Consider the following 144,179-nt stretch of genomic DNA (forward strand, 5'->3'; position numbering starts at 1 on the left):
TGTCCTCAGAGATCACACTGTCTAAATCTTTTAGCATTTTTAGCTCTGCTCTGAACTTATTCTAACTTGCCTACATCTTTCATAGAGAGTAATTCCTAAAATTAGACACATCATTTTAGCTGAGGCCTCACTAGATCTGGAAAAAAGCAGAGTAATTACTACCTGTGTTATGTATAACACAGCTGCTAATACCCCTTAGAATGAAATTTGCAATTTTTTTAACCACATCACACTGTTGATTTACATCTATTATGTTGCTGTATGCAATATCTCCAAAATCCTTTTCTGTAGTTCTTCTGCCTAAGGAGTGATTCCTCATTTTGTATTTGTATTTTTATTTCTTTTGATCCCCAAATGCTTTAATATGCACTTTTCTTTATTGGATTTCATCTCACTAACTTCAGATAATTTCTCTATCATATTCGTTAAATTCTCACTTTTTTTTTGTATTGAAATACTTTGCTGTTGCAAAATTTAATTAATTTTTAAGTGAGTTATAGCTTTCTACCTTGATAGTTAACCTTCTTTCATTCTATCTTCCCAAGAGACCCTACCTAACAGCACTTTTATTCGCTAAGTCTCCTTTGTTGAAACGTACTTCTGCTAGTTTTTATCTTCCTCTTCCACCCATGCATCCTCTTCCTAGAATCAGAGATACATCATAATCACTTACATCAACATGTCTTCTGCCTTTGGATTTTCGAGTGGCATTGTCTGGCTAGTTAGAATCGCGTCTAAAACTGCTAGTACTAACCATTTATTCAAATAAAAATAGTGTCCATCTGACAAATTGTTATTCCTTCTGTGAAAATTACTCTTCCAAAGATATAAACTTAATTAAAACCATCTACTACAACCCTGCTATTTTGATGCATTACATAGCTACACAAAAATAGCCTCATCCACCTACTCCTTCTGTTTGGCAGTTTATAGTAAAACCTTACCATTAAATTAATCTTATTCTTTTCCCTTTCATCTTCACCCAAGTATACAACCACATTGCCTCCTCCTGAACTTCAGAGCAGGTATGTGTACATTCTTGATCCACAGAGCAACAGTTCCCCGTGTTTTTCCTTCAGCATGGGCAGGGTTTCACCCTATATTTAAACTAGACATGAGCATCGTAACTATTTCACATAAACGTTGTCTTATATCCTGAAGCCTCAAAACTTGCCTGGGTACTTTTCAGAGAAAACAAAGGATGACCCATTGTAGTGACCTGCATGTGTACCAGCCCAAGAACAATGCAGACTACAAGTGCATGTAAGGAGAAGCTGGCTGAGTAGGGATTAAAATGGATGAACATAAAAAGGCAGTATTTTATTAACACAACCAAATGCCACACAACATAGCCAAGCGAGTAAACAAGAAAAATCTGTAACAGCTCTATAATTATCATGAAAATTGAGATTAATAATAGTAGAAATACTCATCCCATGCTCTTCTAATCAACAAATAGTAGATTACAGGGTAATTAGTAGGGAATTTATATATGATTATTAAGCTCTAGATTACATGGTGACTAATTATAGTAGCAATCTGAAGGCACGCTAATGACCATAGAATCATCTGGAAAAAAGCACATAAATTAAAGGTGTAGTATGTCCTAGAATTGTCTACATGATCAAACATGGATATAAATATAACAAAATATTGTTCATTATTTATCCATTTCTCCAATGTAATGAAAAATAAGGCATCTAAGCAATGTTTTTGAAAAACCACAAAGTAGATTATCAGAACAACATTTAGTAGAAAATATTATTCAGGATTTATTGAAAGACCATGACCATAAAAATATCTGTATCAGTCTCACTAATTTGGAAAAAGGACCATTCCAAGAAATTTGAAAGCCCAAGCAGTATGATGGACACATGGTATTTTTGTGACTGTGACTCATAATTCATTCCAGTGAGCAATGTACAGGACAATCTCTGTCCTTTCAAATAAAAGCACATCCTTAAGAACTTAAAACCAACGTGAATTCTTCCTGAAAATGTAAAAATAAAATTTATGAGATTTTTCAATTCAACCAAATATAAAACTGGCTTCCTATGTCCACACAGGGACACCAATAGTATGATTTTTTGATGTGGTAGGGTATGCAGCAGCTGTCTTGGGTGAAACTACCAGAGACTGAGCATTAATGAAACTCAGACCTTAATTTAGGAGCCAAAAGTGAACTTTCAGTCTTAAGTTTAGACAGTCTTAAAAACAATCCTCAGAAGAAATTACCATAAAGCACTATTTTAGTATGACTATTTTAAAACAACAATAATTTATTTCCTGGGAAAACCAGAAGAGTGGGTAATTTCTGGGCAATAAACAAGAACATTTGTACAGCCACTGCCATATCCACTCCTTCATTTATCAATGTCTGCTTTCTACAGCAATCCAAAAAAATAACAATGATCTTTAAAATTGATAAAGACTCTGTAATAGGCATGAAAAGAGAGCCAGAGAGGTAATGGAATAGAGCATACACTCAGCAGAATGTAATTAGAAGAATGGAAAAGTTAAACGCTAGTAAAAAGAATAAAGTGTGGGAGAAAGAACATCTAATGAGAAATAATATGGAAAGAGTGTGGACCATACACTTGTAGCTGCCTAAACCAGCTTGACTTTTAAGATCTAGCTATAAATGCTAAACAAGATCAAAAGACTTGTTCTCAGGTGAACAATTTGACACAGCATGCTTCATTCTCATATTAATAAGGACCTGGGAATGTGCTAGAGAACGTTAAACTGTCCAGTGCTGCTTAGCCCTATGGAAGACGCTTCAGAAAGTCTTCCTTACACAAAGGCTCAATTCTGCTTATCAATTAGCAGTTCTCCTAAACTGCGAAGAGCACATATAGAATTGGGACATATATCGTCTGATCTATGAATCTTCCATTACTCAAGGCAAGAATTATTTCTGAAAGTCTAGAACTGCCTGATTTATTTTGAGAGTCAGGTTGGGAGGAGACCTGGCAGGTACAGTTCTTCCCCCTGCAGCGCAGAAGACTGGCTTGGTTGCCCCTATGGCATCATCCAGCCTCCTTTAAGCTGGTACAGAGATGTCACGGGCTGAGGAATCACACAGAGAAGAAGAAATGTTTATTGAGTAGCCCATTTTCTGGAGCTAGTGATGCAGGGATCAAAACCAAGGCTGTTCTCAACCTCAAAAAATATTAGAAAGCCTGAAGCTATTTCTTTTCATTTTGTGCTAATATTATACACCTTCTCCGCAGGGCTTTTCTCCAGGGCCTTTTGCCAGACAAAGCTTAGCAGTGAAGTGACTCCAGTATTGCTGTGAAGAGCACAGTGAGGCCAGAGGTGGAAATGGATACCTTGGGCTGCAAGATGCAGTTAAAGCAGCAGACTTTATAATGATTTATATAGCTTATATCATAGTCTGTAAGCATGTTTCTCCTGTTCAGCTGAACTTTTATTTCCATATGGTCCTCACTAATGTTTTCTTAAAAACTTTCCCACGCTAAGGTCACAACTACAGGGCCCAATAGCGTTAATATATTCACCTGGTACAACATAGAAGCAGCATTGCTGCATTAGCGATCATTGCATCCGAGTTAAAACGCCCTGTCAGATGGGTACTTGCATGACTTCACTGCTTCCAGAATCCTGAGTGAGGATAACTATGGACTCTGTTCCACCCTTCACTCCACAGTGAAAACAAATTCTAACTTTTTCTTGATTTGCTATCCTTTTTTAGGGAAATCCAGCTGCTGTATTTACCTTATGTTCATTTATCAGCAATCATAGCAACAATTAATCAACCCATTAATCACTCAAAGGGAATTTTTGCCAAAGATTTTGAAAAATATTAAGGGTTTATCTGATAAAAGAAATATATGTGAAATAGATGAGAAGGACAATGGCACAGGAAATCTGCTAAATATTTATATTCCTGCAAAATAAATTAAAAAATTGAATCATTAGGGATCCATACATTTTTAAAGACACATATGCAACACATAAACAGATATAAATGCTGCTATAGAAGGTGAAATAAATCTAAAACAGCAGAAGGGAAGACAGTTGTGAGAGAGAATAAGTGAAATATGCCAGAAACTGTTCTATGTTTTGCAGAAATGAAAATTAGATAGAATGGAGGGTTTGTAGGCTACTAAACAACAAAAAGTAGTTAGAGCTCCAAAATAGACTGTTTGTATTCCAGAATGATGAAACAGATGAAAGATAGGCAGAAATACGGAGAAACAGAAATGAAGAAGAATAAAACCTAACACAGGTTAAGATGTATTTTACAGTAGCACAGGGTCTAGTCTTCAAACTAACAGCCATGACAGATTTCACACACTTTATATTATAAATGGTGAGATGCAATTACAGCAGAAAGAAAAGAGATTGTTAAAGACAGGAAAAACAGAGATGTGAAATAATGGAAAAAGGAATCAAAAAATGTCAAAAATCAGAAAAGATAATAGCACCTTGATAATAACTGTTGAGAAATTCATATGGGGATCTGTCCAATATTTGTGGCAATGTATTTCAAAAGAAGATAGTAAAGAACTATGAATGATAAAGAACTATGAAGTCAAGATTGGTAAGATCTTGGGTTGAATTTGGCTCTGATGAGAGATTGCAGTAATAAGACTACAAAACAAATAAACATTAGAATGTCAAATTTCTCTTTCAACTGCATGAAGATGGGTTCTTCTCAAATACTTCTGAGGATAAGGCTAAAATAAGAAAAAAAGACAACAACAAAAGATATGTCTATGTTATAAAAGGTAGATAATGCGCTATAGGAATACAAAAGAAATTACTTCACTTGAAATCAACTCATGGAGTATATTGCCAAGGACTACAGTTTAAGATTCAACTGTGAATGCACTCCAGAGAATGCTAGAAATAACTAAAGACAGGTTTCACTACCTTTGTGTTCTTTCTGACTACTCTCATTAATTTTCATGAACCAGATTACTTATTAGGTAAAACAACCAATTTCATAATTAAATGTAGAGAAGCAAATGTAAGCTGTTTTGTTTTCTTTTTTTTTTTTTTTTTTTTTTTTTTAAGAACAGCAGTCTTATAAAACAGCTTTAGATAATATCTAGATTCAGGAGGAAATGCAGGTGTTGTGACTCCACCATACTCTGTAGTGAGTCAATGGCAAGAAACAGTTTGACAAAAATATGTCTGTGAGGTCATCATCTTACGCGGGTTTCTTCAGCTGCAGCACCATCGCACATGGCTCACATACATCCTCTATTCCTGATCACCTCTTCCATTTTTCTGGGAGAGCTATATTCGCAGCTGTGTGGTGACCCAAACCAAGAAACTAGTGAGGCTGGAAAAAGCCCTCTCTTTCTATTACATCAGTTTTCAGCCTGATGACTCTGCCAGGACAGTTCACTGGGTCAGTGTGCAGCTGAGGGGACAAGTGGAAGGGGCTGGGGGAAAAAGATACAGTCAGCTGAGGGCTGCTTAACTGGGCCTGAATACCATTTTGCCACAACGGCTGAGGTGACAAGACACCTGCATTTCCATCTTGATTTTGTATCCTACTAATGCGCATATCAAAGGTAAAGTCTTAGCTTCGCCCGCACTGCCCTTGCCCTCGCCTCCTCTCGCCTCCACTCACCCATGGATGACCGCTAGCTCCCCACTCAGTGCACTGGGCTCTGCAACTCTGTTTTCAGTATTACATTAGTGTAGTTAGCAGTGCTCATTCTTCCTTCTTTTATGCCACAGAAATAATCTAGTCCTTCAGGGAGAAAGAAAAAGAATTTTGCAGAGTTAAATGAAAAATAGGTAATTCCACTGCACTCACAGAAATGGAATTTTGTTCAGAAAGCTGTGTGCTATCTTGAATAAATGTGCCTGTTTTCAAAATTTAAACAGTGAAAAAAATCAATTTTAGATGAAATTTCTGAGATACAGCATGGCATTTTACATTGTAATTATATGCCTTTGAGAAAGTGCAAAGCATAACTGTCATAGAGGCACTCAAGTAATTATCAAATGTGTCTCTAGAATAAAAATGTTAGACCCTTAAGTGATGTTTGGTTTAAATTTGAAACATTTTGCTTCAAACTAAAATATGGCAATACAAATTCTGATTCTAACCTAGTTTTAAAGTTCCCTGTGTCAGGTAAATGAAGTACTTGGAAAATGCCTGATTTTCATTAACACAAACCTAGATAAAAACCGGAATACTGAAATAGACTGAAATACTTCATGTTCATGTTTACATGTTGCAAAAGCAAAAAACTAAAGAATAAAACAGTGAGTTAACAATTTGAGTTGTTTTTTGGAGGCAACATGTAAAATTCTGGAAAGGTTTTGATATGAACACTTCCTTATTGTAATGATACGAAACGTTGCCCAATAGGACAAATAGACACCAACAGAAATCTTTCTGAGGTATATATAGCAAGAGGTCTTGAAGGGCTCCAGAGGTTATATAGTTTTCCCCATCTTAAAATAGTTCCCTACTTAGACCTTACTGGGCTTCACTGCAGAGGAGGTATTCTCCTGACCTTGAATCATTGTTACAGCTTCCACAGGAACACTTCTCAGAACAGAGGCAGACCTTCCTCTCAAGCAAAGAATAATCCTTTCAGGATATTTATATCACTGCAGTTTTATTTTGAGATGTCTAATGTAATGCATAGTCTCTTCTAGTGACAACTTACAGTATTTCTGTAATATGGGGGAATCTGGTTCTTTAGATTATATTAATATGTGTGGACTAATAGAAAATACTTTAATTCTTTGGAAGGTCTTAGCACAGAGATTCACATGTGTCAATGATGCATCATTTGCTAGCCTTTTATTTCTGCATGGCACTGTAGGGTTCATTTGGCAAGAAACGATTTCGTATTTTCAGCAAATGTATAAAACCACAAAAATGTACATTCCTAATATCATATTTCCTTTGCATCAATAGTTCCATTTTCAATATTTTTCACTGCTTTGTGAAACTAAAATTTAGTACATCTTTAGAAAATAATAAATTGGGGTGCTAAAGAAGTACTTGGAAGTGAATTTTTAAGTTTCCAGCAAACCTGTGTCATGAGTGCACCTTTTCTCTCTGTCAAATCATTACCCACTGTCAGAAACCATCAGTGCGGCACTTTATTTTTATGATGTATTCCTTGCTCTGTGCCTGTTTCATGCTTCTGGATTAGCAGAAAACAATTTCACACCCAGCGAAATTAGTGTTATATGTAATAAGAATATGTAGTTTGAAGCTTCATTCTGCTGAATTGGCCTGATTTGGTACAAATGGTTCCTAGAGAACCATGCCTATAATTTAAACAGTTCAGTGAGATCAAAGGTAATTTTTCTCCTTTCACTCTATTCTCACCTCAACTGCAGAAAGCATTTAAATTATGAGTTTCAATCTAGTAAAGCACTTACTGTTAAGTATGTGCTTAGGTTTTTGTTAGTCAACAAAGCACTTAAACATTTTTTTCATTCCTACTGACTTCAAATCATATCTAAGCTTAAACCGACACACAGACACATTTGCTTTCATGAAACAAGGCCAAACTGACAAATACATTTTAATGGACTTATCCAAGAAAAGCTTCAAGTTACCATCTGATTCCATTAAAATTCATTAAAGATTTTATCCTGTTCAAAATCCCTGAGTATAGCTGAGGAGATTAAATTGTCAGCCTTTGAAAACTTATCTAAAGTTAAAACCTTTCTCTCAAAAAACTTTAAATAAGTATCAAAGTTGTCATATTATGTTCAGCAAATAACTACCGATTTTTAAGAAATAAAAATAATCTATGGTGTAATGAGATTAAGATATGCAATATCTGTAATATTGCCAAATAAATGCTAGTAGTGCTGTTCAAATTAGCTAGTGACAACCACTTCTCACTGAATCTCAGAAATAATATCACCAATTATTCTCACATCTCTTCTCAAATGTGCAAGTCATTTTTGTGCTTTTTTTCTCCTATTAAATATTACAAATGAAATAATTTTGGCAGAACAGCAGCCTACACTGTTGAAGATCTTGAATATTTATAGTGAACAGAATATTTATCAACGGTCAGGTAAAAGTTACTCCATCCCATATAACAGAGTAGAAGAGTACTGAATAAACCTGAAGAAATGCTTGATGTGTCCGTCTTCCAATTTAGCCGTGTTACTTTTCTATCATCTGTAACACCATCATAATATGATTTTCACATATTTGGCTCTTGATTTCCTACCTTCTGAAAACCTGCCAGCATGTCCCTTTGTTAAGATCCTTGCTCATCCTAAGTGGCATCCACTGGGGGCACAGGCTGGCACAGTCAGCTATTACCACCGACAGAAAAATGAGGTGGTCAGCTGTCCAGCCTAAACAGCATATGCTCATTCAGAAACACCTCACCAGGTCTTCTCCATGTCACCTGTACCCTAAAATGTGTACCTCTGCATTTTTAGGGAAGCACTTCTGTCTCTTCACCACTGTTTCTTTGAAAAATCCCTGTATCCCCTTACCTACGTTTCTTTCTGAATTATAGCAATTTTCTTTTCAATATTCCCCAAGTTCCAGCTGTTCAAATTCAGGTACTAAAAAGCACTGATGAACCCAGCTACGTCGTCACTAAAGAATTTCATCCTTCTTCCATTAATTTTAGAATCAGATTCATATCTGGAGTTTAAATCAACCAAAGTTTACATAAACTACAGGCAGCACAGATGCCTTGACACAAAAAAAAAAAAAAAAAAAAGAAAAAAAGTCATGTGCTACCATATGTGCATTTGTTGCCCATTCCACCTGTGGGATTTGAAATGGACAGAGCTGGCCAGGAAAGTCATGTCATGAGCCATGGTATGTTTGGATCCAATTTCTCTCTTCAGCAGTTTCTATTGACTGGGCTTCTCAGTCCCCAGCGAAATATAAATCTGCCTTTCCCCACTAGAAGTTGAGAAGGAAGCGGAAAAAGGAAACCCTGCCAATGCTCTCCTTTGAGAGGCTCTCCCCAGGGCTCGGAATGCCTCGGCAGCCCTCCTCCTCCTCAGCAGTGCCACCTGGAAGTGCTGCCCTGATTCCCACTACCCTACCCACCCTGCATTTCACCCAGTTCTCAAACAGGAACGCTCTTTCCCCTTGGCCTATATGTCTGCTAATATTTATTATTTACATTTGTCATTTTACACATACTGTGCTTTTCTACAGTGAACGTGGGTATCCTTTTCAATGGAGAATGTGAAAAAGATGAAGCCATCTGGCACAGTCTTCTATTCATTTTTGAGTAGTAACCTTCTCAGCTGTATAAGTGTCACTGGGAGATATGAACTTTGTTCTAAGCAAGGAGACTGCTTGGCTGTCTGATGAAAGGGTGTGTAGAAACAGAAGCAGATAAGAAATCCACAGTATATAAACATGAGGAGAACAGCTTCTTATAACATGAAAGCAGCAGCACTGATAAAGTGATTAAGGCAGTAAAGTATCTGAACAATAACAGTCACAAAAAAGGAGTAATCAAACAAAGATCAAAACCTTGTCCCCATGCTACAGGGCCTATAAAGTAGTTAAATGCAGCCCAAGTTAAAAACAGAGTTAACAAAAACTATATTTTTATTAGAATATATATAGTCATTTTTTTAGTAAAATAGTTTATATATAACACAAATATATAGAGTCAGAGTTTTTTTAGTAAAATAGATTATATATAACATATATATAACACATATAGCATACAAGAAAGAAGGAAAATAGAACTATTCAAAATGAAAATAATTTGATTAAATAAGAAAAAAAATATTTTTTAGGTAAGTGCAGGAAGAGGATTATTATGGGTTTTTTGTCCTCTCTCCCACCCCAGATCCTATTTTTTTCCCCTTCTATTTCTGGTTAATAGGTTGCAGACACGCACAGGCACATCTGAGAGCAAAACAGTAAGAAGAAATAAATTTATATGTGGGAAAAAAGTGAGTGCAGATATACTAGATAAAATAGATTACAGATACATTATGTAAAATATATTTTAAAAAGTAATACATAATATTGAGGGTGCACAAATAAAAGAAACATCATACCTTATACCATACCTAAAAGAAAGCTCACCACCTTATTCTTCTGTACTCATTTATGCATGGCAATATCAGACCAAGAGGGACAGGAGTTCCAGGGGATTGCTGTGTCCTTTTCTCAGGCATGGCTAGAGATGGAGAAGCAGGATGTTCAACAGAGGCTATGGACCCAAGTGTTTGCCTTGCGAAGCCCGTCTGGAGCAGCTAGGAACTGTGAAGAGACAAGCTGTGGCTGAAAACAAAACCTCACAATCCATTCCAAAAGAAAACTAAGGAGAGGTGTCTCTCTTGCTCTGTGGTGTGCTGATTAGCGGTCAGCTCCCCGCCCCGAATGGTGAGCCCAGTGCAATCAATGGCAAAACTCCTCTTGTTTGCAGCATGAGCAGGATTGCTCATCACGTGTACAAAGGACAGCAGCAGCTACAAAGGGTCATCCGCAGTTCAGGTAGAATCTCCTAAATGTCTCTTCTACCTGCAGTTTCCTTTACCTGCAAATATACCAAAACAGGAAAAATGCTACAGTCAGAGCCAGGGAGAGCCTTCTGCACAAGAGGAATGTCCACATGCATGCAAAAAGGCAAGCACGGCATTTCAGACACACTTAGAGTATTACAAGAATTGCCTATATTGATCGGCGAGGAAAACACTTGATATGTCTAAATGGTAATGTTTAAAATTGGATTCCAAGTTACAATAATCTAAGTAATTTTAATACAACTTAAAGTTGTCATATTTTTTATATAGAGATATATACACACATTGTAGAAAATGGCAATAAGCACATAATAGATTTTGAGAAATTTGCTATAATGGAGAGAGGGAAACATCAGAACTAAAGACCTTTTTCCTGTAAGGTGAGACTCCCAAAAATAATTTCTTCTTTTACAAAATCATATTATCTAATAATAATATTTAATCTTGGACATCAGTAAGTGAAGATTCACATTAATTTCCAGTAGGTTTGAATCAGTGTCTACATAAACATCTTTTAATAGGTGAAGTGTTTCATTACTAACTATTCACAGTAAACAAACAAACCAACAAACAAACCAACCAACTCCAAGTGTATGTAGATTATACCTGATACAAAGCCTCTGCCATCACGAAAATACCCCCGTGCCTATGAGGAGTAGATGGGTGGATGAAGAAAGATAATCATGGCAAAAAGAGATAAACATGCAGAGAAACTTTCCAAAACACTGGGAATAAGCCTTGATAAAGTGAATTTGTTGTTAATAACTTCCCTGCCTCATGATGGACATGATCTAATTCCTAGATACACTAAGAACAAAGAATGCTTCCATTTATTTTTAGCTGACTTAAAGCATCTCTTCTTCCTAAATTAATTTTTCCTCTGATTCAAGCCACTGTCTTCCTCATTCTCCTTGGACTTGCAGGAAATTGCATTGACAGTGCATCAGTTGAATGCAGTTACCTATCTCCTGAAATGCTGTTAGCTTCAATTCCAGCTGTTCGATTTTGCATTTAATTAAATAATCCTAATTTCATCTGTAAAAAGTTCGTAAAATTACATCACTCTAAAACCTGGATAACAGAATGGCTATGCACCCAACCTTAGCTTTCTAAAAGTTCTCATCCTTAACAGAATTATGATGGAGTGATCCACTCCAGCTGTCCAGAGAAAAGATCCGTTGCCTTCCCACAAACACAAAGGCTGGAAACAAGATCAGCTCAAAGACCAGAGATCAGCTGCCGAGTATAGTGGGGGGGGTTATGTAATTAGGTATTTTGCAAGATCAATGAACTATTGGTCTGCTTATATGTTGCTGAACTCATCTACATTCATATATTATAATGCCCAACATTCACTGTGCTATATACTTGTTGACTATTTTGCAAACTTTATACTACACAAGAGCAACATACAGGGAAAAACAAAACGCACCATAAATTAGTAAAAAAATGTGAGAGCACTAAATGAATTCATATGTAAAGCCCTTGATGGTAAACTGTCCTTCTTCAGGAGTGAATGTGACCAGCTATATAGTATATATGCTTGGGCATAATTTAGGGTATGCACAGGTGTATAATGATCATATATTAACTCGACTTTTCCAAAAAGCCATGACGTATTTTTTCCTGAATTTCATAGGTAAATGGGCAAGATGCCCGAGTAGAACATATTTCCATTTTATATTTGAAAATGGATTAATTCTCAGTTTCATTGCTTGAACAGTTTTATGCTTTTTTGTTTATGGTCCCATTGATAAAAACATGTAAGTGCATGCATGACTTTAAGTATGCATGTAAACTCAACCGTAGTAATTGAAACGTTGCACCTTGTGACTAATTCTATTGGCTTTATCAGAACATGTTTAAAACTAATAGAAATTAAGGGCGCTTAAATACTTTGCTTAATGAGTCCGCAATGACTTTCATGTACTGAACAGTTCATGAAGTGAACTGTAAACAGAAGAATGAATCACGGTTATATCTTTTTGGAATGTTTGGAAAAATATACATTTGATTAGCAGAAAAAGTTCAAAAATCATATACAAATTTTATTTCATGCATACAACCACGAAATTTAATTCTAAGAAATCTAAAATCTATTTCTTCTCCTTCAGTAGTGATCAGATTGTAAGAGTATCAGCAGAAATATTTTGAAGGCTTTTCTATCCACTTTAGCTCATGTTTCTATAAGGATATTAACTGACAGTGAGAGACAAAAGTATATCATGGACCTGTTGGAGCAAGCCCAGAGGAGGGCCACAAAGCTGATCAGAGGGCTGGAGCACCTCTCCTATGAGGACAGGCTGAGAGAGTTGGGGTTGTTCAGCCTGGAGAAGAGAAGGCTCCGGGGGGATCTTATAGCAGCCTTCCAGTACCTGAAGGGGCCTACAGGAAAGGTGGTGAGGGACTGTTTACAAGGACTTGTAGTGATAGGACAAGGGGTAATGGGTTTAAACTAAAAGAGGGTAGATTTAGAGTGGATATAAGGCAGAAATTTTTTTATGATGAGGGTGGTGAGGCACTGGAACAGGTTGCCCAGAGAAGCTGTGGATGCCCCCTCCCTGGAAGTGTTCAAGGCCAGGTTGGATGGGGCTTTGGGCAACGTGGTCTAGTGAGGGTGTCCCTGCCTGCAGCAGGGGGTTGGAACTAGATGAACTTTAAGGTCCCTTCCAACCCAAACCATTCTATGATTCTATAAATCAGGCCAGCTTGCAATGTTAAAGTGGTAAGTGTGCCATTACAGAAAGAATTTACACAATTTGTAATATTTTAATTAAATTAATGAATTACAGAACAACAGAGAACAGATTAAGAAAAGAATATATTACTTTGCAGGAGAAGAGATCAGTTATGGAAAATAAAGGCATAATTAATGTTGCTGCATTCAACTGATAATGTCTTTTCTTTTCACAATTCCATTCCATTGTTAAAGATGTAGCTATCATGCATGCAGGCAATTTGATCTCAAAAAATAAGTAACAAAACTTGCTTACATTCACCCAGGAATATAAATATTTATAACATCTTTGCATAGTGTCTGTAAAACTTAAGGGACTGTGGTGTCATCTTCATTTTAGAGATAAACTGCAAAGATTTGTAGAGATTTACCTAAACTTGGAGTAAGTAAGGGTCAGACTTTGCTTAGCTGATGTGTCACAGAAGTAAGAGAGAGAATGCCAGCCTCTTACCTGGAGCTAACTTGGGTTAAATCTAACTACATATTTCCCAATAGAGATAGGCAGATATCTCCAGAATACAAGAAATACTCATAATCTAAACGGGGTGCCCATCTCTTTCCTCTGGTTTTATGGCCAGCCTCAATGCCACTGTGAAGTGATTTATTTGTCCAGAACACTGAATGAAGATCTATTTAAAAACCATTCATGGGAAACACAAACCTCAGCTGCAGCAATGTACATCCATGGCGTACTCAAAGCGCTGATTTTTTTCTTTTGAGAGGCAATGGGAGGGACAGCAAAGGCAGAAAGCAGAGGATGAAGCTGAACCAGCTTGATGGAAACACAGCCTGCCTCAGAGTTCCCCACAGCTGAGTGACTGGGGCACTCAATGCCCTAAAACCTTGTGCATGCCAATGTTTTGGGGAACTGATTTGGCTAAAAAGCCTCATAACTTTATTTTATAAATAAATCCCTAAACTGGCTCACGAGGGAGCTGCCTAAATGCCAAATGCAAAAGCAAGGGCGTAGGTGGAACTGCTGATGTGAGAGAGGGAGGAGGACGACAGAATTGTGGCAGCTGGGATTTGGATCAGCTTAAAATGAACCACACCTTTCTAAGGCTGAAGCCTGCATAAATTGTGACATGGGGAAAACCTGACACTAAGTCAATGAAGATACGATGGGCTCCTAAGCCTGGTATCTTCCTCGCTTTGATGCCTGTGATTAAAGGAAGAGTTTAGCTGTGTCTTTCTCCTCCTGCAAGTCATTAGTCTTGGATATGAAGATACCAACATGAAACCGAATAGAATTGAAAAAAAATGCTGAATTAAAAGATTTATTCTTTTCATGCATTAGATGTGTGTGCCTTAGAAAAACAAATTATATGCAATTTCACTCTAAAAGTCCAACTATTCTAAATATAGGGGAAAAAAATGGTTTGGCACAGAAATTTTACATTTATCTGAGGACTCCTTGATGAGATGACTTAGTTCCCTGAGGTTGGTAGCAACAGCTGTGTTTTATTACTCTGTTTGCCTATCCTGAATGTTATAAAGTAATGCATGTCTTGCTACAAAAATTTGATAAAGCTCAGATCAATTAATTATTTGTGGAATTTATTATTTTACAGCAATCTTTGTAGAACCTTGATAAAATTTGTAAAAATGCACCAGTTACATACCATAAATTGCATAAATGTGACTTGTACTGTATTTAATTTAATTTCTATGACTTTTGCAGCATTCCACAGAGCAGTGAACCAAACAGCTCATCTCATGGGTACAGTACAAAAGGAGCGTTTGTGAAGTAGGACTGCACAATATGGGAGAATATGTCCTGCAGTTGCCTTCGGTAATTTAAAGAAAGAAGGCTGGAATGAGAACTCCTTTCATAAAATTAAGATCAAAAATGCTGGATATTCCATTTTCTGAGTGACTGCTAAAACCAGTATTCAAAATAAGATGTGCTAGTATGAATATACATATGTGGTGAGGTACTGGAACAGGTTGCCCAGAGAGGTTGTGGAGGCCCCATCCCTGGAAGTGTTCAAGGCCAGGTTGGATGGGGCTTTGGGTAACGTGGTCTAGTGGAGGGTGTCCCTGCCCATGGCAGGGGGGTTGGAACTAGATGGTCTTTGAGATCCCTTCCAACCCAAACCATTCTAAGATTCTATGATTCTACTTAACTAGTTCTTTGTGGAAAAGAATGAACACAAAGATGTCCTAGCGCATTGCCACTCTATTCTGTCTTCCATTTGAAGAAAATATCACTGTCTTTGAAAAACTTTTCCAGCATGCTGGTATTTCAGTGTCTCCTATTAGATAACACAGCATTCCTCCAACATTTTCTTCTAAAAAGGTGGCCACAGCTTCATTTTGTGAGGGGAGCAGTTTTGCATATATGTGAGATACGCTTTCAGCATGCTTAACAGAACAAGTTCCTCAGCAAACGTAGGCAAAGCAATGTCTCGTTTCCAGATCTCAATCTAGTTTTGGCAGAAGCTAGGCACAAGCTTGCTCAACCTGGGCAGAAGTCTAGACACCCTAGTAACAGCATTTCCACATCTGAACTGGCTAAGTTGATGCACTTCCGAAGAGAGGCATCAACTCAGCAAGACTCGACAGAATCACAGTTTTGGATGTAGGCATCTACATTATATTCTTGGTGCTTAAATTCTCATTTGGATCCAGCCACTATACTCATAATCATTTAAATGCTTTTAAAAAAACATTAACCATAATCATATTAAAACACAAGTGTGATAGTTGCTTTATGAATGTGTAGATGCATTCGCAGGATGTGTGATTGCTCATTATACAAATGGTCTTATTTCCATAGTATGAAGGAACTCCTTCAGATGGGCAGAAAAATTTCCCCCTTTCTTTGTCACAGGCAGGGATTTCTTGCATGGAAGGTTAATTGTTTACTTCATAGAACTTGCCTGATCATGAGCTTCTTTACAAAAACAAAACAAATGAAAAACACATACCAGCACTAATTATCTTTACTAGTTATTCTTCCTCCTCAGAGCAGTCCCACATTTTTAAGCACTGTACATAATGTGACAAAAGGAGAAGATACAGAGCTATTTATTAGTAATAACCACCACTGAAGGACTTCACTTCCTCCCTACAGGTTTGAACAGGTTCTCTAGCAAACTTGTAGTAGTAGTTTTACTATGACAGTGATGGTAAAGATATGCTTTAACACGATTTGTAAGGAAAATTATATATTTGCAGGGAAGAAAATAGCATGCTTTCAGGTAGACAAACGCAAACCTGCTCAGACCACAGGAGAGACTCTTTTGTCTGCAGTCATGGAGACATTTAAATGACTGATTCCTTTCTCAGAGAGCCAAAGACCAAGAGCTAGGTTCTTAAATCACAGTCTATTTGCATATGTGTATCACAATGTCCCCTCAAAATGACAAAGAAACGATCTCTGATATCAACTCATTGATAGTAATAAAAACAAAAAACAAAAATAAAAATTAAAAAAAAAAAACAGAAAGGAAGGAATGGTACGTAGGTTAGTAATTTAGCACCCAAAGAATCATTGAACCAACAGTATGGCTGTATGTGCGGCAAACTGAAGTTGGGCAAAAGTACCTATATGAAAGGCAGCATGTAGGAACCAAATTGACACCTGGGACCCTTTTGGCCCGTCAAAATTCTGAGCTTATAAGGGAACAGAAGTACACTGAACACTTTTTGCAGCTGAAATAGAAGGAAAAAACCCTCAGCTAAAATGATGAGTATTGAGAAAACTGTTTAACTACTCTTCCTGTTTTTTTTTTAAATTAAATCTCTTTCAGTAAGGCATTCACTGTCTTTGGAAAGAATCATCTGTAACATCTGGTACTTTTAAGGAAAAATGAAAATAGAGCTAACCCCTGATGTAAGGGCGTGCAAGGTAAAGAAATGGAAATGCAAGGCATTAAACTCTGCTTTAAGCTAAAGGAACCTGGCTGAAGGCATCTACTGCATGTGTGGGGAAAGTGAAAAAGATGAGAACTACGAATTATCGAGGGCAAGGGAAAGGCTAAGATTATTCAAAAAGTACCTGTGACCAAATGTTTGCATATTGAGTTAAAGTAGTGGCAAAAATGAAAGACAAAAGAAGAACAGGGCTGCAGACTTTCCTACAAAGTGTGGCCAAATTGGGCAAGAAACTAAGTTTCATATCCAGATTGCAACCCAGTGGCCAGCTCTACTTCCACATGCAATTTATGAAGTTATGAGTTTTGATTCTCAACCTCATTGTATTTAGAAAGAACGACATCTTCTTTCCCTGAAATATTGTGAATAATAAACAGTATCTGCAAGATAAATTCTTTGTAGGTTATACAGAGGTGGTAAAGCACACTAATAATATATTGACAGTCTAAATACAAACATTGCAATTATATTGCTACAACTACAACTAGCGAATGCTTTGGATGCCAGTCTAGCAAGGTAGGAAGCTAACTTTAATCATAAGAGATGAGACACTGCATTGAATGGAGCTAAGCCTGTGCTTATGAACCTTGCTGAATCATACATAGCCTTTCTGTATGTGGCCTCTCATACAGGCCACCGTTGAAACACTGCAGCAGGAGGCTCTTTAAAGAAAGTTTTAAGTTCCTGAATGCCAGTAATTGAATCACTAAGTAAAGTTTGTAGCATACATAGAAATATCAGTTGAAAGTAATCAACACCTTCTATATTTAAGTGCTTTTTAACATCTGAGTAGTGAATGATTTCTTAGTTTTTATGAAAGCAAAAGAAAAGGTTTCAGGAAGTTCACATATTGATCTTCTTGGATAGGCTGAAGATAAGGTACTCTGTCTTGAAAATTATGATCACAATTAGCTTGTACCTTTTCCTAAAAATCATCTCAATTTGCAATTATTTGGCTAAAAAACCTGGTTTTATATAAACTAAGATGTCTTCAATGTACGAGTGTTTATTTTTCAGACTGTTATCTTAAACAAAATTTTCTGTTATTGTTAAGACAGGCTTGTTGGCTTGCTCGTCTTTTGACCAAACAGGAACTAAATTTACAGCCTGCCAAAACATTTATCGTCTAAGGAATCTTTAAAATATTCCATTCAGGCATGAATCACGATATTTTTTGTATACAATGTACAAAACATAATATAAAAGGAAACTAAGTAATAAAGAAAAATAGAAGTGCAAAACTTGGACTCCGAATAGTACACAAATGAAATTTAAAATTTTGTAGTAAAAGTGACATCATCTTCCTTGACTGGTGATTCTTTTCCCAGGCTAACAGGAAGCAGAGATGACCAAGCATTTTTTCAAATTAGTCATAACCCTTCATGTCAACAAGCTAGAAGATAAAAATACATGTTATATCCTCTGAGTATCATGACTATAAATGAGACTGTAAAGATGTCTTAAAATTCAGGGAAGATGTACATAAATTTGCAATTCTTATATATATTTGATATATTTATACTCACTTTTTGTATACACACATAATTATTTCTCATTATTATTGAACCTGCTCCACACAGAAACTAGTAGGCCTTCTATTCTCATGTTTTCACTTTTAATAAAAAGGAGATGCAAAATGCCACCTGTGTGACTTGATTTACACATCAGCTTTACAGATACCCTGCTTATTGGAGCATAGGGTAGGAGCTGTGAACTGTGTAAAACTGGGCCGGAACAAGGCATGGAAAAAATTAGGATTTCCTTCCCAATTTTGACACGAACGCTTCTCAGTGACTTGGCTCACACACCAATTTTCCCTGTCCTTCAGCATAAACGTCAAGTTTCTTGGCCGCCCTGGAAGGAGCTATATTCGGTACTCGACTGCTGCTACATTAAGTGCCTTCTCAGTTCAGCTCGGTGCCGCACAGCGCTCCCGCCAGCCACCCCCAGCCACCCAAGTGTTTCACAGGCTCGAGCAGAGAACACGGAGGGGCTGGGGCCGCTGTAATACCCACACCGACTTGAAAACAGGGAGTAAAATAACGCGTGAGAAACCCTGTGAAACGTGCGGATGAAGGACACTCACTAACCCCGAAACACTTGAGCTGCTCCAACACGCGCTCCTACGCGTGGGGAACTATTGAGTCCTCCTAGAGCTGTCAGTGTGAAACCAGCTGGGCCAGGAGCCGCTTTTCAAGGGCTCCATCAATCACTTTTAACTTTCCGTGGGGAGCGGACGGGACCTTCTCCCGCCCCGGCAGCCGCAGCACTGAGGGATCGCGGGGGCAGCCGCGGCAGTCACCAGTGTCCCTCTCCGTCCCCCCCGCAGCAGAACCTCATCGCCTCTCAGGCGGGACGCGAGGATGGGGAAGGACGAGCAAAGGACACCGGCATTACCAGACACCCCCGGGCTGTGCCCGCGGCGGGGGGCGAGCTCCGCGCTCCCGCCGTGCGGCGGGGCCGCGCCTCCCCCCTCCACCCCCTCCCCGCCCCGCCAGCCCTCTGCGGGACCGTGCCGCAGCGGCAGGAAGGCAAACCCCGCCCCTCCGTCCCGCTTGTGGCGCGGCTCGGCTCGGCTCGCACGGCACAGCGCGGCTCGGCCCGCCCGGGCTCACCCTCGCCATTGTCTGTCTGCGCGGCGGTCACTGCTGCGAGTGGCGGGCGGCGCGGCGGTTGGCCGCGATGCTGAAGGGCTTCGCGCCCCCTCAGAGGCAGCAGCAAGAACGGGCTCTAGCCCCGGGGAGCAGTCACTCCGCCTGCTGAAGACTGAAACTTTGCGTCCCTGCCGCTCCCTCTCCTCACCCTTCCCGTCGCCGACCCGGCTCGCCCTTCTCCATGCGCTGAGCGGCCGCGGGGCGCCCGCTCGGCCCCATGGACGCCTTCAGCGCCGCTAAGGCCAAAATGGGGGCGAAAAGCGGCGGCGAGGCGGCGGCGGCGGCGGGGCTGGTCGCGCCTCAGCCCGCCGCGCCGGCCCCCAGCCCCACCGGCCTCGGCTCGCCCGCCGCGCCCGAGCCCGCCGCCTACAAGCTAGAGGACCTGGAGACCCTGGCCACTGTGGGTGAGTGCGGGAAGGGGGTGAGGCGGTGGGACTGGGGAGGAACAAAGGAGCTGCCCAGGTGCCTGCCTGCGGCCGTGCCCGGCGGGCAGGAGGGCGGGTAGCTCCTAGCTGTGCCTAGCACTGCCCGCTTTCCTCCCGCCGGGCGTGGCCCCCGGAGATACCCCAACGGCCGGCTGCCCGTTCCCTGCCCGGGCGCCCTCCTTGTTTTTTTTGGGGGGCGCCCACCTCCTCCGCTCCTTTCTCTCCCCCGCCGCGCCCCGGAGCCGCGGCCGCTGGGCGTTGTGGGCCCGTTCTGAGACAGCGGGCTTGGATCATCGGCCGTTAACGGCCGGCAGGTGCCGCCGGCCGTTTGGGGTGACACAACCCCCCCCCCCCTCCACCCACCCGCCTCCACACACAGCCGCGGCGCTGGGGAGGGGGCCGCCGGCTGGCGTTAAGGCTGCTCGGCGCCGCAGGGCTGCCTGTGGTGGCTGTACGGCTCTCAGGAAGACGTGCTGCAGCCTCCGTGTAGTTTGGGAGCCGCGCTTTGAGTCTGCGGGAGGCTGTTGGCATTGTCTGTCCCTGGCGTGGTTGTGCCGGTGTCATCGTTGCCGGCTGCGAAATCTGCAGCTGAACGAGCCTGTAACCGGGTTTGGCCTGTTTGGGAGACGGGGACAGTGGCTGCTGAAGCCTAAAGCCCTGTCAGTGTAGAACCTGATTTATCTGGTTTAACTTCATTTACCTGCATCATGATAAAAAAAAATCATCATTTAAATGTAGTTGTCGGGCCACTGAAGAGATCAAACAGGTTAGCTGAATGCAGCTAAGTATATTTCAAAACCCCAATGCGCTGTTGCCCTGAATATCAATGCAAAGATGCTTTGTGTGTGTAGAATTTTGGTAGAAGGCAAGGTTGCATCTCACATCTAGCACGCTGAAAACTCAGCCACATTGCAGAGTAAATGTGTGTGTTTAGTAAATTGGTGTTTCATACGTCAGCGATGATGTTCGTTGTGTTCATATCCACTGTATCTGTCTGTGCATTGTGTTTGAACATATGTACGTGTAGTTACATAGATTTTTGTACCTGGTTTGAAGGATTTTATGTTCAACAATATGCAAGTTTTATTCTTTTTTCTGTATAGGACTGTGTAATGATTTTGGATAGATTTATTCCAATAAGTGCTGTAAGTCTCAATCTCCCCTAAGCTCTCTTCAGAAGAAAAGGTGTGATTTAAACTCTTTCTTAGTGAAGTTGATGTTTTTAATAGGTCTTTAAAAATGGGCTTAGAGAGTCCTAAGGTTATTGTAGTCGATGAAGACCCTGTTATCTTCTCATGAAGTGCATTGTTTTTTGAGATAATTTTTCCAATTTGAATTGTGAACAGGCATTTTATTGAGAAATTGAGATCATTAAGAGACTGCTTGAAGGGCTTGTGATGCTTTTTTTTTTTCCCCACCAGAAGTTATTCTTCTTGTTCGTTACATCATGACTAGTTGATGTGGATGGAGTTGTCATCACAGAGGATTATGACTTCAAGTGAAGCATAGGCTGCACAAAAATAGTAATTTTTAAAGAAGGCATAGTAGTCATGGAAATGTTCCTGAGGCCAATGCAGAAATGTAGAAGTAATCCTGGTGTCAATTTTAAACAGCATATCTTTTTAGAGTGTTCTTTAAGGTGCTCCTTAGAGGTTAAGGAAGAGGAAAGTCATGATTCCACAAGGAATAAAGAGAGGCTTAAAAAAAAAAGAGACACTTCTTGATATGAAGACACAGAGAAGGGAATAAAGTGTAAAAGGAGCAGGTAGCTCCTTGTCAGAGCACTGACAGAATACTTAAAAGAACAGTCTCCCTTCCTTCTCTGTCTTCCCTAGCTTGATTTTTTTAATTTTCTTCTCTAACAGCTGTGAGATGACCATTCTTTGCATCTCTTATGAACTGTGGCATCAGTTGTTTAGTAAGGAAAAGGGAGACAAACCACAAAACTTGAAGGATATAAAAATGTGCACAGATAAATACGTAAAGCTTTAGCTTATCAAAGAAGCTGAGCTGGCTTATTATAAGTTGGTTTTAAAATGAATTTATGACGTGCCTACGTGCCTCAATAGAAGACTGTGAGGAGGGAAGAGATCTAGCTCCTGACCAGGAAGCAATACAGCAGCCTCAAAGTGATACTGAAACTGAACACATTTATACCTGCCTCTGAGTGGCAGAGTTCATAAAAGATGCAGTGCTCTGCTAATGGCTCTGTGGTGCATCTGAGATCTGAGCCAGTAACTCCGTGTGAGGTTGGGCTGCTCTGTACACACCTACTAACGTGCTACATTGCATTCCTGGGTTAAATGGGCTACCGGTTAAATCAGTGCAGAATACTATGTAGATGTGTAGTGTAGCTTGAAAAGCTCATTTTTGCTTGGCTAAACCTTTTTTAAGTTAGTTAAGTATGGTTTAGGTTTATATCACATGTACTGAAAGACTATATCTACAATTTTTTTTCAGCAGTGGTTTCAGTCAATATCACCCTATCCTCCGTTTTGATCTCCGTGCACAAATAGATGAGATTAATGTATTGTCATCAGTTTCACTACAGCAATTTAAGGTCGTCTGCAGTTTGATTACTGTGATAAGAATAGCCATTTTCTTTCTGCTGATGTTCTCAAAAGCTGTGTACTCTGAGATATTTGGAGATCTTTGTGGAGGGGAGGAGGCTGTCAGAACTTCCTGTCCTGTGATTTCTGGGTATCTTTTCTACTAGAATCATTGTTGCTTACAGACATACCCAGGCTTCGAAACAGTATGGCCTTGGAAACTATCAGCTTCAGAAGGTGGCAAAATAGGGAGTGAGCTCAACGCCTTTACAGCTGTTTGTGAGTAATATTTAAGGTAACAGAATGATGTTGGTGTCTGTGAGATTGTGGTCATCTCTGACTTTAGGCACCTTCTCTTGGAGGAAGGAATAAAGTTCATGTAAAAAAAAAAAGTGGAAACAGTACCTGCTTTGAATATAATAGCTACTGTTTTAAATATCCTTCATAGTCTAAGAAGATTAAAATCTCTCTGCTAACCTGACCACCATAATGCAGGCTGGATTGCACATGGTCTCTGATTTCTGTTGGCCTCGGTGCATGGTGTAGCAAAGAACTCACTGTGAGGGAAGAAAGAGCAAAAAGGGAGAACAGTTTCACGTAATGATTGGGAGGATGTTTATCTCCCCCAAACATCCCAGGACTCAACCTTTGTTTTGATGTTTGTGGACCCTTTGGTAAAAGGCATTGGGAGTAGAGACTAGAGTACAGGTATGCTTTTGGGGGAGGTGCCCTAATATTTAGTCGATAAAGTGAAGTTATGGGTTTGGGGAGGGCACAGGAGTGGGGCATATACTGGTTTCTGGCACTAAGAGAGGTTGAACAGGAAGAATGTTTCTTTGAGGGTACTTCCGGAGAGGTTGAAGATGTGGCTTTGAATCTTTGAGGTATATGGTTTTTTAACTAGTCCTCTTATATGAAAGGTGAGCATTTTTGCTCTGGAGCGATTGAAGGTGCCTGGTTGTCTACTTCTGTTTTTGAATTAATTTTACTTTCAAAGGAGGTTGAAATATGAATATTTGCTCAGCATGCTCAGAAACTGCTGCTCAGACCAGGCTGAAATATTCTGTGAATCTCAGTTGAATTTACATGATCAGCTGTGCCAAGACTGAGAGAGTTCTGTGCTGCACAGAAGCAAAAAAATTATATGCCATGACTGCTATGTTCATTGAAATTTAACTGCTGAAAGTTCACGGTTCACCCATGCTTATCTGAACCCATTTCAAACTTTCTGTAGATCTGGTTGGTGGAAGAGAGAGACCGTGAAGACTAGTGGCATAGTTTCTGAATCATCCTTGGTTTTGATGAGTGTTTAACAAGAGCAACCTTCCTACTCCAGTAGTCAGGGCAGCTGCAGTATGATACCTGATATGTATCCTGAAATGGAGATATTAAATTTTTAATAATGCCATAATGAAGAAGTAATTCAGGTAAAATAGAATAATAAGTGCAAGAAAACCAGAAGATATTTCTTCACTTTTGGGAAGGTGAAGTTATGAGAACAGATGTTATGTTCCTAAATGAAATGTACTGTAATAGGGAAGGAGGAAGGAAGCGAACTCTAGGAGGAAAAAGATGACTAACTTATTCTTGCCCTCTCTCCTGTGAGATCGGTTTCTTGCCCATTTTTCAAAGTGCAGTGAATTCCATAGCAGGCTTTAAAAATATAAATTGGGTTTTGTAAATATATTCTATTGATTTGAAATGTTTTAGTAATAGTATTTTCATGTGAAAAGATTCTTTTAAACAACTGTTCCCATGAAGCTTTACTCTTAAACAAATGCAGAATAAAAAATTGGGCAAACCAGTATTTTAATTTTTATGAGCATGGGAAAATTTTAAAAAGGACATGGGAAAAGTGAGGTGTAACATATTTTTAAATACTTAATTTCATTGTGTTCACGCACAAAGTATGCTAGCCAAATATATTTGAAATGTCATTATATCAGCAGGACGGTAGGTACAGAACTGTACTCTAATGCTGTAAGAAGGAATCTGCTCCTGTATAGAACATTACAGTACTGTATTCACTGCATATAGTCTAAGTAAACAATTCTGCACCAGAATAGCTAAGTTGGTCTTCACTAGTAAAGAACACTGGTGGCTTTTTCTTTTTTTTTTTCTTAAGGGGCGCAAATTAGTTCTGTTTCTTACCAAGTGTTATATTTGGTTTCACTACTGAGATCCTCACCTATTCAAGATACTATATTCTAAGGGATGTGTGAGCATTTTTTCCGATTTTGTCAGGAAATTATAAATAATAATCCATACTGTAATGATAAATAATCCATGATTTTACTTGGCAATGTCCTTAAATAGCACAAGTTTTGAAGGAAAACATGGTCTGAATGTTGTGACTGTAATGGTGACCTGAATTCACCATTACATTTGTACATCTTTGAGACTTTAGTCATAAAACTAAATGATTTGGATTTTGTTTTCACTCTGTCTGTGGAATGTCTTTCTTGCTTCATTTTTCCCTCCCACAAGATCATACTTGTCCAAAAATAAATCCTTAGTATTGTTATAGCTGATGTACTAGAGAAAAAAATGACCAGGTGTGACTCAGCTTTCTTCTCTCGCTTTTCCTGTTACCCACTGCTGAGGTGAATTTCAGTAGCATAATGTTTATTGTGGAGTAGGCAGCAACAGGTCCTTTCTCATAAGGTTCTTGTTCTCGCTAGGCTGGAAAAAATGGATTGAAACAAATACTGTCTTTCAGAAAGGTCAGAAAAGTGAGAGTATATGGAAGAAGTCTGAACATGTGAAAACTGAAAGTTCACGTTTCTGCTCTTTTATTTTCAGTGTTTAAAATCAGTGTTGAAGTAAATGGCTAGTGTTTGTCACCTGTTTCATTTGTCTTAATCTTATTTAGATATCTGACTGGTTGCAGAAAGAAATTCAGTGTTCTTTCTCTGTTGTGAACTTGACAGTATGTTGTAGAATGGGCTTTGACACTCAAATATACTTCTTGAAAATAAATTACTTGTTAAGTCCTAAAAATAGCCCAGAGATGCCCCAAAGTGCCTGTTGCAATGCAAATAATCAGATAATCTGGAACCCAGCTAGTGCTAATACTTCAGAAATAAGAAGCATGCAAATCTCCTCTCCCACAAAATCAAAAGCACCTAACACCACACCTTTCCCCTGCCAAGTTTATGCTTAAATAAAACTAATCTTCCAGGTGAAGATACTCTTGAAAAGTTCTTCCATCAAGTGTTGTGTGTCAACCCAAACTGAATAAAAGATAGAAAACCTGAAAAGAGAGATTTTCATTACTTTTTTTTTTTCTTTCCCTTTTTTCAAAGGGAGGAAATATGAACTTAAAGTACTGGTGGTAGACAACATGTAGGCTCTTAGGGCTTGACTCACCTTTTCTATGTTTAGGTTCCTGAGTTTGCATGTCTGGACTGTTTGTAGCGGACAGGGAGAGCAGTGTTTTGGAGATGGATATCTTGATATTTTGGCTTTTATATCATGAAATCTTAGGGAAACAAATCCTAAGCTAAAGTGCATTTAATCCTGGTTTGGCCCACTTTAGGGGTGATATGCAATATACAAATATGAAAAGAAAGAAAATCGTGATGGAGTTATATACCAACTTTTTTTTTTTTTTAAATGAGAGGTATAGACATGTATACAGCAATGAAGAGTGAATTTTTGTGAAGTAATAGATGGGAACTTTGTGTTTACCTTGCAAGGGCTTGTCTGGGCATAAGCTGTTCTTAACCAAATTAGTTTAGGTTAAACAATACAGTTCCCTTACTGCTGATACTTATCAGTGCAAAACATCTTCGGCACTAGCTTGTACTACTTGGGAGTAGTTTAACACAATGTCTTTACTTGTGAAAGCATCCTTGCATTTCTACACAGCTTTAGATTTTTTTTTTTTAGCAGCTTTGAAGATGTCGGTAAGTATTATTTTGCTGAGTACTGTATGTTAGTGTGCACCTGGGATATTCAGGTGACAGGGAAGAGCAGTTCTCAAAATTAGACTGTATTTCTGTTTTCCCACAGGAAGACTATCTTTCAATTGAATGAACAAATGTGTCCCTTTTTTTTAAAAAAAAAAAAAAAAGAGGGCCAAGGAGAGAAGGCATATGATACAACTTTCTTTTAACCACTGTTTGTAGTTCATTTTTTATTTGAAATATGTATTATTATAATTTTTTTTAAAAAAATACTGAAGGTGGATCAGAGATTTTCCCTTAGTACAGCCTATTTTTTTATAGAAAGATTGCAAATTTAGAGTGCTAAGGAAATTCACCTGGGACACAGGCGAATAAATTGTGAAGGTAGTTAACTAAACACATTGTATTTGGAAAGTGAGTGGAATGTTACAGAATGAGAAAACATAAAAAAGCACACTTATGTCAGCCTCATTATTGTGTTTCTGTGGATAATTGTAGTCTTGCTTTGTTAATTTTGGTAAAAGAAATGTTTAATTTTTTGCCCTTTGTATTATGTTTACTATTTTATTTTGGGTAAATAATATATTTCAACAGTATTGAAATAATTTCAGTTTTGATGGTAAGACTGTAAATTGGCAAATTAAAGACTTCTTTCTTGAGTTTTAGCGGATGGTGTTTGAAAAGGTGGTATCTCTGAAACAGTGAGTGATGTGGGTTTTTTTCTTCTAAAGGTTTAGAAGGACAGGGTGTAAAATAGATATAGTGCTTCTGTGAGCAGTTTTGCTCTGAAAGCATTGACAATCTAGGGGAAAAAAGGTATTCTGAGAATAAGACGGATTTATAATTTTGGAAAGCTTCTTTGAACTTGAAGAAAACATCTTGTTCTACTCTGAAGAGCATTCTGAAAATATTAAAATAGCAATCTCATTATGAGGATTAAGTTAAGCTTTTGTTTTTACACAGTTTATGGGCAATAGTCTTAATGAACTCTGAATTTTTTGTTTTTACAATTCAAGCAACTTAACTATTCTATGTGAATACCTAAGCTCTTTCACTGGAAGGCCAGAAGATGACTGGAGCAGGGAAAATAGTGTTGAAACTGTAAATCTTAGCATATTATAATTATTCAGAATGTGCTCTTCTGGACATATCTACATTGTAGAATATACAATTAAAGTTCTCTTTTCTCAACATACCTAAATTAGATTTAAACTAGACATTTCAATACAACTGCTAGTTGTATTGCCAAAGTGCTTGTGCTTTTGTGTTAGTAAAATAAGCTTGCCTGAGCTGCTATGTGATGCTCATACTGAAGGATTTGGATTAGATATCTATACCTATTTTAAGGTAGTTTGAGGATGTTTGTGTTGCAGAGTTGCTCTTCAAACATGTGGACGATTGTCATGGTTTAACCCAGCAGGCAGCTAGAACAACCACACAGCCGTTTGCTCACCCCCTTCCCCAGTGGGATGGGGGAGAGAATCGAAAAGGAGGAAAAACAAAAAAGTGGGTTGAGATAAAGACAGCTTAATAGGATAGGAAAGGAAGATAATAGTAATAATGATAAAAGAATATACAAAACAAGTGATGCACAGCACAATTGCTTGCCACCCAAAGCCAACGCTCAGCTAATTCCTGAGCCGCACTGCCTCCCGGCCAACTCCCAGTTATATACAGAGCATGACAACATATGGTATGGAATATCCTGTTGATCAGTTTGGGTCAGCTGTCCTGGCTGTGTCCCCTTCCAGCTTCTTGGGCAGCCTCGCCTTCTTGTTGGCAGGCCAGTATGAGAAGCTGAAAAGTCCTTGACTGCTTGGCAATAACTAAAACATCAGTGTGTTATCATCAGCATTATTCTCATCCTAAATCCAAACCACAGCACTACACCAGCTGCTAGGAAGAAAATTAACTCTATCCCTGCCGAAACCAGGACAACACTCAAATTTTCCTCTAGTGAATTCTGACAGCTGCCCTATCCAGTCTTAAATTGTGGTGATCTGTGGCATTTGCTCATGAAAACTTTCCACTTGGCTGCCTTCTTTCTTCTCTTCTGTCCCAGCTTGGAGCAATTGATAGCTGGTCTGTTAATTGGTTGACAGTAACTTTTGTGTAAACGCGTTGTTATTTTTCTTCAGGGAATCAATTGGTCTGCTTTTACATGCTTCACCTCAGAGAAATTGCTAGTGTGTGATATTTATTTATAACTGAAACACATTAAAAGTAATGAAGGAAGCATCCTTTCCATGTGACTGAACTGCATGGTGCAACATATTTTTGTATAATGGCAATGGAATGCTGGACTTGTCTGTTGGGTTGATCTGGTCAGTGGAACCATTCCCAAAGTCTGGTTTTGAGCCTCAACTTTCTAGTCTGTTGAGGGAGCAGGGGAGTCCAGCTCAATTTGACCTGCTTTATAGTTAAGTAAATCTGAACTGCACCCCTCAGGCAATTTGAATACTTTGTGAAGTATCTGGATTTCTAGTCTTGTGACTCTTCATTTGTTGGGGAGTGTTTATTTAATAGCAAAGTAAAAGTAGATTGGTTATATGGCTTTATTTGGTTTGCAATGTGTTTCATAGCCCTTTTGCTAACAGGTTATGCTAAACCAGACTATTTTTTTATGTAAAATCTTTGCTCTAGTTTCTTTTCTGGATATTTATTTTGAATATCACCTATGACTTTATCTATTGCATTATAAATGATATATATATATGCATATATATTTTAATGTATATAAACTCATAAAACATAACAATTCTACAGCTTGATGTAGGACGAGTGAGAATATAGAAAAGTCTTCTACTCATTTTCTGTCAGCATATATAGGACTTCTTAAATGTCTTTCTATTGCACTTAGCAGATCTTTATTTCTACAAACCATGCAGTATCTAGAGCATGTAGCAATTTTTTTTTTTTAACTAGCGTATTTTTTACTTCCTGAAAGGATTGATTCTGAGATGATTTTTCATGGAAGGTCCCGTATCTGGTGTTTTTTAATTTGATTCTTCCATGCAATTTGCAAGAATTCAGGTGTGATGATTTATATTTTGTATGTATTGGGGTACTTGGGAAAGGCAACTCAGAGCAGAAGAGCTATATAGTATGAACTATTATTAGCAGATGTAGCTAACCTGTGGCTTAGACATGCATTTGTTTTTCTTGTGTACACTTGGCATTGTTTTATGCATACTTTTAAAAAGCACTAATGCTGTCAATGCAATACATTATTTTGCCTGGAAAATGTGACTATAAAATCTCTGACATTGTCTAGTAAAGAGGAGAGCATGTGGAGCTGCCAAGGTTTGGGATTTTTTTTTTTTCACATGATTCTTACAAAGGAGGTAATGGTTTGTTAGCAAAATCACAGAAAGTGACCATTTAAGGTACCCACTATGCAGTATTTTTTATGAATTTTGGTATGGTTTGTCATTAAAATGTAACTTCTTACACAGTGTTCTTGGCATTTGCTTAAGTGTTGTTCTGTTTGTATTGGGTAATATGGGGACTCTGAGCAATCTGTCATTATTGTAAATATTTCACTGCTATTATTGTTTAAGGTGCAGGGAGCTCTCTGGATTAAAGCAAAATGTCTAGTTAACATTGCTTTTTATGCCTCTCAGGTATTGCTCCGGTCAGTAAATTAAATGCTCCTCAGTTCTTCAGGCAGATGTTAAGAGAGCTATCCCTCTGTAGACTCTTCAAAAACAGGCTTAACTGGTGTAAGATTTTTACTTTGCTGATCTACTAATTAGGATGCACTGGAATAGCTATATGGATGGTGAATATAAAAAATAAGAGGCTGGGAGCTGACTGTGTTTATGTGAAGCTTCTGGGTGCTATTATAGCAGACCTCTTTAGCCACCTGCCCCAAAACTGATGACAGACTTCTAGCCTCAGACGTCTTCCCCCTAGCTTGGTATTGGCTTCTTACTGCTCCTTGGGTGCAGGAGATGATAGCCTGTACAGTTTTAATTTGCATGGTCTGCCAAAAATAACTTCAGAGTATGCATTGTAAAATTTTAGTTTGTTTTCAGGAAAATTAGTGGGTAACTCCTTGTCTGGCCCTGGAGAAGGAACAATGAGGACAGCTGCTGGTCAGTCTGTTTCTAAACTGGGATTCTTGTCCCCTCTTTCATTAAAATGTTTCAGGTTGCATGTCAGCATGCTGAATTTGTGTTCTGAGGCCACTAAATTCTCCCTGACTTTTTGTGACTTTCAAAGGCATATGAAGACTTCTGCAGTGTGTCTTTATTTAAGCCACCCAGTTGTCACACTCAGAAGTGGTGAATGTAGAAGTTAAACTGAATCAGCAACATTGTTCTTACTCCTTTTTTTTTAGTGACTGACATAGTTCAATCCACTCTAAATACATGTTAGCAACCATATATGTAGAAACTGTTCATTCACTAATATCTTTGGAAATAATGTCATTTGGGGCATAATAACCTTAAAAATATTTCTAAAAGTTTCCCAACTTAAGTATTGCAACTTAATTAAAATTATTCTGTTTAAAAGCTATCTACATCTCTTCTAGTAATTTCCCAGTGAGTAGCAGTGATTCCTTGGATCTGTTCATGGAAAATGTTCCTTGATTAAAGTTGGTTTTGTTACATATTTTTTTTTTTTCCTGCTACAAAAGGCAGCTGGGAAGAAGCTGTGAGAGACAGTGTGTCCTGCAAGGCAGAACCATTAGAAGGAAAACAAAGTAACTAAGAAGAAATTTGGGAAGAATCTGAAAAAAAGAACTAACACCAAAGTTAATGCAAAGTATTTTAGAAGACATGGAAATGTATTTCTTCTGAGGGAGGAAAAAAGGTGTTAAGTTTTTTGGATTTCAGTTGTATACATTTCATTCTTCATCAGTTGAAAAGTAGAAACGAGCTAGGGCACATCCATTCCTGATGCTGTAAAGCCTATGAAAGCTATCCCTTTTAAGTTTTTAATAATATAAACTATATCCTTTGTTCTAAATGTCTAAGTGAAGAGAGTTTCTAGAATTATTTGAGCTCTTTATCTGCAACACTTATCAGCTAAAACTTTTATTTTGATAGCGGTTGAGATGATTTTTTGCTGCTTTCATTGTTAGGTAGGCCTAAATTTTTCAGTGCTCCTACTGCACTGTTGGTTGTGGGTTAGGCAGAGTACAGCCTTGTTGGCTTGATTTGAGATAATTCTGGGAAAACGATGCTCTGGAAATCTGTGATAGGATAATTTGAGTGGATCATGTGCATTTTGCAAAATAACAGTATATGACATCAGAAATCTAAAGAATATTTTGGAATTATGCCTTTTTATCCATACCCCCACTCCCCCCACCCCCCCACCCCCCCCCAAGAAAAAAAGTGTAACATGATTTAATTTTATGAGCATAAGATGTGGCTAAGGTATAATTGCATAAATATTCAACCTGAGTGACATCAGAGATTGAGAAATAGAATCTCAAAATCCTGTTTAGCAAGGATTCTTAATATTCTTTTAACATGAAATATGTATGAATTGTACTATACTGCAGGTGATGTTGCTTATCAGTGAATTATCTGTTGAGAAGAGCTTGCAGGACATGCTGATGGTAAATAGAGAAGCAACACTGTGAAATGAGAAATGTGGAAGACAACTGGCTTTGTGGCTATTTAGCCAGTCGCTCAGCAATCTTTAGGTTTTTTTCTGACAGGTCTGCAGGTAGGCCCATCTAACTTAAAACTAAAGCAGGCGTTGGTTGCATAGTTATTCATGTCATAGCTTAGATTGACTCTTTCACATTGCTTTTAAGAGCTTCCTAGGAGCGTATCTGTGATAGGAGCCTGCAATATAAATAATTTTGTCTTTGAATCTTGATTTTAAGTGTTTAATTGCAAGTGAAATGCTTTGACGCTATGTATTTGGAGACAAGGGTTCACACCTCTGTGTTAATTTTAAGTATTCTTTTTGAATTTTACTGTCTTTTTTGCATGGTTGCTATTTGTGTTTTAATGAAGAGGGTTCTTAGTGAAATAAGGACTACCAAAGTGGATGAGTAGTCAGAGAAGGCTGGCAGGAAGTAACAGAGATGAATGCATAGGTGAGGCTATACCTTCAGATCAGAATGTTGGAATTCCTACTTAAAAATTATGTTGGAAAAAGCAGGATAAGGGGACTTACCACTATTTTGTGATGCTCTTCCATTTTGTTTAGGTAGGTTGTTTTTCCATGATTTTGTTTCTTTTCAGAGGAAAACAAGTAGAACGGATTGAAGGTTTTGCTAGGAGCGTGGTTGGATGTTTCAAATGATTGTATGGGAAGAAAAAAACATTACTATTGCTTAATTTCGTAGGTGTATCTGAACTTGTAGTTGTTGCTAGTTAATACTGAGTGTGCGATGTCAGTAGCTTTATGTGGAAATAAGCCAGCTATGGATTCACTGATATCCTAAAGTTGGGCACTCTTGCATGAAATATTGCCAGTTTATATTTTATAATAAAATACGTTGATAAATCTCTCTCTAATTTTCACATGTTTTGGTGTTTAAAATATTTGTAGTAGGAAAAAATTCTCCTGCTGGCAATTGGATGTGCCAGCTAGGGAGAGATTCGGAACTCCAGATACACACCCAGACTAGTTGTGATTTCTAGCCTAATTGGCTTTCATTTTTGATAGAGATGTTAGGAGCTGCATTGTTTGAGAAGAAACACAACTTTGTTGCTTTGTCTCCATTAGTTCTCTGAAATATGATTCTTGGAATAAAATTAAACAATGATTGCAGTAATATGAAAAAAAAAAAAACCAAAACCCAACCTAGAAATGCTAGGACACTTGGAGGAGGGAGGGTGCAGAGAGAAGGAAAAAAGCAGTACTGGGTCATCGCTTTGCTTTGGAGATCCTTCCATAGCATAGTTGGTTTAGTTTTATGAGCAAGACTTTTTTTTTTTTTTTTGGTGCAAACTATTGAATAATTTACCGTAAAGTGCAGTCATCTCTAAAGAGTTTTGCGTGTCATACACAGACCTCATTTTAAAGACTGAGGAACTCGACAAACTTGACTAAAAAGGGCAGTGCAGTGAAAACAGGTGCTAAGGGACTCTTTAAACATTAATGGCACTTAACTTGTACTGGCAAATTCTATTAAGGATAACATTTAATTTTTACATCAAGAAGTAAGATATTCATATTAGTCATTGGCACAGCTTTCTTCTGGTACTTTCTGAGGACGTATATTTTGGGTAGTGCAATGCTAGTTTCCTCTTCCATCAGTGATGTAGGAGGACCTCTTATATATGAAATAATTTAATCAGTCTCTGTCCTGTCTTCTGAGACTGTTACTTATTCCTAGGAAACATGCAAGCATCTGAAAGAAACTGCAGTTCACTTCATAGAACAGTAAATACCTAATATGCCAAATAATTTTTCTTGTTTGGCATATTTCATCTCTTTTCAGGGCGGAAGTATGCCTTTTATCTTTGCAAGCTCAACATGCTTCAGCTTCTGTAAAAAGTGTTAATGGATGATAAACTAACAACTGTCAGATACCAGTAACTTTCAGTTACAGCTGATTTGGGTTATATATGTATGAACTGATAAACCAGCCCAGATAGACTAGTTTTGTGTTCATTTCTGATCCCTGTATCTGGCCCTGCCTTCTAATTTTAGGACATTTGTGCATGTGCACTATTTTTTTAAAAGTCCTGAATTATAAATTATGTTGAAATGTTTATTCTTTAAAATGAATAATTTAAAATACATTTCTGTTGAAAGGTGTGCTATGTCAACTGTAATAGCAAATGAACCTCTTAGTAATCAATGATACTACAGTTTTGAAGAAACACTCTACAAGGGCATGTCAAGTACTCTTGGCGTGTGAACTACAGCTCATGAATTCAATTAGCTGTAATTTAATCTATCCTATCAAGGTGGTGTTGGATTGCTATTCATTGCTTTTAGTGCAGACTGTTATCTTGGTTTTAAATATATCAGTCTAGGCTCAGATAATTAATCCTGAGATTTTATGGGCTTAGAGAGTAGAAGTGAGAAGCAACTATTTGAGTAAACAAAAAAAAAAGTTAACCTGTGGTTTGGGGACATGGGTGTATGCGTATATGTTATATACCTATATAGCTGTGTATATGGACATGTGTCGCTAAGAAATTTGGTGTATGATGAAGACACACATAGGATAGCAGTGTGAAATAACTGAAAATCTAAAAGAAAATATTCATTCTTATAAAAAAACCAACTTGGATTAATTTTCAAGACTTGAGTATTAATGACAAACTGCTTTCAGCAACTGGAAAGGGAGAACACTGGGAACATAAAAAGGGCTCTGTATGGCTTACTGCTCATAACTGTTACTTTGATATGATGGGTTGGAAACTGTGTTTCTATTAGTAAGGTCTATCTAGTAGTCTTCACTATTATTACTATTATATAATATACTTGATACTCTTCAGGACGATACAGAGCATTGTAAGTTAAGATCCAGGAAATCACAGGCCCTGAGGAGTTGAACAGAGCAATTGATAAGTCTTTAATGCTGAAAATCGGTTTCCATGCAGTACTCTAAATACTATATGTAGAACTTAAACTCCTGTGTCTAGAGTAGAGGTTTGTGAGAGAGGATGTAACCAGGTAACACTAACGATGGACTGATCAGTTTTAGATCTCAAAGTTCTGATCTCCTGATGCATTTTGATAATGGAGAGGGCTTTCGGGGGTTTTTCCTTTTTCTTTTCCAGCTTTGTTTTCCATTTGAGGCATTCTGTAGATTAGCCAGTCCACTTACGATGGAGAGCTGTCCATGTGTATTGAGTCAGTGTATTGTCCAAACAGTTGTCCTGAAATGCAGTTTTTAACATCTCAATTGACTTTTCTTGTGCATATATCTTAAGTGATTTGCCACTGTGCTACTTCGAGCTTAGTCACCATCAGATTAGCGGGTGAATCCAACCAATTGTTAGGCTGAGATTTTGCAGTTTGAAGTGAGTCTTGAACACTGGGTCATTAGTAAGGATGAGATTTCATCAGACCAAACTCAATACCTGTGAAAAGTTATGTGGTCTTTTTCTTGTCAAGGTATTTAAAAACTGAGCTAAATGTGTTTGTCAGTGTTTGAAGTGCTTTCGGATTTTAGGGCAAGTTCTCAGGTCTTATGGAAAGATTTGTATAGGGTACATGCTCCTGTATGCATCTACTGTTTTCCTTCTGGATTTATATGGATTTTTGTGTATGGTATTGTTTAAATCCTACAACATGAAGATGAATTGACTTTTGTATTAACGGAGCCAGTCCTTGAATTGACAAATAATACTTAAGTAAGGCCTACTCATAAACAATGTAGAAATCATAAATTTGAAAAAAATTGCTATCAGAAATGACACTTGAGATGTGTATTTTGAAAGATTATATGCAATTTAAGGAAGCATATACAGTGCTATTAATGGGACTTAGTAGTGTTCTGCAATATGGACTTTGATTTTCTTGGATTTAAGCCTTCTCACACTACACATACTGTTTTATATTGGGTAATTTGATCGTTCTATAAAACTAGCTATCAAATAGTATAAAATGGGTCTGAAATCACTTGTCTGCATTTTAATATAGATATTCCAAGAAGTAATGAATTTAGCTCTTCTCCAGTGTTTATATTAGCTTAGAAATTTAGGAGTGATTATTATGGTTTGGTAAGTGTAAATCAAGGTAATCTAAATTGTCCTCACCTGTCCAAACAAAGCATCCTTTCAGGAATCTTAAAGCCTTAGCCTATGTGTGATTTAAGCATATGTATTGTAGGATATTTTATTTCTGTATGTCATTGGTGTTTAATATTGAACCTTATCCTTCTCTTTGCTCATCCTGTGACTGTATGAAGAATTCTCAGCTTCATATTGTGACTTATGAATAATTTCAAATCTGATAAATTCTTTACTATAAATATATATTCACTCTTCAAATATTTTTGTTCAGGAGCAGCTAATAGTCATTGCAAATGAGATTTATTTCCATAATGTTGTATTTCAATCTTGCTTTTGGATGTGGAAAGACTTATTGTTTAGGGAGTTCACCTATATCCTTGCCTGTTCGTGACACATTGCATCTTCCCACCTGTGTTCTCAGATGTGTGAAATTAGCAAACTATATTTAATGCAAACAGTGTTAAAATAAATATTGTACCTTAGATGATTTTATGCTTAAGAAAAAAAGGAGAGGGGTGGAAACTGTACAGAATTGTCCAGCACCAAAATGCCATTTAGTATCAACCAAAAAGTCTGTCCTTACTATTGCAAAATTAATCATTGTTATAATTGTTATGATATATGTCATAGCCTCTGAAACTTATTTTAATATTGACTGTAATGACCATTCATGTGTTGATTTCCATTTTCCTGTACAGTTTGTTTCTTGAGAGTCACTTTGACAATCAAGGATGTTTCAGGAAAGGAATTTATCTGTAGGTTGTTTGGGTGTAGGCTTTCATAAATTTTCGAATGTTCTCATCCTGGTTCATCTTCGTTCATTTAAATAGTTGTCAGTTATGTACAGCCTTCTATTTAAAGTCTTATTTGTTGGCTTGGATGTGTTTCTGGGGTATGATATTCAGAGATGTAATATTGGAGAGAGAATGGATCCCGCTTTGGACATGGAAGGGTAAAGGAAAGTGTGTATATAAAACAAAGGCAGTTGGCTTCTAACAGTGGAAACTTTGTAGAGTGTTTTTTCTTTCCTATTAAGAAGCTGCATAGTAAAAAATAGAAAAAAATAATCCATCCATTCTGTTTCACTCACAGGCTGAACCGAAGTTAGAAAACAGAGCAAGAATTTTAATTGAGTTTAGTTTATAGAGGAAAAAGTGTAGTGGTCCATACAATCCTGAATAGCATGAAAAATTTAAAGATCACAGTCTTTTTCTGCTAGAGTATTTAAGTGTTTACACTAAACATAATTGTTAAAGTACCATTGGCATATCTTCAGTAACATTAGGTATTAATACAAAGAATATTTTCAGTCTTTACTTCTATCAGTAATGTAATTCCTGGGCACTATAGAGATTTTCTTCTGAAATGTTTAATTGATATTTGAGAACTGAATTTGGAGACTGGGATTCTGAAACTTAATATTTGTGTTAGTGCATTTGTTTCAGTTCCATATCAGATATAACTTTATTTGGATATTCTAGACTGACTTCCTCTTTCTCACATAATAGCTCTTTGTGGAGAACATTATGATGTCCATTTTAGTGCCAAACAACAGTGATTTCATCACCTTTCCTTGGACAGTGTTACACTATTTTTTTGTACAGTGTAGTATGAGAGAATTTGGAAAGGTAATGAACACGTGAAGTAAATTCTAGATACGTAATGCATCTTTACTCTGTAGTCTCTCAGGAATATCAGTTGATACTGCCTTATGAATATAAACAAAGCCTTTCCTTTGAGGAATACTTTGTTCCACTCGTGAATTCTCTGTGTATTGACCCTTCACCAAACCTAAATCAATTTACAGTTCTTGTTCCAGGTTGAAATAGTATTTTAGGAGAAGATTCTTACTGGCTTGTTGCTTGATTTTGTTTTGTAAAACTTAATTTACAGGAGATAAAATACAGGATCTCAGTGGCCCAGCACACTTTTCATGGCATATAGATGCAAAGAAATTACCTCAGTCTTTCAGAAAGATATTAATTTTGCTGTAGTTACAACATTCAGTCCTTTGTGTCTATTACAATATAATCTTCATTACTCAGTACAACCAATTCAAAACAAAGATCAAACTAAAGTTTTCAGAAAAGGGCTTAGTTGTATCAGAAGTCTTTTTTCTGTTTTTTGCCTGTGTAACAGCTCAAGTAAACAAAACAATAGTTTTAAGTGCCTTCTAAGACTCTCTTGTGCTGTATAAACTTGAATAACATATGTGAAATTACAGATTATATGGGTAAATGCAAGCTTGCAAATTGCACGTGGTTTGAGCTGTGATTATTTGTAAAAACTATTCTTGTGTGTTATGTCTGTTTATTAACTATATCTGTATTTTTTTTAAAAAAATGCTAGATAAATGAGCTGGCTTTTTTAATAGCACATTTGTGATATTGTGCCAGTGTTTTATTTGGGTCACGGTGCTGAAGATTATACAGTTGTATAGGAATCATTTGGCATAGTTTTGGTGATGTGTGAAGAATTTAGTGAGTTGCTAATAATTCTTTTTTAAACCTCACAAATGTATACTTCCTTATACAAATTAGCATATTCTGTGTCAATAATTTCCATGTCATGAACTCCCACATGCGCATATCAGAGCATATAACTTCAAGGTTGGTTTCATCTGTCTGAATGCAGAACTATGCAGTGTAGTTGCCTATCGAACTTACACATGTAGAATCATTTTATACAGCAGAAGAAAACAGGTACTTCTGGGTTCATAAACTGCATGCATAAACCTGGTCAATTGAATACAGAAGTGTCTTTTTTCCCTCTTGAGTTGCACTGGATTCCACCTGGCTGGTCCAAAGGTAATCTCTGTAATTACATGAGGTAGTTCCAACCTAAGATGTCTGGGGAGGTTGTTGGTTGTTTGCCTGAAAGATGGAGAAAGTGCTTGTGCTTGGGGTACAAACAAGCTGGTCAGTTACTGCTTGTACATGGTTAGCCTGCAACTTTACTACTTCTGTTTTTTTGTATTGTGAAAAGACTTTTTATTAGTTCCCACCATAAACTGCAACAAACCAAGAACAATGGCAGCCTTTCAGGGCATATATCCACTGTAAAGAGATGATATGAGGATACGTGGTCCTCTGTGGTAGCCTTCTGTCTTTGAAAGAAGAACGAACTCGTTTGTCATTTTTCCAAAATACCAGTCTTAAGGTTTGAAGGTATAGTGTGAAAAATGAACTTTCTGATGCTCGAGGCCTTAAACTACTATAACAACAACTTGATGGACAGGCTTTGTGTCCAGAGGGTGGGTTGTTTTTTCTTTTGTTATCCTGAGTTAGCTCTAGATCAGTGAAATTTTAAAAATGAAAGTCAACAATCTGAATGAAAAAGGTTAAACTTAAAAGAAATTGGGAGAAGTAGGTACTGGCGACCACTGAACTTTAATTTCATTGCTAATTTGATAGAATTGCTTTCTGAATATCAGTGTATCTGGACTTCAACCTGGCCTTTATAGCTAAATCTCAGTTTTACTGGTGTACGTGTGCATAAATACGTATGCAAGTGTGTTTCTGGACTGGGGCTTTCTGTGTCTAATTCTGTGGTAACACACAAAATAGCAGGGAATAGGTAATCTTGAACAGTTTTCTATTAGTTTCCTATTTACCTGTTTCCTGAAACATACAAGAGAACTAAAATGAGCTGAGTGCATTTAAATTAAGTCAAAGTCTTTGATCTGTATTCATCCAGGAACTCTTCAACATAATTTACTCTTCAATCTTATACTTTAAAAGCATTGTAGAAATACCATATTAAGTAATGAATAAATAATCTGTTTCAAAAGTATTAAAAATATGGGTTTGTGCACTATGTGAAAGGTCCCCCTCAATTTGTTTCTCCTTTAGCACTACTTTAGATGAAGATGGAAGCGAAATGTAATCGAAAGGAATGTATTATAAGAGGTACCAGTCTCTCAAAGGCTTCTGTCCAGCACTAGTGAAGGAGGAAATCGGTCAAGTACAAACAATGCGGCTTTTATTACATTCATTCAGCAATAATAAACCTTTGTACTTTAACAAGATTTTTTTGTTTGCTTTTTAAAAGGACACAGACAAGGATATTAAGCCTGATACTTTCTTTGCATTAATGTGGAACTGAATTGCATCAAGTAGTTCTTTTGGAAAAAAACAAAGGAAGAGATCTGCAGGAGCTGAGTTTCAGGACAGACAAAAATATGCTGATTATGTAAAAAGTCTAGAAATGAGAGACACATATTTCTGTGTTGAAAAGGAAAGTGGCTAATCAGGTGTTGGATACCTACTAAGTAACCCCATTTAGCCTCACATAGTTCAGAGGGGGCTGCTTTTAAAGTTTTGACCCATTCTGCTACGTGTATCTCTAATATTTATCAGACTCCATGTAACAGAGTCTACAGAACAAAGTGACTCTTTAAATACTTCACAGGATTATTGCATTTGTAAGTGTTTGTTTCTTAGTCATCAAAATGTTAATTTTTTTTTTCTCAGATGAAAACATGAGGGCAGCCATGTTTTGTAGTTGTTTGGCTGGTCAACTTTATTTTAAGGTTTTCTTTTTTCTTTGGGTACAATTATAAGCTATGTCCATACAGTAGTTTTGCAGCAACGTATAGGACCTAGTGTGTTCAACTGTAGCAAATGAGAGCAAAAGCTACTGGAACAATCTATTAATGTACCTGAACTGTGGTGTGTTCGCTACAGAGGTGCTGTTTTAAACTCTTAAGAACTTAATGGCTGTTTCTTTTAGTTGAAGTTACTTGAAAAGCTTTTAAGTCTGTCTTTGACTTTGTGACACATCGAATTGTTTGGTTTTTTTGGGGGGGGGTGTGTTGGTTTGTTGGGTGTGGGGGTTTTTTTAGGTTCTTTTTTGTGTCTTTTTGGTTATGGTGGGGTGTTTTTTGTGGGTTTGTTTGTTTGTTGGGGTTTGTGTTATTTTTTCTTTTTTTCTGGTGGAAAACCAAACTAAATGTCTCCATGCCGAATTTGAGTAAAGCCAACTCAGTTTTGTAAATGCTTTCTGTAAACAGGGAAACTGCAGGTGAAGATAGAAGTGCTGACAAATGATGAGAGAGAAAGCTTTACTGTCCTCTTGGGTAAAGATTTGATTGTGGGAATTAAACTTAACAACAGAGCTGGTTTTTTTCCAATTTAATATGTCCCTGCATAGGTTTTACTCACCATTTTTTTTTCTTATCTTCATTGGGAGGGAAGAAAATCACTGGGAAGCACTTCTACCTCATAATCAGAACAGAAAAAGTGAAAAATGGTATATTAATGATTTATCAGAATTGATTATGCAGTATCAGAGATAACTTGCAGTTCATTTGTCTTCATAGAAAATTAGAGGTCAATCTCTTCTGGCTTAGAGTGCTTCTGATACATCCAGTTCAAAATTTTGAATGTAGTACTAATCCCAGGAACCATGTATGCACAACAACAGACCTAAAATTAAACAGTATCAGAAGAGAGATCAGGATTTGTCATTTTAGGTTATAATATAAAATGTTTCTGTCATAGTGTTTTTTAAACAATCAAAAGGAATCATGTAGCCTAAAATCTGAGATTTGATGATACTTAGAATAATACTAGACTCATCTTTTTGGTTTTCTTTCTCTTTCCCTGAGTCTAGTTACTTTGTGATGCATTCATGTATTATTTTGTTTGTGGTAAGCGAAAGCGTAACTCACTTCAATTACTATTGTAACTTTTAGCCTAAATATCCAACAATTTGTTTTAGGTTTCATTTTAAAGAAGCTGTTTCATAGTATTTGTAAACAATTAAAGAAAAAATAATTAAAGCAATTATGAAAGATTAACTTTGAGCATAAATTAATTTAGAAAGAATCCTGAGTCACTCTAAACTTGATTGGAATTTTGAGCACCAGCTAATGGACAGGAGGTGGCTAGATGTTGGGTTTTATATGTCTGGGTTTTATTGTTTGAGAGATTTTGGGGAAAAAAAAAATAAAATCCTTCCCTTTAATATTTGCATTCCAAGAAGCTCTCAGTTAACATGCTTATTTTAATCTCTCCCTATCTGAATAGGATTTGAATGACTCTTTATAACTTTAAAAATTCCAAAGATGGCCTATCTTGTTAGTATACATTCTAATTTACAGATTCTTTTCCAGCTATTACAAAGTGACACTTTCTGGTAATACTTTAATTACCTGAAATTCTTATCAGATTAAATAGATAATGCTTTCCAGTGTTCTATCTTGGAATGTGTTGCTAGCCAGACAGGTACCCAATTCTTAGTTTTAACGGTGCTTGTCTTTTAAAACATGATAGACCAAGTATTTTTTTAAAACTAGGTCAATACAGATTGATACGCTTTACTTTTAGCAAGGTTTTGGTATAATTTAAAATACGCTGTTTCAAGAGACCTCCTAAACTTAGTTCAGCAAAAGTAGTATAGAGCTTAGTTTCTAGGTGAAAAAGGAGTACATCTTCAAAGGTTTCTATTTGAGCTGTATTTATAAAATGTTTACATCTTTACAGTTTTGCAGTTGAGGCCTATCAACACTTCATGTGCAATATTTAACTAGGTAAAAGTAGGAGTAATAATGACTTTGCAATGTCCTATTTTCAGTACAGTGGAAAAACTTCTCATCCACTCATCTGTTCATATTCTTTATATCAACATGTGATGAATAAAAGGCAGCAGAAGGCATGGGAAAAGTTACAAAAATACCATTGAAGAATCAAGTGGGGAAATACCAGTTTTATGAGAATTGTTCTGAAGACTGTGGATGTTAAAGTTTTGTGAGGGGACATAGACGTGCATTTAAATTCCATGTTCGAAGAGCTATTTAGAAATTTAAAGGATTAAGGGTTACCTTAGCAGCAGCAGGCTGCTGATTTTCAGGTCTCACTTATGTATATATTTATTAATTATTTGTAAATACCAGAGACTAATAAAGAGAGGAGAAACTTTCCAGGATTCTGCTTATTTTGTTTAAAGACACTCTGATATTTGCAGTATTTTTATAGAGACTCAATAAAGTGTGTGTGTGTGTGTGTGTGGAGGGGGGGAAATTTACCTGGAATTAGAAAGGAACTCCTGTCATGGCTGTTGAATGGTGCTTTTTGGAAATCAGGAACCTGTCTTCGAACTATGTGAAAAACAGGAAGCTTGACTAATGAGTATTAATTAACCTGGTGATTCCCGTGTTCTTAATTCTTAAGGATTGTAATTCAGAAAGATTTAAATACGTGGGTTAACAGCAAGAGTTGTTGACACAATTGCTTGGTATTCTCTGGCTTATCAAATCTTATGCGAAGTTGACACTATACCAAATTCCAGATTGTTAAATGTAGTTGTAGTGGTGTGTTGTTACAGGCTCCCTGTAACACACCTTTCTGTAAGAAAGAACCTGAAACATATGTCAGATCTTTGGAAGCAGCAGAGGTAGGAAATTTTTACAGCGCATCTTTGAGTCAAAAGCTAGGCTGTACTTTGAAAGTAGCTACATTGCTACTTCTACTTCAACAGAGCTGGGATAAAGAATTAACGATACTGAGCTTTCAGTTGAACAACCGGCTGACAAAGGATGAGTCTAGAATCCAAAATAGGAGAGAGAACCACTGGTATGCCACTGGCAATAAAATTTCTGGGACAGGTAGTCTGAAAAGTGATGAACTTGCTTGGAATGTAGTGGGCATATTTCTTGCTGTGTAGTATCTCACATTATTACTAAGTAGAAAGACATTTTTCTCTGTCCAAGGAGTTCCTAGTGTAAACTGACTCATATAATGGATGAATGAACAAAGTCATGGAAGCAAGCTGCTCTGGTAGAGCTGCACATGGTGAGCACTTCATGAGGCATCTCTATTTTCTATGCTTTTAAGTTTATTTAATCAGACTGTCTCCTCAGATATATGATCATTGAAGGATATACAAAAGCTTTGCAGAAAGTATCGTCTGACACTTCTTGCATTCAATAGTATGAGATAGACAGTTCAAGATAGAACAATAGGCAACCTGTAAAACCTCCTCTAAATTTCTTTCTCTGGTGTGTTTTTCAGGTTTAGATCAGAACCCTCTAGAGTGGTATAGAAGCAGCGGTCTAAGAGTTATGGTGATCAGTCCACAGCTGGTTTGTGGAACAGTGTGAAGACACTGGATTTGAGAAGGTTGAGTGGTAGTCTGCAAGGCATTTTCAGTTGGCACTGGTCTATGGGTTGAAAAATTAAAAAAAAAAAAAAAGGTGAACTTGGCTACTGTGATACCCAAAATCATCATCCTCATTCTGTGTTGCCCTGTTCATGTGCCAATCACATCTTCTGTTGTAGAAGCCCACAGTTGTTCAGGTCATGTGGTTTCCACATATCTTTCTCTCAAGTGTTAATCTTCTGATTAGCAGTCTATTTGGGCAGGCTGGTTTCCTTTGCTGTGTCACTTCTTCTTTGTCAAGAATTATTGACGGCCCTCACTCCCCCTTTTGATGTGTATTGCTAGGCTGTTCAAGTTCCATCCCAAGATGAGACGGAGATTAAATAGCAGGCAAATTTGACATTCAATAGTGGGTTTGTAATCTGATACAATTCACTTAGTTTATCTTTGATATTCAACAGAATTGTCTGTTGTGCTTGTGGCTACCAATAAAGACTAATATGTGGCACAGTAGGAAAAATTTCTTTTAACTGTAAATAAAAGCAAATACATCTGATGCTTTTTGTAGGCATCTGTGGAAGTCAGGACCAACCCCTTGGGGACTCAGAAAGCAGCCCTCAGGGTCGTGGCTCTCACATGACCTAGTTTGTTCTTCATTAAAACAGATGGTATCTATCTGAACAAGGCAAGCTTGGTTTTAAGAAAGAGCTAGGGATTAAAAGGATGGGAAGCTGGAACAGCTGGGCCTAATTAATGGGAGCAAATAAAGAGGTAAACTGAGCATTAAATTAATTACCTACATCAATAGCAAAGTAGTCACTACATGACTACTTACTCAATTGTTTTAGCTGATCAAAAGTTTCAGGATTGGTTTTCTTAGCATCAAAAGTATCTAAAATTACATCAGAAATATTCCCACATTCTTTATTATTTTCTACCAAGCTTCAAAGAGAGTAAAATCCTGAAAGCTGGCTACGGTATTTTGGCATGACGTTAGGGAATCCAACTTGTTTTGTAAGACTGAGTATGCACATCTTGCGTTTGATACCTAGGCCAAGCTAGTCCTCTGCAGTTTTTTGCCTCCTCCCTTTGTGTGTGTTTAACATTAGAAGCTTACCTAATTGAGAAGATTGCTGGCATTCCTTCAAGTTCTGCAACCACATTAAATTTGCAAAGACATCCAAAAATTTTATTGTTTCTGTTGTAAACAGATTATACTGGATTAGTGGTTAACATTTTGCATGTTTTATTCTGTTTGCCCGTTTAGTCCTGAAAATCTTCAATTGTGTTGTTGCATGTTGCAAATAGCATGGGCACTCATTTGCTTTTGTTACTGGTGGCCAGAAACCTTCATTTGCTGTATGCCTTAGCATGGAAAAGGAAACTGTGCAAATAAACTACAAATCCTCCTTCAGACCTTCTAATAACAACGGTTTTCATGAGGTATAATTTTCTGATGTAAGTATATTTTTGCCCTAAAACTCTGTCATTATATGCTATAATAAAAAGAGACAGGTCGGCGTATGCACGCGCGTGTGTGTAGCTACTAGTCTTCCTTCAACAGAATAGTACTTGGTAGATCCCAGGGCTCATCCTGAACGGTACACAGTCTCTGAAATTCTCTTGGTTTTAACTAAACATTGAATACATGTCAGTACAACATTGTGCAAATCTGTAAACGCTGTAGTTCCTGTCTTTATTATGTGCAAGATGGACAAGCACAGAAAATTTCTATGTTAACGTAATCCTGAGGAATGTTTACTTATCTCTCACAAAAGATTGAATTTAGCCAGTCTATACAGCTGAGCTCTGAGGTGATCCGGGCAAAAAATTGAACAATTCTTTCATGGGTATTAACAGAAACTATTCATAAGCTTAGTGTCCCCTTCCTGGAGGGCAGGAGGCAGTGGTGCTTTTATAGAAGACTAGTAACCCTGCCTTTTTTCTGCTTCCAGAAACCTTCCCTCAAATTTATAGAGCTGGGCCTCTATCCTACATGCTGCCACTTCACTGCTTTGATTTTTTTAATTTTCTTTCCATGAATGTGAGGGGCAGAATTTCTACCTAGTCACAACAGTAAGAACTGTTTTTTATAAAACAGCTAGATTTTCTTGACTGTGCTAAACAACCATAACAATACCTTATTGCAGCCTCCCACCTTGACCATCAGGTCCCATCCCATTCCTCCCCTCCTCCCCCCATTTGCAAGGAAGAGAATTTTAAAAATCTCTGCAGAAATGACTAAAAACAGAAGCAGGAGATCCAGACCAAAAGTTTGAAGTGAGGTACTTGAATTGTAGCATCTTTGTATGCAAACTTTAGCTGGTTGTCTGAAGATTGGCTAAGCATTAAAAAAAAAAAAAAAGCTCAACAATTAGTCCCATATGTGGCTGTGCAAAGGCATAAATTAAACTCCATTTGCATACTTCTATACAACTGGTTTTAAGTTTCAGCAGGTTCCCCTGCTCCCCGTTGTTAATGGCCCCACATGGTTTAAGGCTTTTTTTTTTTCTTGGTTGAAAAAATACATAGGACTCACCATGTTCTCTCTGCTTCTGTTTGCAGTGAGAGGAGTTTGACTGAAGAGCTTAAATGGTGTAAGCAAATTCCAGAACATCACTATTATTTTCTTTAGGATTTTAAGAGAGTATATTGTTTGTCAGAAGTGCCGGAAGGGTGGTGGTTGTGTGTCTGGGTACTGTCACTACCAACTGATGTAGGCCTAATGGATTTTCTGAGGCTTGAATGGGAGAAAATTCATGTTATGAGATGTATGAAAACAAATGTTAGATGACTTCTTGATCTGTATTGTCTTCTTTCCATAGTTGCTTGAAATTGGGCTAAAGATGTTTGAAAAAAAGACTGCCTGCAATCAGTTCAGCAATAAAACTGGTTAGGGAGGTTGTATGTTCTCGCCTGTCTGTGTGGTCTTCTGGTTTTCCCGGAGGCTGTCTAGATTAGGTGCTTGCCACTACTCTGGAATAGCCTGCCAGGCTTTGCAGCTTCTGGCAGAGATGTTTTTAAAGAGGCCATGTTTCCAAAGTTAGAACTATTGCTAAATAAGTCCCCGACAAGTCCTGCTTTGAAAATGGATGGAACTTGGGATTGCTACTATTATTACTGTTATTGTTTCTGAGCAGTGCCATTTGTAAAGTTAGACCAACAGCACAATGAAAAATTAAAGCATTCTAAAATAAAAATTTGTAGCACAAGTAGAACAAGTCATGAAACCTGAGATCACTAGACACCTAGGAACAATTAGGTATGCGTTCACTTCTGACTTTCCTGTTGAGTATGTCTATGGAAGCACTTTGTTCATACAAGTATCAAAATGCATATAAACCAGCACTTACTTCTGGGGTTGGTGTGGTTAATTTCCCTGAGTCCACATTTGGAAGTCTTAAAATTTAAGATGACTTTTAGTTTCAGTGTGCAATAGTGTGTAGTTATTCTTGGCAGTGTTTTTACTCAGAACTTAAATTTCAGCTCCTAATTCTGAAATAACCTAAGTTATTTTTTTGTCTATGCATTCAACAAAGATGTAAATAATAAGTATTTTATGTAGCTTGAACAGATGGCTCTGCTTGGAAGCTTTTGGGACTTTTTTCTATGTTGTTTTTTTTTACTGCAGGAGCCCATCCCTGTGAAAATAAGACTGTTTACAGGTATAGTCATGTAATGTGACTGCATTGTTAAAGGATTTAATTGCATGATAAATTTTCCAGGGTAACCTGGTGGCTTACTTCACTATAACAGCAGGCTTTATCTGAGACCTGTTCACAGTTTTCATGGTTAAAGAACTGTAACTCAGGACAGGTGGGAACATAGCACTACTTTGATAGAATCTTTTGTGGTTGGACAACTGTAATCCTTCATGGGTTTGTGTAATGAGAAGTTGTATCTCGAAAGCCAGTTTCAAAAGCAGTGTTGGTACCAGAGCTGCAAGTTCCATAAAACTAGATTGCTGAGAAGTTGTTAGTTTCTAGTTTGTAGTATGAGTATTTTGTTTTGTTCTTAAACAATATTACAAATGACTGGAAAGAATAACTCAAAATTTAAATGTTTTAAGTGAGAATACATACACAGAAAACAATTTTTTTTTTTTTTAATTAAATTCTCAAGTTTCTTGACTGTACTAGAGGGGAAAACTCCCTTGTTTTTTCTCCCCTCCCCAAGTAATACAGTTTTGGAAGTTCATTTTTTATATCCCCCCCACCCTGCTGCCTCTCAAAAATCTATTTCCTTTCATGTACATAATCATCTCCCTGCACCCACTATATGTCTTAGAAAATTGTCTTTTAGTATAGGTTGATTGTAACTGGTTGGCACAACCTGAAATCTATTGACGTACCAGTTAATAATGCTGAAACAGGTCTATGGGCTGCCTTCCTGGGCTTTGTGCAATGAAGGAGATGATTGTGAGCTTAAGTATAAGGTTTTGATTTTTTTGAAAGGTGTTTCTCAACAAGAGAGTGACCTTTTACAAGTTAGGCAATTAGCATCCTTTATAGTGGCACATATTTCTGTCAGAGAATAGAATTAAAAATATCTGGTGTACTGTTCTAATGGAACCTACATGGCATTGTTTAATGAGCGAAAACACAATAAGCAACCACCCAACGAGCTCAAATGTATGTTCATCTTTAAATGTATAACACTGTGCTGCAGTACAAATATAAGCATGGCTAAATGTGCTAGTTTTAACTTTAATTTGAAACTAAAAAAACCCTCAGTTCAGCTATGTATAATTGTCTTGAGTGCAATGCACTTAAAAGGAACTTCAATGATTACTATATTGAATAGGGAAATGTATACTACATTATTTAAAAGATAATATGTTTTTATTTTCCTTTTATATTGTAAGAGTGAATTGAAAAAGGAATTCATTAACTTCAAACAAAAGGTGCCTGAAATCTAGTGTTTCCATGTGATGTAATGGTGCAGCACTATAAGCAGATTTTTTTTGGTTTTAGAAGGGTCAGTATATTTTTCCCATCACTCCCTTGTTCTATTGAATCACTTCACCTCTCTGTGCACATTTAAGGGAATAATCTCCTTACATGAATAATTGCAGACAGCTGCTCTCAGTCACTGACCTTGGTAGATAAATATTTTGGTTTTTTGTTGTTGTTGTCATAATTTCTGTTTATTCTGTACTCTTTGTGTTATGAGTTCCTACATTTTAAACCCTGATTGATTTTTAGCTACCTTGTTTTAATAAATAATATATGGAAAGTTAAGTAGTTTTTTGTGTTGAGGAATTATTAAATCCGTTACCATTGAACATTACATTCTTGGTCAGTGATGATTTTTTTTTCTTTTATGCCACACACTGTGGATATAATAAACTGAATGCTACTTTTGAGTTTATTCCCCCTCCCCACCTGATCAAAGTTAAAACTGATGTCCGAAATTTAAGAGAATGTCTCCCAGCCTTTCTTCTGCACTTGAGAACAGTTTTGCTTGTTTAATTTATATTGGCTGCATTTGAATCTTATCTATTATGTAGCTATTTTTTCGTACATCTTCCTTACCTTTCTCAGGACCATTTCTCTTTACAAGAAATGCTTCCCGTATCTAGCCAAAGAGTGGCAGTATCACAATACCATTGTTCTTAAGTCATTATCACTAAAAATTGAGAAAACCCAAGAAAAAAATTGTGTAAAAACAGGTATAAAATGTAATACTGATACATTGACGGGGGGGGGGAAACAACAACACAGGAATTTAGTTCCTGTAGGATTTAATTTTATTTATTTTATAAATTTTTTTATCATCTTTGCTTTTTTTTCTTTTCATTTTTACAATAAGTTGATGTTTCTTCTTTGACTTTCCAGGCACGGGCACCTTTGGGCGTGTTCATCTGGTGAAGGAAAAAATGGCCAAACGTTACTTTGCACTGAAAGTAATGAGCATTCCTGATGTCATTCGACTGAAGCAAGAACAACATGTGCACAATGAAAAGTCAGTCTTGAAAGAGGTCAACCACCCTTTTTTGATCAGATTGTAAGTTGTTGTATTTTTCAAATTCATCTAACTCATACATAAAGTGCAGTTAAAGTGTTCCAGAGTCTCACTGCAAGTTCTTGTGTACTTAAACAACACCATGCATTTGATTTCTGTTATGTAGTCTAGACTAAAATAGACTTCGGAGTAAAATATTTATTATAGAAGAATCAAGAATTTCAAGAGGCAGAATTTAAACATTTAAGCAATAATTTATTATAAGTTTTACTTTCACACTGTAGCTTTACTCTCTCTTACCTTCCTACTGCAGAAGAGAAATTTTTTTTATGTGAAAGGAAAATTACTAATGAAATGTTAGAATTGGCTCATCAAAATGACTTCTGCAATGATTCTTAATGTTAGAATGGTGAGAAAACAAGTATTTCTACATATGTTTCCTGTGGATATGTAGATAAAGATATAATTAGACTATATCTGCTTTTTGAAAACTTCTGTGAACTTTACTTTTGCAAACTTTATTTTCAAAGAGGTTAAATGACTGCAGCACTTCTTGGGTTTCTTTATTCCCATATTTGAGGTTAAATGATGGAACCTATTGAGAAACATGTTATGAACACAGTTCATGAAGAATAGGGTTTTTTTAGTGGAACTGTGATGATTCTAATGATCCCTTTATTAAGGAGACAAGGCATCATGCTCTTCTGTTCACAGCACCACAGTGCCTTTTCTGTATTTGAGTCCATATTTATTAACAGGATAACTAAACCTCTGGGTAATTGCATGGTTAATTTCCATTTATATTTTCTCATGCATGGATACAGGGCCATTGACCAAGATTTGTTTTGTGTTTACCTGCCTTAATCAGTTTTACATAAAAACAGACAAAATTAGCCTTAGTTAATCTCTAGTTGCAGGGAGTGCAGCCTCCTTCCAGGGCTAAGAAAGTATCACAGGGAAAAGAAGAGGCAAAAGCGTGGTAGGCATACGAAAGATGGAAAGAGCCCTGCAGGAGGACGCTTTTTCCCTGGTGTGCTGTTACTTTTTCCAGCATCATGATGCTATTAGTTTCCAGCCATTGTTCAGAAATCCTGTGTGTGGCATACTATCAGTAAGATGAGTTCTAGGGTGTGTGGAGCTTGAGATGCATGTGGGAAAGCAAGATGGAGAGGCTGAGTACATCTGGTTAGACTAGTTAAATATAGATGGAACATGGTTTTCTACATACATAAATTATTTAAAAAGAAAAACACAACCACCACCCCCAAAAAAACCCCTACCAAACCAACCAAACAAAAAAACCCCAGTACATCTGTGCATCTAGAACAGTGCAACAAGTGTAGGAATAAACTTGGGTGAGAAGTCTGAGACAGGGATGTGACGATTTGTGTCCATACAGAAGTGATCAAAAATCCAAACTGATAAGTTTTCCTGGATTTTGTTCATGCCTTATTTCCAAAATACCAGATTTTAAAGTTGCCAAAGGAAGGACACAATTCAAATGGAAGTTCACTTGTGTGCAAGGCAAAGATTCTTCATGTCTTCTAGCTCTATCTTTTCTGTTGACATGTTCAATAAGATGCTGCATCAGCTATGCTCATGTAATTGTCCATGTGCTGCCTTTGTCCTTTATCAAAGGAGACTCAAAGCAACCTAGCTGAAATGAGGTAGTTAAATTTTGTCATGTTAATATTTGTGTGCTTTAAGTTAAACAAGCATTCATGTATGATTATCGTTGACTGTATAACAAATAAAACTTTCTGCAGCTTTTTGTGTGGCTAACAGCTTTTTTCAGCCGCCTCCTCCCCTGACCAATACGTGTTTGTGTTCCATGAATTCTTTGACTATAATTGATCAGCAAAAAGGAGAAAAATTTTTCTATACAGTTCTGCTTCAATGCCTTGGAACTGTTTTATCTACACAGTCTGGTTGTTATATTTTCAATTAGTGTCACCACCTTAAGCATGGATAGTATCTCCCTCTGGCTGCAAAACAGGGATTATGTGCCAGTGCAGCATAATATGGTATGTTTTTAGCACTTCATGATGGAGAATTTTAAAGTAATGATGCACATAATTTATTTCTGGTGCTTGTCCTTCCTATATATTCCTATATAGCTCAAGAGTGTTTTTACATAGTCAATAAAGATACTATGAACATAATCAGTAGCCAATTAATGATATTGATGACTTTGTGATAGGGAAGTAGTGCTGTAAAAGCAAAAAGCAAGAATGGGCTCTGTTCCTTCATCATTTTGAAGAAATGGAGGGACCGTTGCTGATGTCTGAGTCTGTCTCATTTTCTTGGTTGCCTGCAGTGCTGGTATTGAGAAAGATCTTACTGAGCAAAAGTCCCTCATGGGTTTGGGAGCTCAGTTTGCTATGCTTATCTTTCTGGAGACTCTGTGCCTTGATTAAGAACCAGCTAATGAAGGGGAAAAAAAAGAAAAAGATATTTATTTCCATTCTTGTGATGCTGCAGAAGCAGTTACTAGAAACTTCTAGTAGGAACTTCTATCCTTGTATCATTAAAGTAGGTAGGGATACAGTGTTCTTTATCTGTTATCATGGTAATAGGGATAGCTGTTTGTTTTAAAATGGTAGAGTATTCTTCAAGACATTACTAGATACTTATTTTCAGCCACATGGAATGATTTTCTTTCTTCCTTAGCTGCTCTCTGCTGCACTAGTAATGAATGTACCACAATAATAGTTCTTAGATTAAGGGCAACAGTCTGAGGTGTGGAAGGTATTTATCATTAGGTTAGTTCTGAGGTACAGAAATTAATCTTGTTTTGCTGTCATTTTTGCTTTTCTATTGCTTTTGTTAAAGATACTGTAGAAGAGTAAGCATTGTAATCTGATGCTTATTGGTTGGGGTTATATATTTTGGGGGAGGAAGGATTAGGAGCGATGAAGGAGAACCCTCTGGTATCCTGGTTTTGAACATATTGTCATAAACATCTTTTTACAAAAGCATATTCTGCTTACCTCCCTTCACTTTGGCAATATTTGATTAAATAAAATGTAAAGTGTGTAACAATTATCTGGTCTTAGCAGACTGGCAGTATACTACATCAGTTATTAGGTGCTTAGCAGTGACCTCTTTTGTACAATGCAACCAAGTCTATCAGTTAGATTTTCTCTCTTAGCCTGTGCTGTGTGCATCCTGAACTATCTGTTTTACTTTTCAGATTAAGTCACCTACTTGAACGTCTGTTACGTAATTCTACTAGATTCTCGGGAGTTTAATATTTGCAGAATAAGAACCATAAATTAATTATGTATGTAGTTGGAACAACAGAGATAATTTTACAGAAATTTACTTCTAAAGTGAATCAGAGAGAGAATTTGTTTATTCAATGAAATAATATTTTTATTACAGATTTTGGACCAACCATGATGAACGTTTTTTATACATGTTAATGGAATATGTGCCAGGAGGAGAACTTTTTAGTTATCTGCGCAACATGGGGCGTTTCAACAACAGCACAGGACTGTTTTACTCAACAGAAATTATTTGTGCAATAGAATACTTGCACTCCAAAGAAATAGTTTACAGAGACTTAAAACCTGAAAACATATTACTAGACAAAGAAGGACATATCAAGCTTACTGATTTTGGATTTGCTAAAAAGCTGGTGGATAGGTAAGTGGGTTTTTGTTACGTTTTAACATGCAAAACGTAATTACAGTTGGAAGGAAAAAAAAAAGTTTGATTTCAGAGCTCAGCGTTTCACTTAATAGTCTGTGTGGTTCACGCATGTCAAATCCTTTAATATGAAGGAAATTACAGTCTTAAAATAGCTGTATGGAAATCAGTATTACACCTTAGGTGTAACTAGGAGCAATATCACAGATAAGCTACCATAGAAAAATATTTTATATGAGTAGGTATGTATATTTAAGTTGTCAGCAGTTATCTTGTAAAAAGAGAGTTCAGTGAAGTAAAATGAGTAAATATTGACACGTGTACATCAGTACGTTAAATGGGACATTGATCAAGTTGTTTCCTTCCGCTCTTCTTTGAGAGAGATTTTTGAAATGTGGGAATAACATTTTAAAACTGGATACTGTATTTTCACTAGCCTGTTGCTGAAATGAAACTGCAAAATCTAGACAGAAACAATAAGGCCAGCTTCAGCAGAAGTGTTTATTTAACTGTAACTTCTATAATACTGTCAGCCTTATGTCTGTTTTACTAGTGTATGTAACCTTTTTGATAATGCAGAGATTTTTTTCCCCAGTGATTTCTTGGTTCTCTCTGTTTGAACTACCCTTCCAAGATTATAATACATGTTCTTAAAAGGAAGGAAGAGCCATTACTGGGACTGAAAATAAGGGAGGAAAAAACTAGCCTGTCATAATAGAAAAGCAGGTTACAAGGTTTGGTATTACGCCCTTGGGCCACCTATCTGATTGTTCTAGTTGAGGCAGCCTAGTAAGCGAGTTAAGCATCACATAGGTGCTCATCTGTTTTACCTATTTGATGCTGCTTTTCCAGCAGTTCGGTGGGAACGGTGGGGGCAGCATTCTACAAGATCAATTTGAAATGAAGGTGGATCTGAGGGATCTACTCTTAATGGATCCCTTAGGAAGTAAAAGTCAGATGGGACAGATCGAGTCGTGTTATGGAGGTTATAAAGGTTGCTTCCCTATGGGTTACATGCTCACAGTGCTGGGTTGCCTCAGCACAGAAGAATTGTAGGCAACTAAGAAATATGCTGATTCTATTCACCCTTAAGGTCTAAAAGTCTGTTTTAAAACCATAATGTTTTAATATCACTATGTTTGATTGAATTCAATTTCTACTGGGCAAGCAGATAGGTCTACAAATGCTCACCTTTTTTTTTTTTTTTAAATATTTTGATTTTAAATCAGAATAACTTTTTGCTGGAAGAGAGGTAAGGCTACTTCCACGTAAAAAAGTAGGATGATCTCTTTATAAGACATTTTCATACAAATTCTTATGACTTCCTTCTCATATGTAGATACTGCCACTTAGTGGTTATTCTTAATTTGGATTTCTGTGGGTTTAAGGCACAACAGAAGTAACCCTTCATTAAATAAGGTGATAGTTCACATCAAAGTATATTTTTCAATCTGGAAGATGAGTCTATAAGTAAATTTGTTCAAATACATTGTAGGACATCAAAACAAGTTACCACTACTGGTTTCAGTTGGGGTTTTTTTGCATCCTGCCTTGCTGGGGGTGGGGAGAGGTACAGGCTGGGTGAAGTTGATCAGTTTGTGTTGAACTGAATCATAGAATGCTGTAGTAGTTTTATATTCAGTACCTGCTTTACCTCTAAATGTACAACAAATAATATAAAATGCAGAGTACAAAGTTGGAAGGAGCGAGGACTTTATCAATTAGAGCATGGTAGTTACCTATGCAAGTCTGATTTTCTTTTATCCCCCCCCGACTACATAGTGTTCACCCTCCTAGCTGTAGTCATTTTCACAATGCTGTTTTTGTCCCTGTAAAAACACACAGTCATCAGCAATTTATCCACTAATGTACTCCAGTAGCTTATTGTTCCATAGACTATTTGACTTAAAGTATAGGAGATGTTTTGTCATTTTTATACATGGCACACATCTAAACACGTGAACATTACGTGTATGTATGTGGGGGTGTGTGTGTATATATACACATATATATAGTGCATGAATTGTGAAAATAACACACAAAGTATATATGTTTTTCAAACGGCTGGGAGGAAGCATGCCACTTAAGACCAACAACTGTGTTCCTAGAGAAACACGATATGTAAAATAAAATATGGTCTGCAGAAGACCTTCAATACAAGTACACATTTCTTGATACATATTGTTTCCTATGAATGATTCTGTAGTTGTTTAATTGAGATTCTTCTGTAAGCATTTTCCTTTCTTCCCACTATCATGTGTGAAAGGATGAAGTGTTCACTATGTCTATCTACAATTAAGGTGCTCTTTACTCACTTTTAATTTTAGTTTGCTCAGTTTAAATTCCTAACAAAAAGCAAAAAAAAACCTTAAAGATTTTGAGGATATTTCTGCACTGTTGCTTAAACTGGATGTACCTCATGACTATTCTGCACAGTGGACTTGAAGAGAAGGAAAAAACAAAACAAGAAGTAGCAAATCTTGTTTGTAAAGTGTATTGTGTGTTGTTCTGTGAGACAATCTTGCTTCTACAGCAAACTTTTGTGGGCTGGAAACAAAGCAATCTCTATTGAGTGTAATTATGGAGAAACTTCCAGAAGAGAACACCAAAAAGGACATTGTTGTTAATCTCTGGTTTATATGCAAGAAGCTTGTCAGGGACTACAGAGATGGATCCTGAATAGTGTAGAACACTAAAATATGTTAACCACTGAGACTTAACTTCTTCAAATAATACTGTTAACAAGTCCTGCAAATATTTTATAGCTTATCTTTGTGACCAGAGTAGATTCTTTGTTTTACTTTCATGTTTTAAAATTACATTTCAACCTTATCAATTATTGCTTACCTGTATTTCAGCTTTTATCTTGAAAACCCAGAGCAGTGGAATTTTTGTAGCAGTTTGAAGGAAACAATCTATTCTTATTTTTCTGCTTTTTAATTTATTTTCGAAAGGATAATCTGGAGTTTCAGATGAATATGCAAGTCATGAAATAGTAATGATTAAAAAATACTTCCAACAATTTCATCTTTTCATAGAATTTACTTGATGTGTTTTCCAAAATAATAAATAGTTCTTCATGACCAACAAAAGAGGAGATACAAGTCATGATCATATGGCACAAATACACAGCCTCTCAAGTTTTTACATAGTTAGTAACCATAAATTTCTTGATTGAAATTAAGACACGTAGATGACCTGGTGGTGGTAATAAATTTTAATTCCTAGTGCAACTAGGGAACTTCAAGTTATGTTGGCCTTTCCTGGATTTGTGGTTTTCCTTTTGCTTAAATAAAAAAGATCTTGTTATTAACCTGTAAGATAATTGAGGATCACTTTAGTTACATTGTCACCAGCAAACTATGTGGGTCCTGGAAGTCATGGTCAAGTGTTAAACTGATTTTTTTGTATCCTAAGTGATCTTGATAAGGGATGAAAGCCACCAAAGACTGCATCTTTGTTGAATTTGTATATTCATAGTGTTGGCAATTTTGGGGAGAGGAAAGCATTGAGGGGGGATTGTCCTGCAAACAAACAGTCTGGCTTGTCTGCTTTATTTGTACAGCCCTTCCCAAATACAGTAAAACTGATAGCTGCCTCATTTGTAGAACTGGCTAAATCAGTATGAATAAAAATTCATATGATGGATTGCAATACAGCTTTTTAAATTTGGGGGGGACACGACTATTTTGTTTTAAAAGACAGCAAAGCTTTGTTGTTTTTCTTAATTACCTAGTACTGATGTAGGCAACTGCTAGATGGCAGTAGTGTGTAAAGCAGTGCTGTACATAAGAATTTTCTTTACTTATGCTTGATTTGGAAAATGAGGGTTTATATTTTGTAGAAATAAAAATTATGCCACCCTTTTATGATAAAAATTGAAGGTGTGTTCTTTACACTAATAACATAGTTTCAAGAACCACAGAGCACTTGGGTGCATAGTGTGTCTAATGCATTCTGACAGTTTAGTTGGAGTAATTTATCTTTTATCATATTAAAATCAAGCCTAAAGAAATTTAATTCTGTTTATCATGAATCTTCATTTAAAGTCTTGACTGACTGTACAGCTTCTCTTCCTTGATCTTAATTATTTTTACGAATCAAGGCTAAGGCTTAAAAAAACCAAACAAGCAAAAGGAAAAAAGGAAAGAAAAAACAGTCAAAAGCACTGTTTAAAATAATTCTGCAATCTCAAAAGTGTATTAGTTAATCTTTAAAAAAAAAAAAAATTGTGCACCATAGGTGCATCTTGAATATCCACTTCTGGTTAGGAAAAAGAAGGTTTGTTAAGTGTAGCAGAACAGTGGTAGGAAAAACTAGAACTTGAAAGTGGTATGTATTGCTTCTAAAAGTGATTGCTATTCGTCTTAATGCATTTGTTCAGGACCGTGTTACTAGTTTGATTTATGTCTGGGAGAAGATTCTTCCTGCACTCACACAGTTAGTGTTTCTTTTGCTGCAAGTTAGAAATCATGTGCAGTCACCATTAATTTTGTGACTATATTTGTTGTAACTTCTTACTGGAACTCTTCTTAAAATGCTCTATGCTTCCCCCCCCCCCCCCCCCTTATTTTCTGTTATTTTATCCTGTCTTGAATTGATGAGCACTTTTTTACAGTTTCATCTTCTGACTTACTATCAGGGAAGTGTAATTTATTCAGAATGAAAGCATGTTTTTTTTCTCTAGCATGTATTTAAACATAAGTCAAGGTAGTGAAGCCAAGCAAATTCTGGATGGGTATTTTTACAAAGATTTCACATTTTTGAAAGAAATTGTTTCAGAATATTCAGTGTTTCAAATTTTAATTTGGTCTTTGTAAACATTAACTCCCCAGCTTCAATTTATTTCATGAATTTATAGAACTTGAAATATACATTTGAATTAGGTAGCAATATAACACTTTTATATCTTGAATGTACATTAAGAAAGGTATGACTAAAAATGACATTAAAATATATCAAAAATAGTATTACTTACATATCTCACACTTGCTTAACTACATCTTGTGAGTATTTTAAACATTTTGTGGTTTTAATTATTTTCCTTTTAATGGATATTGTGGGAGTGATGGCAGGTTACGTTTCAATACTATTGGAAAAACGTTACTTAGATTGTAAAAAGATCTTACTTATGTTTGTAGCTCTGTACTGATTTAAACTATTATTTTTTTTATCTCCCCCATTTCCTTTTCTTTTTTTTCCTAAAGAAATTTTTTTCCTTTTGCTGGAAAAGGCCCATAAGTTTGCCTTTTGCTGCGCCTGTCAGAAGTAGTCCATGAATCCCAGGGTCTGCAGCTTACAGGATGAAAACCTGTTAATAATTTCAAAGCAATGTATAGACTAATGGGTAGATTACCACACCAGCAATCGGGAAACTCAGTGCATGGATGTTTCTTGCAGCCAAGAAGTTTCTTAATTTCTATGTATCTCTGTTACAGGAGAATTGGAAAGCATCATCAAAGCAGTCTTTTTAAATCTTGTGGAGGTCTTTCTTTTTTATCTTGTTCCTATAAAAAATAAATACATAGGCATCTGTTGGATGCTTCCTGTCTGTGTGATTGTTTTTTGATTTTTTGGGGTTTTTTTTATTACTGTTCTTTCAGTTTCACTTCAGTCTGGTTTTGTTGTGGGTTTTTTGTGGGGTTCTTTTTCTTCTTTTCCTCCCAGGACATGGACACTCTGTGGCACTCCTGAGTACCTTGCACCAGAAGTTATACAAAGCAAAGGCCATGGAAGAGCTGTGGATTGGTGGGCCCTAGGAATTCTTATATTTGAGATGTTGTCAGGGTAAGTGATAGTGATTACTATATCACAGCAATATTATATATATAATTTTAAATATATATATATGTATGTGCACAGGATTCTTTACTAGTTCTGTTTATGATACTTGGATAGCAAATTTGGGTTAAATGTATTATTGATATACCAGTTGCATTTCTGTCTTTGATAAAAGGAATTGGAAAGCTATACAAAAGAACATACTTAGAATCATAGAATGGTTTGGGTTGGAAGGGACCTTAAAGCCCCTGCCATGGGCAGGGACACCCTCCACTAGACCAGGGATGGGGCACCCACAACTTCTCTGGGCAACCTGTTCCAGTGCCTCACCACCCTTGTAGTGAAGAATTTCTTCCTACTGTCTAATCTCAATCTTCAGCTTAAGGCCATTACCCCTTGTCCTATCACTATATGCCCTTGTAAGTAGTCCCTCTCCAACTTCACTGTTCTTACTGGGATTTTTTAGTTTTTTAGGTTTGTTGAGTTTGTTTGATGGTTTGCTTTTGGTGTGGGGTTGTGTTTTGGTTTGGTTTTTTTACTTAAAATTTTTTTAACAGCTGCTCTTTTCATTATCCATTTTGGAAATTCAGGTTTTGTTGTTTAGATTTTTATACATAAAATCATTTATATTTAAAGGATGAAGACGACCACTATCAGTTTTCTTTGAAACTTCAATAATTAATTTCTAGCATAGTGAAATAATATTTGCAGTGGGAGCTTTAGTCTGTGAAAATGCATAGTGGCAAGTAGTAAGACTTTCATTAGTACAGCTTGTAGTGCTACAGAGCACAGGTTTTCTTTAAATCAGAGAAAAAGAAGAACAGGGGAAAAGCTTGAAAGGTCTATTTGGAAATCAGTTTGCTCAAATACTGCTTTTGATGCTTTGGAATTTGCTTGATAAGCAAAGTTTCCAAAAGATACAAATTTAAACTGAAGAGGGACTTTCTGGCGTTAGTATAATTGTTTCTGACTTTAAGTATTAGGTAGGAAAAAAGCAATTGTCTTAATTTACTCTGATTTCAAAAAAGAAATAGTTTACAGTAAAATAAATAAATACAGTAAAATAAATAACTAGTTTAGGGAGAAGGTGAAATTCTGCTTGTGTACTGAAAAAGGCATCTGAATGTTTTTCCTTGCTTTTTGTCATGGCCATATCTTTTGAAGATACTTGGTTTAAAAAAAAAAAGTGAGAATTTTGAAAGAAATCAGTTTTGCCATAGTCAGTGCAGTAGAACAAATGCAGGTGAAAGCAAGGCTTTCATTGCTTCAGAAGAAATGTAGTCTCTATTTCATCAGTTTTGGTTTCATAGTGCTTAGAACTTCTTCTTGGTTCCAGGCCCAGTGTGCTCTGTGCCTTCTCGCTCCTGGAGTGTGCATCGGGTTGCTTCTGTGGCCTTTCATTGTGGATCTGCAGCCCCCTAGAGTGGTTGGAACAAAAACATCCTTGCATGGATTTATTCCTCCTTTTTTGTATACAGTACTGTCAGCTCAGGGTAACTTTGGTGACTCTTCTGGTGTTTGGACAAGCTCATCAGATTGCCTGAGCAGACAGTTCCCATGATGGACGATCACTTCAGATCTCCAATCCATCGTGTGTGTTTTGCTGTGAAGAAGTCCACCCAATAGCATCAAAACTGTATCCCAGGACAGCATTGCTGTCCGCTGCTTGCTTCCTTAATGTCCTGAAAATTTGCATATTCATTTTCTTTCAATCGCAAGGCAACTTCTGGGCAGAAAAGGCATTAAAATGTACTATTAGTTCCCTGCTGACCCAGACGGGCTTGGCTGACCGGTCTAATAAAAAGTCGTTACTTATTTAGGCTGATCTGTGCAGAGGCCAGGCTTTACCTTTCTTCCACCACTCCCTGTAAGGATGAGCAGCCAAAGTTGGTCAAGGGAATCCTTCTTGGAGGGATTCCCAGCAGCCTTGTGGCCACTAATTATAGTACTAGACAGCATGAAGAGTGTGGATAAAAGTGTCTGGTGCTGCAGTCTCCCAGCTGTAGTCTGAGTGATTTACCTCCCTGCCATGGGTTTTGGTGGGACCACTTTCTGTCTGGTCTCAGTCTAAGGGGATGTTGGGCGTTTTTCCTTTCTATGCCTTACAGCGATGTTGATAGGATTCTTTCTATTAGAGCAGTAATAGAAACATGGTTTCCAAAGTTAACATACCGACTACTGGTGATAGGCAAGATCTCATCTCTGGAGCTGGTGAGACTTCAAGACGGCAGGGCACTGAAGTATGACTGCTACATATTCTACTGAAGTATGACCGACTGGTTTATATTCTTCATAATAACAGGGAGCAGCTGCAGTCGTTTCTAGGAGGATCTTCTGTGTCCTGACACTATCTGACTCAAGTGATGAGATCTGGATTCCCCCAAGCCTAATATAAATGCTTTGGCTATAGAGACTCTTAAGCAATAGAGATAAATTACACATTTCTAAAAGGCAACTGAGATCTTATATAGGCTGATGGACAGAGCAGCTGTCTCCTACAAGTGATTTTGTAATGGTTTTTACTACAGTATTTGTGTAGATATGCTCTTCCTAATGATAGGATGCTTTTTGTTATTTTTCAGTGTTCAGGTGGAGTGCCTATCCAAAGCTGGGATAGGGACTCCACCCAAGTTTGTTTGGGTTTTTTTGTTTGGAGGTTTTGGTTTGGGGTTTTTTGGGGAGAGGGGTGCATATATTGATGCTACTTCCTTAGGATTTTTGAGATTCTGGGGTTTGCAGGGTTGAGGGGGACAGGGATTGTAGCTTGTATGCATTTTCTTTAGGAGGGCAGGTTGTCACATAGGGCATATGCTTTTAGTATTTTATCAGCTTTTTGCTGTTGCTGGCAGTCATATTTTAAAATGCTTTTCCCTGCCAACTCAAGATGTGGCTTGATATTTACTATCAAGGCTTTCAATGCAAAACCAGTCCTTTTATAGGTAACTTTATCCCTCGAAATTCAAAGATGGTTTAAGAAATATGAAAATTATTTGAAGGTGAACAAAACCTGACTTCAAGACTAAGTTATTGTCTACAGGTAAATTACTTAAGACATTTGGTAGTTATTTCCTGAAGTTACTCTTCCTGAACCCCAAAAGCAATTGAAAAGAACTGGTGTATGTGTGCATGAGGAAATGGTCTCTTAAAAAAAACAAACAAACAAAACCACACTTTCCTGTTCTGCAGTGTCTTATTTCTCTAACTTAATCTCTAGAGGCCCATGGAATTCTAGTTCGGCACATACTAGACTTAAGGCAAGGTCCCATTTAGGTTTAAGATAGTGAAATATAGGAAAGGGAAAGAACAGGGAGAACCACATGTGAGAACAAATCTTTACAGATCAGATTAGTAATATCGAGTTCATAGACTTAATCTACATGAACTAAACTAACTGTCAATAGAAAGAGTTGAAAGGTCTATTTATTTTGAGTTACAGTCTGCCATAGAGGAAAATATACTTGTTATTTAACTGTAGATATGTTAAGTCATAATTTTAGTGTCATCAGATATGTAGCTAACTGAATTTTCTCATTTAATGAGGGCTTTGTGTTTTCATTTTTTTTCATATGTGATGTGCTGGCATATCATTTTAGGTAGCTAATGGTTCCTGTCTACGGTTTCATATTCTCAGACCTGTGTATTTTCCCTTGAGGTTTTACAACTTCTCTTCTTCACTGTTAACACTATCTGTCATCTTTGAGACCAATGTCAGTGCCATTGTTATGCATCAGTTAGCAAAAGGAATGGTTTGCAGCTGTTGTCCCCTATACAGAGATATTTTTTTCAGCTTCTTTTCAGTTGGTGGAAAAAAGGCAGCTGTTTGTGTTATGGTGTGAAGACAGTCTGAAACTCAAGGGTGGGTGTTGTTGATTTATTAGGTAGCTTCCAGCACAGTACTTGCGTTGTTTTGTCTACAATCTGTGCTGTGTTGCAGATTGACATTTACAAGTAGTATCAAGTTATTTGGTTTGTCCATAAGAAAACTATGTAACTTTTTAAAGCTATTCTCATTTTGCATACAGTCCAAATGCACTTTAAACTGTATTGCCATTAAATTATGATATAGCCAAGTGTGATTTAAATTTCTCTCAAGAATTCTAGATAATAATTTTAGATTTTCAAAGTGGGAAAGCAAAGAGAAATTTAAACATTTAAATATGTAAAAACCTATACGTACTTCTTATTCTTCTGGATTTCACACCTCGGTAGCATACAGAATGTTTGGAGATGGAAGGAGAAAACCCTGCATTTCATATCATTCTGCTTACTGCAGCTGATGCCTTTGTAATACATAGTTACAAAGTCTCATTCTAATTACATTTTGTGTTTATAGATGCTAATTAGTAATAAGAAATACAAAATTGGAAATTGAGTGTACTGTTTGTCAACTTGCTTTGGAGAATGTGAAGACAATGTTGCCTGACTAAAAAAGAAACTTTATATGATCGTCTCTCTGGTGTGGGAAAATTTTATACATGTTAAATACTGACTCTACTGATGCAACCATACTCTGAGCCTCTTGCAGTAATCAGTGTATGTATTATACTAGTAAAGGGTGGAAAACAGAAAACTCTCAATTTTTACTATAGCTGTAAGACAAGAAGTAGTCTCTCTGTTAGCTCATAACTTCACGAAGAACTTTCTAGAAAATGGTGTAGAACTTGAATTGCATCTTGATTTACTGATCATCTTGGGAAAATTATGAAATGAGTACTTTATCTGTCCAACACAGAAAGACAGCTGCACTTTGAGAGTGTTGTAGTTTAACCCAGATGGGAGCTAAAACAACTACACAGCCATTCACTCACATGCCCCCTCCCACTGCGATGGGGGAGAAAATTGAAAAGGAAAAGAAAAAAAAAGTTAAACTTGTGGGTTGAGGTAAAGACAGTTTAATAGGACAGAAAAGGAAGATGATGATGATAAACAAAATCAGTGAAACAGCACAATTTCTCATCACCGAAAGTCGATGCTCAGCGAGACCCTGAGCTGCCCCGCTGCCTGGCCCACACCCCAGCTATATACTGAGCATGACATCATATAGTATGGAAGATCCCTTTGGCCAGTTTGGGTCAGCTGCCCTGGCTGCATCCCCTCCCAGCTTCTTGTGTACCCTCGCCTTCTCGTTGGCAGGGCAGTATGAGAAGCTGAAAAGTCCTTGACTGCTTGGCAACAACTAAGAACATCAGTGTGTTATCAACTTTATTCTCATTCTAAATCCAAAACACAGCACTACACCAGCTGCTAGGAGGAAAATTAATTCTGTCCTGCCAAAACCAGGACAGAAAGAATTTCAGGTTCTGAACAGTCTGTCTCTTTCAAACCTTCTCTAACAAAACATACACGTGAATTCAAGAAGTACAATAAATAACTGAAGTGGACAGTCTATTCATATGAGGGTCCTTTGACACTTTAGATAGGTACTCGTGAATAAGAGTATGCCTGCAGTTACAGGACAAGATAAAAATGGTAATGCTGTTTTGGAAAGTATACCCCTGGGTTTTATAGATAAAGGCAAAGCATTTTTTACTTTAACACTGAAAATTTGTTTCATAAATTATATTTTTACTGTATTAATGTAACAAAAATCTCTCTTGTAATACTTCAGTAATTCTATATTCAATGTGTTGCATACAAACATGTTTTCTCTTTTGTAATAGCAGTCTTAAGTTACTCTTCAAGTTAGTATTTGATTGATGATACGCTACCAAAACCAACAATATAATTAATAATTTCTGAGGGGAATTACTATAACATAATGTTGTGTATAAGATTTTTAGAAATTCTTTTTCTAACCTCTAAAAATTTGCTGTATTAAAATAGGTTTCCTCCATTTTTTGATGACAATCCATTTGGTATATATCAGAAGATTCTTGCTGGCAAAATAGATTTCCCGAGGCATTTGGATTTATATGTAAAGTAAGTCCATGATTCCCAACACTGTCTTTTATATTCTAAACCCCTCCTGAGCACTGTTTCTAAAGGATCTTCATAGAAGACCAGATACCAGATTCTGATTTTTCTAAAACACCATGTTAGAAGATATTTTAGATAACATTTACTCTTGCAGTCCAAGTAAAATTGTGTGTTTGTTAGACTTCAAGCTGGCGATACAGTTGTAAGATAGTATCTTCCTCTCTTACTTTTCTGCATATTTTGGAATATTAAATGTTTTTCCACCTTGTACAAAGCTCATTGGTACCAGGTTGGTGCCCGGAAGAAAGAAAAGGGGAGAAATATGAGATGATTTAATATGAGTAAAAATTAGGAGAGCAGGAAGCAAACACTAAACTATTCCTTTGTATGCATATGTAACAGTTAAATCACTCTCAACATAACTACATGAATTAACTCACTGATACTTCAGAAGCTTCAGTGTAAAATTGCCTTCCGCTTCTGACAGCAGGGCCTCAGTTCAGTATACAGTCCTGTATATGCATGTGTGGGTTTATTCACAGTATTTTGCAATTGTTATAGGTATATTGCAGATGAAATGCCTTTTTCCCCCATTTAAAAATTCCATAATTGAACTAATTGTTAGTAAACATTAGAACCGAGGAAGTGCAATTTTAAACATGAAGGTTCTCCTTAGAAGCAGAGGTGATTGAGGGAGTGAGGACAGGAAGTTATTTTTACATTCCCAGGTTAATCATTCAAGGGATTTTGAAGAAGTGACTGTAGAGATGGCACTTGCTTACTGTCACCATTAGGTAAATAGATAAAATGTTGTATGGCAAGTCTAATGAGATCTGTTCAACTTTCTCTGAACTTTTATGAATTCTCTTGTAAAAATAATCATTTGGGGAGAATTTTTTAAGCTTCCATTGAATCATCAGGTACACTGAATCAAGCACGTCTACATCATCTTTGGTTGATTAGTGTCTCATATTTGTGTCTATTCTTAACAGAGTTTTCCTTTAATATCTTGATGCTGTTTCCAGTTTATTGTAGTCTCATTGTCTGGTCTTCCCAACCCAGTCTATCTTAGGAAGAAAACCGAATATCTCACCTAGTATTGTGTGCAGTAAAGTATAAGATTGTGAGCATAAGATGAACAGCTTAGGTTATTATCACTAGCAACCTGTCTAACATGGTGAAAGCATTTAAAAGTAGAGATGCTGTTACCTTCTGTTTGTGCTCAAAATTCACATACGAACACTGATTTCTGCTATCTAGAAGACACCTGATGCTGTGAAGTTTCCTAGTTTTGGTAGTAAGCATGCATATGCAGGTTTTGCTCTTCAGTCTAGACCTGACTGTCAATGAATTGTAGGGTACGTTAATCAGCATAGCTGTTGATACACCTCTTTCCCAGCTTTTCTTATCCAGATATTCTTTCAGTGTGTGCTTGGCAGCTCATTCGCAATACAGTCCTGCTTTTAAGGGGTCTCCTGGGATTCTAGCTTGGGCTTTCCTCCTCTCACACCCTGGCTTTGGGTAATTGCATTCATTTGCATGGCTTCACCTGTTTTCTGCAGTGAGTTGTAAGCATAATATATCTCTCTTGTTCCATCAACCCCTTTTCCTTGTTTAAACCACAATGTGCAGAACTTTGACATCTCTGCACCATTAACTTAAAGCAAGTGCCAAGATTGTTTTGTCCTAAGATGACAGTCTGCTTCTTACCTTACTTGTATCCCATTTGTTTTCTCTCTCTTCTTCCTGTCAGTTGGTATCTCAGCAAGGATGAAGACTATCTTGGGTCCTGTCACATCCAGGCTATGTCTGAAGTATTGGTGCTATACAGTGTTGATAATAATTGAACTTCAACTCTCTGCTCTTAGGCAGCAAAACTATTTTCCTTTTTGAACTCTGAGAAAACTTTTCTACCTAGATGTACTACATAAACTTACTGGTTGACATTTTTCTACCCACCTACCCCCTGTCACCCTCCCATGCTTTTTACCTTTTGAATTTGTACCACTTTTACTTTCCCTCTTGCTTCATGACGTTCACTGTGTCTTACTGTGCTGTGTAACTGCTGTGTGTCTTGTGTAAGTGCTGTTCCTTCTGGCCTGAGCTAGCATCTCTTCACATTGTTCTCTACTGTGTCCTTTTTGTTAGCTTCTTTGCAATTTGATCAGATATTTTCTCCAAGTTCTTTGTCCTGTATACATGAAGTCTGAGACACATTTAATGATTAGTTCAAATATCTTCTGAAGAGCAGCTTCTGCCATGATGATGATAAATTAACCAATTAGAAATTCCAAAATAAGACTGTCAGCAGAGTTTTATGTTACTTCATTTCTTCTAAAACATATTTTTTTCTTTTTCTAATGAGTTTATAAGTTATTTCTTTATATTTTTTTTTTTTTTAATTTTGGTTTGTAAACTGTTCTTTACCAAGACAGTTTTGGAAAATACCAAGTGAAAGTGCTACAGCAGTTTAATGATTATTGGTCTGGAAATACCTTGGTGTAGAATTCAATTCCCCAAATACATACAGCAACGTATCTATGCCATTGACTTTAACATGATCATTTCCAAATTATTCTTTAGAAACTATGTAATAAAGAAGCACTAAATTATTTTGTTACTTGATTCAGTTTAATGGATATTTGTTCTACTGAAGGCAGCAAATGTCTTCATCTTTAGTGACAACACAGTATCGCTGAGCAAGCTCATGCCTTAACTGTGCTTTTCTAAGATTAATTTTTAAAACAAGCCAAAAATGATCCATTGAATGCTTTCTGGTTATATAGAAATAGGAGACTCCATTTAGCCATATAGGCTGTGAATCTAGTTCCAGATTTCTAGATTTCTTGTTTGGTCCTACTTCTGTTTTAAAATCTGGTTATAGGTATTTGTGTAGCCTTCTCCATAAGGAACAGTTGCTTTGTGAAGAGCTAGAAGGAGGTATATCTGCAAAGGTCACTGTAAAAGGAGTCAGTCATATGATTTCATGTAATCCACACATTCATTGGCTGGAATGATCATGAGAGTTTTAAAAATTGCTTTCTACCTTGATTTTTTTTATTCTCCTTTTATCTGACAATTGGATATTTTTTCAGTTGAATTTTAGAACTATATCCCTGCCAAACACAACAGCTTTTCAAATAGTCTAGCATGTTCACTCTAAGTTCATGTATTCTTTGTGGATACACTTTTGCGATTTCAAGGATAGGTGACAGAATACTGTTTTTCTTTTGGGATAGGTGTTAGTTAGGGGTGGAGAGAGGCAGGAGTGTCATTAGTATGTTTGCATTCTTTTCTGTAAATAAAGATGGTTTTTTGGTTTAGGGGGGGGTGGTTTTGTCTGTGTTTTTAAACCTTCTGCAAAGTTAAGAATTGGAATTAGCCATATTCTTTAGATCCCCAGTATTTCATGCAGTATTGCATCTCTCAGGTCTATTTGAGGCTGTAGAAATAAGCAGGGCGGCTAAAGCTTTGTTCTTTCCTGTCATTGGTATTTTATGCAATGAATTCTAAAATAGCAAAATAATCTTTGAGATAGAAAGTAACTGCTTATAGAAATGTGAAGTGAGATTTTTCTCTCAACTCAGAGGTAATCAAGCTAACTCAATAAATTGTGATACTCAGTTTGATTTATGTTGGAGTTTTTCAGTGTTTAATATTTAAAGTGGTTTGCTAATAAAATGGAAGTCCTTATGTCTCTGAATTTACGCTCATCTTTTAAAATTTTGATTTAGCTTTATATAGAACTGTATGAACTTTATGAACTAGAAGCTCGGGGAGGCTTTTCATTTTCGATGAAATTAAAGCTTATAGATATGACTAGCTTTAGGCAGATGACTAGCTTTTCCATGGTTTCTCTGAATATTTAGCTGCCACAGAATTTAAATGTCAATGTATAAACTTGAGGATGCAGCTTTATGTGTATTTTTTGTATATATCAGGGTTGTGTTCTGCCAAGTAGGTTTGAGATCCATTTTGAGATTTGGAATGCCGAGTAAAATACCAAAATACAAAGAAAGAGATGGTACTACTTGGGGGTGGGCAGAGAGGAGAGAGAAAGTTTTTGTTTGGTTGTTTTTTTCTCCTTTTAGACTCTTTCAAGAAACAAAGGAACTTGTAAGAATTCTGCAAGTTCCTTTTAGAACAGGTTATTCCTTTTTATCATTCACTCTAAAGTGTCTTAAAATATGAAGGAAATTAATAGGTAAATTATGCACAGTATTGGCTAGTCAAAAGGAAGTATGTTCATATTCTGTGAGATTTGTATGATAGTCAAATATAAATTACTTTTGTTTAACAGAGAACACTTTCTTTACTGCAGAGACCTTATTAAGAAGCTGCTTGTGGTTGACAGGACAAGACGATTAGGAAATATGAAGGTCAGTATAAAATGTTAGTTGTAGTGCAGAACATAGCACAAGGTTGAAAGGATTCGATAGGAAAGATGTAGAACAACTCTTGTATGGCTTTTGTTTTTATAAGCATGAAATTGAGATATACTTTTCCATACATTACTTTGGTTGTACAATCCTAAACACAAAGTTTAGCTGTGTATTTCTGGAAATCATATTCCTGCTGTCTGGATTAATGCTATCTTTCATGATAGCTCACCACACACACACACTCCCACACTCCCCAAAAAAGGAAAACCCAACCTGTTTACGGATTAATTTGAAGACTTGACTTAGACCAGAAACATGGTGCTAAGTTCTGTAGGACAGGGCACCAGTTGATTTGGTTCTTTCTTTGGAGTTGTTTAATCCCTGAAGGAACACTAATCAAATTTAAAGTTTAAAAATTATTTTAAATAATAAGTTTGTTGTAGTACCATGATGTTTGGTTATTGTCCTGATAGTTTGGTGGTGGGGCTGATTAAGCACAGTCAAATAGTCTTGCACTAAGAATTATTCATCCTGTTCTGGACAGTCTCCTGAAGGTAATAGCTTACTAGTCAAAAATACTCTCGCATATCTCCAGTAGCAATTCCAGCCTGCTTCAGAAATACGTCTATATCTGTGATATGTCAAGGAGGAACACAAAACAACCCTGTGAATTCTGTAAGATGTCCTGATGTGGTACTACTTGTAATGCCAAGAAGGTAACAGCTGTATTACAAGCTTATTTGATTCTGCAGCTGTGCAGTGGCTGTGGTTGGTAGTGCAGTGAGAAGTTAGCTGCATGTGAACTAACTCAGGTACTTCAACAAGATGGCCAAAGCATCACACAAAATGCACCGTAGGCTAATTTACCCTTCTGGCAGAGTAAATTAATCCTGTACTCATTCACTTATTACTGTTGTTACAGTGTTGCAGATACCTAAATTAGCCTCTGTAATCTTTCAGTTCTTTAGAGGCAGCTACAATTTCCATTTCCCTGGGCAGGGGAGGTTAGAGGTTTGCTTTTTTGCACAAAGCACAATTTATGTTGCACATAGGTGAAGAAGTGAAAAGATGCACAGTCATCCATGTTCTCTGAACATATTGATCTAAGTAATGATGCTAGAACCCGCTGTCCAAAGCTCCTTTTCAGAGCCTTTTATGGAACAAAGTTAGACTGGAAATTTTCTCTTATCCTTCAGAATTCTTTGCAGTGTTTTTTGGGGAGGCAGCAGGAAGATTAAAACCAAACTTTCATAAGCTGAAAATTTAGAAGGTTATTGACCAGAGAAAACTTGTATATCTTTTGACAGTTTTGAACAAAAACAAAAGCAAATCTTGATTTATTCAAAGATGGATTTTGGGAAATGTGTTCGGCTGGCTTTTGGGTATTTTTTTTTTTTTTTTTTTTTTTAGTCCGTGGTTGTTTTGGTTTGTTTGGGGGTTTTTCCCTACAATTGGCTAAAATGTCAAAATCAAAAATAGTTCTAATTAGAAGCGGGATTTCGGGTGGGGGTGATAGGTCAGTCTTAAGGCTGATCCTTTTTTTTTTTTTTCATAATCATAGTTGGTTTAAAACAATTTCAATCCCATTGGGCATTTTATGGTAAAGCATTCAGTCAGATGTGCTTTTGAGGGAACTGGGTGATAAATTACTCTCCTTATTGCCTCTTTGGATATAAGCATGGATAGTCTCACTCTATATAAATCTAAAAAAAACCCAAATGTGTGGTATGCTTTGTTCCATGGAGCTGCATGTGGTATGAGCTTGAGTGCTGTGCATTAAAACTGTGCTGTGATCAGGCCTGAAACAGAGAAGCAGCTGGTTTTCCCCAGTGCTTAAACCAAGCTTCATCCTGGAAGGAAAGGGGAAAAAAAAAAAAGACAGTTTTGTTCTTTGTGTACATAATCAAAACAGTCAGCCCAGAGAGAATAATCATTACAATACAAGTTTGCCTTTAACCATATATCTAAAATGAAAACAAACTTTCTATATATTATATATGTGTATTTATATATATGAATATATATGTTTTGTAACAGTACTGAGAGGCTCTTGTTATTGGCACTAAACATCTGTAATATTTGATAGAACTATGTGATAGAACTGTACATTCTATAATATTACAGAACATCTGTAATATTTGATAGAACTATGTGATAGAAGTGTATGATTTTAGATACCATCAACCCTCAGTTTTTGGTGGGTTTGGGTTTTTTTAAGTGGTGGAAGAATTAGAAAGTATGTCTGAATAAAAGGCGTTCTGTAAAATGTTGGAGAAAACAGAAGTGGATAGAACTGCAGTGAATGGTTTCGTGGGTATTTTAAAACCTATTCTTGATCTCTCCTGTATCAGAAGAATGTTGCTAAAAAAGGAAATTTGGATCTTATTGCTGGAACACAGGATCTGCTAGGGAAATTACACTATGAATTTATCCTGTAGAATCTTTTAATGATTATCACCTATGAAAAGAAAAATGGTTAGATAGACCATTAGTCTGCCTTGATACTACAGTTCTTACGATGAAATACTTGGTTTGGCATACATATAACTTACTAAATATTTATTTTGATTTTTTTTCTTTAAAGAATGGAGCAGATGATGTGAAGAGACATCGATGGTTCAGGTCTATAGATTGGGATGCTGTTCCTCAAAGGAGACTGAAGGTATATTCTGCAAAATACTGTATAGGACACTGCAACAAGAAATCATTGTTCATTTATGGTGATCTGTTGAGGTTTTGTTGCCTGTTGCGTCTGTGTGTTCATATGTACACATCATTAATTACATTATTAAAAAAAAAAAATCACTGCTTTCTTTTGCCAAAGTTGATTAGTTAATACATTTAATTTTCAGTTTTAGTTTTGTAAGTAACTACATATTGTAGGTGGTTTTTTGTTAAGGATGCAAGGGAATTGGTGACTTGTTGGTTTGATTCCCCCCGCCCTCCCCCCCCCTTGCCCTTATATCTGTGAAAGTATTTTACTCTGAGCTTTAAATTTTTGTGCCAAGTTCAATTCAGGTAAATGCTTTAATACAATGTAAAGCATATGGGAGTAGGAGGAATAAGGAAGGTGAGGGAGAAGGATTTATGAATGTAATTCTAACATACTTTTTAACAGCACTGAATTCCAATATTGTATAAGGGCAGATGTTTGCAAAAGCTATCAACAGTGCAAAATACTTCTTAAAATCCTTTGGAAGTAAAACTGCCTGCCTTCCTTTCCTTCCTCAAAGTTCTAACTAGTACGATTTCTTACAGCAATGACTTTCAGTAACATAGGTTGCCATGCACTGTCCATCAAGTACTGATTAAATGTTTGGTTTTCCTTTTCTTTGTATTAGTTTCTTACATTGAATTTCTGGCTAGATATCTTTGAGTTCTTGCAAAATAGATAAGAGATGAAAATGTTCTTTATATGTTCTTGTAGACATCCTATCGCAAAGCTGTAGGTGACTTTTCTTTTTAAAAAAACCCACAACTTTACATTGTTTTAAATCCGTAGGCTTTGGTTTGTGGTGTTTGGGTTTTTTAATGATTACTATGCTCAGTTGATGTTTTATGTAGGTCTATTGTAATGAAGTCACATTTTTCCAATTATTTACTGTAAATTGTGGTCACACAAATCTGCAAAGAACACAAACCGGATGATAACAACTTTTTTAAGTATTTCAACTGAAGTTTATGACAACCTGCTGTATTACCAAAGAAGTAACAAATAGTATTAAAACCTGAATGTTAGAGGTACAAATCAAAAGTCTCAGGTCCAAACATCCTTTTTGTTGAATTTTTATTAAGAAAAAAAAGAGTCACCATGTCATTCAGATTATTATGAATCCAAAACTTGTCTCTTAATCTTTGTGGTGGTTGCATTAAGCTCTTAGAAGACAAGATGCTGCTTAATTATACTTCAGAGCAAGGATGTGAAGTGGGTCAGAAATTTACTTTATTTCTAGAGGCAGCCATATTCTTCAGAATTAGTTTTCATCGTTTATTTCATATTTTCAGTCTCTTCATCAGTGTGAAATAATAGATACAGTGCTGCTTTTTCCCTGTAAAAAGTGTGACCTATTGTACAAATGAAGCATTGAGTCACGGTCCTGATAAGATCTTAAAAATCAGTATTATATAAATAATGGTCATGACTGAAAGAGAGAAAATAATTTTGTTAATATAAAATAGAGGATTCTTTCCTTTTTTTTTTTTTTTTTTTTTTTTTTTACTTTTTTCTGTGTATCATTTCACAAAAATGATTTTCCTACCAAAATGCTTACAGGGAGGTGGAGGTACCAGGCATTGTGCACAGTGGAGCAGATAGTGCTCTGGAGCAAAGCAGATTCTGCCTGTTTTCTTAAGCATCTGGGCAGTACGCTGTGACTGCCACATGCAAAAACAGGACTTTGCCTTTGGTTGAAGCTTAGAAGTACCATCCCTCAGGACTCTCTTTCCCACTGAAAACCTGCTGATGGCATTGTTTTAAAGTGAGAAGCCCAAAAGATCTCAAGCTAGTGGAAGGCAGACTTCTGTCTTTTTGAGGAGATGCAGAATAACGTTTTGCTGTACTTTATAGTTCTGTCTGTGGTATGACTTTTATTAGCCAGTTTGGTGATCGTCCGTAAGGTTTTCTCATCCTAAAGTGTTTTATTGGACTCATGACAATAGTTAAGCTCTCTTTTACTGAGAATGGGAGAGATGAATGTCCTTTGAGAGAAGTGGGATTTACCCTACATTAACCCCTGCAATTAATGAAATGTTCCAGAAAGGAGCTTTTTCTCATAGCCTGTGGCCAGAAGGGCAGAGTAATCTTGATGCTAGATATAAGACAAGGAAAAACTACAGGTACTGTGAAGCTGGTGGGCAGTACTAGAAATCCAAAGCATCCTCTGAGGAAGGAAATAGAAAACGGGTATTTCACTTGGCACCTCCAGGTTTCCTTAAAAAGGTCCATTTGAATTAAGATTCTTTTACAGACATCCTTGTGAAATGAGTTTTTACAGTGCAGCAATTTCTTTACCAGCTTGATTTTATTGCTAGGCTAGGAGAAAGCATAGTAGGTAGTGTGAGGCGTACACAAGTTAGTCATTTCAACCTCCTTAAAAGCAATCAATCTGTTTGAAAGCAATGAAGAGGAGGCTTTTTTTTTCCTTCAGTTAGAAAGCAGTTACCCACACTTGCTGTCAAGACCCTTTCTTAGTTGAAAGGAACCTAATGTGATTACGCTCCTTTTTGCTCATAGGCCACAGAAGAGGGGAGGAGTAAGGAAGGAGTGGCAGGTTATGCTGTTAATGGCATGTGCCTGGAAGCTTAGTTGCAGTAATCTTTCGCAGTAGTTACCTTCAGTTTGCAAAGCAGCTGAAACTTGAGTGCTAAATAAAATAGGGATCTGTATTGTAAGTGGTGTTTAACCACAATATTTAACTGCAATGTAGACAAAGCATTGGAACGTGTCTGTGTCACTGCAAGCTTCTCTCTCTTATGCCATTTGTTATTGGTGAAAAAGATGAACTTTTTTTATAAAAGACTGTTTGATCAGTCTTTTACAGAATTTTGCTCATTGAGGAAACTGTACTAACATTTTTGTTGTGCTGCTTCTGACTAGCCTCCCATAGTACCGAAAGTATCCAACGATGGGGATACTTCCAATTTTGAAGCTTATCCTGAAGATGACTGGAACAAGACGCCTCCAGTACCCCCTAAAGATCTAGAAATTTTCAAGAACTTCTGAATGCGACATCTACACTGGGCGAGGTATGTCCAAATGTCAGGAGTCCTGTTCCAAACATTGCACGTTTCTGAGTGAGAGCTCTATGCAGAAATTACATCTTCTGATTCATAACAGTGATTAGTACTTCCTTACAGCTTGTAAAACCAACACGAAGCACAGTAATAGACAGTATAAAGTAAACTTTTGAAATAAAATATTGTAAAGCAGGCTTACAGAATGACAAAGGTAATTTATCTCATAGGCCTTGGTGTTCTAAAGTGATGAAGAGTTATTCACATACAGATATTTAAGTCCTTCTGTCCTTAAATTTTTTAAAATACTGTGTTAAAAGCAAATATCTAGATTGATTTGACAGATAAGGAAACATGATTGTTCTTGATTGTAAGATTTGTATATTAAGAATGAAGACTTTAATTAGAGAAATAAGATTGTCAGATTAATTCTGTACCCTGGATTCTTTTCTGTCTTATAACTGCGATAGGCTGGTACTTGTCATTCAGTTCACATGCTTCCTGTTGTATTTTGTGTTCCTTTTTCTTTTTTTTTTTTCTTAGAAATTGGAAGGAAATGGAAATGCTAAGAGCAAGTCTGAAGAAAAATAGAGTTCATACATAAATGAAGACATTCTTTGTGGATAAGAATGAAACCGCATTCAGATATACATATTAGTATGTAGTAAATATCTAAAGGGTTGGAGGCAGGCAAGAATAATTTTTTGCTGTAAACATTTGACATTAGTAAATTGTAATATTGATAGTCTACTCTGAAGTAGACTCACTAAAATGGTATATTTTAGGATTTTTTTTTTAACTTATGGTTTGGTTAAGTTTCCTGCTGTTCCCAGATCCTTTTTGCATAGTTAACTCATAGACTTAATTTTATAAGTTTATACTAAACTTGTGTAATTAAAAGCACAAATTAGTATATATGTATATAATGAATACAATACAACTAAAGCACAGGAACTGTGCAAAGATGTAAATTTTTGTACTTTGAAGAGTCTATGATTTTTATTTTTCAAATAATGTTTTTCAAGAAGTTCTCTAGGAATAAAAATCTTAAAAGGATAAATGAGTTTTTCATCATCTTATATGCATTTTATAATTCTTTGTAAAAAATAAAAATAATTAAGTTTTAAAGTAGATTTGTACCTAAAACTTCCAATGCCTCACATTTGCAACCATGGTACTTGAAAGCAGAAAGACAAGGGCATGTTTTCTTGTTGATTAAGATGCGTCTTAATGGCTAATTTATGAAGTTCTGTTACAGTGATGTCTCTTTACAAACCAGGATAGCGAGTGATTATACACTGTCTGAAATGAGATTCCTCACACAAAGGCTCTCTATAAACATTCAATTCAGTGCATACTGATAAAAGGGCTCTAACTGGCTCTTAGAGAGTTCTCTCTCAATCTTGCTGTCTTCTCCAAATGTAAAGCATGAGCCATAACAGACTTTTTTCATTATTGAAATTGTTGTTGTTGAATGCTTGGCACCTCAGAATATCAGAGGGAAGTCTGAATATGTATTAGAGCCTAATTTTTCTGCTCCTGGAGAAGTCCTAAAGTCTCTGCTGCCAGGAATTCCATATGTACAGAGTTCAAACCTTAGATGTAAGGACTCTCTTTTTTCATTCCGCACTAACATCTTTCTAGCAGCTTGAGTACACTGTATTTAGGAAGTATTTGCAATACTGCTTCATTTTAAGTAGCACCGAATATCAGTATGTGCATATGTATGTATCTATGTATATGAATACACATAAACATGAAGGTAGATTGTATACAAGTCAGAATCTTTTTTTAGTTTTTTTCATGTTACATATTGTGATACTTGTGTTAATATAGGGGAATTGATTTTGAAGTGCTTCGATTTCAAAAAGTAAATACATTCTTTGAGATGTTGTGGTTTTAGATAACTTTTTGTGGAATTGTGATATTTAAACCAATTTTTTTTTTAAAGCACATCAGCTCACTGGAGTTCCACTACTATGACTGATGGCTCTACATAAAACTGTTTAAGTAGATCATACAGTTAGTTTCTCCCACAAACTGCTCTCTACATTTTTGATCTGAAATTCCATAAGAAATCTAGGCCAAAGATTCATTTTTCTGTACTAAATCCTGAATGCTTATGAAGTAGACGTTCTGAAATCGCTAATGAAATTGCCCTGTTTATAATTTTATGACAGATCTGCAGCTGTATTCTCCTCGTGGAAAAGTGACCTCCATTTTCTTTTGTTTAGCTCTAAAATAGTACAGAAGTGCTGTTCAGAACTTGCGATTTCTAGGGTATTAGATCTATGTCTTCATAAAGCAAGTCTAACTTTAAGAGATTGCATAACTCTTTGCAAAAATACACTATGTGTAACAAAATCAGGATACCTCAAAGTGGTAATTCTGGAATATTGCAAAGTTGTCTTGGTGTTATGCAAGTGCCACAAGTTGATGGCCCCAGCTGCCACTCAGTACATACTGTGTAGGAATGTATAATGAAATACAGGAAAATCATGGAAAATGATCACTTTATCCTGGTAAAAATACCTTATTCTTTTGAAAAAATGAATCTGGTCCACTGTATTTGTATCTGTGGAGTTAGTTATTCATGTGGAAAAGCCGAAGCACATAAAACACAACTTTGTTAAAGGAGAGCAAGCACAGTTCAAGGGGTTTTTTTTAATGTGTAAGCTTACAGTATTTTATGGAATCTGAGTACTACAAAACCAGTTTCTTATTTAAAAATGTACATACTGCAACAAGCAAGTGTGCTAAATATTTTTTTTTTTCCAAATTTAAAAGCTGCACTGTGTTTAAGTCTTCAGAGCTGAGGAAATGAAGTGCATTTGACTAATGTGCCACATTGGTGGTTAGAAGTTTTGAATGCTTGAACAACAGGAGATCGTGGATTTTCTTTTTACAAATCTTATCCATTGCTGGCAGTGGATGCACAGACACTCGTTATGATAGAGACTAAAGAAACGAATACAATCTTAATAATGCTAATCCATTGACTTTACATTGTTTCCAGAGCCATGTGTACATATGCCTAACTACTGACCTCGTCAACATGCTTTCTAGTACAATATTGCTTTCAATTTTTTTTAATTAAAATCCTTAACTAAAAAAACTAAAACATTTTTTAAGCATTATTTTAAGTGATCACTTATTTTCTCTACAATCTTGAACTTAATGAGCTGTTATTACCTGCCCATTTTATTTATTTGCACAAGTGAGTCTTTTATTTTAAGTCTTTGCTGGGACTTCATGGCCCACTAACATAATTCTGTCCAAGTGCTCACGCAGAAATCCCCAGATACAACTGCACTAAGGACTCAGGATTTATTGGGTTTTTTAAGGAGACCTAGATCACATTTTTGTTTTCTATTCAAGTATGGTATTCTCTGAAATTCAGTTTATTATGGTTGCTTCTGTTAACATGTGGTTTTGCATTCAGACTGTTGCATAAGGACTGTTTTCTTGCAAGAGCCCACAGGCCTTTGGTATTCTGCTTCGGTGAACAAGAATGTTAAACATTAAAAAACAACCTTTATTTTTTAGTTTTTTATATATATATATTTTTAATTGCCCAATCTGAGGTTTTAAGTGATAAACATGCATTGTAAACTCAATTGCCTTGTAACCAAATGATATGAATGCTTCATGATTTCAGTGGAGAACATGCTGTAGATTTTCCTGTAAATTAGCTTGATCAATGAATATGTGTGCTACTGAGCTTTAACTAATGTGATCTTCCACTGTAGAAAGTCATTGTTAATGGATCGAATATAGGTACTAAACTATGTTTAAATGGATGAACAGGGATTTTGCAGTTTTGAAAGCAATTAAGATATGGCTGTTCCTCAGCCCATCTGCTTGCCATTCAGAAGAGTTGTGATGCAGTGCTTCCTATGCTATAGAATTATTTTTCAGCTTTCAATGACTGTAGCATGATTCCTTTTTGTACTGTACTGTGTACAGACTTCCCATGTTTTGCACTTTTCTATGGCAAACCTTGACTGCTTTATAAATACTCTGTTGTGTAGTAAGTAGTGATAGTGGTAGCAGGAGTTTGTGTACTGCATAATCAGTTTGAACTGCTAGATTTGCGAGGTTAACTTGGACTAACGTTGTATGTTGCTGGTTGCTTGTTGTAGCTCACATGTATAAGTACTGTTCAAAGTTAAAGTCAGCCCTCATTGCACAATGAAAATCACTGTGATCTGTACATAAACCCTAGTAAAATTTTATGCTGTTTAATTTATGTAATATCTGTCAAATCTGGATTCATTTAATAAACCTTTATATCTTTTTAAATGTTTAAACCTAGTTTGCTTCCATTTATGTTGGGAGGAGGTAGACGTTCTTCATCCAAAAAAATGATGAAGGGGGAGAGGAAAGGAGTAGAAAAACAACTGTTCCTTCTTTTCAGGAGTTAAGTCTTTCCAGAGCAAGACACAAGTGGGGGAACATATTTCAGTTGGCGTGGAAGAAGCATCAGGAAAGTATATTTTTCAAATTCATTTCAGTAGTGCACCAATAATGAAAAGTGTTAACTTAGACTTCTCATTAAACATTGATTATATGACCCTAATTGCTCTGACATTTCAACAACTTATTGACCTGAACTGTCCGGAACGCTCATTTCAATCTGTTTCTTTAGGCATCAAAAAATATTTGTATGATGTCAGGCACACCTAACTAAACCTTTATTTTATCTTCCATCAGGAACTTCAGCAGTCCTTTTTTAACAAAATTTGTTTAGGTGTTGGTGTTAAATTACTTCTCTCAGGTCAATTGTATTTTCTTTCTTACCCACTAGATAGCTTAATCTTGCAGCGATAATTACGTAGGCATAGAACCAACTGGATACAGTTTGGACTAGTTAAGGCTTGCTTTTTAACACAGAACTTTGTGCTTTCTTTCTGCCTGGCCTAATTCTAAATTTTGTGCATTGACGTTTTTCCCTTGTAAACCACTATGTCATGCGCTTCAAGAAACTGCTAATGGAAAGTGCAGGAACACTGCAATGAGCCCTGGCAAGCTTCTAGTCATGTCTTTGACATGAATCAAAAGAACTATTCAGTTAAAACATATCAATTTTTTTAATGTTAGCAAGTATCCAGAGTGTTTGTAAAGAACTTGGTTTGGCATCTTTTTCTTACCCCAACCTTTTGCCACATGGTTGAGTTTTTGTCCATTTGTTCTAACTTGAGTACTGTACCTGATTGGACTGCACATGTAACTGTAGATCTTATCCGACAAAGACCATTTTAAATATGCTTTTTTACTCACGCAGGGCAGGTAAGTTTTGCTGGTGTATAATTTTGGACTGTACTCACATATCATTACTCACTACTTCCAAATCTCTCTCACTTCCATGGTTCATTAGCGCTTTTTACTGCAAAACACTGTTAAAACAGCATTTGACAAGAACCCACCTTTCTGTGACCTACTGTTAAGCAGTAACAGTATGATATTATAGGAGATGCTTGAAAGCAACTGGCACAGTTGCCCAGTAGTTTGTGATTTGGTATGTAATTTACATATCAAGCTCTTCCTTGTGCAAATTCCTGTTAGGTGCCACAATCTCAGCTTCAGAATTTAAGCAGCTTTTCACAGGGAAAGTAAAAGGTTCTTCTTCTGTCCTCTGTAGAATAGTCTAGCTTTCCTTTCTCTCTTCCACTACCCCTTTCCATCTACCCCTCAAAAAACTGCCACGTGTGAACATATGTCAAGCTTCATATTGGTCCTTGAAACCAGGAGTATTGTAAAATTTTACCGAGCTGAATTATAAGAACTTATTTCAGTGTATCAAGATATTTGTATAGTCTTGTGCAGGAATATTCCAAACTGACAACAGAAAATTTCAGCAGTAAGTAGGGCTGTTACGCCAGCTTTGACTTACGGTACATTTTTGTCTGACTTGCTGCATTTGTTTCAGTGCCAACAAGAATGAGTTGTTGAGGCATTTGAGAGCCAAGCATCTCTTACTGCATCTGTAATTTAGGACACAGGGCACTGAAGTTTCTGAGGGAAATCACAAAACTGGTGTGTAACCTGAAGCACAAAATTGCAGGCCTGTCCTACTTCTGGTATGTGAAACTCTAAGGCGCTGTGCAGGTGCTGTCTCTACTGCACTGATTTTTGTTTAGTTTATCACAGATGTCTTGAAAAGTGTGGTCTACTTCAGCTTAAACAACTAACCAACTTGAGATGTATGTCTCTAGCATGTTGTCCGTGTTCTGGACTGTGGTAATAAAGAAGGCAAATGGAAGAGAGAACTCTTTTAGAAACCAAATAAGCTCAAATTGAACTTTAATCCAAGAAATAATTTAGTATGCCTGAACAGTATGTACTTGTACACCTACTTGCTCTATCACTAAAGGTTGTAGAGAGTTGTGCTTGTTCTAGCTTTGTGCTGGCTCTAAAAAGAGTTCATTGTAGGAGCCAGAATTTATTTCAACTTTAGCCAGTAATTAGTCTAGCTTAGAGAATCCTTGAGACTAAAACCCCTTGGTTAGAGAAGGAGAAAAGTGCTTTGCAGTAATCATCCTCTTAATTTTCTGATCCGTGCCAAGTGTGAGCTGTGCAGAGGAGATGGCTGTCCTTTAAATATACATGCAGAAAACAGCAGCTTGCTCGAATGTGAACACGTTGCAGTATGTCAGGCTTCCTTCAGAGCCTGAGCTTAAGTCTTCTTGCCTTGAAGGGCCAAGTCTTTTTTTTTTTTTTTTTTTTCTTTCAGCAGCTCTGTGGGAGCATAACTGAGCAGCCTAGCAAATATTAAGACTGAGCCTCAGAAAAACTCTTGAGCTTTTCAATTGCAGCTTCCTTTAAGTCCACATTTCTTCAGAAATTAAGCATTACACATAGACATTTTGATTTAGGATACAAAAATAAAAGATTCTCGGCTGTTCTAGTGCTTCTGAAGTTTGGTGAATAAACATCATAAATATGGAGTGTTTCAAATTGTGTGTGTAATATCTAGTACTTTCTCTGGCCTGATTTAAATTTCTTAGAAATTTTAAGTTAATTAAGGACCCTCTTCTAATCAAGGTGCTTGTAAAAACACTTAACTGAAGCAGGGCTGCTAGACTATGTTAATACAGTAAAACTTTCACAAGTGGCAGGTCTTTCTTTTCTACTGATTAACAGTTTCCTTTGAGGCATGCTGACTTAAATGACTCAACATTCTGTTCTTAGTTTTTGGTCAAGTTTTTACCCATTCCAGTAACACATTTTGGGGTGGGGGGGGGAAGCACAGGTAACTAAATAGAAGTAGTTACGTTATTTCACCTTGGTGTTAATAAGACAGAGCTGGGAGTGCATATGTAAATACATTATAGAGGAATGGCAAAGTTTGTTCCGGATTAATGTATTCATGGTTTGAACATATTCAGATTTAGGATTTCTCCATACTGGCCTGTGTCTTAAAGCAGCGCTGCGGTCCTGTGCCACAACGCTTGCTTCCTCCTGCCGGCCTGCCGTCATCCCCGCAGCAGCAGCAGCAAGTCAGCCCACTGACTCAACTGAGCTATGAGAAACGTTTCCCTGCTGTGAACTGAACTTTGGATCAAAAGCACTACTTCTGCTTCCTTCATCTGAAAAGGCATTTCCAATAACTAAGTGTAGCTGAAGTCCTTCTATTCTCTCTGCAGGTATTTGCCACCGGGGAGCAATACTATTGCAATATGCTGTAAAGTAACACAAAATTCAAACAGCACGTTTCGAACCCGTTTTAAAATATTTATGTAAAGCTCCTGTGACTCATGTAATCCTCAGCAAAAATCTTGGTGATGCAAAAAGGAAAGTGTGGTGATGGATCACTTAAGTAAGCATTGTTAGAGACTGAGTCTGTTCTTTAATTTCACTGTCTGGCCATTGAGGAAAGGGAGATTTTTATTTATTTTTTTTTATTTCATTTTTTAGGCAGGCCATCAGTAGGTGAGTGGCCATTACTCTTGAGTCAGGTTTTCCTGTTGACCCTTGGTTTTGAGATAATGACTTGTTGGATTGTGAAAATGTCTGTGAAGTCTGTTTGGAGACTCTGTAGATTCTGCCAGTAATCAACTATTTTAAATTTTATTTATACAGCTGGTGATTATTTACACACAAATATGACAGGTTTGAAATTAATATGTTAATTTGTTTAAAATTTTAATACTTTAATACACTGACTTGGCAGTCAAATAAAATCTGTGCATTCAATTTAAGATCAAGATATTTAAAAATATCAAAGCTTTTGATGTAAAATATTTTAACATCGGAAATAGAATAATATTGTCTGACTAAACAGGGAGCAGGAAGGTGGACTGATTTCAGTTCTTCAGCTGGGGATTAAAACTGGAAGCTATTGAATGAAGAATGAAGAGAGGAAGTTGACACCCACTCGTCTCTTCCACCCACGTGTCAAAACTTCTGTAGTTGAAAAAAATGTGGCTACGGCACTAGCTAATGTCTAACAGTGAAGCTGAGGTATCTACAGGGCATTTCACAAAACTGCAATCCAGGTGATGGTGAATGCTCCAACGCTTGTCCTCTGTTTTGTATTAGACAGATTTTACTAGGGGGCTTTCGTTAAAAAATTGATGAGACATCTTGGGAGTCACTTCCTTTGTGAAGACAAATTGTTGATTATTGTCATTCATTGATACTCTAAATACCTTTTGTGTGACTTTAAAGTGTAAGTCTTTGATAGAAGTATAACCTCTGATTTACTACCCCAAAAAGCAGTGCTTACCTGGATGGAAAAGGAGCAGCTGAGTTAATAGTGTTAACTGCATCTTTTTTGTTTGTTTGTTTACATTCTATGTGAAATATTAAATGACTTGAAGTGCAACATGTGACATACCATTTTTTTAAGCAAAGGAGGCATTACAGCTTTAAAATATGAGGCTTTTTCACTGGTTTTGTCTCCGTATGTGTATTAAGCAATACATATGGATGTCAAAGGAAGAGTGAAATTGCCAATACAAGCAAGTTTTCAGCTTCTGGGTTTTCTACAGAGTAGATACCTTTCCATAGGTAGTAAATTTACCAGAGGATGGGATTCGTGGATTGAAACTAAGGATAACCTATCAGCTTAGGAAACAAGCTTCCATTGAGCTTGTGGTGACAGACAACACTTGCAAAAGATTTTTAAAACTTCCAAATATGAAATGGGAAGATTCAATGATAAAACAGTGGAGTGAAGATTTTTGTCACTGTAATTAAAAAAAAAAAACAAATAGACTTTCTTATCATGCCAGTGCCAAAATCATGAACAGTACTGAAACATAGCCTCCTTATTTAACTTTGTTCTGGGTTTTTCTTCTGATTTCAAACTGGCCATTGAGGAAAGGGAGATTTATTGTTTTCAAAACAATAACAGTAATTAATACAATAAAAAGGCAAATGAGGAGAAATTTACCTTGTAATGTCTTTAAGCTTCTAGTGTATTCTGTACACTGAGTGGAGATTTCATCCTACTTGAAATAATTCAATCCATAACTTTTTTCTCTCTAAATGTTTGGTTGATCTTAGATTGGCATAGCTTCAAGCAGCTAAAAAGAGAAAAGCTGCAAGAACATTATACAGTCAATGACTTTTAGAACAGATGTTGTCCGAAAGTGTGTTGGGTGTTTTGGGGGGTTGTTTAGTTTGGTTTTTTTTCTTTTCTCTGCATAGAGCCATAGTATATGATGTACTGGAAGGAAAAATACAAGCAACCTTGAAAATCAGGTTTGAGTTACAGTATAGTTTCATATATTGCCAAAAAATTGTTGCATTTACTGGCTCCTAGCTAGTTCCCTTTAAAGACAGCCGTAGCTGTATCTTCCTGTATTGTTTTGGAAGTGCTTGCTTCGTGTTCAGGCCTGTTTCCCTGTTGCCCAAAGGGTGATGTTCAGTGGAGTTCACTTCTGTTTATTCTATCGAAAAAAATCTCTGATACTCTTTCTTCTCAAGGTGTTATGGGAGATAGCAGCAATAAATTATTTAGAAACAATGCATCATTTTGAGTCACACGAATGAGAAATGGAAGGACCAAATGATGAAAATGACCAAAGCATTCCAAACGAAAGAGAAAAAGCCCTATCATACTGGTGTTCTTAAAAGATTTCCAATAACACAATTAAGTCAAATCTCTTTAAAACAAGGTCTTAAGATAGAAAGCCAATTTCTCCTATTAATGTCACTTGTTTCATCTACCCAATCTATCTCATTTTGGACGTTTTGAATATGGGGAAGTCAGTCAGAAGGGTTGTATGTATTTGGCTGGAAAAAGAGGGTTTCTGCGTAAGGGAATGAGTGAAAACAATTATTTTCTACTAACTTCTCTAATAGAAATGCAACACTGCATAGCAAATGTTTACCTGTGTCTAGAAGGGGGGGGGGACGACGACACACGACCATCATCAACATTGCATTTGCTTCATGGTTTTGTTGTAGCAGTGTTAGGCAGTGTTCTTAGGTTGAGCTTTTAATATTTTTCATATTGGAAAAGGGACTATGCAAAATAAAAATCTTCAACGCCTGTTTGCTTTGATACTATATCCTCTTACTTGTACAAGAATAAAATCAAAACCAACTAGAAGTACTCTACCACCCATGAAGTAGTTGATTTAAGGCAGATGCAGCTTCTAGGGGTGGTGAGAGTATTTGAAACTAAATAGCAACATTTTGGGAACTGGAGAGGAAGTGTGATTCCCTCGATTTTGAAAATTTTCTATCTGAATCTCATACTCGGTGCCTTATGTTACAACAGAGGGACTGAGGACTGCAACGATCAAATTAGGTAAATTAATGTGAGGGAGGGAAGGAAACACTTAGGAAAAGTTTTGACTTTCACTTGACGATTTCACAGAATCACAGGATGATTGCGGTAGGAAGGGACCTCTGGAGATCATCTGGTCCAACCCCTCTGCTCACGCAGGGCCACCTAGAGCTAAAACAATAAAACCGCATTTTGCATTAATTCCAAATGACATTTTTGGAACTGTCCCCAAAAAATAAAATATACAGTGCTTTTTTTTTTTTTTTATTTCGCTAAAAAATAAAGCATTTATTTATAGACTTTTTTTTCCATTTTAAAGTTTTTCAAACAGCCACCAAACTAATAAATTCATTATTCTTACAACTTTAACTTCAGCAAACTTGAAATAGCGAGCTAAGGGATTTGTTCAGTTACTTGTCTTCTCAAATGCTGTGGAAGAGCTGTTTAACCTCTCTGGACTTAATGGAGGTCTGAAGTGGTGAAATGGACTATGTGTTGATGTCAGCTGGTGCCCGCTGGTTGCTCATGACAAGCAAATTGTTCTGTTTGAAGGTGGTGCTGATTTGCTGTCTCTATAGACAGCTTTGGATTTTCATTTGGAAGAAAACTGATTTTGTATGTCTACCAGCTCCTGGTAGAAAGAATGTTACCTCATTGACTTCCATATATGTTTCCAGCAGTTCATATGCTTTTTCACCTCAGAGGTGTTTTAAATGGCCACGCCACTCAACCTCATTTCTTTCAAGTCTAGAAAGCTAGCGTGGCCTTTCTCTGGCTTGTGGAGGGGGGTTGAAATCAGCGTAGGGCCCGGCTCTTCGCAAACCGAGGGACAGAAGACTGGTGTGCTCGCATGTTGCCGGACGTGCACTGCGTCCAAAGAATATTGGATGCTGCTCAAAATATGCCTCTGTAAGATAAAGAAGTTTCACCAGGAACTTACTTTCACCCAGTTCTTTCTATGGCGATGTGACAAGCTGGCAAATAACGAAGCCTTGTAACATTGTGCTTGCATTTCCACAAGACGTGGTTGTCTGGATGATTCATAAACGCTGAGGAGCTCCCGTACGGCTAGCTGGAGTGTGGAAAGAGAATGTGTCACCACAAAAAAGCCCTTCCAGGAACCATGAGCCCAAGCATGATCGCATTTGGCTTGCCAGCCAACTCTTTCATCACAGGCAGACAGCGATGGAGCACAGCGAGACCTCTCGGAGAAGACGACGTTGCCTCGGGCAGGAAAGGCATTCAAGGCAAAGGCTGGAGCAGCTACGCCTCTGTTCCTTGGGCTGGGTGAGGGTTGTGCGACAGGTCTCAAGATGCAGACCTGTCCGCACCCGCCCTGCTTTGTTCAGGCACCCCGAATATGTAACTACCCTATTGCTCAGGCAAGGCTCCTCATGTCAACAAAATAATTCCCTCTAATGTTTTGGCTTTTACTAATACAGAGAGTACATCTCCTTCTTCCTCCGCTGAAAACCGTGCCATGGGAATTGGCCTGGAATATGCTTAATTGAAAACAGAGGAAGACTGATGCCATTTTCAAGCAATGCCTTTCTTGTGATATACTCCTCGTTTACTTAGCAATCAGTTTATGTACATACAGTAATAACACCATCTATTTTTTTTAATCCCCCTATTTTAAAATACCATATAATGAAAAAGAAAAAAATTCCAAAGTCAAGAAGCGTTTGACCGCTGTTAATTAATAGAACATGAATTGTTCTTGTCCCTTAGGTGACAGGAGACTAGAGGAAGAATTGTTCTCCCTCTGAAAAAAAAGTACATTAAGGAATAAAATAACCACAGAAGTACTTTTATAGTATACTCCAGAGTCGTAGTATTTATTTTTAAACAATAGTAAATCATGCAATTGTTTCAGGCTTCATTCCAAACAGTTCTAAATTTGGAGTTAAAGAATTGATCTTGAGAAGATGTACAGGAAAACAAACCCCTTTTCCTCTCTCATTTCCTGTTTGAATCGATGAGAGTTGGGGCTCCTCTTTAGTTAACTTAGCAAGCATTACTCCCCCATGAACTGTCTTTTTAGTCAAGGATCACAGAATGTCCTCTCCTTATATGAAAAGCATGAATTTATTATCTAGTGTGTGTTGCAAAGAAGGTTTGTTGGGGTTTTTTTCTTTAAAAATGAGCCATAGCACTATTAATAGCATTTGAATGGCTTTATACTACTGTGTACAGAAGTGATTCCGCTTTCAGCTTGCTGCGTTTTGGATACGGTATGTCTTGCTTTCTAACACTGCTGATCCCAACCTTAAAAGTATAATACATAGCAATAAAAGCACAGCAAGGCACAGTGGGATAACGAGGATGCCAGCTGGCATGCACCAAGGGCTCTGATTCCTCCTGATGGTCCTGAATCAAAAAGAAGTGATATAAACGAATTGTGAGATGGAGACTCGGCACCAAGAATTTAAGTAAATGGCCAAGGAGATTCAAACTGTCCTTAGGCAAAAGGAGGTTGCACGGACCTCTGGAGGGGGTGTGTGGGGCATTCTTTGGGACATTAAGTATGGACTTAAAGTGTAAGGAGGCTTAAGGGTTTTGAGACTTTGGTCACAAGATTTTAATTGTATCCTTGTGAGTCTGCCAAACAACATTTTATAATTGAAATATGTATTTTGTGATATTTATGTATGCAAATACTAGAGATTTTTGGAAGCGACAGCATCGTTAGGGTCAGTGAGTCTGATGTGTGCCTGAGCAAAGCTGGGTGGGTGCAAACATAGTAGACATCACTCACAAAACGTAGTCCATTTAACTGAAAGGCATCTAATGGCAGCATTTTCCAAAACAAAGGCAATTTTGTTTTTCATTTGTTTTTCTGGTATTTTCTAAGAATTTCTATACCTAGAGTGGTAATCGTAGGTTTATTGAGATGAAAATTATGCAGCTATTTAACTAATCATTAAAGACTCCCAACTCAGGTAAGTCAAGGTCACACAAGTAGCTCTGACATCTGATTTAAGGCGCCTGTGATGTTAACATGCTCTGCTATCCTGACTGAAAAATAGGTTTGTCATCACATTAATCCCATCTGTAAACTTGGCCTAAACTTGAACATGGTAACGGGATTGGAAAGATTATTATTTCTTCTGTAAAAGTTTAGGAGTTTCAAAGCACTTCACAAAAACAAGATAATAAATTTCTTCCTGTGTCTGCAAGTCTATCTCCCCTACCCCAGTTAACATCATAATGTTTCTGTTTTAACTGAATGAAACATTTATTATTAGTTTTGAATGTATAAATCAGGCATTGTGAAGGGAAAAATGTATGGTACTTGGGCTAGCACCAGAGTACTGTGAATTAAAAAAAAATCCAGACCTGAATCAAAATTTCTGGTTTTTGCTTTAAGTAGTCTCCCAGAGAAGTAGCTGGGAGATAAATTAAGGACAAAGTGATTCGATTCATAAGAATGCCTTAACACATGATTTCACAGACAAGAAAAACCTTTACTAATACACCGAAATATTTTTGTATCCAGGTCCCATATGTGATCATTAAAAAAACTGTGATTCAACAGGCTGGAAATGCCTCATCATCATGTACAATAACAGTGCCATGATCCAATAAAGAGCTTCTGCAGACCTTTTTCAATCTGAACTTTCCACAATATCCTAGATACCTCCAAGCAGCGGGTAAAAATTCTCTGGAAGGCCTGTGGTACACTGGATTTTTGCACGCTGTCGGACACTGTACCACAGGGAGTCTGGCACCCAGAGTCACGTATTTCAGCCTGAGTCAAGGGCTTAGTACCTTCCAGGCGGTTATCCAGCATCTGTCACGAGCAGTCGCTGTAAATGTGCTTCTGGAGTCAAATTAGTACCTAGAATTCTTTGATAACTTTACCTCTGCAAGCGCCTGCCGGCGTTAATGAAGTGGGAGGAGGCGGATGAGCTACTGCTGGGGAGGGCGAAACCCTGCCGGTGGTGGTGCGGCGCGGGGAGACGCGACGGCGTGGGGGACCGGAGGGACTGGGACCTGCCGGCTGACGCAGAGCGGTTGTCTCCACCTGTCAGTACCTGCAACCGCAGGCGCGCAGCCCGAAAGGGCGGGTGTCGTAGGCGCATTTGTGGTGGAGGTGTCAAAGCATCCCGCTGTGCGAGGCGCAAACCCCGACACCCGCACGTCTCTTCTGTCTTTCAGCAGGCCTATAATGGTAGCATAAATAGGGAGCCAAAATAAGGAGTGGTCTTTTTCCAGTGTATTTTAGTAAGATGAGAGTCTGTAAGCATGATTCAAGGGGGGAAAAAAGGGAAAAAAAAATACTTGTGGGGTAGATCCTGTGATCTGGGGTTTGCACAAAGATGTTAAATAGCAGCCAGAGAGAGAAAGCAGAGCTTTGACAGCTAGCTGGGGAAGAGGCGAGATCTGAAGGAGCAACGGGGTAGGAAAGAGAAACTGTCACAAAGCCAAAATGAATTAAAAATGAGTGAGGCTGAAAGGACTTGAATGGAGATATTTCATTTGCCTCTTCTTGGATGAAGAAGCAACCTCCTCAGAAAGGAAAAATATTTTTAAAGTGTTTTGAGCACGTTGCTCCCTAGGAGTAGGCCCGTTCTTATGGCGTACGTCGGTCTGCAGAGAAATCCCCTTTTTCCGAGGGGAGCGAGGACAGACCCGTCTCAGCCCACCACGCTTGGCAGCGGCGCGATCCCGTTCAGTGCAGCAGGCAGGGCTCCTGCTTCTGGTGGCTGCTGCGATCAGTTCAGCGAAGCTGATTGCCCTGCTGGGAACCCCAGGCTTCTTCAGCTTTAGAGGCTGCAAATGTGCTGTTGTTTGTCCTCTCCTTGCAGTCATCTCTCTTTTGGCCGCTTTTAATGGATACTATTTTATTATATTTGGATAACTCAAATGAACATATATATTACTGCAGTTACATATGTAATAACATGGCTTTCTCTCCTTCACTCTCACGGATTTTCCTGTGAAAACAGAGCCTACTTTTTAGGTATCAGGTATCCGTTGTGCACCACCAGAACTGCAAGTTCAATTCTGTTTTCGAGTATAAATAGATAACTTAATCTTATTAGCTGTAGTATTTTTTTATACTGACACCCGATATTATTGCTACCTGCGCTGTGTTCCCTGTGGGTACCTGTGTCTGCCTGGTACCTTTGCCTAGCAGTACATTCCTGTACTTAAGAGTTTTGATTGCCATGTGAGAATTTATGTTTTTCAGTACTCATGGGATAAAATTATGTAGAAATACTGTAGTGGGAGGGAAGAGAAAATTATTTAGAGCCAGGGCTACCGAATCTTTTTCTCTAGCCGGAGATGGAGAAAACACTAGAAAAATTGTAATAGGGGATAAGCAGGCAACTGGTTTTGCAGGCTAATTACTAATAACTAGCTTTTGCTGTTAGCTGAACAAAATCCTCCTGGCAATCCTTAGTTTCTGTTTTGCTTCTTACCTGCTCTGCCTCTGTATCCCTTTTCTGGCCTTCCTACTGCTGTCCCCACTTGTTTCCAGAATGATAGTCCGGGGGCAGCAGTATGGGTCAGGAGGAGTGAAGCAAAGATCAGTGTAAATTATAGGGCAATTATTTCAAAAATTTTTAAATGAGATTCAAAAATACAATGGGATAAGCTTAGAAAAAGAGTGTTCTAGAGTCTCACTGTATAAATGAATCCAGACCTTGTACTTGCTTTACATTAAGGTCTTTTTTTTTGAGCATAAAATGTCATATCCTACCTATAGGTGTTTCCAGATCCTGTCTGATCTTGGCAAATTAAAAAGAAAAACCCATTTTTTTAGGACCATACAAAGTCAAGGAAGATGCCACTGGCATGAGAAGAGAGAAGTGTGATTCCTGAGAGGATACCTCCGATAAAAGACCCAACCTGCAGATGTGGAGCTGTGAATTTCCTAGAGATATCTGTGACTGAGGAAGGAGCCCTGATTCTTCAGAACGCCACTCTGCCCACTCGCAGGGCCAGCCCAGTTAAACCACTGCTTCTTGGCCTTAGGAGAAGCAACAAAATGGGGCACATGGTTACTCACATAGTAAGAATTACTGGAAGACTGGCAAACTGGCAAAAATTAGGTGTGTATCTGAAAAAGCAAGTAAGTGATCCTGCTGAAAATGATAGACATACTGCTGTCATGGGGCTGAATTTCCTCTCCTTTCTCGAGCTTAAGCAGTCGCATACAGACACGCTCACAAGGTGCCTCAATCTGAGAGTGAAAGCCTCAAATCCTCTTTTACAGGTTGGCACGGGGAACCATGAAAGCCCAGTCTCCCAAGGAAATGGTGCTACTGTCTTTTGTAAAACAGAGTGATTACTTCCCAAAAAATGAAAACAGAAGTTGAGAGACCACTGTTTACTTTCCTAGCTCTGATTTCACGGAGTGCCTGACTGTGTTTTGTATTGAAGCAATGTGGTATTATAGGGGCAAGGATCTAGTATGAATGGATGAGAAAGAGAGCAAAAGCTCAGGGTTTTGGAGCTTGGTAGGCAGTCTTGGGCTCCATCCCTGCACCACAGATTATTTCTCTATGCAATGTAAATCCGTCTAACTAGGAAACACATATCCCTGCTTTCTCAGCATCCTAACTGTCTTTGTGAATTCTACTCTTGGTAACTTACTCTCTGCCTAGTCCTGAGCCTGCAGGACAGAAGACCCTGGAAATACCTCAGGTTCCTTTCTTTGCTTATTAAATTTCTTTTGTTCCTTTCTTTCCTGAGGAAGTTGAAAGGATAAGGGATAAATAATTAGAAATGAATTACTTATATATTCATATAACGATCAAGAAAATAAACAAAATGCAAACAGGTCACATAATTACAGCTGTGCTGCTAAGCCCTGGCAGCCTGACTTGCTGAGTTTCACTGTCCCCGTCCACGCAAGGTCCCGGTGAGTCTGCAAAGAGCCAGAGCTTTGCTGCCTCCCCGCTCTTCCACGGTTAGTTTCCAAGGGGGAGGGCTCCACACAAGCGGGATACCAGCACAGAGCCCCTTTCCTTGCTCTCCATGTATTTTCAATCCTGTTCCAAAGTAGAGGCAAACAGCTGTGAGGTCAGTGCGAACCATTTACTCTAGGTCATATGTCGAAGGGTTCTTGTGTCCTTTCATGGTTGTGAACACGGTGATGATCTATTAGCATTTACATGCAATACAGTCGTGGTGCAGCTGCAAGTCATAGCAGTGCTGCAAGTGATACAAATGAGGCTGGCCAAAGCTCCTTCTATCGCTATATGTTCTCTAGCTCTGGGGTTTACACTTGCGTTGTGTTACAAAGGCTTTGGCCAAACTCCTTTTTTCCCCGAGGAAGCTCAGCACAGCTCCCTCACCCATCACAAAGTCCATATCAGAATCACATTTCTGGACAATGAGCCGGACTCCTGGCCCCAGGCCCAGCAGCTCTGGCTGGCTGGGGAAGCATATAACTGCCTTGAAAGCTGCCCTGAACATGCTGTGGCGTAAAACAGAGAGGAAAAAGGCTTTTGCCCATACTAAAGTCTCACAGCAGTAAGGAGAGATGGATGTGCCAGAGCTGACTGGGGCTCCTGATGGTGCCTAGGTTAAAGGAAACATAGGTCTCCTCCCACTCTTCAAATATCTGCTCCATTGATTTGGTCTGATTTTCCTCTAGCATGAGAAATTTAGGAGGTGGAAGCTGAGATCATTTTCTGATAAAGCAAAAACATCTGTTAACCTTGAGTGCTGTCATGTCTGCCTGCGGCAGCCAAGAAATCGCCATTTCTGCTCCACATTATCACCGGGCGATACTTTGATCAGCAGGAAAGGTCTAGGGAAATCAGATTTATGGAGAACAGAGCTTTGCTGGTGTGAATCAGAAGGGTGGCTGCTCTCGCTCAGCAGTGGGGTCCCTTGAAACGCAGGTCTTCCCCTTCACTTGCTCAGTGAATTAATTAGTTCTGCATCGTCAGTCCTGCACGAAGGACTTGGAGGGGGAAGGAATTTCTGGTAAATGAATAGCTAGGAAATGGACCAGCAGAGGATGCCGGTCACAAACCAATGTCTTCTCAGAGTTATTTTAAATAAAGATATTTGGGAGTGGGGGACTGGAAGCGGTGTTGGTGTGTATGGTGATCCCAGCTGTCACTGTATGGAAGTTCTGCATTGTCAAAGAACATTTGAGTACACAAAACCCTTTTTTTTTTTCAGTACAAAAGTGTCCGTGCAATCCTATCTATATATATGTGTATATATATAGGGATTCAAACTGAGAGTTAGTTATCTTAAATAAGTACTAAAAAATAAAAATCTTAATTTAGGATGTCTGTGACCGTAATATCAGGCGGCACCATCTCAGACATAATTGTTGGACTGCCTCAGGACTCAGACAATCAGTACCCTGATGTCCTTTCCGTGCATGTGAGAATGACAGGCAGTCTAACAGCTGCCTTTGATATTTAAATTTTCATATCTCTGTTCCTGAATCTTGCCTCTTAGTGGCCTGAAACTCGTGGTCCAGGACATTAATACTTCCCTGAATATTTCTAATCAGAAACGTTTGTAATTGGTATCTGTTCATGTAAATTTGGTTACTGAGAAAGTAGACCAGAGAGACAATATCTAGTAAATTATTTTGATTAAATCCTAGATACTGGGTTCTGAACGGAAAATCAAACCATTTTGCAGTGAGGCCTCCATTATCTAACAAATCACCAATGATGTAAGTAGGATTCTCTACCTAGTATTGCTATGGTTCTATAGTCGTTACTCTTTCAAGGTTCTTTAAATACATCTCAACAGCAATGCTAACAGCTGTGGGTTCAGGAATGCAGAAGGCAGTTATTATTCAGGAGATCTGGCTGAATTTGGACGCTTTCCTTGCAATTTACTGTAATTATGTGACTGCAAGAGGTGCTGTTAAAGATTTTAAGGGTCACTGAGAGAGAATTTAATTATATCATGCTGACAGTTCTTTTGCTTTCCACGCATAAAGTATTAGGTGTTAAAACCCTCGGACTGATTAGTAGAAAATAAAGATTAATGTCTTATCATACTGTAAAGACAAGGAAATGTGGGCATTGTTAGCAAAAAAAAATGAACCCTGATAAACTAGACAGCTATAATCCTTTTGTGGAAAGGACTACGATAACAGAATATGACATTTGGCTTTGTTAATGAAAAAAGTGTTATGAAATAAAACAAAACTCAGATGTTTGATTGCTTCAGGGTGGCATCATAGAGACGCTAGCTGCCTCCACGTATGCTCGCCGTACACTTTCTGTGCAGAGCTCACTCTGGAGAGGGGCAGCTGGAAGCAGCTGCTTTGCCTCAAATATTCCAGATAGCAGTTTCTCAAAATAATCTGCTGGTGAGCGGGGAACTTGTTGTGACTAAGTCATTTTTAGTGGATGTTTCATCTATTTGTCTCATTTTCAAAGCTCTGCCTCCTTCAGGATTTTCTAGTGCAAGAGTCATGAAAGACAGCTAATGTTAATGTTGTTTGCATTATGGATTATTGTTACTTTGTCCCTAACGCATGATTTTACAATCTGTATATGTGTGTTTGTCAGTTTTGTACTGTGTTCAACACAGATGGGTTGTCTCTGTGACCGGGGCTCTTGGAAGTGAGTCATGCAAATAATTAATAACAGCGCCACCCACCCAGAAATCTGAGTGTCCTGGATATTACAAATGACAGTCATGAGGGAAAACTGATGTGCAGAATGAAATTACTTGCTGAGGGTCACTCAATTAAATGCTTAATTTAAGCCTGCCATCCAAGACTCCTGACCTCCAAAGCCTTTTTCTTCTCTAACCAATCCCTTGGTAATACCACATGACACAGGAATACAGCAGAAGAAAAGGCATCTTTTAGTTTCCATTCACATACATCTACATTAAAATGAAAAGCAAGAAATATGATGGAGTTGAGTCACCAAAGCCTTCAGGACAGCTGAGATAACTCTTGACAATCTTCTAAGAACATGTTCTGCAGTGATTAAGAGGAACCCATTTCACATCCTGTCACCTACATCAAAGGCCAGATCTGGAATGTAGATGGGGAAAAGTATTTCAGATTGCATGGAAATGAAAACAAATTCACTGTACTTACAGGCCGGCTGAAAACATAACTCAAAAGAAAGAGGTAAACACACCCTGGTCTTTTCTCTCACAGAAGTGTCCTGGTTTCGGCTGAGATAGATAGAGTTAATTTTCTTTCTAGTAGGTGGTATAGTGCTGTGGTTTGGATTTAGGATGAGAGTGATGTTGATAACACACTGATGTGTTTAGTTGTTGCTGGGCAGTTGTAGTGCCTACACTCAGTGAAGGACTTTTCAGCTTCTCAGGCCCTGCCAGGTGCAGCAGAAGCTGGGAGAGCACAGCCAGGACAGCTGGCCCAGGCTGGCCACAGGGATATTCCCTGCCACAGAACGTCAGGCTCCCTGTGGAACTGGGGAGGTGGGATTGCTGCTCAGAAACAGATGGGGCTTCGGGTTGTTTTTTTTAACCTTTTGCATGTGGCGAGTAATTGCATTTGTGCATCATTTGTATTATTGTTATTACTGTTGTTGTTATTGTTATTATTTTTTTCCTTTGTTATCCTATTAAACTGTCTTTATGTCAACCCATGAGTTTTTTCCCGTTCTCTCCCCCATCCCACTGGGGGAGGGGGGTTGAGTGAACAGCTGCATGGTGCTTAGTTACCAGCCAGGGTTAAACCACAACAAGAAGAGCAAACACAAACTTGTAGTATTTCCTGATTTTCTTTTGGCTACATATGCATTTGAGTAGAAGTATTATCAAAACCAACAGTGTTTGAGTTTAATGCAAATATTATTGCTTTTTTTCAACAACAGTTACACAGCTTCAGAATTCTTTAGACCACTTTCTGAATGTTTTTTTAGCATCCACTTGCCATTGGTTTTGGGATAATCCGATTAGTAAGTACTCTATCAACTCCCTACGGCACTTTACTTAGCAATATTTTCTACAAACCACGTGATGAAAATGTATATCATTTGGATGAAATAATGAAACTGACCTTACTTGATTTCCCTGTGTAATGCTGCCTAAGTCCGTAACAGTAACAATGATAAATATAAACTCAGAAATTCTTAGCCAAGATTCTGTAATGAAAAAGCATCAAATTCCACAGACATTATATTCAGCTGTGTAATTGCTTTGTAGGGACTCTGAGATAGAGCAGGTGGTTGGGAACAGAAATGGTTCAGTTTGCCTCATTTGGGTGTGTGTTTACACAGTGAAATACTCTTGATTTGTACACAAAAATTGTACAAAAGGCCAAAGACACCCCCAGAGTCCATATATGAGGGTGTAAAACTGCAACATAGCATGAAATAGAGCAAGACAGAGATTTTTTTCAAAAATAGATATCCCTAGTCCAAAACCCAGAATACCCTCTAAAAATACCCAATTGCAACAATAACTTTAGCCATGTCTGTGTTTACCACCTAAAAAGCACTGTTCAGTCATTAAAATCAATATGCCAATTAATAAATCCACACAAACCTCTGCTCTTTTCTGGTATTTGCATGCCAGACATTTAAACCTGATTTAGCTGCTCCATTTAAGACCGTCTGCATAGGAAGAAAACAGGAGTTGTAGGAAGCAACCCACCCGTGACCTATCGGGTTTCCCTGAAACCGCTGTGTGGGATTAAGCGGAGAGATTGCAGAAAAGGAGAATGGAAAAATCTATGCATCTTTGTGTCCTGAGGCAATGTCTGACAGTTAATTTAAGCCTTCTTAGACCCATTTACGCACTGTCGTATCATCTGAGAAGCAAGATTTCGCTGCCTAGCTGGAGCTGCAGAATCGCCTGGCCGCTGCGAGGACGTGAGGATTGCTGGTATTCCCAGCTGACCCGATAACAGCAGCGCTGGTGCCTTCTGCTATTGCCTTGGTTTCACAATAAATACGTAGGTGGTGGGTGGGTATTTCCAGTCGGCGGAGTCTACGTGCTGTGTTTAGCAATAGCCATGTAGCTATAAAAATAACCAAGCCAGACTTTCCCGACAGATCTCTTCCCCTTACGCTGAAAGCAAGAAAGACAAAACACATTGCCTGCACTTCCTACACCCTGGATGTAATTTCAAGGGCTTTCTTTTTTAATATCACACATCATACTTTCCTTTCACTGCCCCTCTCCATCCAGAAAGTACTAGATGCATAACAAAATCTTTAGACAAAGCCACAGGTGATGGCAAGTCTGGAAATAAGTAACTATTACTGTCCTGGTAAGGTGCTCTTTGGCCTTTATCAGTGCAAAGACAGGCTCATCTCCCTTGTTTGCTTTCCCCAACTTGTCCGCGACTTTCAGCTCAGTGCCAATTTCCAGTAGCAGGTAACATGTTTAAAAGATAACATTTTTCTGCTGATTGTAGCAGAGACGGCATGAAGCCTCAAAACGTGAAGTCTGGGTCTGTTGTGGTTGGATCTGTTTTCAGATCCGGGAATGCTAGGTGCAAGGAGAGGAGATTTACTTGATCAGTCGGCACATCTCCCTGCCAGGGCAGCCATGTGCCCCTCAGCAAGTTTTCTGCTGTTAAGTCTAATTTTAAATGTGGTTTCTACCACTTCCTTACACTACCCTTTCGTACTTAGAGTTGATCTCATTGTTAGGCAGTTTTTCCATGTGTTCAAGTGTTCGCTTTCTCAATTCCACCCTATTGCTCCTAATAAACTCCCTCATACCATGTTTAATAACTTCTCCTTTTACTACCTCCAACTATACACAGACGATTATATGTTTCCCTGTAGTCAGAGCTTAATCGGCTCGCACATGCTGAACACATTAGGACCTTCCAGGGTTTTGTGTGCAGAGCGGCTGGCCCCGTGTCACCGGGTTTTTCTGAAAGAGGCCAGTCCCTCGCACATGCTGGTGACCTGGGAGCCTTAGTCAGAGCTGCTGAAGGGTGCTCCAAGGGGACAGTGGCCAGGGGACGTCTGTCTGGGGTAGAAGGGGAGCAGGGAGAAAGAGAAAGATGGACTTCGTTCCCTTCTAGCACCTAGAGGAGAGCCTGGGCACGGGTGGCAGGGAAGGGAACGGAGCTCTGTGTTTATCAGATACCCGTTTCTGGCAATACAAGGGGTGAAAGCCTTGTACTGAATGAGAAACCGCTCTGAGCATCTCTCCTTCTTCCTGACAGCAGGGAGAGGAATGGAGGGAATAACTTCTCAGCTCACTATTTCATCACACACTTCCTCCCTCTCTCCCCCATTCCGGGTGCCTAATCTTTATTTACCGTTGCCCATATATTTTAGGCTTCTGACATCTCAAAGATATATGTGTTCAGCTCGAATTGAGGTGAGGGGCACTGGTCGAGTGCAATGTGACTGGGTGGACAGTCCTGTGTGACCAAGGGGTGCTTCCTCGCAGCAGTAGAGGAGAAACAGGCAATAGGAAAGAGAATAGTGAGAGGGAAGATGTTTGGATAAGGTAACTATTAGTCCACTAAACGAAACCAATAAGGATTCCTCATGCTAAATTTCAATGAATATAGGTAATGCTTTACTCTGTTTTGGAGAGATTAGGATAGCAGATCTTATTCATCCCATTAGGTACAGTCTTTACCAGCCAACTTCCATCTCCTTACCATGAAGGAATTTACATCAGCATCATGTGCTCGAGACATGCACAAAACTCTCCTTCAGCTGCCACCTTATCTCATAGGCATGTAACTTCCACTGTCAAACCAGTGTAGGTACATTTAGTCTGTGACTGTCCCAGCAGAACACAGTAATCAGTATGTTTTTAGAATCATTGATCATAGAATCATTTAGGTTGGAAAAGACCATTAAGATCATTGAGTCCAATTGTAAACCTAGCATTGCCAAGTCCACCACTAAACCATGTCCCTAAGCACCACATCTAAACATCTTTTAAATACCTCCAGGGATGGTGACTCAGCCACTTCCCTGGGCAGCCTGTTCCAATGCTTGTCAATCCTTTTGGTGAAGAAATTTTTCCTAATACTCAATCTAAACCTCCCCTGGCACAACTTGAGGCCATTTCCACTCATCTTATCACTTGTTACTTGGGAGGAGAGACCTACATGCACCTGGCTACAACCTCCTGTCAGGTAGTTGTAGAGAGTGACAAGGTCTCCCTTCCCCTCCCCTTTTCTCCAGACTAAACAACCCCAGTTCCCTCAGCCACTCCTCATAACAATTGTGCTCCATACCCTTCACCAGCTTCGTTGCCCTTCTCTGGACATGCTCCAGCACCTCAATGTCTTTCTTGTAGTGAGGGGCCCAAAACTGAACACAGCACTTGAGGTGCGGCCTCACCAGTGCCAAGTACAGGGGGACGACCACTTCCCTAGTCCTGCTGGCCACACCATTTCTGATACAAGCCAGGATGCTGTTGGCCTTCTTGGCCACCTGGGCACACTGCTGGCTCATATTCAGCTGGCTGTCGACCAACACCTCCAGGTAATGTTGTCCAAGGGACTGGTTTTACAGCTGTGTTCTGAGTACCTAGACTAAATAAGACTGTGCTCAAAGCAGTGGCTTCTCACTTTTCCAATATTTCAGTGAAGAGAAAATTAATCCAATTTGTGCAGGATCCAGTTTCTTATTTGCTTGTCAAGATTTGAACCAACATCACCCTCCTCTCCAATGGATGTACCACTGAGGAAAGTCATCTCCTGCTTACTAATTAATGCTACTTACACTATGTATATACTGCTTTAATACACAAGCAAATAGGGAATGGAACCAAGCTTATCTGCTTTTGTGGAAGAAAGCTGGTCTGCAAGGTTATCCTTCTTTACATCTTCCCATGCAAATGCTTGTATTGAGTTGTGTGGCAAGGTTTTGGTAGCGGGAGGCCACAGGGGTGGCTTCTGCAAGAAGCTGCTAGAAGCTTCCCCTGTGTCTGACAGAGCCAATGCCAGCCGGCTCTAAGATGGACGCACTGCTGACCAAGGCCGAGCCCATCAGCCACGGTGGTAGCGCCTCTGGGATAACATGGTTAAGAAGGGGAGAGGAGTGAGAACGTGTGAGAGGAACAACTCTGCAGACACCAAGGTCAGTGAAGAAGGAGGGGGAGGAGGTGCTCCAGGTACCAGAGCAGAGATTCCTCTGCATCCCATGGAGAAGACCATGGTGAGGCAGGCTGTCCCCCTGCAGCCCATGGAGGAAGGATGAGGGGGTGTAGAGATTCCACCTGCAGCCCGTGGAGGACCCCACGCCGGAGCAGGTGGAGGCACCTGAAGGACGCTGTGGCCTGTGGGAAGCCCACGCTGGAGCAAGCTCCTGGCAGGACCTGTGGACCCATGGAGAGAGGAGCCCACACTGGAGCAGGTTTGCTGGCAGGACTTGTGACCCCATGGGGGACCCACGCTGGAGCAGTTTGCTCCTGAAGGTCTACACCCCATGGAAGGGACGTTCATGGAGAACTGCAGCCCATGGGAAGGACTCATGTTGGAGAAGTTCATGGACAACTGTCTCCTGTGAGAGGAACCCCCCCACTGGAGCAGGGGCAGCGTGTGAGGATTCCTCCCCCTGAGGAGGAAGGAGCGGCAGAGACAGTGTGTGATGAACTGACTGCAACCCCCATTCCCCATCCTCCTGTGCTGCTGAGGGGAGGAGGGAGAGATCTCAGGAGTGAAGTTGAGCCTGGGAAGAAGGGAGGGGTGGGGGGGAAGATGTTTTAAGATTTGGTTTCATTTCTCATTACACTACTCTGATTTGATTGCTAATAAATTAAATTAATTTTCCCAGTTGAGTCTGTTTTGCCCCTGATGGTAACTGGTGAATGATCTCTCCCTGTCCTTTCCCCTGTGCAGTTGAGGAGGGGAGTGACAGAGTGGTTTTGGTGGGCCAGGGTCAACCCACCACAATGTTGAACCCCCTAGACCATTAGATACCAGGGATGCTAGTTCCTTCATTTTGTGTAAAAAGGGCTTATTTCAGGCAGATAATTCCAAAAAAAGAGATCCCAGAGATAGCTGGGACAGGTGCCTTCTTCACTGGGACAAGCATTGGTGATTTGGGAGAACATGATGTCCCAATAGGCCAACTCCTTAGCGTTGGCATTTACTACTAGATAGCTCACGTAGCTCACCATCCAGGGCTGTATGGATCTCCTGCTCAGGTGTCTGTGCATTTCATAGGAGTACACTTTGCTGGGGATATGGATTTGATTTTGCAACCTGATCCAAAAAAAATCAATCAATAAATGCTCTCCTCCCTTCCAGCTGAACAACCTAATCAGTGTGTTATAGATCCACACTTTCACCGTATCACTCTACGCTTCCTCTTAGAGTAAGATTTAAGTGATTTTTATGCACAGCTTCACTGGGGGGGGGGGGGGGCGGGCTGAGGCGTGCTCCCGCCCCAGCTTCATGAGATCTTTAGGTTTTAATTCCTCCAGGTGGAAGGACACTTTCAATGCTCCCAGACCGAGGGATTAATTCTGTCCAGGAGTGTGCTCAACAGAAGCTTGCTTTCTTTATATCCTCCACAGGCCATACTTAATGAAAAACTCTGCCTGGACTCACCTTTAGCAGAGGCTTCTGGTTTTTAAGGGGTTTCTTCATAGTAAAAAGGCACTTCAGCATCCGAAAGCAGGACTGAAGACGCCCTTCAACTTAGCGTTTTCATATAAATGCTTTCCTACTCACAGGGTTGGATTTTTTTTTTTTTTTAAATGATTGTATTTGAATCTACCTAATTTTTCCCTTGTGCTATGGAGGGAAGCCTCAGTGCTTTGTTCCCTGTTGCAATGGGAAGCAAAGTACCAAAGTCTGTCTGACTTGCCCATGGATATTGGGTATTTCCATCTCTGATGGTTCACTGCAGAGGCCCCAGTTTTATTTTATTTTATGTGTATCAAATCTAGATTTATACGAGGGAATAGAAATAATCTATATCCCTATTTTTTTTTCCTAATATAAATGTGTGGGATTTCTAACACACTGGAAGTTGGTAACATATTTTTAGATAGTATTTATAGTAAAGGGATAAATTAAGAAACATAATCAAGAAATAGGTGAAAAGGGCATTCTAGATGTCTTTGTGTTAAAAACACTTCCATTCATGACTTCTTCCTGGAGCTGATGGGTTTTCATAACACTGAATAAAATAAAAATAAATTATAACCACTTGCATTGTTTTGAAGCCCAGAATATGACTTAGAAAAACAATGATGTGAGATCACAATGAAAATGGCTTATTACTGAAGAAGCTGAAGTATCACCAGACTTAATCCATCATCTACTTGCATGCCAGTGAAATTGTGCCTTGTGTGTATTTACTACTCTGCCCTTCCAATTCTGCATGTTAATACATACAGAAACTTTCTTTTAAAAGATTAAAGAAATATCGAGCTGGCACTAGCTGCAGAGATTTTGTCCTATCGGAGAGAATAATAACAACCATTCCCATTTCAGGGGCAGTGCACACAAAAGCCTTATGATAGGATTGAAATGCTCAGGGGGTGGAGGAAACGTCTGGAAGTTGTTCAATGCAGCCTGGACTTCTTTATTTTTTTCTTTTTTTTTTTTTTTTCATTTGAAATGAAGGCTGAGCTGTTCAGTCATGAATGAGAACAATAGTGGCTTTTAAAGGAATGCAGTTGGGAAGGTTGGCTTTTATTGGCAGTTTGTGCAAGGTCTGTGCTTCCAGAGTGCTGTCAGATGCAAGTCTGGAGTGACTGAGGAGTTGGACCGGCTCTTTTGTGTTGCATAAACTCAGATTTGGTCTTGCGGCACGCAGACCGTGATAGTGGCACCAGCCCAGCAATAATCAAAGACAGACAGGAAAGAGAAGACAGTCTCCTCTGAAAAGGGCACTATAAAAATTGAATTAAAAACCAGAATGTGCAGATTCCACTTGGCTGGATGGAAAAGCCCACTGTTTCTCTGTTGTTGCAGTAAGGTTTTAATTAAAGGTAAGTTCTGGTTATAAATTTTATGGCAACCGCATCTGGATGGTTTCTTAACGCTTAGGTAAATGACTAAAGGTATGGCTTTCCCAAGATTTCAGAGGGAAAGTTTGGTATAGTATTTTCTCTTGGCAGATTTGAAGCTTCTGTGAAACCAAGAATCAAAAAGAAATCTTCAGCAATTCATTGACTTTTGCTGACCAAAAATAAGGTTAAATCTGTTCAATCATTTAATGTCTCTCTTAATGGAAAGTCACAAATGTGTAGGAAGGAACAAATAGTTCCCAGAATAGGGAAGCAAAAAGCATTGGCCAGGTCAAAGCACATTCAGATGTACTGCAGTAATATCCTGAAGAAGGAAGCCTGGCAGGCAGAATTGTTAGCATTTTATTATTATTTATACTACCATTGCCCCCAAGGAGATCCCATCGCACTAGAGTTGCTCAGGCCTGTCCCAGAACACTTGTGACCTGCTCTCCACCAACCTCTTTCCCAAAATCATGTTCTGCAAGAAGGGTACTGTAAAAAGTATGAAATGCAAATTAAACATATCATTACCAGACTCTTCCATGTCAGGGGTGTTTTTTTTTAAATAGAAATGACCACTATGATGAATATACAGTTAAAGGGATTAAAGGTAGGCAGTGTAGCAAATCAAGCCTATTCAAAAGGGGTTATTTCTGAATAGAAGGGATGTTTAGGTGATCTAAGAACATTACAACATATTGTGAGTTTCTCATCTTGCCATTTTTTTCTGGGACTTAAACTCCATATTCAGTAAGCTGATTGATCATCTGACTGATGATCTTCTCCCAAAGTATACTTTGATGCTATAGGATTTGTCACACACTCAGTTCAGAAGTGGTATTTCAGATTGTAATAAGCATGAGGCCATATTCCAGATGTATCGTCCCATTTCCACCACATATGTGTGCACTGAACTTTCTCCCCCAATGTGACAGCTTTATCTCAGAACAAGTTTCTGAAACTCCCACTTACCTTGTAAATTCCTTAAATACAGTTATATGATGTTTAGTTTTGTGTAACGAACCAGACATATACTGCAGGATTTAAAAATTCCTTTTATCCCATTGGATTGAACACACTAAATAACTTGAAGAAATCCAAAACACCTGTCCTTTATCATAGTATTTCTAGAATGCTGGCATATGCAGGAATATACTTGTCAGAGGAGAAAAAAAATCTGTCTGTGATAATACTACATTTGGTAAACAGAATAGTCTATTAAATCATTTTCTTGGTTCTTAAGTTGGGAAAGTTCAATAAAATTAAATCCGGTTATTAATAATGTTTATTTCCCTTGCACTACAGCTACAAATCCTGGTTAGACCCTATTCTGCTACATTTCATACAAAGGTAGCCTCAGCCTAGAAAGCCTACAGCCTACATCTGCAATGCATAGATGAGCAAGCCGCATAATGGGAGCACATAAATATGGAAAACCTAACGGAGAAAACAAACAGAATACACAGAGGAGGCCAATTCTCCACGAGCATTAGCTTTAAGTCCTTGCTTGTCATTATCTATTATTGATAGACTCAATCACAGGTTACAGAGTAGTAATTTTTTTGACATTTTTATAATTTGATTTCTGACATTTGTCTGATGTTGGCTGAACAGGAGCCTGTAATGCATAAAGGCTCCAAAAGCTTGATCAGGATATTGGGAATGAGTTACGAAGGGCACGTGCTTGGCAGTATGAGGATTTTTGTCATTGCCTTCACTAGATCCTCGGCATCTGTGGACCAGTCACCAAGTGGGATTATTTAACTCATTCCATCCGTAAGCTGTGTGAGAGAAGCAAGCAATACAGGTGCCCTCACCTCCAAGCGCAGAGAGGCGAGGGCTTGCCTGAGTACTTGCACGGTGTTTGTAAAAGCTGGGCTCTGGCCCTGACCGAGGGCTGAATTTGTAGTTTGGTTGAACATACGACATTACTACACAGATTGCCTGTCACTCATAGTACTTCAACAGGTTTCTCCGCACATGGCCGCCAAACATTTGCGCAAAGGTGCAATACTGTCTTACAGATGTTCCTGTCTTTTAAAAACGTTTCTGAGGTGGAGAAAACTTTGCCTAGGCTTTCTGATGATTTGAATTTTAGAGCACACAAAGCCATCTGCATCTCATAATTCCACCCACTCCAAAATAGGTATTAACTGCATCATTATATACTGTTTTTCCACAGAAGTTGTGCTCTTGGTCTAGTTTGTATTTCTTGTGTACGTTGCTGGCTCTGATAATTTGTTTTACACTGTGTCACATAGTCCATATCTGAAGATATTTCACCTGGTTTATTGAATAGTTCTCCCACTAGTGCTTGCTTTAGGCAACATATGAAGGGAAAAAAAAAAAGGTTTGGGGAATGCAGAAATAGAAAATAAGAATGCCTAGAAAGAAAGAGTTGTTTAGGATTGTGAGGAAGAGTCATGGAAAAAAACCCCAAACAAACAAAAAAACCCAAAACAAACAAACAAACAAAAAAATAAAACCAAAGAGGAGTAAAGAATCTTTTAGTAAAAATAGTGATAAGCAAATAACCTGACTCAAGGACTGTTGACAATATTAACAAAAATCACTGGTAACATTACCTTTTTTTTTCAATTCCCTTCTGAATTGCTGTCAGCCTTTGAAACCTTGTGTGCACAAATTGCATGTGAGAACTACAGCAGGGTATAGCACTTCCCCAAACCCTCCCCTCCCCTCCCCTCCCCTCCCCTCCCCTCCCCTCCCCTCCCCTTCCCTTCCCTTCCCTTCCCTTCCCTTCCCTTCCCTTCCCTTCCCTTCCCTTCCCTTCCCTTCCCTTCCCTTCCCTTCCCTTCCCTTCCCTTCCCTTCCCTTCCCTTCCCTTCCCTTCCCTTCCCTTCCCTTCCCTTCCCTTCCCTTCCCTTCCCTTCCCTTCCCTTCCCTTCCCTTCCCTTCCCTTCCCTTCCCTTCCCTTCCCTTCTTGTTCTGTTCCCGTTCCCTTCCCTTTCTTTTCCCTGCCATCACCTTTTTTTAAGGAGGTTTGTCCTTAACAGGTAGTAAATACCAGCTTTAAATCAAAAGATCAAACGTAAAAAGGAAAAAAAAATAGAAAAAACAGAGGAGGAAAAAGAGTCAGAAAGAGGGCTGAAGTCTCCCAACCCCAGGATGTACTTTTTATGAGAACTATACTTGAGTGAGGCTTGCTTGGTCCCCTGATCCTGGGGATCTCCTGGAGATGTTGATGTGCTTTCCTGCAGAAATCAGACTCCTGGGAAATGGTGCATACCCATTATCTTTTTTTCAGAATGGAGCTAGAATACCTCCCTATAACTGGGAATTGAGAAGGATTGTACTTACCAATACAACAGTTAAGAAATTAAAACTGCATTTGTTATTAAACAAACATTTTGGGTCTTTATTGAGCTCAGAAGATGTAGATGTCTCAACAGTTTTACTTGTTTTAGAGAAACCAAAGAGAAAAATCTCTTTTCGTATGAAAAATATAAATAAATTCAAATAACCTAAATTGTAACCTCCACCACTAAAGTTAAGAATGTTATGTAATGCATTAAAAATGAAAACCTTTATCCAACAGAGATCAATATTTTATATGAACATTAAAATAGGTGTGGTTTTACTACTTTCCACTGCTTTAATAACACAATAGACCCCCAAGCATAATGGAGAAGGGTAAGTCAGCATGATGTCTGCTTTATATTGCTGAAATAGCTACCAAGAATAGTAATGAATGTGATCTCAGTGGATGCATTATAAAGCATATTCTAATGAATTTTCCCTTTTGAAAAGCCGGTTGGCAGATGAACACAGCTACGTAAAGGGGAAAGCCAGGGGAATGAGTGTATAACGGTGTCCGTTGTTAGGATATGGTTGCTAACATTATGTTCTTGCCTATTTTATATGAAGCCTTCCAGAAAACAATCTTTTAGTAGAATGCAATGTACTGCTTTACCTTCTGATGTCCCTTACTTAAAACTTGGGTAATTGGAAAGAGAGGAAACAAGGCATTCAAAAGAAAAAAAATGGATTGAGAACCTTTACAGTCGTCAAAATCCAGTGATTTTCATACAGTCACCTCTGAGGATTAGGGTTTTTGTTGATTTTCTGAGAGGGTTCCCTGGGAAGTTGCTCTAAAAGCTTCTATCCAGGATCTCTGAACTGTCACGCTGCAGTAATTCTCTTTTAATTATGACCATTTTTCTGGAAAAGGGGTCTTAATTTTCTAATTGTTCTTAGTTTTAAAGAAAAATTCTTCCTTGTGAATTCAGTTACAGCTGCATAAATAAGGGTTGGGGAAGGCTGCTACATTTAAAAAAACCCAAATGTTATTGAAGACTATTTTCCATTTGCACAAGAGTTGTTGATCTATGTTCGATGACCAAGTTCCTCGCTCTTGTAAATGTGCTGAACTTCATAGAATCATAGGATCATAGAATAGGTTTGGGTTGGAAGGGACCTTAAAGATCATCTAGTTCCAACGCCCCTGCTGCAGGCGGGGATGCCCTCCACTAGACCACGTTGCCCAAAGCCTCATCCAACCTGGTCTTAAACAATCTGAAGACACTGAAGTGCTCCCAGTTAAACTCACTCAAAATTAACCTTTCCTGAAACCCAAAATTTTAAGGATGGAAATAAAATCAAGAACACTGGTCAAGGCTGATTCGACTTCAGAGCTTTCTTAGGCCTTCCTGAGACACTCTGAAGGAAAGCCATCATTAATCCATCATTATTGGGAAGATTATAGTCAAGTCTGCAATACTTTAGGGTGGGATCATATGGGTTTTTGGATTATCCATGCAGAGACCCTTTACTTCATATGCTTCCAAAACACAACTGTGACTTGTGGATTCCCCAGCTCAGGCCAGCTCCAGCTCAGAGCTTCTTCATGCCACAGCTGATGCAACCACCTATGTCCTGTCTCTTTCCCAGTTCTTCTAGACCAGATTAAATTTGTTTTGTATTACCTGGGGGTTTGTATTATCCAAGTTACCTGTGGCAATGGGATATTAGGATGTTTGAGCAGATCCCATGTCTACCTTAGTTTCTCTCAAAAGCACAACATGTTCCTATAGTACAGGCAGAACAACTATTTTCCCAACAATGTATGCCACTGACAGCTCTGTAGGCCTACATTTGGTAGGACTCAGGGTAGATGTTCGTAGAAACAGAAACACTGGTGCCTTTCTTTGCAAAGCTGTATTGCAGTTTCAGCTGCTCTTACTATGTGTGTTTTTAGAGACCTACAGTACCTTTACTGTTATCAGATTAAATAAAATTGTACTGATGCTTTTATTCTTTGGGGAAAAATGAAGTTTCATATTCCAGGTTAAAAAAATGTGTGGCTAGACAGACTTTATGCCAGTTTTTGCCATTTGGTACTGACTTAGTATAAAATTATTTTTATTGGGAGTGATGTTCGATGAACATAATACCTTGTTTTATGGACTGTTTCTTAGGATGTTCATATACTGACTTTCTTCAGCATCACATGCTTTGATATCATGAAGAAGTTTTTTGTATTCAAATGATTTATTACAGGAGAGAGAAATGGGGTTTTTTGATTCTGAAATATTTAAACTGAGCTTTTTCTTTTCTCTCTGTTTTTAAAAGGATCAATATCTCAGAAAGTATATGGGAGAAAGGATAAAGGATATGGATGTTGGAGTTCTTGCTTAACTTATTGCTAAGAATAGGGAAGTACGATAAAATAAAAGGAGAACAAAGCTTACCTTTTTTTTTCTACCAGCCCAGGACCACCATGGCAGAGTGAGAAAACAGGTATGATTCAGAGGTGACACTTTGAAGGGAAAATAAATAGAAGACTAGATTAAAGCACACAACCATATCACAAGGTTTCTTACTAATTCTTCACAGACATAATTCCAAAGCCCTAAAAGTCAACGGAGAAGATAAGAGACAGAGCCACTGGCTGGCATTCATCCCAGGGACACAGCTATATGTAATTGGTTTTCAGTAGCCTTTCTTTCCTGAAAATTGAGAATATAAAAACAAAAAGACTTTTCCCATCCTAGAACTCTTTTTTAACATTTTAGCAGTCTAAAACTCACATGTTTTCATCTGTTCTAGGTAGAGCTGTGTGAAGTATTACATAGATATCAGCTAAAATCTTAAGGACACAATTAAAACTTATATGAGGCGTTTTATTAAAAAGATCTGTGGACACAATAGTTTCATTAAGGATGCAGAAGCAAACTTCCTACAGGTGTAAGTGTCTGCAGCTTGTTGGTTTCCATGCAACTTGGTTATTATTTGTACAAATAAATCTTTCATTGCCAAATGATAGTTTTAACCTCTTTTACTGTGGCATTTACTTCTCCTGACTGACATGTGGACTGTCTTTTATCTCTTTTCCTGTACCCTGTAAATGCATGACCACTGTAAATTGTTTCTTGACAAATACAGTGAGTGCAGTGAAAGTAGATGATGTGTTATCTCTTGAGAAGGTGTTTAAAAACACCCTCAAGCTTCTGGAAAAACTGAAGGCAGCTGTTTGATCTTAAACTGGACAGTATAAATTTTCCTGGAAGACTTAGACACACTGATGAATTATCTCTCTGGAAAAGATATCACCGTTGATTCTTATAAAAATTAAGCAGTCTTTTTACAGTTTTGAAATGGTTTGTTAAATATGGAGAACTGGCAACACCCACTTAGCTAATGACTACAGGTTTTGCCAAATGGGTTGAGCCTTACCACTATGGGAAGCCCTGTCCATACCCATAGCTGATAGATGAGAATCATGTGCCCACACCAAACCCTCTTACAAAAACACGGAGAAGTCATACAGATAATTTTTCTTAGTGAGGTTGGCCGTTTTCAACAGTTCTTTGTGTGAGTCTACATTTTCAGGGATCTGGAATTTGTCTGGGAAGTAAGAGAAAGCTACTGAGGTATAAACTGACTGCCTTACGGCACCACCAGTGCTGAGGCCAAAGTATTAATAGATGCACTACATCTTTCTAGGAATTTTCCTCCACAAATTCTAAATGACCAAGATAATAATTCTCTGTCACTTGGTTTCATGTTTCTTTTATACTTTTATAATCCATCTTTCCACTCTTTTTTTTTTTTTTCCCTACTAAATCCTACTACTTCTGTTAAATAACAGTAGTGGGATTTTTTTATTATTATTATTTTTACTCAAAAGAAAAAGATAGAAACAGGACAGGTTATTAAAGCCCAAATTCACATGATTGTATCTACAGATGTAAAAAGATGATCTGCGAGTGGAAGACAATATATTAAGGTGATATTGTTGTCTTTTTACTTGGCTAAGATTTGAGCTTAGGATTCTTGGGTTCTCCTGTAGCAAATGAAGACATCACTAACACCCAAAACACAGCAAGGAACTGAATGACTTAGACAGCTTTGCATTTAGAGGAGGAACCTCTGGGGTAATTTCCATATGGATTTGACATCTATATGAAAAAAAAAGATAAAACAAAAAAAAATCCATTAAAAAATACACTTCCAGAAATTTGGAGTCTGTACTCATGTTTGCAACTCAGGCCCATTTCTATGACAAGGTGATGTCATGAACTTGACTTGTGGGGGGAAAAAAAAAAAAAGAGCAATTTGTTTTTAGGACAGTATGTGTATTTCAGGTTTTACTTTGGAAAAAATAAAAAAGGGGAAGATTGTAGAATTATAAGTGATTCCCCACCCCCCCGTGATAAACTATAGGGACAGCCTTTATATTTCTTTATTAAAAAAAAAAAAATAAATTAATCCCCCCCTCAGACTAGAGGATGGATTTTTCAGGCAAGTACTGTCCCTGTACTACATTGCGAATATAAACTCCATAGACATAAACAGGAGGCATATGGACACTCGGAAACTCTTCAATACCTTGCAAAAGAAAGGAATAGAAGCAAAGAAAAAGAAAACACCAGAAGCCAGCAGTCACACTGCTTTTTCCAATACTCTTCTCCTTCACTGTCAGGACCAAGTCCAAATCTGTTACAGTAAACATCCTTTGCAGAGTCGATGGGCGCAGATCTCCGTCAGTAAACAGCAGGGTTGCTTTCACAGCTCAGACTGTATCTGGTGTGAGTATGAAGCAGTTAAAGTAAACCTCTAATGAGCAGCCTGAATTTAGAATATCTTCCCTTCTCTTTTAATGACCTGTTGGCTTACTGATTTCTTTTCCAATCTGGATGCAGGTTTGGATTCCGTGCCTGGACTGAGGAAAATTGCAGCAGCAGCAGTTGTTCATTTAAGTTTTCTTTCTCGTTCCTCCTTTTTATTTGTGATCATTCCTTGTCCCTTCCTCTCCCTACTGCAGCTGTAAGTGCACAGTTAATTGCTTCAAAGGGACTAATAGATTACTTGACTTGATTAACTTTTTTTTTTTTCCCCTAAGTCTTTATTTATGACCTTTCTGGTTGTTATTTTTACTTTCTACTTCAGAATCCTCCGACTCTGGCAGTTAATTATAATTGATTATTTCTTTATTTTTGTTCAACACCTTTCTGAAACAAAGGAAAATGCATTTACTGCCTACAAACCACGGTTTTCCTGAAGCCTGTTATGTGATGATGGCTTGGAACAAGGGGACCCAGCAGAGGTCTGCCTTGCTGGCAGAGGTCTGACAGATCACTATTTTGTAAGACAACCTTTTGCATAAAATTGCAGGCTGTTCCAGCTGGCTTTTTTGACCGTGTCTATACAGAAAGGCAAAGGAGAGGGTCTGAGACCAGGCGTGTGATTTCCCAGCCCTGCGCGTACTACTGGCGAGCACTTGGCCGTACCTGCCTCTCAGTTTCCCCGCTACTTTTTGTATCTGCCAATGATTATTTCAGATCACTCCCGTGCCTCTACAGGCTACATGAAAAATATAGTGAGCTTTTGGAGTAGGTCACTGAGGGAGGCTAGGGAGTTTGTAGCTTTTAAGAACAAGGTATATATGATAAGAGTGAAGTAGGAGCAGCTTGAGGAGGCGGGTAGATTTCAGTATCACCTGAAGATCTCTCCAGCACTGCCTGTTATTCTTTCATGATACGTCTGGCTATACGATGGCACGCTAAATGTATTGGAGCCTAGCTTCTGCAAGGAGGGCAAGGAGCATTTTTAGGGTAGTCTGTCAGCTCACAAAGTGGTGATCTTGATGAGTCTGGATTAAATTTAACAAAAAAAATCCCTGTAAGCAGATCCTAGGAATTCCAGCTCCCTACAGATACGAATATCTGTCAGGAAAAGCCGGAGTTGCGCATTGTACAAACACATGAATTAGGCTAGATTAGGCCTAGGCAGTGCTTGGGTGAGATTTCACCTAGCAGATAGCTTAGAAAGATAGTGTCATTTCTTCAGAACTGGCACCTGTTTTCAAACGTCTTCTGCATTGTGATAGGACCATCTGACATATTTGGCACATTACACCTTGCCCACCACGCAATAAAAACTGACTAAACAGGAATGATGAGATTACCTTTGAAAAGAGTAGATGTTAAATATACATATTTTTAATAGAAAATATTTCAGAAATATTTTGTGGTGTTCTTTGAGAAGAAGAAAGTGATTTTCATTGTTCTTCATCCTCCCACAGAGTGATAGAAAGAGATTATTACTGCTCTGTGGAGGTGCTGTGTAGTACCAACTGTGGCATATCAGTGCACAAGGCTCAAAAAATCATTTGCAGCTTCCAGACTCTAATATCTCAGGAGAGGTTTTGGTTTCATTTTTGTTTTTTAAGAAGCTGTACACTACTAAGAGCTAGGGGAGAGAACTGGAGGGGGACGTATGTCCCCTAAAGGTCATAAGAAGTTTTTTGAGAAGAAATAACAAGCTTATTCTGTTCTTGTCAATACTAAGACTCAAAAATGTCATACATAAATGAAACATATAGTTGCTTAGGTCGCATAATGATGAATACAGCGTAAAAACATAGATATATTTTGAGCAGTCAAGCCATATAATAAAACAGGTGTGTTTTATCTATCAGCATATTTGAAACCCCAACTGCATGCATTTGTTATAGCACAGGTATGTGTTGGATTAATGTAATTTCATATATACATATAAATTACATATATCTACATATGCAGATATATGTATACACCTGTCTAAAAATGTTACCTATGTGCTTTCTTCCCAAATTGGATTCTACTGAAATTCAATAATTGAAAATCAGAGTTTCCCCTTGCATTAAATTCTGAAATTCCAGTTTCATTCTGAGGATGCTGAATTTGAATTTTCATCAGCACAATCCTCCCAAGCCCACACTGGCATCTCCACAAAAGTGTTTGCCATAGAATATAGCATTTTGGGGGTTCACTGTGTATGAAATGAGATCTTTAGCTGAGAAGTATGGTAATGCGCAAGAACTGTTTGACATAGATGTTGCTTGCCAGTGGCAGCAGCTATTGTGATCTTGGCCAGCACATGGTTTTCAGAACTGGTGACGCTGACCACGTGCAACTGTAGTCTATTTTACTGCTTCGGTAATTGTGAAGGTGATATATCCAGCATAGACAAGAATGGGGTCCATGGGATTTTCCTTGCACTCCAACTTGTGGTGGACGACAGTGATTATAATTTTCTTCCCAGCACTGTTTGTATTACAAATTATCTAACACACACCATGATTTGGTGCTAGCTGGGTGAGCAATGGCCCACAGCTACCTGAGGCAATGCCCTTCACTTAAAAGTATTGGAAATAACATTGTTTCAGAAATGGACCTGGCACCAATTCTCTGAAAATGCCCGATAAAGATTTATAAGTATAAACTGTACTCTAATACAGTATAGGTGTTAATGATACTTGGAGAAAATGACAAAGAAATAGCTAATAGAAAATCCCTCCAGAGATATTTCAAATAAGCTTGTTGGACTGATGTTCATTTGATTCTCCATTAATGCACACCTGGAATAGTCATTACACCACTCAGCAGAAAGTTCACTGTGCTCCCATTGTGATTAAATGGTGTCTGACACCTTCTGCTTGTTCGTTTTATGCCATGCTTCCATAAGGTGGAAAGCGAGGGAGAAACAGGCTTCATGTTTTCATTTAATAATAGTGTTACAGAAGACTTAGCAGTATTTTTGAGAAAAAAAAAATCTCCACTAGAATAGATATAAACCATCACAACCTCAACATATATGTTTGTTTAAATTATGTTTCCCTTATTTTCCTGTTTTTAAACCATTGGGTTTGTATTTGTGGATGTAGGACAAAACAACAGTTACAGAGGGCAGGTTGTAGAAGTTACACAGCCTGGTCATGGATTTGCCCACAGAAACTGGGTAAATTGGTCAAAAACCAAAGGATTTTTTGATAAGCACTTTCTAAAGTTTATATTTCTAAACCTGTAATAACAGTGGAAATAGAAGTCTTCAGTGTTTCAGGATTTACAGGTCTGTATTATTAGACACTTACATGTGGACACTTGCAAGTACAGAATTCATGTATGAGCAGGCACACCCAGACACTTTGGAGCAAGCTATTTTTCTGAGCAAGCTCACTAGAAATGATTGAATTTCCATTCAGGGATGCCAGAAACACTTTCCACATTTCCTAAATACTGTAAGAGACTAGTTTTGAATTATATGCCTTGGTATGCAGTAGAAATATATTTTACCAATAAGTTTCTGAATCTGAGCTTTTCCCATATCAGTTTCAATCTTTTATTTGGAAGATATGAAATCGTAATGCAATAAGCAGTCTTAATTTCATGCAAGGTATGTGCAAAATCTCCCTTCTTGCATTCCTTAAAAAAGTTTGGATACCATCCCTGGAACTGTTTCTGCAAATAATTCTAGGTAGCTACACCAGGGACTGTGGTGATTCCACTATTTTTTTAAAATTGTTACAAAATTTACTAACTTTCCTCGTGATGTGGTACAGGGTGACATAGTGTATGTATACATCTGAAAGTTGTTTATATCCAGAAAAGGCATATATTTCAGAATAACTGGAGAATTTCTCTGATGTAACAGCCAATTGATCATCATCGCAGAGTGCTCAGGGCTTAGGAGTTTGATGGTGAATTTCTTTGGGAACATGTTTTTATGGAGAAATTGATACAGAATATGGACAGATGTTAGGGCTGATTCTAGGAGGGTATTAGCCTACAATAATTGGTGGTATATATACCAAGCAAATCTCAGAAGGGAAGAGATTTCATCTTGTAAGTGATGCAATTGAGCAGATATAAACAGACTTCTCAAGTTTCTTTTCCCCCAAAAATTGTGACCCTTTCGCTCACTTGTGCGAGTGGGAGGTGGGAAGGAGAGCAGGGGATGGCAGGAGAGATGCGACGGCAGCAGACCTCCTCTGCGTGGGGCTCTGCAGGTGGCCCAGCCCACAGCGCGGTGCTGGGACCTCTCTTCTGCTCTCAGGCCAGCAGCAAACAAAGCGGCTGCCTGGCAGGGCACTACCATGGCCACTGGTGGGCTTCCAGAGCCAAAGTCAAGGCACTTGTGTCTTGAAGAGCTCCAACAGACATGCAACCACTGTGAAAGACACAGCCCTCACACTTACTAGGGGCTAATTTTTGTCACCTTGGCAAGGTCTGTGTGAAGGTGCACACGTTGCCACTTGTTTTATCTTCTGTTTACCAAAGGTAAAAATGAAAATATTTACCACTGAAGATTCCAGTTCACTCTCTTCTTCTGTTTTCTTTTTGGATTAAATGAATGCACTCCTTCTTGTCCTTTTCTCAGGGTTTACCAAGCAAAACAAAACCAAATCAAACCAGAAAACCCCTGCAGAAAATGGCATATTTCAGGGCCTGAAATTCATGGGACATCTTTAGTGACACAAACACAAATATAAGTATGTAGCATAAAAATGGCAAATCATTCCTTAGAAGTATGGTGTGCTTTACCATGAACCAAGAACCAAGCAGATTCTTTCTTTTGAACAAGGGAAGGCTTCTGGTAGGTTAAGGCTAAAATTATTAAAGGATTTCTCAGTATCATAATTTACATAAAATTTCCAAGTGTAGTTACTAGAAATTTGTATGATCCAATCTTACAGCTTTGGAGAGCATTAAGCTTTGACTAGTGGGCCTGTTAGGAGGACTGTGACCAATGGAGCCTTGCTGGTCTATAGTAACATATGTGTCTCCAAATCTGGAGGGAGTAAGTAGTAATAATATTTTTTTCCCAGCTCTTAAATAAGCAGAATACAACATAGCTGGGTAAGATAAAAGTAGAACATGGTTTGTGATTTCTGTTGAGTAATCCCAGTTAATCAAGCTCTCCAACCCCTTCAGAAGATCCAAATCTCGAAGTAAGGACCTTTATGAGTTAAAGCCTTTGTTTAGAGGTGATACAGACTATGTATTTTTATATTAAAAAGTCAGATCATCTGGTTTATATATAGTGGGAAAAAATATGTGAATTGTTGACCTTATTTGTAAAATGTTTATATTTCCTGTCTTTCTGTACATACCAATATAGCAAGGTCAAACATACTGTAGGAGAGATATGTGGAAGAGGAAGTTAGCAGTAGATAACAGGAGGGCCCTTTTCTCAAGGAAGAACTTGGAGGAGGGTTTGGCACAAGATGAATAGGAGAGCGCTCCATGCATGGAAGACCAAATTATTAAGAATGAAAGTAAAGAAAAGAAGGAAGAGAGGAAGCTCTGCCTATCTGGGTATGAAGCACTCATGTACTGCTCAGCTTATCCCTAAGAAGTTCTCTCTAACCGGTCAGATGAACCCTTCCCTAGGAGCACCCATTTCCCTCTGTTGATGGACCATGGGTTCCCCAAGTGACTGGCTCAGCTATAAAAGTCTCTCCTGTAGATATCTTAAATGGGCCAAGTCAAATGTCACTTTAGCACAGTAAGGTTTTATCCCAGTTTTAGGGGAACATTTATATTCCAGTAACGCTAAAAATATTAATGGTTCAGGGTCTTTGACCTAGTTGTGTTACGGTGCTGATAGGGCTTTAGAAATGCATGACCATCGTCATGTCCTAACTCCACAGTGGACTGTAGGGGCTATGAGAGTCAGTGTTGCTTTGACTGCCTTTCTCACACCAGTTCTGGCATCCAGGGTGAATTTCAGTAACTATCAGATTCATCAGAAAGGAAGAGGAACACTCCTGCACTGCCACAGAAGATAGTCTGGATTTTTGATCACTTGTGGGAGCTGAGAGATCAGTCTGAATCCTTTCAGGCACAGGGAGAAGGTGACCTATGATCTCCTACCTGCTTCTTTGACTTCCCACATTTACCAAGGAGTATACTTTTCCTAAGACTGTCCAATTGCAATAAGAAGTAAAAGGAGTAACTTACAAGTAAAGAGGTAGTTCCCACTGCATGTTGCATAAAGACCATTTGAGCAAGTGCTGTCTGTGGAGAAAACCTCTTTATCTTCAGGTAAGCAAGCCAAAACTATATCTAGTTTATGTGTCCTGACTCAATATGTGATACTCTTCTACTGCTCAGCACCACAGGACTCAGGTTACTGTGGGGCTGCCCCAAATCAGAACTGTGAAGAACCTTAAGATATCACAGAATCACAGAACGGTAGGGGTTGGAAGGGGCCTCTGGAGATCATCTAGCCCAACCCCCCTGCTAGAGCAGGATCACCTAGAGCAGGTTGCACAGGATCACATCCAGGTGGGTTTTGAATATCTCCAGAGAAGGAGACTCCACAACCTCTCTGGGCAGCCTGTTCCAGGGCTCGGTCACCCTCACAGTGAAGAAGGTTTTCCCCATATTGAGATGGAACTTCCTGTGTTCCAGTTTGTGCCCGTTGCCCCTTGTCCTGTCACTGGGCACCACTGAGAAGAGTCTGACTCTTGGCATCTGCCCTTTAGATATTTATAAGTATTGACCAGATCCCCTCCCAGTCTTCTCTTCTCCAGGCTAAACAGACCCAGCTCTCTCAGCTTTTCCTCATACAAGAGATGCTCCAGTCCCCTCATCATTCTTGTAGCCCTCCGCTGGACTCTCTCCAGTAGTTCCCTGTCTGTCTTGAACTGGGGAGCCCAGAACTGGACACAGAACTCCAGATGTGTCCTCACCAGGGCAGAGTAGAAGGGGAGGAGAACCTCCCTCGACCTGCTGGCCACACTCTGCTTAATGCACCCCAGGATACCATTGGCCTTCTTGGCCACAAGGGCCCATTGCTGGCTCATGGAGAGCTTGTTGTCCACCAGGACTCCCAGGTCCTTCTCTGCAGTGCTGCTTCCCGTCAGGTCAACCCCTAACCTGTACTGGTGCACAGGGTTATTCCTCCCTAGGTGCAGGACCCTACACTTGCCTTTGTTGAATTTCATTTGGTTCCTCTCTGCCCAGCTCTCTAGCCTGTCCGGGTCTCGCTGAATGGCAGCGCAGCCTTCTGCTGTGTCGGCCACTCCTCTCAGCTTAGTATCGTCAGCAAACTAGGACTTAAGGCTCCCACAATGTATATGCACCTCTAGGATTAGATGAGACCAAAGCAAAAATTTTGAGGATTTATACTTTGGACTTGGAGGCACCTCGCCAGCAATATTTTTCTATTCAACTGTTCTCTACGTTGTAATAAGTTAAGATGAAGGAATTTCACGTGGCTATTTGCAGTGCACATGTTCTGGAGCTAAAAACTTTGGAGCTGAACCCAATCTTCTTATCTTTTTATAAGGATGTTTAAATTAAGGGGTTGGTTTCAAACCTATCTCTAATTTATATGTATCTTGCATAGAGCTATACATATATATATTTAACTATATATTTCTATTACTGGCAGATTTCCTTCCAGAAGATTAACAATGTCTGGCACTTACGTACAGTTACAAATACACAGAGCTAATAAATATGTCATTTAGCCTAACATAATATGTTTGAAATAAACCACCCCAAGAAGTATTTTTTAAAATATGGCAGCTGTCGTATTTTTGTCTGAAGACAGGAGCCACTAGGGGCCACCATACACCTCAGAAAAATGCGATTTTCCCTGGGGAAAATCTTAAAACACATTCCACTGGTACATAACTGACTTCACCTTTCTCAAGAAATTTATTTGCAAAATTTGCAAATAAAGGGGGTTTTTGTAATTAGGTTTTCCTTTCTATCCCATACATTTCCAGTGGCACAGTTGTGGACATGATCATAACAACAGCCTGAAGGTTGGGAAGCACTAAATGACAACCTCACTTCATGAAAGGTACTTTCTCTGTGAATTACTCCTGGATAAAATGGACTGTGTTCAACATTAGTTTTAAAAATAATGAAAATAGCAAAGTAGTTTGCTTTGTGTTTTCAAATAGATGCCTTTTGAGAAAAGGCGATACAATTTTAACAAGGAATTATTTATGCCAAAGCCGTAATTGAAGTTATGATGCATTGCAATTACTTTCATTGAAGCTAGCTCTTCACTTGAGGTCTTTAGGATTTTCAAGGAAAATGTTCTGTTCAGTCACTCAGCTAACTACTTATAATACATACAATTTCTGCAGGAATCACAGTAAAAATAACATTTAGAAAAGTTATCTTGTTTCTTTGGCAGAGGCTGTATATACATAATTTTCCACCTACACCTCTTTTCTTTATCCACACATTAATCCCAGTTGAATAGTAATTGACAGTACAGAGCATCCTGTAAGACTGAGTCCTTTGTCAGTGCTAGAAACAAGAGAACTCTAAAATTACTGAGTGGAAAGGTTTTCTTCTAACTAGTAGACCATTTAGATTTATAAGATAGCTATGTATATGTACACACAGCTAGTTGGATACTTGGGCAGATGTTCAGTCCATATGTGTATTGATGATATTATTCCATTGGACCCAGAAAAAACTGTCTGTATAGATTCCCACAAACTAGCTGGTAAGATTCACAGTTACCTTCACATTTGTTTATGGGTTTCATGTGAGAAATTTAAAGCTTTATTAGCAAATTTCTAATATAAGCTACTAGAATTCAGATTCCACTTAAAATCTCTTTTTTTTTTTTTTTTCCTCCTGTTTCCATTTGGGATATTCTGTACAGAATACTGGGTTTTCCATTCTCAAAATGCTTACATTTAAGGCAAGTTCTTAGCCACAGTGGAAGGATTAAAAATAACAATTTATACCAATTAATATTTCTCGATTAAGATCATGTGACATTCACTGGAGTCATAATGAGACTCCTATTAAAATGAGGTTGAATCTTGCACTTTTACATTTTTTCCCTTTTATATGCAGAAATAATTCTTTAGCTGAAAGCAGTCTTTCTTTCTTCTGTTTATTGCTTGATCTCTGTGTTCAGTCAGCTGCACAGCCTCTGCTGCTTTGCAGAATCGAACGGCCTTCGGCTGCCGTTGCCTTTCTGGAGCAGCCTGGACACAAAGAAGAGTTTATTAGGAGTCTAATATGTACGTACCGTTGTGCTATGATTCGCACTCGCAGTGCATATTGGTTTCAAACTGCTGCTCCTTTGACCGTGTGAGATGGACAAAGAGAGTGTTAAATTTTGTTTAATATTTATTGTCTTTGTCCTCATTTGAGAACAATTTAAAGCATGAAGTTACCGAGAAATTTAAAGTCATACTGAAGCTCTTTTAGCCACTAAGGCTTTGTTAAGTCATTGATCTCCGTAATGCAGTATCCTCATGTTCATCATCTGTGCTCTTGCAGGTAAAAATCAATGGTCAAATCTAATGAAAACAGAGTGCCGCTAAGAAGACCGGGTGATTCATGAGAGGGATAGAGTTCAAATGTTGTTCCTGCATGTTTTTTATTTTCTGAAAAGTCAGTGTAAGATGATAGCATAAGAATAAGAAGTATTAAACCATTGCCAAGTGTAATACTCCAGGACAATTACAGACTGGTGAATTCTGGCATAAGATACTGATCAAGACATAAATCATAAATGGGGATAGCAAAAACATTTATGATTTATTACAGAGTAAACCTTGTTCTTCAGTGGGATAGTACCATCTATCACAAATGATGTCCTGGATTTTCAAAGGATCCTCTCAATATTAGGCATTGAGTTCTTGACAGCATTCAGCAGGATTTGATGATTATACTCCCTTAAGAGCTAAATGTTGCTTGTGTATTGGAAAATGAACATACATGTGGGGAAAGAGCTCGGTATCAGTTATTCCATTCACACATGTGGAGCTGTGTTCTCATTCTTTCGCTCACAAACATAACGCGTACCAGAAGTCTTGCCACCCCAGCTGAGTGTTTTCTCTAATTACTAACCGTAAATGATAATAAGCAACACATAACTGCCATGCTGAGCAGTATCATGCTGTCAAGGGGATACTGCCTTGAGCAACAATTATGATTCGTGTTTTATGTCTTCCTCAGAAGAAAAATGCTGTTAATTTATTGGCCCATTGGGAAGGGAATATCCATGGCTTCAAGACACAATGAACACTTCTAAAACTGGTTTTGTTTGCTTTTTTGCTGGTGTTTTTGTTCTCAGTGCAAATAGGTTTGGTCATAAATCCATATCCAACATTTATTTTTTTTTAATGGATTATATGATGTATGTTAGACTTCACCTTTCAAACAGTAGGGATGAAAAATGTTTTGTTTCCTCATACTTTAGCTTTGGAAAATGTATTTTTAATTTTTGCTTCACAAAATTGCTTACTTACACAAAGACGTCATTAGCTGAGGCTTAAAATTATTACAGAATTTGGTGAAATTTCAGCAACAAGTTTTTTCTGGGGGTGAGTCAGAGAGTGAAAAGATTTCATTTCAGACTTCATAGCATATCTGTAGTTTTTAGACATCTTGCAGTGTTTCCATACTTTATTCATAGTAATTGTGTTTAAAAATAATGAATCTATAATTTAGAAAGTTTTTGAAGAGTTTTAAAAAATCAAAATTGAATCTGAAATTAAGCTAAATTAAGCTGATATGTTTGCTTGCTTGCTTTTCATTGTTCAAAGGGAAAAAAATCACACGGATTTCATATGAGAACCACATGAAGTTCGACAAGGCCAAGTGCAAGGTCCTGCACGTGGGTCAGCGCAGTCCCAAGCACAACTACAGAATGGATTGAGAGCAGCCCCGAGGAGAAGGACTTGGGGGTGTTGGTGGATGAGAAGCTCAACATGAGCCGGCAGTGTGCTCTTGCAGCCCAGAAAGCCAACTGTGTCCTGGGCTGCATCAACAGAGGTGTGACCAGCAGGTCGAGGGAGGTGATCCTGCCCCTCTACTCAGCTCTTGTGAGACCCCACCTGGAGTACTGCGTCCAGCTCTGGGGGCCCCAGTACAGGAGAGACATGGAGCTGTTGGAGAGAGTCCAGAGGAGGGACACGAAGCTGACCAGAGGGCTGGAGCACCTCTCCTGTGAGGACAGGCTGAGAGAGTTGGGGTTGTTCAGCCTGGAGAAGAGAAGGCTCTGGGGAGATCTAATTGCGGCCTTCCAGTACCTGAAGGGGCCTACAGGAAAGCTGGTGAGGGACTGTTTGTCAGGGAGTGTAGTGACAGGACAAGGGGTAATGGGTTTAAGCTGAAGAAGGGTCGATTTAGATGAGATGTTAGAAAGAAATTCTTTACTGTGAGGGTGGTGAGGCACTGGAACAGGTTGCCCAGAGAGGTTGTGGATGCCCCCTCCCTGGAAGTGTTCAAGCCCAGGTTGGATGAGGCTTTGGGCAACGTGGTCTAGTGGAGGGTGTCCCTTCCTGTGGCAGGGGGGTTGGAACTGGATGATCTTTAAGGTCCCTTCCAACCCAAACCATTCTGTGATTGTATGGTGTTAAAGTAGGGTCCCTCCCACTCCCCAGTTAAGCAAATAACTGAAAGTGTGTTCACTACCACAGTTATGTTTATGACTTTTCCAATGGCACTTTCCATCTCTTGTTTTTTTGATCCAGCTACCTGCAGACTGCTTTTTCAGAAGGCCTTTCCTCCGCATATCATTTTTCTGTGAATCTTTTATTTCTCCTTCACATGTATGTATAACTTCTGTTAAAGCCAGCAGGACTTTTTTTCTTTTTCTCCCTTCTGCTTTCTAGAAACTGTTCAGTTCATTTACTTCCCTGTTATACTGCCTTTTCCTAGACTGACCATCAATTCACCATTTTGCGTCGGTGCCCCCCAGTAACTAACTCTTCGGCACAGTGTGTCCCAATGCACAGACTCCCCCCCTCCCCTCTCTGCCCCCTCCCTTCTCCCCCACTGTCAGGGCTGTTCCCGATGGGCGAGATGACCCCCTGACCCATGTGCAGCAAGCTGGAACTCCCTTTTTCACAATCTTAGCAAAACATTCCTCTTTCGTGATTCCCAGAGGAAGTGAATGAGTTATAATAATGGAGGGAAGGGAGAAAAAAATTGCCAGTTGTTTCCACCTCTGGATATTTTGGTTGCAGGGAGGGGGGGTTACTGTATTATTGGGAAAGGATGCTCTGCTATTCTGAGATCTCAAAACAAGAGGAGGGTAAACAATTTAATATTTTTATTTCCGTGTTTACAGATATGGGAGACAATCTGTCTCATTTGTCCTCTGCACTCAGAAACTGATTAACAAAATCCGCCTTCATTTGGGGGTTTAAGGTTGTACTTTGGACTGGAATAATAGGCACGCTGACCTTTCTGAGGTTCAGGTGCCTGTTTTGCTTGTGACCACATCTCAAATACGTATGCTGGGTCTCTGCAGTGCGGCGAGTTTGTTGCCATCACTTCTCCCTGCTGGCAGGTGGCCTGCAGTCCACCGAGACGCCTTTCCCCATCAGAGGCAGAGAACTGTGCAAGGCTGAGAGCTTCACCCCGCCAGCACCCCCCTGGGCACAGCCCAGACCCCGGCAGGGGTCCCCAGCTGCCTCGGAGGGGCTACAGGCATGAGGGTCTTCTGCAGAGACCCATGCTCCTCAGCCCCTTGGAGACCTCTGCATTTTCCTGTTAATGAACTCAGAGGACTGTTAACGAGCTGGTTTCTATGCCCATGTGGGTGTACATTTATAGGACTCAAAGCAAAAGAAAGCTGGGCAGCAGATGCAGCGACACTGTGTGTGCTACAGGTAAGCGCTAATGAGACATCTTCCTGTAACAACTGGAACAATTAGACATGGAGTTTCAGTTCTGGTGCGTTAACATGTATGAACATCACTTCCCGGAGTTTTAGATAGGGATGGGGGCCTGAAAGGTAGCTGGTTTGCTTTACATTTTGTAGAGCAGATGAATCTGAGATGTAGAGCAGATGACTCCAAGATGTAGATCAGCTCTTTCCTCCCATTTTGTAAGGTAAAAAGTTCAGCATTTTTCTCCCTTTTTCCATTCAGCCCTGCGTAGATCAAAACTGATTTATCAGTTACGTGTCATTACGGACAGCCTCAGAGCCAGGTTTATTCGATTGCTGTCAGAGCGGCATGCTGTTACCTACACCTCCCGCACTGTCAGTGCCGAACACCCCGTCAGAGAGCCTGCTATTGGCAGCTGGGACCCATCAGGTACCGCTGCCACGTCCAAGCAGCCGGTAACACGACCTCTCCCAGGAGAAATAGGTACCGTACTGTTACTTGATTCAGGAGGCCGAGACTGCTTTGGCTGTTTCTGCATTAAAAAAGAAATAAATCGTGGGGTTCTTTCAAATGTCTGCAGGTCTCTGAGAAAGAAGTTATCAGATAGACAAAGAAAAGATTAAATATCCTAATGCAAAAAGCAGGAAAGTAAGACAGTGAGAGAAAGTAACAAAGTAATGATCTTTTCTTTTTTTCCCCCCTATTATGCCCATCTGCATGGTTTTTCTTGATTCTAGGTTCTTTTCTAGAAAAAGCCACCTGGAAGTATATCTGGCCAGCAGATGTTCTAGTCATCATGGCTATGAAGATCGCTTACAGCATCCGCTTTATATTGATATGTGAGCTCATGTGAGAAAGAAACATTTAAAATTAGCACTAAGATAGTGTATATTTTGATACTGTTGAATAAATAAAAATACAAAGGACAGAAGAAAAGAAATGGCACACTGACAAATAACAAATTTTTTCACCCATGTCTTAATTCTTGACACCCCAAATTGAAAATGAAGGTTGCTGCTTTGAAGAATGCTGAACTAAAGAAATTCTGATGTTGAACACCATGTTCACACAAGAAGCTATTGAGATGGCATGATCTTGTTATCACTTGGGGAGAGAACTGTGATTCCTATGCATTTTAGGTGGCAAACAGGATGAATTATCTCAAGCCATGTACATTCATCAGTGTTGAAGGATTACATACATTTATACTAGACTGTTTATACCAGGTTAATTTTAATACAACAGAGTGACATGAAACTTTCCTCCTCAATTAAGTTTGCTGTGCTGTTAGAGATTAAATAAAAAGGTGTTCCCAATGTTATTTTTGGTCTGGAGATGATTTTATGCTAATAAACTTCACACGTTGCATGTTGTACCTAATCAGCCTTTATTTTCCCTGCGTTATGGTAACATTTTCTATTAATGTATTTAACAGCACCAGCTATAGCATTACACAGGGTTTGTGCATATGACTTAAAGAATACACATACATGTATGCAAAGTACTCAAATGGGTACTTCTGCCCTAAACAATACTGAAGCAGGAAAATGCAGGTAGTGCAGGGGGGAAGAATTAGACCCTGAGAGTCTCCATTTGATCCATGTATATAAAACACGGTACATGCGTATGATTGACAAGGTCTGCAGTAATCCTAGACTTGTTGCCCTAGTTCTGACACCTCCGTGGTTATGAACTTAACATGTGGTATGTGCTTCATAAAACAATTCTGCCATTGTTAAGCTTCTTTGCACAGACAATGAACAAATTTATTGGACTATGCACACTGTGCATGAAAATTCAGTCTCCAAGGATTACTTTGTGTTTGCCAGAACCTGAGCTATTTCCAGTACATTTGAGGACTTTCCACAATTGGAAAACATCTAACTGTGGGTGTGGGATAAACAGGGAGAGGAAAAAAAAAAGCCTATAACTGTTTAAAATTTCCCCTAATAGGATTGAAAGCTGTGAGTAAATGTGCCTGGGATGGCAAAAAGCATTTCACAGAGCATTGCACATCCAGAATTAGCAAGTCTTTTTTTACATGTAGCAGATTTGTGGCATATGCAGGATAACACCCCTTTCAATAGATATCATAAACCTTGTTTCACATTTAAAATTTCAAGGGTTGTTGCTGTTTTCAATTGCTGATGTAACCTTACTGACTGCTTCTTTCAAAAGTTCTGGGATACTGCAAGTCACCGTGCAAAAAAGAGCATTGGGAAAATCAGGGGATATAGAAAGCAAAGGAACACTGCATGACCGCCTGTTTTCAGGCTACACTTTGGAGGCATGAGCTACTGCTCTTACTTCACTTGATGTGGAAATGTCTTTATGGGTGAACTCTTCCAAATCGATGCAACTTCCTTTCTACTAATTTACTGTTTGGCTACTGTAATTGTTCTCATAACAACAATAATGCAAAGTCCTCATACCTTCAGTTTTTCTTTAGGAAAAGGATCATTATTCCAGGTTTACATATGGAGGGGCAAACAGAAGGAAGTGTAAATGCCAGGTCAGTAGCATAACTAAGGAAAATATTGCTTTCACTGCAGTTGTGCAACCCCGTTGATTTGATGAGAACAAATTAAAATTGTAAATCAAGATGTAATGCAATGGTGCCCGTATCTGGGGATTCAAATTCTTAAGAGGACTTTGGTTTAGGTCCCAGCGAATTAAATTTTAGGCACTAAATGCTGAGGCCGTAAAGCAAGAAAAACATGATCCGCGGCCACCTAGCACAGAAGTCATCTGAAATCATTAAGTATCTTCCTCTTTGGCCTAAAAATTGCCTTGTAGCTGTATTTCTGCTGGCGCAGTTACTCGGTGACTGAGCCTGAGCGCTCAGATTCCCACTTTCCCTCTGCTCCATACTGGGATCAGCGAAGCTGGCAGAGCTGCCCCTGACCTTCTGTGCAGTGCCTGGCAGTTCAAGCACACAGCAAAGAAAGGGAAGTCTTGGGAGCCAGTCCCTAACCCCAGTACTATTTCTGTTTGCTTCTTTTCTGATTCTAACTCATGCCTGGATTCTGTCTCTGTTCCCAGAACCATTCACACATTTTTACATTGAATAGACATTGGAATCAAACAAAAATTTTTTTCCATTTTCTGACTCCCAGACTTAGATCCCACTGCTTAGGTCTTCTTTCCTAGAAGAAGCAAAACGTGAATTTGTCACTTCTTTAGCTGAGGAGGGGACTGAACCCTGGCTCACCATTTTCTAAATAAGTGCTCTCACCAAGGGGTTGTTGCTAAGGGCTGTGGGCATCTCTTCCTGTTGCTTTAGCATCAGTATCTTTGAAAAGAGATGACTCTCTCTTTCAAATAATGTTTTATAGATGTTTACACTCAAAGTTTCTAAATCCTAGAACAGAGGCAGAATAACCTCTCCCAGTCCCCGAGTCACACATTCAAACACTGTATGTGATTTAAGTCCTATATTCTGCACAGCCTTTCGCAAGAGGTGTAAGGAGTCCCCTGTCCACTTTCGTGGACGGAGCTGCTACTGTGAATCTTATCCTTTACAAATCCTCAAGGTTTAATTCTGGGTTGTCAGTTCAGAGCGGTGATGAGCCACCTAAAAGCCAGCATCAGGCTGGTAGGAATGGGCAAGCCCTTAAGATTAATATATCTAGAAAAAGGTGGGCAGCCTAATCTGCCTAGGCAGAGAGAAAAGGCAGAGGAAGGGACTCCTGGGCAAGAAGGGACAATGAGAACTGAAGCTCTCCAGCATTGCTGCAGAGCCTTGGAAGAACATCCTGGCAAGAACTAAAACATGTACATGAACAGTTAGATTTAATGACATGAAATAGAGCCAGAAAAGGGATTATTTGATCTGGACTATTATCCCAGTATTATAGAAAAAATAGGGTTGGACAAGATTTGCAGAGGTTGTATGGTAATTCTGATTTTTCCCTCTTATCCCTCAGAAGAATCTGTACGTATGCTTGTCTAATCTGCATGTAAAGACAACCAGTAACTGAAACAGCATAACCTCCTCACACATTTTATTCTTCTAAAGTCTCTTGATTTCTAGGAATTTCTTCCTAGCAGCTAACCTGAATCTCCTTGTAGCTGAAATCCATGTCATCTTGCTTTTGTCCATGAACCCAAAAACCAGATTTTTTTCCTTGCTCCTTTACAGAGTAATGTGAAACTTTTTTTTTTTTTTTTTTTACTTTCTTGGGTGCTATTATGATGTCCTCCCTCAGTTTTCTCTCTTCTACTCAAAACAAGCCCATTTTTAATCTTTCTGCTCTGAATCAGGTTTTCTAACTGTCAGATCAGTCTCTTTTGTCTTCCTCAAGTGTTGTGTCTAAAACTAGACACATTATTCTAGCTAAGGCTCTAGCAATGCTGAATTGACTGAAGAATTAGTTAACATTTTTTTTGTTTGTTTATATATCTCAATATGCTCCTCTCAGTCTTTTGATTGATCTCAATATGTGTGACTCTCCTGCAACAGCATGGTACAATTGACTCATGTTAGCTCCACATGTATGTCAAGATTCTTTCACAAAGAACTGCTAGCAGCTTGTTCTACAGCTGTGTTTCTGCTGTTGATTATTCCTTCATGAGACTAAAATCTTGTATTTGTTCTTATTGTGCCCCATTTTTTCAGACGATTTCTCCAGTCTGTCCAAATCAATTCCTAATCCTGTCTTCTGGTTGTCATCCTACTCTGTCTTCGAATAGTTTGCAAATTTTACAAGCCTTTCTTTTCCATCATCTAGGTTCCCAAAGATATATTGAAGAGGACTAGAACCAGAAACAAACCATTATCTATTATATATCTTTCTATTTTGGACTTGAAGTTATTGATATTTATTAATAATAAAACAATAAACTAGAATGATAGCTTGAAATCTGAAAGTGAGGAGGCTTGATGTATATTGCATGCCCGGGAAAAAAATGAAATCTCTGTAAGGTCAGACTTCATCTGAAATTGCAGAAGCAGAGAGAGTTCTCTGAGGAATTCCTGTCTGACCCTAAATTAATGAGAACCATGTTAACTGTGGCACTTTGCCAGATTTAATTATCACAGATCAGATAGTAATTGGAATTAAAGATCCAAAACTACAGCTAGGACTTCTGGAAGATGCAGACTTAAGCTTATGTCAGTCTGCATTAATCTGCAGAAATCACTTAAGAGAGGCTGAAAGTACAAGAAGGAAAGCAAGATGTGGGTGCACCAGGCAGATTGAGTGGTGAGACAGGCAGCTGGAAAACAGATTCTATAAAGTAGAAATACTCAGATCAAAGAGCAAGAAATCACAAAAAAAAAAAAAAAGTGCACAAGAGATGGAAACATGCATGTCCAGAATTTGGAAAACACTTTAAGAACAGTGAGGAATGTAACAAGTTTAGAAAAATTCACAAGCCAGAGCGAGAGAAGCAGAGGCAGGAAAACACAGAGTTAAAGAGGTGAGTGGAGTATGACAGCGCAGAACACAACAAAGAAAAACTGCATAGGAACCCTGAGTGGCATTCATCTCCTCTTTCTTCAATAGTTGAAAAAGAGAATTGTATCTTCTACGCTAGATGCTTAGGGTCCCTCTGCAATCACTGATAAGAAATAGACATCTCTGGAGTAAAATCCTATATAAAAGAGAATGTGAATAAGGAACAATGATTCTTGTTAGCTGTTTCAAATAATGACAGAATTTGGAAACCAGTGCAGAAAGGGATGAGAAATGCAACCGCTTGTCAACATTTAAATTTGGGAGCAGCAGAAGTGGAAAAGAATTCATAAATGTGCTGCTACGGTGTCCAGAGGAAGCTGCAAATGATGGTCAGAGATATCTAGTTGTGCCTACAACCCAGAGAAAAAGGTAACGGCAAGCCAGGAGGACAAGAATTGCACCGTAAGATCAGAACATGCTTGTTCACTCTTCTTGAAGCATTTAGCATTTATCCTGGTTGGAAATGTCGTACAGTACAAGATGGAGCTTTGATCATCAAATCCACTGTGGTTGTGCTGGTGTCTGGAGACTCGAGAGCGCAACAGGAAGTGAAATAAACTTACAAGTGTTTTGGGAGATCCACAGGAGTGAGCAGCCCCCCAGGAGCTTGTGCCAATTGCTATTTATAATCGCACAGTTTTCAGTTATGAAGGAAGTTGTAGGTTATACATAACCCTTAACACTTCCACAGGCAGGAGGTGGATAACCTGAGGTGGTTGGATACAAAGCATGTATAGGTGCAAGAGGTGAGATCAAGAAGACTGGTCCCATTGTAAAATGCTGTTCCTACTTGAAGTCTTGCTTAAACTTGCCTTCTTTTAGGATCTCAAATGTCTTATTGGCCATTTACATAAATAAACCATACTCTTTATTTTGGCACATCCTTCAGTGTTCAGCTGACAGACACCTCAATCTAGCTGGAACTTATGCTAAAAAGTAGAACTACTGAATCAGCACCTTATGTTTGTCTGAATTAAGGATAATTTCAGTATTACCCACGGTAAAATCAGTCTAATATGTCAACTAAGCTAACTGGCCTGTAAAGTTCCGGGTCCACCAAGACTGTTAATGATGCTATGGAAATCATCACGTTTCATTCTGAGAGCTACCTTTCCAGTCAATACCAATATAACTCAGATTTTATCATATGTGAAGGGTTTTGCCTCTGTGTAGGTGAAGTTAGGCTGCCTATTTTTAAAAGCAGGAAATATTTGTTCGGTTCTAATGTACTATTCTCGTGATTTCCTTTTTAAAATACCAAATGAGTCAAAACAAGTACAAGAAAATCAGTGGGATATTCTGCTAGGCTAATAAAAAGCAATTCACTTGGAAACAGTTGGCAGGCTGTTACTCGCCATGTCTTACTGGAGGAGTTGTAGGGAGGCTGAAGCAGACAAAACTCCTCAGAGATCTTTCCATTGCTCAATGGATGGAGCCCACATATTTCACATAGTGTCTTCAATGAGATGAAGGTAATAATAACTTTTGAATCATACATGAAAACATGTAAGACTTAGAAGCAGTTGTAGTTCATATATATAGGATTTATGAGCATAGAAGGTCTGGAACCTGACTTTTAATAATGAGGTGTTGAGCCACCACAGGACGATCAGTGCAATTATTAATGCTGCTCTGTCTAAAAATGTTTCTGTTATTTATTTGGATGTTTAACAACAGAAACACTTCCAAGACACTCTGCTACTGGAAAATGAAAAGCAGTTTAGCTTTTTGTGTATTTTAATAAGAGTTATTGTGGACTCTGCTGGACGGGGTTAGGGAAAAGATGTTAAAGAAGAAGTTAAATTGTATGAAATTTAGCAGGACCTGTGAATGAAGGGTGAAAGTAGGATGCAAATTAATTTATGCCCTAAAATGCTCTGTAAAGATGAGAAAATACAGTTTGCTCAAGGGTTTCACAGCTTTCTTGTATAAACCCCTGCATAAACATACGGGAGAATCAGTGGCTTTGTGCAATGCCACAGGTCATGAAGCTAAAATCTATTTTACTGTTGCACGGTGGGTCATATTTGCCTCTGCAAACTCTTATCCAATGTGAATATATGGAGCACTCTTGTTTTTTACTGTTACTACGTATTCAGATTAGCGTAACGTCTTGGAAAACAGTCACAAGCTAAATTGCAAACTGTATAAAGGAGTAGAACGTACTGTTTACTGACCTTAGTTTGTCACTATGTTGCCATTTTATCAATCTTGGCTACCATTTCACATCAGGACCACAACATTGGCAAACATAACCAGTGTTTAATTATGTATTCTGTGGGACCATTAACACCCGGTTTCACTGGATATTCATTGTCTAGCAGTGAATTCAAGTGGTAACCGTGTGTTAAATGTTAATGAGTATCATATAATTTACTCATCTTGGTTATTATAGCTTTCACTCAGCTACGATGGAAAAATAAGTGGTTTTTTCTTGGGGCAGGGCTTGTAAAATGTGTTGCACGTTTCTGGTGTTACACTAGAGCCTGAAACGGAAAATATTCATCCACTTGGGCGACTTAACTTGCTAAAACAGCTTCATGATTATAATACTGTGATAGAAAAGGCCTTGAAATGCTTAATTAATTAAGCTATTCTGTAACTACAGAGTAATACACAAACTGCAAAGACCGTCTTCTTCAGCAAATGCCTGAGGAAAGAGGTTGTAACTTGGTCACTAAATGTGTCCTAAAACTAAAAAAAAAAAAAAAAACAAACAAAACCTAAAAAAGAAAAACTAAATACTGTGTTGGACCTACAGGACCTGAAGGCATATGCAAGTATTTGTTGAAGAGTTGTGGCATTACAAAGGGTTATTACACTTAATCACAATAGCTCTTTTGTCAGAAAATATAGCTAACTTTAAAATGACCACCTTTATTTCAGTTGAATAGGGGAAAAGGTGATCAGAGAAAAAATCTGCAAATCCAACTGAAGGGAAGTGACCTTGTTTCCGTGGAAACCTGAATAAAACAGCTGAAACTTTATAGAACTTGCATGGAAAAGATTGCATAATAAGTAGAAATCTGTTTGCTGTAATTTATCTCTGAAAACATCTGGTCTTTCTTGTTAAATGTGATTAGTAGTACTTGAATCAAATTCAAGTACTTCATCAAATTATCATTGTTTAAGTTGGTGGCAATAATAATGATTATATGTATGAATTAAGACAGATTTTCTTCACTAGTATTTATCCTCAATATTTAGTGTTTGTCATCCTTATGAACAAGGAAGACAGTGGTGTATCGGAATGGCTGAATCAAGCCTGGCATAGGTATATACCCTAGTTATGCCACATGGGAGCTGCTTGGGGATTCGGGATTCATCCTCTTACACCATTAATAACCTTTGCTATTGAAGCTTCTCAGGCTACAGGCTGGCCATAGCAGTGTCTTGCAATCTGCTGAAGACTAGTTGCTACCTCGTGGACAAACGTCTGTGAAATAATGTTCAATCTCATAATGTTCCAGTCAACAATACCAGTGTAAAAGCTTTAACGTGGGGGAGAATGAGATCATGTAATGACCGCATGCATTTTGATTGCTTGCCTTTGTAGAAATGAGAGATGACTTCTCCATCTGCAGTTTCTTCAAAGCTGACTTGGAGGTCATCTCCACTCATGTCTCCCTTCCAGATGCTGTTTTATGCATCATATTGCTTTTCCTCAAACAGAAATGTAGTCCAAAGCCTGTCATAAAACCAGCAAATCAGTTCTGTTCAGTGTGGATCATCAGCACCCTGTGACTGTGTATAGGAATTCCTTTTTCCTTTTTGGCGGTCGTAAACCCAATGAAATGGGATTCTGAAGATTTTAATCAACTCATCTGCAGCTTGAAAGTGACCGCTAATATCAGTTACAGGGCTACCGGATGATTTTCTGCATAATACATTGGAAATGGGATATGCACATCAGCCTTACAAAGAAGTCGAATAGGGTTCTCCCAAACTTTATTCTGGCATCACAGCCCACAGCTATCTCAGAAGCATCAGAAACCGTATGGGAAAGGCCTCACAGAGCTCTGCAGGATAGGCTTGCACACTTGGCTTTTATTAGATCAGTGAAAGCTACACAGAAACTGAACCTTTGCACTTGAAGTAGTATATTTGTCACATGCCCAAAAGATGTTGACAAGTGATCCGCAATCAGACTCCTCTCTTTTCTCTTTGCAGCTTTTGGTAACAGCAGTACCATTCAGTTTCTGAGATGATCTTGGTGTCCATAGTCCTGCAGGAAAGCAAATGCACTCTCTCCGCCAGGAGCTGCCATTTGCTTTGCAGATTTCTAAGAAGATGGCTTACCTGCCAGGTCCCCAGGCCAGGCATCTTTCACGGCCACGTAAGCTTATTGATGCTCAGACCTCATGAGCTCTCTGGTTTTCACCAATCATCTCATCTATGTTTGCAGGCTCAGAAATAACCAGGAACCTCAATCTACAGGTCAACAATCATGTTTATTCTGAAGAGCTATTAAAAATTTTAGGTCTAGCACTATCTTATGCTTTTGATATCTGTGACTGATATACATTTGTCTTCAGATTTGACCAGACCCAGACTGGCTCATGTGCCAGATTGAATCAGTACAGGTACATTCATATGGTGTTCATCTGCTTCAGCCCGAAAATAGTTAGTGCTGATTTTTCTTTTAACGTTGCCTGAGCTGAACTTGTAGCAAATCTTGTAATAAACCAGCTTACCTGCAGCCGAAGCCTGATCAGCAGACGCTGAGTGCTTGGGTTTTGTTTATCCTGTGAAGCTGGTGATATACTTCAAGTAAAAGGCAGTCCTGGACATGAAGTGCTATTATGTAGCAAAATACATAAATGGTGGAAGAAAAAAGAGAAGAATGTGGAAGTAAGGACAAAGAAAAAAATTATAAGATGCTTTGATACATATTTTTCAAATGAAAATGAAGGGAAAAAAGCAAACTGTTAATCACAGTGAGCAAAAATAAGCTTTCAACTGTTGTCAAAAGGCACCGAACTTATCTGTGTCTGGTATTTTTTTAAGGAGATGAATACTGTGGGTTTGTTTTTTTATTTACTATCCATGTGTACTTAATGCTTTTCTAGCATCTCACTGCTAAACAGCAAGCTGGCCTCTTAATTATATATATTAAAAAAAAATAGCCCTAATTAACCACACAGGTATTCTACTTTCCACTGTAATAAGGGCATCACAGCTATCACATGATATTGCTCAGGAGTTTATTTTAATTAGCATTGCTGAAAGTATAGCCAAAGGCCTGGGCTGTTTTGGTTTTTTTCCCTGTTACTTTCTACTTGCTTTTTAAAGATCATTCCAGCTTGTATAAGTGGTGAAGAAATTACCTCCTTCACTTCAGGAGGAATACTGAAATTTGATTTATTTTTTACAAAAATCAAATAATGCTATATCTACTGTTCTGCAAAATTAAATTATTTAGATAACAATATTCTAGAATTATAAATTACTTGCAGATATCTTTCTATGTCAAAATGAATAGTTACTCTATCTGAGAACGTCAAAATCATACTTAGAATCAAACAATTCTAAGATAAAGTTACACATTGCAATATAGTCAAAGAACATATTGAATTATAACAGTGATTTGTATTTGTGTTCTATTTTTATCCTTTCACCTTCACAATGTTACAAGAAATGTCAAAAAAGGGGAAAGCTTTCAAGGAAAACTTTTCCATTAATGGCAAGACATATTGGATCAGATTCTATGGCAAAATTTTTATTGTGTGAAATGTTCAGTAAAGAGCAAAACCACACGGTGACTTCTGAGGATTCATAGAATGATAGAGTTCAAGATCAAAAAGCAATGTTTGTGGTCACTAAATATGATGTTTCCGTCACTGAAGCCGAGACTAATCACATCTTTTGGGAGTAATGAATATTGCAGATAGACTTATAGTTTAATGAAGAAAATATTTAATATTTCACAGAAAAATCAGAGATAAAAACATTTAGTTTTGATTAAATTGTTTTCTGGAGAGTAAAACAAGACAAAAGCATGGTTATTGTTCATGTACAGTCATATTTTGCCTAGTTTTATTTACCTACTTATTCACAGGTAACTGAGATTGAGTGTAATAATTTTGCCATTAACGTCTTCAGGCTTTACATCAAGTTATTAGATAATCTAGGTGTTTACTTTCTAAGATTTTTTTTTTAACTATTTCCCAAAACTCTTCGCTCAGAAATCCGCATAGCCGGCTGAGCTGCACCCTGGTACGTGCTATGCTATGACATAGATCTCTTTGGCGATTTGCAGGCACTCTGTTTCAGCGTTGACTTGGTTACTGTGTGTTGACTCATGTCTCAGTTCCTCAAAACCTTATATGGCCAAATAATACTGCATGTGAACCATTAAAAAATAAGTGTTGCCATACTTTGCTGAAGACACGGAGCAATGAAAAAAAAAGTCATTCTTCTATCATTCTTCCCTCTTCTTCCCTCATTATTCCCTCGCCTCCAACAAGGTGCTGAAAAACAATACTACAGAGGTGCCACTCTTTGTTGAAAGAAAGAAAAAGTTGTCTTTGGTTGAACTACACTGGATAATCCAGGAGCAGATGCTATAAGCCTGCTACGCTTAGGAGAGAGAAAACTTCAGTTCCAGGCCAGGATTGACAGAGCTCATTTAATCCTGGCAGCTGAACTGTCTAAGAGGAAGATCTCGAATTTAAAGTAGGACACAGAACTGACATGTAACTTGCATAATGTGTTATGAAAGCATGTAGAAGAAATATTCACAACAGGTTATTGTGCCAGTAACAGTTTCATTGTGGACAGTTGACACAGATGAGAAAAAAAATAATCACCATTTCATAAATGTGTCAAATTTTTCTCCCTTTCCAAGCATCTCTAAAGGCTACTTATCAGTATGTGGTTAAAATTTAGAAAATAAAGTTGTGCAAATTTTTTACCTTAATTTTTATACAGATTATGAACAAAGAGGGGGTTTGAGATCTTTATATATGCTTACACTATGGGAAACCTCAGAACTGAATCCAGAAATGCGCTACAGTCTTTCCTGTTCTGCATCCTGGGACATTGCCACTCCTGGACAAGCAAGTGGCCAGAATAGAGGGAGAGAGAGGGAAAAGAATTTGTGCCCTGATTCACAGAAGTGTTTTGAAATCTAACTGGGATTTAGACATCTGAAGTGAATGAAAGACCATGGAGCCTGAATACATCCACTGTCCACTATCTGTGGGCAATGTATTCCGGGTCCAGATAACCCATGCCTTATGTCCTTGATGGCTAGCCAAAGTCTAACAAGACTGATCATATCAAGCATAATGTTTTTTTCATGTGAATACATTGCCACTGAATCCCAAAAGCACTACAGCCAAGGCAGCGCAGCACTGAGACAAATCTGCTGAGCTTTGTTGAGCCTCTGCCAGCCCACGTAAAACCAGACTTCACTGTAGTGTGGGTACACTACAGTAAGAGCCGAGCTTAGTTCTGGTGGACATAGCTCAGATCCAGAGCAGTGGTACTACTCAGACTGTCCCACTTCATCTTGGTTTGGGAAGAGCAGGCAACAGTAAGCAGAGACCTGAGGGCCCTCATCCGTGCTTGCGTGGTGAGGGACTGTGCTCCACGGACCCCAGGCAGTCCCGACTCCTGAGTCCAGATTCTGACCATGTGCTCACAGCTGTGTGTCAGGAGGTGATCTCAGTGTGCACTATCCCTCTATGCTCCCCTGGCTCCTTCATAGAGACGTCCAATTCTGCAGAACAAAAGCCTTGCCCCCCGATAGCCCTGCTGCAGGTTCCCCGGGATGCAGAACACAGGGGCTGTGCAGCCAAACCCTTTGTGGATCTGGGAATGGGCAACCTGGCTCTGCAGTCTGCAATTTGCCACGTGTCTGAAATACTGAGATAAGGAAATTAAATTTAAAATTGTATCAGGGAGATAGTCCATCCTATGGGTGAGAGGAGGTACTGGAAAATAATAAGTGAAAAACTTTTTTTTTTTTTTTGTGAAGGACAGATGTGTTATGAACAATTCCTTCCAAAGCAGTTAGAGAAGACTCCCCATCTAGCTATCATATGCAAACAGGCATTTTCAAATCATGCTTTTAAGCAGAAATAGGAGTGCACTATAAAGCTCAGATCCAGTTTTTTCCAAATAGAGAGAGGTGGTAGTGCTCCAGTTCGGAACCATCCCTACCTCTTCCATATGATTTCTGCATATTAGAAGAATTTATCAAACTCTGTGGAGAAAGAAGTTTGAGTCTGTTTTTCTTCATTTGGCTTGTGAGTGTTTTTCAGATGTGATCAAAACAAAGCATATCCTGCCCCTGTGGAAAATACATTTATACTCAAGATATGCAAAACAGGATATGACAAAATTCTGGAGAAAAAGTACAGCACTACTGATACATGAGGTTCTGCTATAAATCATTCCGCAGCTCTGGGATTCATGTTGGAAACTGCTCAGATAGATGATTTGATGCTTCTGAGCTCTAAAGGAATAAATAGAAAGGAGAACAAAAAGACACTGATTTACAGTGAAAGTGAAGTCATGTATTTACATTGAAGGAGTTAAGTCCTCATTAGGATCTGTAATTGCAATGTATAATCTACTTTAGGTTTATATCCAGCAAGTGACAGAATTATGATATAGTTATTTAATCAGAGCTTTCCAGTTTGGTCATGTGCTAAAACTTCTTAGTTAATCAGCTACAACTGATTTGCCTTTTTTTTTTTTTTTTTTCACATTATCTGCTGTTTGCTAACTTCTACTGTTTCTTTGCCTTTAATTTAACATATATCTCACCCACTTTGTGTACACTGTAAAGTCACTGCAGATGCCATTACTTCCAACTGTGCTTTTTCAGTACAGTAGGCATCTTCTCAAAGTTTAATCGAATGAGGAAAACCTAATTTTCCTGTTTTGGAGCACAGAAGGGCTAACTCCAATGAAAAACATAGGTAGGTCTTAAGAGTTAAGCAGTTTCATGACTAACATTTTAACTGCTTGGTCCTGGAGTTGTACCAGAAAATTAGTGAAGTATTTAGGTTCTGTGGATGGCACTTGAAATGTGATTAGGGCAATCCGAAGAGCTCCGTTCCTGCTGAGGTCTAGTCGAGAGGGGCCATTGAACACTGAATGCTCTTCAACTTCTGTTGCTGTGGGCACCTCTTCTCATCTGGTGCAGGTTGGAACCACCAACTGAGAGTGGATGCTTCCGTCTGTTATGCTTGAAAAACTAAATAAGGCTGACATCCTTTTTAAATACAACTGTTGTAGTAGAAAGCGGGTGTGCTAAATAAGTCTGCAAGAAGCTTTGGTTTTCACCTTCATTTCCTGTTTTTACTTCATCCATTTCAACTTCAATTTTCCATCTCCCAGAAAAATCCCCCTAAGCAAAACATAGGTAAAAACTCAGGCCTCAAGATTTATTACACTGTATCCAGTATTTTCTGGGTACTGGTAAGTTTTAAGTAGAATATGGGTGCTAAAATGCTTAGATCCATTCGTACTCTGATCAGAAGTAAAACTTTATCCAAAGTGCCTGAAGTTCTGTTTTAGGCTCCAGCATTCCTAGTCAAATCAATCATTTAGTACAAGATATCAACAAGAGCCAAACTTCTTTTGTTCTGGCAAAAAGTGGAATAGTGATGATTTAACGTAAAATGGATATAATACAATAAGAAAACTTACAAAACATAAGAAATAAGAAGCAAAACCAAAAAATAGTCTATTCAAATAAGTTATAAATGCTTGCCTCACCATATAGTCACAGTTTATGAAGTTCTAAAATCTACAGTGCCTAATGATTTCAAGTATTGCAAGACAAGCATGAGAATCTTGAGTACAGTTTTTAACAAAGAAACTATGTCAGCATCAAAAATTGCCAAAGGCAGCTGGTCCAGATGTTCAAATTGTAGGACAGAAGAGATGTTTTTACGGATGCATCAGTGTTCTCTTCTGTTTTTGTATGGATGTGTGTTTGGGTGGTAAAGAAAGCTGGCTCAGATCTTTCTATTTTCTTTTTTCACAAGATGTTAGACACATTTTCTCCCATGGTCTTTGATCTTATTGACACAAGCATCTCAAAACATGCTGAGACACCAGCAAGCAGCAACAGAGTTAATTTACCCATTGAAATTACTTCATCTCTGGCACAGACTCTTCCATATGCTCTTCTTTACTATATGAAGTCCTACCCAAGCCATTGTAGAGCAGCAGTGGCAACGAGGTTACTGAATCCGATGTGTTGGACTAAGACGGAGGGAAACTAGTAGGTGAAGAATGACCTTGCAAACACAAAGACAGATCCCACACAGTAGATTGTGGGACTGCATAACTTCATTATCCCTTTGTCACAAGCACATGAAAACAACTGTCAGTCAGGTGTAAGCACCTTGCGCCTGAGCAAGTGAGAGTTCTCAAAACTTTTTTCCTCCAGCTTCATCAGTTTACATTTAGGAAAACTGAGCTGAAACAAGGCTAAATGAATTTTCCAGATCATACTTTTTGAAGTGTATATTCCCATCCTTCTCCACAGAACACATTCAGATCCAGCATATCTTCTTTTCTTGGGTTTGCCTTTATCAGTAATTCACATATTAATAAACCCAAAGAAACTCCATTATATTTTCAGTTTATTTTCCAGTTTGTTTTTCAAACCTGTTTGCTGTTGCCTTCTTTCATTTACTTAAGCTCCCCTTGTATTACAGGGAGGTGACCAAACTCTTTCATAATCTATAAAGCAGAAGGAGAAACTGAATCATCCAGCCTGACTTCTGCATATAAGATGGTAAATAGGTAAATAGAAGTAGAAGATATGTAGAAGAAGGAAGGGTGGAAGGAAGAGTGGAAGGAAGGGTGGAAGGAAGGGTGGAAGGAAGGAAGGAAGGAAGGAAGGAAGGAAGGAAGGAAGGATGGAAGGAAGGAAGGAAGGAAGGAAGGAAGGAAGGAAGGAAAGGTGGAAGGCAGGCAGGAAGAGTGGAAGGAAAGAAAGTTAATTGTGGATATTATTACAGACACAATATACAGATACAATATATTATATAATTTCATTTTCAAAAAAGACTTTCTTTATATTCATCTCAAGAACTTACTCTTGACATAAGTAGCAAATATGTCTTCATAAGACCAATGTTAACATTTGCCTTTAGTATTATTAAACAGAAGTCTTACACTAGTTTTCAGCATTCTGGCAGTGGTTATAGTCAAACAGTGAAACAATAACCAAATAAAACTATGCTGCAGAAAACTTGCAGACACTGGACAGTGTTTACTATTTCTTTAAGATACATTTTATCTTTATGTAAGGTAGGAAAATATGAGGAATGTTATTTTAGTCCCTGTTTTTAACCGTCCTTTATTTTACAAGACTAAAAGAAAATCACCGTCTCCTATAAGTATTCATATTCCAACGTTAAAGGACAGAGTGAAACAAGGTGACCTATTAGTGTGACATTTAAAATTACTTATGCTTAGTTTAAGATTGTTAATTTGAGCTTGTAATCATAATTGGTGATCAAACAGAAAAACATTTGTTTGAAAGTTAGATCACTCTCCATTTAGCACATTTGTCTTTACACCTTTCCATTTCTGTCTCTTGATTCCAGGTTTATTCCCCTCAAGCAGAGACAGCCTGGAACTCTCCTGCCCTCCTGTCCCAGCTCTCTCTGCTCAAACTTTTTCCCTCCAGCTACCCCAGTCTCCCCAGCTCAGCTGAGCTCTTCACATGTACCTCCACGGAGGCTCACGGACTTCCCATGGAGGCTCACTAGCTGTCGAGCGAAGACTCCAACCAGAAATGTCCAATGCGGATGAAAACAGATGAAAGCCTTAGTGAAGAAAGCACAATGGAATAGGAGCAGCCCCAGCAGGGTGGTCTCTCCATCACCAAAACATTTTCTAAATCCTCTAAATCCTTTTTTTGAGAAAAATGTAATAACCAGATCATTTTAAATTGGCAACTAGAAAACGAGTAACTGTAAAAAGCCTAATGCAACTCACAGCTGGAAGTCTCAGAATCACTTTTTGTTTTTCAGGTGTGCATATGCTTCCTTAATGGTTTCAGTCTGCAATGGGAAATATCAGTAAAAACCACCAAGGTTTTTATTCAGTGGAAAATGCAGCTTCTTGTGAATGTATCCAGGTTAGTTCAGTTTTCTGTGACCATGTGATAGTTTTGCAGATCTTGAATCTGCTATGACCAAAGGGTTTTAATTAAATTGTGGTATGTTGACAGACTCCATCCTTCTACCCCATGCTTCTGATTGAGAGGGAGGAAAATGGAGAGACTAGAAATGGGAGGGGAAAGACAGAGTCTTCCATCCTTTTCCTCAGATGCTGCTGGTTGGTGCTGTCAGGGTATAGGCTAGCTGCACCTCCAACCTGATACGCAGTCCTGGAACATTTCAGAAGCAGGTCAGAGAGTGGCCAAACATAGTTACCCACCTTGGGAAGGTATAGTGGTGCTGGGCACTGCGGCACTCTAAATCATCAGCAACAGCAGCCAGGTTAGCTGATAGTATTCCTCTATCATAACAGCACCAAAGTTTTTAATGAGAGTCAATGAAATCTTTAGCTCAGTGTAATCCCAGTCTCTTAAAGACAGTAGGAAAAAAGCTCATCATCTTCCCTGGATTTGCATCAGGCTTGCAGTGATAAGTTTATTGAGTGCTGACTGCATCTTTGTCATTTGGCATCTATTTTCAGCAAAACAAAAAACTGAGCTTGTCAAACAGAACCATAGTAGTGTCCTCAAAAGAGACATGAGGCATTAATGCTATGTCTTTCCAAAATGTGGCATGCACTTTCGAGATGTTAATGTCTCCCACTGCTATCACTTTGTGATACAGGAATGTTGTATTCCGATTTACAGAAAAAGATAAAATTTCAGTAGAATTTTCAGAAAAAATATATAATTTGAAACTTAATCTATCCCCATGTGCAGAACACGTTCATCAACAGAGTCCTTCACGTGTGTGTGAAGCAACTAACAGCCCCGGTTTAGCAGAGGCATGGCACATAATATAGCAGTGATTTGTTTATCATTTTCAAATTCATACAGAATTTAAAAGCTTACTGAATGTACCATCAGGTACATTTTCAGTGTGCAGCATCATGCCTCAGACTTGATCTGTTCACTCTGATCTGCTACTTTGTTGTTCTTAAGTATTTTCTTTTTTTCTTAACGAATATTTGAATTATTTGTCCATTTGTGCGTTATTGCATGCGTTCTGTTTCTGCCTCGTTCTAGATATTAAGCACTACATTTATGACCGCTGCCAATAGTTTGATTTTATGACAGATGGCCTTGAAGTTAATGGCTTATACATTCTCATTTGCATGTCATATGTAGATATTTCTAGTCGATTCTCCACACATATTTGATGGTAATTAGAAGGTAAAGAATAC

At 38.3% G+C, this 144,179-nt stretch overlaps 1 protein-coding gene across 1 annotated transcript; it reads left to right on the plus strand.

Moving 5' to 3' along the window:
* The first annotated feature begins 19,652 nt into the window (after positions 1-19,652).
* PRKX (protein kinase cAMP-dependent X-linked catalytic subunit) lies at positions 19,653-80,134 on the plus strand. The gene is made up of 9 exons (XM_054804938.1): positions 19,653-20,159; positions 50,240-50,408; positions 53,751-54,014; positions 59,685-59,804; positions 65,622-65,717; positions 70,036-70,093; positions 72,681-72,758; positions 75,693-75,841; positions 76,373-80,134. The coding sequence occupies exons 1-8, from the start codon at positions 19,973-19,975 to the stop codon at positions 75,816-75,818; spliced, it is 1,098 nt and encodes a 365-aa protein (XP_054660913.1). The 5' UTR covers positions 19,653-19,972; the 3' UTR covers positions 75,819-75,841; positions 76,373-80,134.
* The last annotated feature ends 64,045 nt before the right edge of the window (positions 80,135-144,179 follow it).

Source organism: Grus americana, chromosome 1, assembly GCF_028858705.1.
Source record: "Grus americana isolate bGruAme1 chromosome 1, bGruAme1.mat, whole genome shotgun sequence".
Taxonomy (NCBI): Eukaryota; Metazoa; Chordata; class Aves; order Gruiformes; family Gruidae; genus Grus; species Grus americana.

Excerpts from the sequence above, each read along its gene's own strand:
- PRKX (XM_054804938.1), top strand. The coding sequence starts at position 19,973 with ATGGACGCCTTCAGCGCCGCTAAGGCCAAAATGGGGGCGAAAAGCGGC. Across the intron at positions 59,805-65,621 it reads ATATTTGAGATGTTGTCAGG|GTTTCCTCCATTTTTTGATG; the intron begins GTAAGTGATAGT and ends GTATTAAAATAG. Across the intron at positions 72,759-75,692 it reads TTCCTCAAAGGAGACTGAAG|CCTCCCATAGTACCGAAAGT; the intron begins GTATATTCTGCA and ends GCTTCTGACTAG.